The sequence below is a fragment of the Clytia hemisphaerica genome, unplaced genomic scaffold (genome assembly GCF_902728285.1).
Source record: "Clytia hemisphaerica strain Z4C2 unplaced genomic scaffold, Clytia hemisphaerica genome assembly, whole genome shotgun sequence".
NCBI lineage: Eukaryota > Metazoa > Cnidaria > Hydrozoa > Leptothecata > Clytiidae > Clytia > Clytia hemisphaerica.
The window spans coordinates 1010010-1154188 of NW_027104471.1; the positions used below are offsets into that span (position 1 = coordinate 1010010).

At 35.0% G+C, this 144179-nt stretch overlaps 8 protein-coding genes and 1 long non-coding RNA gene across 9 annotated transcripts; 3 read left to right on the forward strand and 6 right to left on the reverse strand.

The window, feature by feature from the left end:
- The first annotated feature begins 2430 nt into the window (after positions 1-2430).
- LOC136821228 (uncharacterized) lies at positions 2431-23714 on the forward strand. The gene is made up of 10 exons (XM_067077460.1): positions 2431-2525; positions 2756-2804; positions 3185-3276; positions 3540-3624; positions 3861-3931; positions 4393-4447; positions 4742-4869; positions 19865-19960; positions 23547-23610; positions 23709-23714. The coding sequence occupies exons 1-10, from the start codon at positions 2455-2457 to the stop codon at positions 23712-23714; spliced, it is 717 nt and encodes a 238-aa protein (XP_066933561.1). The 5' UTR covers positions 2431-2454.
- Positions 9055-10411, reverse strand: LOC136821268 (melatonin receptor type 1B-B-like). Its single transcript, XM_067077497.1, has one exon. The coding sequence runs from the start codon at positions 10351-10353 to the stop codon at positions 9328-9330; it is 1026 nt and encodes a 341-aa protein (XP_066933598.1). The 5' UTR covers positions 10354-10411; the 3' UTR covers positions 9055-9327.
- A 2642-nt stretch (positions 23715-26356) lies between the features above and the next one.
- On the forward strand, positions 26357-29619 carry LOC136821199 (uncharacterized). Its single transcript, XR_010848705.1, has 2 exons — positions 26357-26401; positions 29585-29619. It is a non-coding gene; the product is annotated as an uncharacterized lncRNA (long non-coding RNA).
- Positions 29620-34815: 5196 nt separating this feature from the next.
- LOC136821166 (uncharacterized) lies at positions 34816-80321 on the forward strand. The gene is made up of 23 exons (XM_067077398.1): positions 34816-34928; positions 35548-35594; positions 37136-37183; positions 38347-38427; positions 38959-39051; positions 40012-40075; positions 40626-40709; positions 45323-45382; positions 46206-46285; positions 46616-46695; positions 47550-47619; positions 49020-49085; positions 71417-71464; positions 72174-72263; positions 72610-72656; positions 74612-74690; positions 76089-76150; positions 77062-77098; positions 77541-77593; positions 77874-77955; positions 78455-78537; positions 79245-79448; positions 80017-80321. The coding sequence occupies exons 1-23, from the start codon at positions 34835-34837 to the stop codon at positions 80234-80236; spliced, it is 1872 nt and encodes a 623-aa protein (XP_066933499.1). The 5' UTR covers positions 34816-34834; the 3' UTR covers positions 80237-80321.
- LOC136821255 (lengsin-like) lies at positions 60430-62180 on the reverse strand. Its single transcript, XM_067077484.1, has one exon. The coding sequence runs from the start codon at positions 62171-62173 to the stop codon at positions 60803-60805; it is 1371 nt and encodes a 456-aa protein (XP_066933585.1). The 5' UTR covers positions 62174-62180; the 3' UTR covers positions 60430-60802.
- Positions 80322-86605: 6284 nt separating the features above from the next.
- LOC136821229 (iron-sulfur cluster co-chaperone protein HscB-like) lies at positions 86606-88725 on the reverse strand. The gene is made up of 2 exons (XM_067077461.1): positions 88717-88725; positions 86606-87307 (listed from the first exon to the last, which is right to left on the reverse strand). The coding sequence occupies exons 1-2, from the start codon at positions 88723-88725 to the stop codon at positions 86606-86608; spliced, it is 711 nt and encodes a 236-aa protein (XP_066933562.1).
- Positions 88726-89367: 642 nt separating this feature from the next.
- Positions 89368-109055, reverse strand: LOC136821196 (glycogen phosphorylase-like). Its single transcript, XM_067077431.1, has 19 exons — positions 108778-109055; positions 108407-108508; positions 107785-107967; positions 107334-107586; positions 106828-106910; positions 106110-106253; positions 105693-105785; positions 105070-105216; positions 104725-104888; positions 104181-104397; positions 103678-103825; positions 101748-101806; positions 101242-101302; positions 100900-100980; positions 100226-100305; positions 99441-99568; positions 91822-91950; positions 91290-91356; positions 89368-90446 (listed from the first exon to the last, which is right to left on the reverse strand). The coding sequence occupies exons 1-19, from the start codon at positions 109036-109038 to the stop codon at positions 90306-90308; spliced, it is 2541 nt and encodes an 846-aa protein (XP_066933532.1). The 5' UTR covers positions 109039-109055; the 3' UTR covers positions 89368-90305.
- A 269-nt stretch (positions 109056-109324) lies between these two features.
- On the reverse strand, positions 109325-118936 carry LOC136821197 (uncharacterized). Its single transcript, XM_067077432.1, has 2 exons — positions 118882-118936; positions 109325-110590 (listed from the first exon to the last, which is right to left on the reverse strand). Exon 2 carries the CDS (start codon positions 110571-110573, stop codon positions 109629-109631), a length of 945 nt encoding a protein of 314 aa, XP_066933533.1. The 5' UTR covers positions 110574-110590; positions 118882-118936; the 3' UTR covers positions 109325-109628.
- Positions 118937-122220: 3284 nt separating this feature from the next.
- Positions 122221-129681, reverse strand: LOC136821186 (bone morphogenetic protein 2-like). Its single transcript, XM_067077417.1, has 3 exons — positions 129521-129681; positions 123964-124291; positions 122221-123371 (listed from the first exon to the last, which is right to left on the reverse strand). The coding sequence occupies exons 2-3, from the start codon at positions 124277-124279 to the stop codon at positions 122533-122535; spliced, it is 1155 nt and encodes a 384-aa protein (XP_066933518.1). The 5' UTR covers positions 124280-124291; positions 129521-129681; the 3' UTR covers positions 122221-122532.
- Positions 129682-144179: the final 14498 nt, after the last annotated feature.

The window sequence follows — 144179 nt, forward strand, 5'->3', positions numbered from 1 at the left end:
AATTCTACCTGATTATAATTAGGGTAGATCGTCAAATGGCAAAGTCAAAGAATTCAAAGTGTAATATTTTTTTGTGAAAATTTAATCTATTGTAAGACATTTTGCGCAATTTTTAACCTCCTAGGTCAAAAATCCAGCATTCCCCAGGGGGGTCTTTGATTCGCACTAAGGAAAAAATGAGTAAAAATGGCATTTTTTGCCCATTTTAAGACTATAAGGCCAGAAAGGGTCAAAATGGTTTCTAAATGGTGTATTGTACTAATATTCAACACAAAAAGACAAAATAACCCCAGTAAGATCGCTCAATGTTTCAATTTCAAGCTAAAAAGGCTGATTTTCTTCGATCTGGGTAGGAAAAAGCAGAAAGCAGCATTTTGGGGACCCACAACTTTTAACTTTTTAAGGTACACACTTGAATTTTCATAATTAAACACTCCCAGAGAAAGCTCAGGAAAATCAACTTGAGTTTTCAAAATTGTCCTATAAATCCATAATGGCACTAGAAATTGAGTTTTCATGCTAAATGCCAATATTTAACTAAAACTGTTTTTGGGCTAAAATCTCTAAAATGATTTCAAATGATGTCCTGAAATCTTGGCTCTTGGAAGTATTCTGAAAATACTCTGGGAGAATCAAAAGGTTTGGGTCAGAAATTTGCCCAAGTCTGCCATTATAGTATTGCATTTCCCACTCAAAGCGATATAGAGTTAAGTCTAATTTTCTCAGGCTAAAATCTCAAAAATGGTTTCAAATGGTGGCCTGAAATTTTTGGTGTTGAAAGTATTCTGGATATACTCTGCAGAGCCAAATGGTTTGGTCAGAAATTTGCCTTAGTCTGCCATTATGCATTGCATTTCCAACTAAAACGCGATATTTAGAGTAAAGTCTGATTTTCTCAGCTAAAATCTCAAAAGTGGTTTCAAATAGGGTACTGAAATTTTTGGTGTTGAAAGTATTTGGAAATACTCTGGAAAACCAAATGGTTTGGTCAGAAATTTGCCAAAGTCGCCATTATGAATTGTATTTCATTCTAAAACACAATGTTTTGCGTAAGCTTGAGTGTTCTTCCTAAAGAAATAACATTCATATGCAGACTTTGGCATACAATTCCATTGTGAACCACTGTGATTTTCCTTGAGTTCCAAGAATACTTACAAACTAAAGATTTCGGACCCTATTTGAAACCATTTTTGAGATTTAAAGCCTGAGAAAATTAGACTCTAACTCTAAATATCACGTTTAAGTAGGAAAAGCAATACCATATTGGCAACGTAGGCAAATTCAAACCCAAAACCATTTTGGTTTCACCGAGGAGATCCAGAATACTTTCAACACCAAAAAATTTCAGGACCCTATTTGAAACCATTTGAGATTTTAGCCTGAGAAAAGATTTAACTCTAAATATCGCGTTTTAGTGGGAAATGCAATACCATAATGGCAGATTTGGGCAAATTTCTGACCCAAACCATTTTGTTTCTCCCAGAGTATTTTAGAATAACTTCCAACACCAAAAGATTTCAGGACACCATTTGAAACCATTTTTGAGATTTTAGCCTGAGAAAATTAGACTTTAACTCTGAATACCGCGTTTTAAGTGGAAATGCAATTCCATAATGGCGGACTTTGGTAGATTTCCAACCCAAACCATTTTGATTCTCCCAGAGTTTTTCCAGAATACTTTCAACACCCAAAGATTTCGAGACACCATTTGAAACCATTTTTGAGATTTTAGCCTGAGAAAACCAAGATTTAGCTTGAAATATTGGTATTTAGCATGAAAACTCAATTTCTAGCGCGCCATTATGGATTTATAGGAAATTTTGAAAAACTCAAGTTTTTTTCCTGGAGCTTCTCTGAAGGTTTAATTACTGAAAAATTTCAAGTGTATACCTTAAAAAGTTAAAATTTGGGTCCTCAAAAATGCTTGCTTTTATGTATTTGCTACCCAGAATCGAAGAAAATCAGCCTTTTTAGCTTGAAATTGAAAACATTGAGCTATCTCGCTGGGTTATTTTGTCTTTTTTATGTTGAATATTAGTACAAGACACCATTAGAACCATTGACCCTTTACTGGGCTTTCATAGTCTTAAAATGGGCAAAAAATGCCATTTTACTCATTTTTCGCTTTAGTGCGAATCAAAGACCCCCCTGGGGAATACTGGATTTTTGACCTAGGAGGTTAAAAATTGTGCAAAATGTCTTACAATAGATTAAATTTTCACAAAAAAATATTACACTTTGAATTTTTTGACATCATGCTAAAAATGGTAGTTGACGATCTACCCTATTATAATTAAGACCCTTTTTTGAATTGAAATATTCTTAATATCAGAGATGTTCGAGGCATAGCTTTTTGATGTAATAACTGGGCAAATTCACCATTGGGTCAAAACTTTTCTGTGCTTTTCTTTATTTTCACATTTTTAGAAGATAAAAACAATATACAATAATAACATGAGTTTGGAAGTATGCAAGATTGTCGCTATATTGTTATGTGTATTGGTCAAAGAACATGACTTTTGGAGGTAATTTTAATTAATATTCCTGTAGGGTCACTTTTGGATCTGGGAAAGGGAGCTCAAAATCTATGACACAGAGTCTTCTTTTCCTTACAAAGAGTGTGGCTAAAAGAAACACGAATGAGTATCAAGGTAGAAAACCTTTTTTTACACTGAAGAAATATTTTTTCCTGCCCCGTTCTGCTCACACCACATTATTTATTTGGGAATATTTATCAATATTATTTTGTTTACAGAATGGAGTTGAGGGATGTCCACAGTGCCCATGCTATTAACTTGATGCCAGTAAGCAATACTTTTGTTTGTTTTGATTTGAATGTTTCCATTTCTTTTCTTTGTTGAAAAGTACATTTTTTGGCGATTAAACATTTCACTTGTTTCTGTTACTGTTTCTCTGTCCTCTTGTTTTGCTTTTTCATACCTAGTGCCTAGATCACCTCTGAAATTGGTACTTTTTTGGGGAAAATAGGCTATTTTGCAAACAAAAAGTTCTCTCAACCACAAAATTAAATTCTGCGAAAATTTCTTCAGTTAAGGTTTTATTATATCAGAGAGTTATTCACTTTAAAATATCTTTGATCAGAAGTTATTGCGTAATTTTTTTTTGCTAATAGTTGATCTTTATTAAACATTGTATTTTATTAATTTACTTTTCTCTCATTTAGTTTAAGATAACCTATGAAGACAACAGTATGTGGACCAATCATAACTTATCTTGGTACTCAAGCTCAAATGAATGTAATTTTCACCAAATAAGGTTGATTTATGTGTTTATGTGTTTCCATTTTTTTATTTTCCTTAGTCTTTCAAGCTTTTTTAGCACAAAGATATTTTTATTAGAAATGAAGCTTGCGCTCTGGTTTCGTCCCCAGTGGAAGCGTACCTTAAAGTGGGAGGGTACTAATCTTTTACCTTAAAAATGACAGTTCCTTGAAATTTTGCCCAACGGCAGAATAATCTTTCTAAAATAAACCTTCACATTTTAGCTCTCTTATTAAGAAATTAATTTTTTGTCTTTAGTAGCCCAGTTACTGAAGTGACATGCAAGAAACCTGGTAAGGTTTTTATTGGATATCGAAATTCAACTACCCCTGATTTTATCGAGGTAAGTTTTATGATTTTCCAACAAATTGTTGATTATAAATAGTAAATTTTAACCAATATCTAACTCCTTTTATTATTTCTAGAGAAAGCTTCTATAAACTTGGCAACTATTTTTTTGATCGATGTTATGTACAAGCCAAAAGAATCGGAGTTCATTCTAAAAAATTTCTTGTAAACATATCTAGGCTTATTATCTTTTTAAAGTAACTTAATTACTGCGCCATAATTTCTTTATAGGAAGTTAAAAGCATACTTCTGAAGCCAACCCGTCGCTGCTACAAATGGAACATAGACATTCTTTCAAATAGGTAAAATAGATGATCGCCTTTTAATAGTCAGTTTTGGTATGGAAACAACCAAATAAGACCCTTAAAGGGACATTAAAGTAGTAAAATGTAAACATTGCGCGAACCACGCGTCATTAAAGAGAACAATTAAAATCACGTGTCCAAAACAAACTTGTATAACAATTGAACAATCAAAATTAGGCATATTTGGTTTGATTTTTTATTTTGACATGTGACATTTGTTTTGATTTTGTATCCGCTGCATACAGTTTGTTTACAAATTTGTACTGTTAAGACCCTTAAAATATTGAATTATATCAAAGTTCAAATGATTTCTACTGAGGCATTCATGATTGAATATTAACATTTCATGCATGTTTTAAAATTGTTTTTATTTTTACTACTTCATTTTCTTGGAATTGTCTTGCACATATTGGAGAAATTGGTTTTTGCCTTCTATAATTCTATTGTTTTTGTTTTAGTACTAGCGGAAAAATTATGTTCAAAATTTACATCACTCAAAGATCACCAAATTATGTAAGTTTGCATAATACCTTTTTGAAAATGTTATTTTTCAAATCAAAATTTACTTTCCACTGTACGAAATTTCTTCTTAAAGTGGGATGTGTATAATGTACAAATAATATTTCTCGAATGATATTATAAATTATAATTTTTTTCATAACAAAATCTATTCAATTCAGCTATCAACTTTTACTTGGTAAAAGCATTAGAAGAAAATTTAGGAAAATGCGCATTTTCATTGAGGTTTACTATCTTTCCCAAACTTCTAAGACATTCAAACACTTAATTGTATAGCTTTCTTTTCAGAACATAAAAGATGCAGACCAATTGGTTTTCAAAAAGTTGGGTGAAGAACCCCATATCGAAACTAAATATTTCACATTGAACAAACAAGACAACGTGTTATTACAACCTGTATACAACGACTCTGGAAGGTAACAAAATTATTAACTTTTAGCCTACGGAATAAATCTTTACGAGAACACTTTCTCGTGATATAATTCGTGGGGGATATTCATAAAAAGTGACAAGCAGAACACTTCTAGAAAAAAACGTGTCCGTCTGATACAGTCTTTAATTTAACCCCGACAACTTAGAAGTTATCATAAAGTTACCCAGGTCGAGAGGTATGTTTAAACAAGAAGTCAAGAAAATTCAAAATTGACAACGCGTTTAATTTCTCCAAAATTTTCATCAATATGACCTAAATTCTTTTATTCCACTCAATATACGTATTTTTCATTTCCAAATAAATTAAAAGATAATGTGTAAAGGAAAATATGGAAAAAATTATTAGTCCTCTTGAATGTATTAGATAGAATACTGACTGGTTTATTTTTATTGAACGCACTGTAGACGAGGGGAAACAATAACGAAGGTATTCAAAGATTATCAACATATTCATTGGAAAAGCTTGTTTGTGCCATTAATAGTTTTTTACAATGTGGGCTGTCTGTTTTTATCCTTATAGTCATTCTTGGTGTCCATGTATTGTCGTGTTTCCCTGCTTTTCTAGTATAATCACCACATGGATTCTTTACAAATTTTCGGAATTCAGGTACAAGCCATATAAAAACAAAGACATTCACCATATTGTTGAAACTACACATAAATAACAGTGTCAAATAAATCGGAGTCAAAGTACCTAAATATTCTTGAAACCAAGCTTCGTTGTATAAAGAAAAAAGATAGATCACTGTTCCAAATATACGCCCTGGGAAAACAAATACCACATAAACAATTATTAAGTATTTCAAAGTTCGGAGGGCTGTTTGTTTTCGTTTGAGCGAAGTCTTACAGCTTGCTCTTCTGTCTTGACGTTTGAAACTACACAGAATCCTTTGATAACAAACAGTCATGATGCATGTCGGTAAAAAACAATCAAAAAGTCGTTCCACAATTGTAAAAACCACATTTCCTGTTCGGTCGTAAGAGTAATGTACAGGGTAACATATGCGATTCTCAAACTTGTTACCAACAAAGAAATCTGTAAACATACCCAGAAAAACAGCTGAGAGAAAACACATTGCAAGGAGACGTGTTCTTTTACTGGTACGCTCACCAAATGGGTTAACAATCGTCTGATATCGTTCATACGATAAGACAACGATGATCCAACACGAGATATACGGTAACACGTAAAAACTTAACGGCCGTATAAATTTACATGCGAATTCATCTAAATGCCATTGTGGTTGAGTGTCGTAATATCGCATAACAGGGGTAGTCAAGCAGATGAGAAGATCCACAACCGCCAACGAAATAACTAAGAAATGATACACACTCATTTGCCTGAGTTTGTTTTTGTTGATTCGAATGAAATAAATGATGATAATGCAATTACCCAGAATTCCAATGAGAAATAAAGGGAGAAGTAGTCTATTGTGCCACACGAGGAATTCAGCCATTTTCTTTAGTGAAACCTTTTTGCTCTATGTTTTTTTATCTAAAACGTAAATTTAAATCATCGAATTACTCTCGGGTACCTTAGCCGTCCCCCCCCCCGCGCTAATTAATTTTTCGAAAATTTTCCACCCAGGACATTCTTATTCCAACCCCCCCCCCTTATTGATTTTTGGGAAAATGTTTCTGAAAGTTCCCTCTTTTGTCCTAATTCTGCTGTATTAGCCTCCTTTTCAAAAGTTTTCCACCCAGGACATTTTTATTCCAACCCCCCCCCCCCCGCTTTTCCAAACCCCCCGGCTATTAGGTACCCGAGAGTAGTCATTGAGTAAATCGTTAAAAAGACTGACCGTCTATATTATAATAGCTTAAAATTCAGTGCTTTAAATCGATTAAACCAAAACCTTTTCATAAATTGAACAAATTATGAGTGCAACATCTGTCTTGTTTTGAAACCTTTACCAAGGTGATTAAATACATTAAATTTAAGTGTTAACCTTTAGACCATGAGGGACGCGTATATACGTTAAAAACAGGCCAAAATACTGAGTCTCAGACTTGAGGCCGTAGCTCCTGACCATCTGATTTAAAGGAGCATAAACCAAATGCTTTTAGAAAGAGTATGAAAATAGCTTTTCAATGCAACCAAAACCATCTTCTAAATCAAAGGCTACAAGCTTTTATGGCACTTTTAAAGTTTTTTAAAGTTTCAAAAATTTCAACTTTTTCAAAAAAAAACAGCGCGCGCAAAGGATTTAAATAGAGTAAACTTTGGAATCGATTACCATAGCAGTTTGATAACGAGGTAAGCGCTGCTCATGGTCATGACATTATTTATGAAAACGTCTTTCTCGAAAAACCAAATCAAAGATAGTATATTGTTTGTTAGCGTGCTGAACCAGTTCAAAATTATAGAATTTAAAATCTAATCAAATCCTAATAAAAACTTCACTCTATAGAATAACACATCTGGTTGCTTTAAAAGTATGAAAGAAATTCTTAAAACAACAGGCCGTCAAATTAAAAAAGTGAAAAAATGTCTTGACTTTAATTTTAAATCTTTTATTTTGACTAACTAACCTTAAGCTTCTATAAAATTCCACTTATCCAGATATGAAACTTCTCATTTAACCTTTCATTCAAATCAACGTAGGTGTTTTTCATAGGTTTTTCCGTGACGATGATTCCAAAGGACACACGTTCGTAAAAAGCTATCCCCATCTGAATTTTACTCATTTTCATATTAATATTCTGACGTAGTTTTCTGGCAGTTGCTAGATTTTAGACCATTTTAAGGCCTGCCTTGAAAGGCCAGGAAATCGTCAAAATGGTTTCTAAAGGGTGCCTTGTACTATATTCAACATAAAAAGACAAAATAACCCTAGCGAGATCGCCCAATGTTGCAATTTCAGGGTAAAAAGGCTGATTTTCTCCGATTCCGGGTAATGCCAATATTTCAAGCTAAAACTTGGTTTTCTTGGGCCAAAATCTCAAAAATGGTTTCAAATGGGGTCCTGAAATCTTTTGGTGTTGAAAGTATTCTGGAAATACTCTGGGAAAACCAAAATGGTTTTGGTCAGAAATTTGCCAAAGTCGGCCATTATGGAATTGCATTTCCCAATAAAACGCAATATTTTTTTAAAGTAAAAGTTCAGTTTTCTCAGGCTAGAATCTCAAAAAATGGTTTCAAATGTGGTCCTGAAGTCTTTTTGTGTTGAAAATGTTCTGGAAAAACTCTGAGAAAATTAAGATGATTTTGGCCAGAAATTGGCCAAAATCTGCCATTATGGAATTGTATTTCATTCTAAAACACAATGTTTTGAGTAAGCTTGAGTGTCCTTCCTAAAGAAATAAAATCCATAATAGTGACCTTAGTCACAACCCCTCCAAATAAAGATACTTTTATGCAATGATTTGACGTTACTGTATCTAGATTGATTTCAACTTACTTTCATGAATCGTGAATCAGCCACAAATAAGAGGTAAACATCTCTTAAAAACATAAATCTTTTAATTTTGTAGTTTTCTGTTTTCTTCAATTTCTTTTCTGTCTTGTTCGCATGAATAATTTTGTCAGGACATGGATAATTGTGCGACCTTTTCTTAATAAACGATAGTATAGTCTTGTCGGGACATTTCGCTTGCTAAACAACCATATTCTTTTGAATAACCATATTCTTTGAATCTCTATGACCCGAACCTCTCCACAATCCGAATTCACTTTCACAAAAAGGAAACTGATGATGAGAATGACGCCCTTTAAAATGTGTTACAAACCTATTTCATGTAGAGTCACTAATGCATGATAATAGGAAACGAGATAAAAAACAAGACTGCACTTCCTAAAGTTTTTTTTCCGTATCAACAAAGGATGAAGAAAAGAAGCTTTTCGTTCTCACATTTACGAGCCATGCTAATTTTTTTTGTGTAATGTTGATTTTCCGTCTGAGATAGAAAACTTTCATTGCAACTTAACGGCGGGTTTTAGAAATTGATTTTAGATGATTTGTGTCTGAAGTATGCCTGTTTATCATTCAACTAATCAACAATGAATAAGAAAGTAAACAACAACAATTTACCCCCTCTTTTAAGACTTTTTTATCAGGTACTAGTAACTAAATCGTATTAACTTGCCCTGAAGTATGATGAATGTCGCATACATAAATTGTCTATATTAGATAGATTATCCATATCCATTAGATTATACATACATTGTTCTATGATTACAAAATTATATTCTTTCATTCTTTATCAAAAAATAAAGAAAAGAACTATTAAGAAATTTCGTCGATTCACAAAAAAAGAAAATGCTAATTTTTAGTTGGAATTTAATTTTGCGGATGGGCCCTTTCCAAATTCATAATGTGACTTAATTTCGGGGTTAACACCCGAATCCGTGAAATTTAATCCCTGCGAAAACTTATTCCATTCAATTAAAGTACGTATTTTTAATTCCCACATAAATTGTGTGGCAACAATAACGAAGGTCTTCAAAGATTATCAACATATTCATTTGAGATGCTTGTTTGTGTCATTAATAGTTTTTTACAATGTGGGCTGTCTGGTTTTCTCCTCATAGTCATTCTTGGTGTCCATGTAGTGTCGTGTTTCCCTGCTTTTCTAGTATAATCACCACATGGATTCTTTACAAATTTTCGGAATTCAGGTACAAGCCATATAAAAACAAAGACATTTACCATATTGTTGAAACTGCACATAAATAACAGTGTGAAATAAATCGGAGTCAAAGTACCTAAATATTCTTGAAACCAAGCTTCGTTGTATAAAGAAAAAAGATAGACGACTGTTCCAAATATACGCCCTGGGAAAACAAATACCACATAAACAATTATTAAGTATTTCAAAGTTCGGAGGGCTGTTTGTTTTCGTTTGAGCGAAGTCTTACAGCTTGCTCTTCTGTCTTGACGTTTGAAACTACACATAATCCTTTGATAACAAACGGTCATGATGCATGTCGGTAAAAAACAATCAAAAAGCCGTTCCAGAATCGTAAAAACCACATTTCCTGTTCGGCCATAAGAGTCAGGGACGGCGTAACATTTGCGATTCTCTAACTTGTTACCGACAAAAAAATCTGTAAACATACCCAGAAAAACAATTGAGAGAAAACACATTGTAAGGAGACATGCTCTTTTACTGGTACGTTTACCAAATGGGTTAACAATCGTCTGATATCGTTCATACGATAAGACAACGATGATCCAACACGAGATATACGGTAACACGTAATAACTTAACGGCCGTATAAATTTACATGCGAATTCATCTAAATGCCATTGTGGTTGAGTGTCATAATATCGCATAACAGGGGTAGTCAAGCAGATGAGTAGATCCACAATCGCCAACGAAATAACTAAGAAATGATACACACTCATTTGCCTTAGTTTGTTTTTGTTGATTCGTATGAAATAAATGATGATAATGCAATTACCCAGAATTCCAATAAGAAATAAAGGGAGAAGTAGTCTATTGTGCCACAAGAAGAAATCCTCCATTTTCTTTAGTGAAACCTTTTTTCTTTGTGTTTTTTTTTTATCTAAAACGAAAAGTAAATCATCGAGTAAATTGTTAAAAAGATTCACCGTCACATCTTATTTTTCAAAACCATATTTGATTTCATAACGTTCGAAAAACAGTATACTTTATTCTGAAAATCAGCACTTTCAATTGTTGAACTACTTATAACTATAACTATTGTTTTTCATATTTCACTTAGTGAAGTTGATTTCATTTTTCACTTAGTGATATTGATTTGGAACAAAAAAAAAGAAATAGCTTAATCCCCACGCTTCCCTTTCCCAGCCATAAGACGTAAAACTTTCCTTAAAAAGGAAAACCACTTTATCCTTCCAATGAATAAGAATAGTGAAAAAATGTCTTGACTTTAATTTTAGATCTTTTATTTTGACTAACTAACCTCATGCTTCTATAAAAGTATACTCATCAGATACGAAACTTCTCAATTAATCTTTCATTTAAATCAACGAAGGTGTTTTTCATAGGTTTTCCGTGACATAAAGGACACACTCTCGTAAAAAACTACCTTATTGGCCCTTTTTACGCCGGCCCTTATTGGCGTTATTTTTGGGCTCGTGGCGTAATAAGGGCCGGCGTAAAAAGGGCCAAAATTTTGATTTTAGACTACTATACCGTGACCTGTGGATGGTTTAAACTTTTAAGAAGCTAAAAATAAATCAAACTGGTCATGGCCTATAAATCCCGTTCATCAAAAGCGAGAAACGGACATTTCTGAATCACTTTATAATAAAAATGTCCCTTAAAACACGAATATATTAACTTCATGTTATTAAACATGAATTCAAATATTTCTACGATAAAGCTGTTGAAAAAACAACCTGCCTAGTAACATCCCCTGCAAATAAGGTACTGCTTTGACGTTACCTAGATTGATTTCAACTTATACTATTATGAATCGTGAATCAGCAATAAATAAGAGGTAAACATCTCTTAAAAACATTCAGTAGTTAAAAACATACTTGTACGCATGAATAATTTTGTCAGGACATGGACATGGATTTTTCGACCTCAAGATAGCGCGCGTGCAAAAATTGGATCGGAGGTTTTTCAATCAGTGAATCACGATAAAAGCATTGAGCACCCTTCAACTTTTCACCTGCCTGTGCGGTCAGAACTTCTGCCCGACTTTCTGCCCGACTTTTTTTCTTGCTCCGGGGATTCTTTTTAATTTTTGGCCCTGCTAGCTTTAGCGTACTGGGTTTTTCATTAGCATTCTGCCCGGTGTCAAGCGTGTAACAATTTACTAGGCGATACGCGTTTTCAAGCACAGCACAGGCTAGTACATATTGTGAAAGATTTGATTGGCTGAAACATGTCTCTTTAGAACATGATCGACAGAATAAAAAACAATTGCAATCTTCTTTATTGGTCAAAAACATAAAAGGAGAAAATACAATTAACTATTAAAAAATTAAATATTATGAATTATTTCTCGTTGTTGCAAATAAGAGATAGCCGAAGAGTCTAAGGCGTCTTTGGCTTGTACTAGCGACTCCAGGCTCAAATCCTCTCTGTTACTCAAGTCTTGTTCAGTTCATATTTTTATTCGCTGGGCCTTCATGCCTTTGCTAAACAACCACATCCCGAACCACATTCTTTTGAATAATCATAACTTTGAATCTCTATGACCCGAATATATCCATATTCCATAATTTGAACTCACTTTCACAAAAATGAAAATTACCTCCCGGAAATAAAATGTCCCCGGGAGATTACCTCCCTCGGAAACTGATGATGAAAATGACGCTCTTTAAAATGTCTAAAAGTTACACACCTACTCTGTCTATGGCCATGCATGATAATGGGAAACGAGATATAAAAACAACACCGCAGTTTCCTTAAGTTCTTTGTCCGCAAAGGATGAAGAAAAGCAGCTTTCCTGTCTTAAAATTCACCCGGAAAATTCAACACAAATTTACGAACCAATTTTCGTGTAATGTTGATTCTCCCTCCGAGACGGAAAACTTTTCTTTAAAACTTAACAGCAGGTTTTAGAAATCGATTTTAGAAAATTAAGAACATTCCCGCATTTTCTGATGTCTGAAGTATGCCTGTTTATAATTAAACTAATTAACAATAAATAAGTAATAGTTATCGCACGGTACCGAGTGCAATATGGGATAGATTTTTCGAGTTAGATTTTTCGTAATATTAAATATATACTGAACTCTGCACGAGAAAAATGTATCCAATGTTGTACTAGTAAAAGTGTGATAACTGGTTTATCACCATCTCGAAAAATAGCTAGTGTAAAAACGGAAATTTATGTTAATTCCTTTCAGGAAAATCAGGATAGTCACTTCAAACAATATCTTCAATAAATTTCATGATGCACCTTATCTTCTATAAAATACTGAAATAAGAGAGCGACCTTCTAAACACGAGGCCGTTATAAGTGAAAAATTAGCCAATAAAAATAAGTCACAAAAGTCACGTGATAAACTACCAATTAAATAATAAGAAAATTAAGTACATCGAAGCGAGCGCTTACGGCGCGTGCCAAAAATAAAGAAAAAGTAGAAAATTATTTATAAGAAAAAATAACTGTAAAAAGTGAGGTTTTTACATCCTCAGCGACCAAAGAAATAAAAGTTTCAAAGGTATTGATTTCGTAATCTTCGCAGGTTCTGTTCTCGATTGCAGCCTTTCTCCTACTGGTTCTCCCCCGATTATGTACTACTTTCTCACAGTTTTCAACCATTTGAGCTGGTTCGATAGCGGAGGGTGAAACAGGTGTCTCAGGCGTCTGTTGATGGTTATCGACGATTTCAAAAGGAATGATTTTGGCCAGTGGGCGGTGAATGGATCCTCGTTTTCCATTCTTGGTGACGGTAGATAACTTTGCACCGCGGATGTTGCCATCTTTTCCACTGACAAGTTCTTCAACTTTAGCGATGGGCCATCTTGATCTCGGAAGGTGTGTGTCGTCTTCGACCAAAACTATGTCTCCGACGACGAGTTTACGTTTATCTGGTTTGTTGATCTCTCTGTACATATGTGATTGACGGAGTTCATTTATATAAATCGACGAAAAACGGTTACGGAAATGTTCTAAAATTTTATGTAAGTGACGAAGACGTTTAACTGGAACGAAAGTGTTCGCAGAAACAAAAGAAAAATTATCATGAATGTCAGTTCCAAAAATAAGATGATTAGGAGTGATGATGGTTTCGGTATCATCCTCGTTAACGTAGGTTAGTGGCCGCGTGTTGATGGAGCTTTCAATTTCAATCAGCACGGTCTCAAGTTCTTCATAAGTAAGGAAAGAAAGTCCTAAAATCTTTTTAAGTGAGGATTTAACAGATCTCACCAGTCTCTCATAAAATCCTCCCCACCAAGGAGAAGCTGGAAGAATAAAACGTTGTTTAATGTTGAGCGATGTCATAAATCTTTTGACGGTAGACGAACGGAATGTTTTTGCATTGTCACTAATAACAAGCGAAGGCGTACCCCATAGTGTGCACCCCCCCCCAGAATAGTGGGGGGGGTTTTGCTGATTTGGGTCGAAAATTTTCAGGTGGGATTTGGGGTTTTCCAGGTTTTAGGTGGGAGAAACAAGTTAAGGTGGGAGTTAATTTCTTTAGGTGGGACTTTGGGTGTTTTGGAAAAAGTTAAAGTAAAATTTCTTATTTTCAGATTTTATGACTTTATGATATATTTTTTTTATGTATTTCATAAATGTATATAATAGACATATTAATATATTTTGGATTTAACACAGGTTAAATTGCGGTTTAACTTTTGTTTGAAAAGCGCTATATACAGTGTTCGAATGGCTGGGTGGCCGCCCTCCGCCAACTGAGTCTACTTTGCTAATAGCCATGTGACGTCATGTTCAAAATGGCCATCACATCTCCCTGTTCAAGTCGACACTCTAACTGAAAGCTGACAGGATGAGATATTTTACCTCCCTCCCTCCCTGCAGTTATGGTTGTAGGCGAATCCTCACTTATTTATACTAATATTGTAGTTATCGGGACAAATTTTCCCCAAAACTTTTTATTCGAGGATTAGCCATAATTTCATGCCAAACTTATATCTAACGACTCACACTTACTTCTAAGCCGTCTGACTACTTGATTGGTTTCTACCCAGGGGAGGGTCCATGTACAAAAAAGCGGCATGCATCATGGGGTGGGTGGGTGTTTTCAAAAAAATTTTGCTGTTTAGTACTTGTGCACTATACATGGGGGTATCAGGGTCAAATTTCTGATTTGCTGTTTAGTATACATTGTACTATACAGGGGTGTCAGGGTCAAATTTCGGATTTTCTGCTTAGTATTTGTGTACTAAAAAGCCAAAATCAAATCAAATTGTAATTTATTTTAGATTTTTGCCGGAAATCTTTCAAAATTCTCAATTGTTTTTGTCAATTTTCGAGAAAATTTTTTGAAATTTTTTTTATGGGAAGAATAAAAAACTTGCCCCAAAGTTTCAATTTTTTTGGCTTAAAATTTTTATTTTATGAAGAGGTGTAAGGGTATATTTGTTAGTTTTCTGGATAGTATATTGCACTATGTAAGGGTGTGTTGGGGTATATTTGGCAGTTTGCTTGATAGTATATTGTATTATACAGGGGGTGTCAGGGTGTATTTGTGAGTTTGCTGGATAGTACTGGATAGTATGTTGTAAAATATAGGGGGTGTTGGGGTGTTTTTGGGAGTTTGCTGGCTAGTATTTTGTACATTTTGTACTATAGGGGTGGGGGGTGTTTAAAATCGAAATTTGCTACAAAGTACTGATACATGCCGCTGTATTGTACATGGACCCCCCCTGTTCTACCCCTAATGTAGGTCATAGGCAAATGGAAAGTTAAACATATGTAATATATTGCATCTATTCATATTATGGTAAAGAAGTTTTGTTTTGTTCCTCGAATTAGTATATTTTTTTTGTTTTTAGCTGGGATCTGGGAGTCTGGGCTGAAGGTGGGAATTTTAGGATAAGGTGGGACCTGAATTTTCAGGTGGGACCTGGAACCCCCTTGCACACTATGTACCCCTTCGGGCGACGAAACGTTTGAATGCACGGATGAACGATTCTTTTGACAAGTCCGGTACCAACTCTAAATGGACTGCTCGAGTAGTAGCACACGTAAGGAGAAGAATGTAACATTTCAGACTGTCCTTTTTGGTTTTATCATTATCTAAAAAATTTCTAAAATAAAGGGGACCTGCAAAATCCATGCCAACAGAATTAAATGAACGTTCGTGAAAATCAGTCCGGTGTTGGAGGTGAACGCAATGTTCTACCTTGAAAACGAATACATACGACACATTGTCTGATGGTGTTCTTCACGGCTTTTCTTCCTTGCACAATCCAATATCTTCTTCGAACGTCGGCCAGTGTTGAATCACTCCCCTGATGCTTTGTCCGTTCGTGTGAATTCCAAATGACAAGCTTCGTGGACGGACTGGTGGCGTTGCGAATCAATATTGGATGCTTTTGGTCTGTGGTGATATCAGCATTGTCAAAACGACCACGGACACGTAATAAATCGTCTTTCTCGAAGACACCAAGTGATTTCGTCAGCTTTCGATATGTTGGGATGGACTTCATTAGGCGTTGTTCCTCCTTGATCCAGTTGGTAAGAGCAGCTTCTTGTTCTTCAGATGAAATGACATCTTTGATAACATGACCATTGTTGCATTTAGCTTTGATGTTGGAGACGAAGCGGTATACAAGTGCGGTAACTTTAATCAATTTTTGTAAGGTGCTGTATCTACCAACATCAATGATTTTGCTCAGGCTGATCTCATTGTCAGATTTGTCAGTCGTAAAAAGAAAAGAAACTTCATCCTTGCACTCAAAAGGATCATAAGAAGAACGACCATCAAAGTCAACAAAACGATTCCGAGCTTCAGAAAGAACGTCAGACTTATCAGTGTCGAGAAGAGAAGATTCGTTAGAAAGAAAAGAAGAAAGCTTATCTTCGTCAAAGAGTATCTCCGGTCCTTTAAACCATTTCTCACAAAAAGCGTCTTTAAACTGAGGAACCATCCTTGTAGGGATATCCGCAGGATTATCCTTTCCAGGGATGTGATGCCAATCCTCCTTCTGAACAACCTTTCTTGCAGACACTACACGGTTCTCAACCCAAAGCTTCTAAGTCTTTCTATTCCCTTTTATCCAGCACAAGGCAACCTTTGAATCAGACCAACATCGAGTAGCATCAACAGAAATACGACCGGAGAGAGCAGATCTAACATTATTCAACAAATCACTCAACAACACACAACTAAGAAGTTCAAGTCTAGGAATCGTCACCTTTTTCAAAGGAGCAACCTTACTTTTCGAAGTCAAAAAGAAAATACTGATCCCAGTCTCGGAAATCACTCTCAAATAAACAACACTACAATAAAGAATCTCAGAATTATCACAAAATCCATGCAACTCAACTCTCAAAGTATCACTGTTGCAGGAAACAAAAGCAAATCTATCAATTTCAACAATCTTCACACTTTCCAAAGCGTCTAAAAAAACATACCAAGCACAAGCTATGTCTGATGGAACCTTGTCGTCCCAACCACACTTAACTTTGCAAACAAGCTGAAAAATAGTCTTCACTCTAGCAGTGATAGGAGTCAAAATTCCTAAAGGGTCGTAAATAGAAGCAGCAAGACTCAAAATGGTTCTCTTAGTTAAGGTTATCGTTCGACCCTTTTCCAGAAATGAATCAAACCTAAAGACAAATACATCTTTGGAAATGTCCCACTCAACACCAAGTACCCTTTTGCATTCATCCTGAGATTGAAATTGGGATTGAGCAAAAGAGCTATCATCTTCAATACACTTGGGTTGTAACGGTGGTTCTTTAGATGAGAAAAATTCTTGCAGTTCAGCGTCATTGGAAGTCCATTTCCTTAACTGAAGTCTTGCATCAGACATACTAGAAAGTGCTTTTTCACAGAAAATCTTACCACTTTCCACGGTATCAGTACCAGTGGTTATGTCATCGACATACAAATCAGATAAAAATTGTTCAACAAAAGCTTTGTCAGACTCGAGGTACTTCGACATGTGTTGACGAATCGTACCATTGAGTAAAAAAGGACTAGACGTCAAACCAAAAACAACTCTCAAAAAACGATAGACAACGACTTCTCTATCAGAGGACGAAGGGTCTCTCCAGAGAAATCTCAAAAAATCTCTATGATCAGGATGGATGCTGATATTCAAGAAAGCTTGCTTGATATCAGCTAAAATACCAATCTTGTTCATTCTAAAACTTAGTAAAATGTCAAAAATCTTAGCAAGTAAATTTGGACCAGGATAAAGGCAATCATTCAAGGATACACCATTGACAGAACAAGAAGCATCAAGCACGGGCCTTATCTTAGTGGTGACCTTGTCTTCACGGATAACTGGTCTATGGGGAATGTAATGAACGGTACCCTCCTCTTTCGCAATCTGCGCCTCGGGCACACGTTCGATAATTCCGTCTTTCTCATAATCAATAAAATTTTTCTCGTAGTCAGCATTGATACCAAGACGATCGAGACGCGAATTAAGGGATTCCAGACGTTTCACACAGGCACACTCTCGTGGTCAGGCTTGAAAGACAGTTTCGCGACATACCTAGTACCATCATGGTAAATGTCTTTGGTAAATTGGTTAATCACTGAGTTATCCTCGGCACTCTCTGCCTCCTCTATCTGCCAAAACTTATGGAACTTGGCATCAAGTGGATCAACAGTTTGTACCTCAACTCTCATTTGATGACTATAAGTCACTTCAGTCAAACCTTTGAAAACAACAGATCCACTCAAAATCCAACCAAGTGAAGATTCACAAGCCACGACACCTTCCTTGCTCTCACGTCTCTTACCAGTAAAAAAGCGAAAATAAAAATCGATACCAACCAATACACCTATACTCAAGTCAAACTCCTCGGAAATATCTGCAAACACCAAATCAGAGAATTCATTCAACTTCTTTGCACAATCCAACTTCTGGTTTGCAATCGGGCTACAAATGTCTGGAACACAAAGAGCTTCAACTAAAACGTATTTAGAAGACTTCCGATGTTTCACTTTGAATCGAACAACTTCCAAACGTTTGATTTCCGCATTATTCAAATTTCCAAAAGTCTTGATCACTACATTCTCTTTTCTCACGCACTTTAATTTTAAACGGTCTTTTAACTCTGTCGTAATGTAGCTTCTTTGGCTTCCAGTGTCGAACAACAATCTTTTTTTCACACTGTTGTGACAACTGGAACCAAAGATCTCACTAGTTGCAGTCTGCAACAAAACGCTACGTGAAGAAACTTGAGCACAATTTTGAGAAACAGGAGTAGGAACAGAGTTGCAACTACAACTACAAGGAGCTTTGGATTCAGACTGAGGCTCACTATTTGCATCGGTCAAGATCGAGATCTGATTGTTAGAAATGTTATCAGCTTCAGATCTTTGTTTACCTTCTTTTTTCTCTCCTATTTTTTGATGAATGAAATCGACATCATAACATTCGAAAAAATAATCGAACGGTCATTTAAAAGATAAAGCTTTATTTTCCTGATAAGTTGTTGTACATTGCAAGTGAAGAGAAAACATTTCTAACTATAAAATTGTACAAGACATGATCTCTTGCTTACCAGACCCCTTTGTTGCACGTGGTCTCGTATTTGTACTATACAATAATAAGATATTCAATAGGTAAAAGTTGGTTATGGAGATTTATTAACCCGAGGTGATGTAATATTCAACGAGGCGAAGCCGATTGTAGAAAAAGTAAAAAAGAACAAAATAATACTTTTTTATCATTGTTTAAATCTAAGCTTTAAGTGTACTTTTTTGCCCTTACATATATAAGTTTTTGAGCACTGTCATAAGGTACTTTAGATTATCCCACCTTTCGCTAATTCCCTTTTATTACCGTTTTCCTAATAATGATAAAGAGCTTTAAATCAAACAATACTATGTACTTAATGCTTATCCGCCTTGTTTCTCAATATGGTGGCTGGCCCCTAAAAAAATTGCCCTAAAGAATGTAGAAACTCGCTATATCCATGAAAATATAAACGACTGGACATCCATCTCCTTTGTATTTTTGTAGAAAGCCATGCTAGCTTCGTTGCCGCCATGTTAAAATCATAAAAATTTTCAGCGTTGAAAAATATTGTAAATTTATAAAAAAATTAGAGAACATTTTTTTGTGAATTACGAGTAATGTTCAAGCTCTATCAATCCTTTGAACTAAATGATTCAAAGGAATAAAATTGTGACATAATTTTGTCGGATTTTTTATACCAAACTTGAAATACAGGCGACAACGAACCTCGTTTCAAGGACACAATAGAAGATATAAGTCCAGTCGTTTATATGTTCAACGAAACTATTAACCTCCAAGCTCCAACCAAGCTCAATCTCTTTAAAAAAAAACGGAAAGAAAAAAACATGTGGTTTAAATCAAAAGTCTTGTTTAAATGTTTGAAATTTATCCAAGTCCAACATTCTTCATTTCTAGGGCTTGGCTTGTGGAAACTGATGAAAACCAAAACAGTGATTTTTACCTTCATGTTTCTTCCAAGTTTAATTTACATTATAATTTCTGCTTAATCAGGTAAGTCCAAGTCCATTTCAATCGAATCAAGATTTATGTACATACTGTTGTGCGCAGATTTGTAATACTTGCGCAGATTTGTAATACCTGTGCAGATTTGTAATACTTGAGCTGCGCAGAAATGTAATACTTCTCTGCGCAGATTTGTAATTTGGAATTTAGATTTTTACTTCGAGGGCATATGTTTCCCACGAAGAAAAGTTTCGAAAAAAAGGCTTAGAAAATAATCAGAAAATCACACAAAGGTGATTAAAGTACATTAACTTTATAAGATACGAATCAATATATTTTAATCTAATGAAAATTGGCTTTCGGCAGTTGATTCTTTCAATACAAACATGGGCTTTTGAGTAATTTCAATATTTTCATTTTTCTTATAAGCATTAACTTTATAAGAAACGAATCAATATCTTTCAATCTAATGGAAATTGGTTTTTGGCAGTTGGTTCTTTCAATACAAACATGGGATTTTGAATACAATTTCAATATTTTCATTTTTCCTATAAGCATCAACTTTATAAGAAACGAATCAATATCTTTTAATCTAATGGAAATTGTTCCAATCATATTTTTTTTCATCTTAATGAATCTTTTCTATCTAACAACAAGAAAAAACATACCGAAGCTTCAACCATCAAACTCTTTTTGAAAGAAAGTTAACTCAAAATAATTTCGCTTTAGATATCATGCTGGAATGTAATGCAGGTGCTATGAAAGGTTATAAAAGAAATCCAGTCAGAGGGGACAGGTTTCCTAGCTAGGTAGAAGGTGGTTTTAGAGCAAATCAATATTTTCTTATCACATCATCTTATAAATTGTTCATCAATTTTGGTACTACCTCTTGAAATGATAAAATGTTGACAAAAATATTTTTGTATCATTAATTGTTTTTTTCATAATAAAGTGCTTATAAAAATAAATATGTTCATGTTATTCTCCGTAACTTGTTTACTTTGAAATAAACAATTACCGACAAGAAATAATTTTTATTTTATGAGTTATTGATTAGTTTCTTATAAAAGCAGTTCTTATAAAAAATTATGTCCGCGCTATTGTCATAAACAGTTTTTATATTACCAGATAAATTTCTCATAAAAGCACTGCTTAGAAAAGAAATATTAATTGATTATTTATTCGATGTGCTCAATAATCACAACTTTATTTGGGTATTATTTTCTAAGTCTTTTTTAATGCATTTTGTTCGCAGAATAGAATTTGGTTACCAATGAAAATATCAATTCCAAATTACAAATCTGCGCAGAAAAGTATTACAATTCTGCGCAGGTATTACAAATCTGCGCAGAAAAGTATTACAATTCTGCGCAGGTATTACAAATCTGCGCAGAAAGTATTACAAATCTGCGCACAACACATACACCTTATTTTTTTAGTGTTTTAATGATTTTCTCTCTTTAAATCCTACAATGTGCTTTCCTTATCTTTCCTGATTTTATCAAAGTTTGAACTGAAAGAGGCTTGGCTCTAAACCTTAAAATAATTCCCCTTCATGGATAAGTCGATAAGTATAAAACAATGATTATAATTTTGTTTTTCGGTTATCGAAAGTAATCTTTATGTGTTTTTGCACGAAGAAAAAAGGTCTCTACACGTTTTTTTATAAGAACAAACTATATAAGAACATAAGCCAAAATATTAAGAACAAGTTAAGAACATTTTAAGGCTTTGGGGGCTTTAAAATACCTGATTTCTTAGGAAAATGGCCAAAAACGCTCACAAAATGTCCGAAAATAAGAAAATGTTAAAAACAATTTTAGGCTTACAACTCAAAAAGTTAAAAACATCTGAAGGCTTCAAAAATTTTAGATTTTCTTATAAAAAAAACTACTACACCAGTCAAAACTGAGCGTGGAAAAAAATCAGAGAAACATGTGCAAAAACCATAAGGTTGGTTTTAAAACGAAATTTATTGATTAAAAAAACCAAGGAAAGAGAATTCGAAAACAACAAACTTCTCACTTGAATATAATATGCAACATTCTTAACAAGACTAATTTATTTATAAGAACATCAGTCTCAATTTAATGTAAAACCAAATTAATTTATCTCGATTTGGATCGAATTTTGTGAAAGAAATTGAATAAGTTGTTCAACGGGGAGATAGCTCCCCAGAAAATTATGGGTTGTTTGGTCGAATAATAACATAAAATGTACAAAATATTAGTTTATGAATTTTGCATTGAACCTTGAAATGTATTCGAAATTGAATTCATACTTATGACGAAATGTATTAAGAGATTTTTCGGTCACAACTGCTGCAATTAGTAACATTTGCAACCTTGGAAATTTGATGCTATTATTTTTTCAATTTCGAAAGAGCGTAGGTCGGGCCCATAGAAAAATATATTTTTTTGTCGTATACGCTTTTCTATGCGGACTCTATAGAGTTAAATTTTAAATTTGAATTTTGCGCAAAACTTAAAGAACTATTCGAACCTTAGCCGGACACTTTAATAGGTACTCATAAGCTAAGAGATAGCGCCAATTGTGTGGTACAGTGTTGGTCAGTTCATTCCTGAGCATTTTTAGCGTTTTGCAGGATTCAAAGTTCAGGAGAGAATGACATTTTCAGCATTTCTACTTATTTAATCGGTTATTTCAATTTTGGAGGGGTTGAATGGCTTCTAGTCTAAATTATTCTCAGCCTAGTTGGACCATTCAAAATCTTTTGCATCCTCAGACTCTTAAAGTCATACGTCTCATGTTAAAACTCTACTTTCCAAATTTAAGTTAGGACACTTAAAACCATTTGCGGTTTTTAAAATTTTTGCAAGAAAACTCCCTTTGTGCAAATATTATGGTATACAACTATAGCAAATACTTGCTTCGATCTATTCTCCAACTAACAAAAGAGCTGTTGTTTTATAGTAGCTATACTTGAACGACTCAGGAGTGTATCTTACATGTCAATTAGAGACGAATTCTTTAGCGGATTTAATTTCATCCAAAAACTTTCAACTAGGTACTCCATGTCGATTTGACTTGACGTTTGAGCGTAAAATAGCTGAAACTTGCCTTTTTTCGCTAAAAAAAAAGACTTTTTTTCGGAAAATAGGATATAATAAAAATATTTGCGTTTATTTTATTTCCCGATTCATCAGCAAATATCATATGTCTGCACGATATTGTATTTAATTTTGCACAAAAGTCTTAAATTGATCTAAAGTGTTAAAAAATTGCTGTATTTTTTGAGAGAAGGATTTGGATCGTTTTCTTTTGTGCTAACGGTGAATAACATGTATAGTGGAGTCTCTTTAACTCGAAACTCTATAGCTCGAATGTCTCCTTAACTCGAGCAAGTTTTAAGGTCCCTTCAGTTAACAATATCTTATAAACCTTACTCCATAACTCAAACAATTTTTCGTTCCCCGTGCGTTTTCGAGTTATGTATAGTTACGTATTCGCTGTATGTTTTATTAACAGATAAAAAATCAAGAGCAAAGTCGATCTTGAGAATGAAAAAAAAAATCAAAGAAAATAAGAAATGAAATTTAAAATATAAATCTTTATGAAATGTTTCTTCTACGAAAATAATTCTAAAAATGAAGATGACCTTTCTTCTTTACAGTCCAACGTCAGTTCACGTAACGTCTGCAAAGTACAACCTCACTAAAGGCGACGGCATCCGACTTGTAAGTTTCCTTTCTCTCTTTTTTTCTTTGTTTATTAGACGACAGGTTTTCTTTGTGAGGGCGTCAAAATCTGAATGTTCTTAACTTGTTTGTTTTAGTCTTAAAATGGTCACTGAATTGTTCTTATTAAGCATTTTGAGTGCCCACAAAGCCTTAGTTCTTAATTATTTTGCCTTGGAAGCCTTTATGTTTTTATAACGAGAATAACTTGACCTATATTAAAGGACTTAATTCTCGCCAAAAAATACCATTACAATTATACGGGATTTTCTTTTTAAACAATTGACCATAAAATCTTCAATATGTTTGTTTTTGAGACAATTTCCTAAGGACAGGATTTAAATTTGGCAAATATGATTCGAGAACAAATTGAGGCTTAGATTTCAGAAAATCACCTGGAAAATACGGTTTTGAGCTCCTTTTGAGCCCTTAATAAAGTAAATTAAAAAAACATCAGAAGCATAGAACATTCAAGTATAGAACAAACGAAAAAATTTAAGACAGTCAAGCATCCGAATAAATTCACTAGTTCTTGTCTTAGGTATAAGAAAGCGTTTTCTGATTTTCCCGCAGTTTCTCTTTCGTACACGAATTTTTAATTCCGCGAAAGGAGGGGGGGGGCTTGTAATGCCTGGAGAAAAAAATTACGTGCCAAAGACTGACATTATACATACAAAACTGTTTAAAGTTAAGGCAAAACGTGGAAAAAATAAGTTAAGGGCAAAAAAATTGACGAACAGAATCGATTAAACCATCAAAAAAAGGCTTGAAATTCTAAGCAAAAAAAGTACTACAACAAGTCTGCTACTCAAAGATGTATAACAAAAAAATACGGCTGTTTGAAGTTGTGAACACTGTAAGTTACAGTATTAGATTTTATGAGTAAGTTCAAATTTGAGGTCAATCGTTTTCGAATCTCGAACTTATACCCACGAAACTAGTAACAGAAAACCAAATGACTAAATACTACATAATAATGGATTGTTAATGCTTTTCTAAACTTGAAGAAGGCCTAATAGGTGTCACGGATACTGTCTACATATTAATTTATTAAAAACTTCTGTTTGAGAGTATTTCAAAAAACGTCATAAAAATATAAAAAATCCTTATAGGAGTCAGGTACTGTCTACATTCTAATTTTCAATTTTCCGCTCGACAGAATCTCGGATATCACTTACAAAGCTTCATGAAGCTATTACTGTGATGTTTTCCGAAACTTGGCTTGTTAAATCTTAATTAGAATAAAGCCGGTGAAGATATGAAATGGGGAGATTTTTTTGCACATTATTGTATTTTAAAATTTACACCCTATCTTTCGTACAATTTCGTACAAGATCGTCTCATTACTAAAAGTAGTGTATTTTGCTAAACATAATAAAAAAGATGAGGCACGATGCTCGAAACTTTAAAGCCTCAGTCCGAAAAGACGTCACAAAAGTTTACTAGCTCATTTTACACTGACCCTTTTAAAGGCGATTTTTTAGACCTCATGTGACAAATATGATGACGTAAATTGACTAGTATTAAAAAGGTCAAAGATTTGCCACGAAGACATTGCCAATGATGTTAGCATCTTTAGGCGTTCTACGCTTGCTATACTCTCGAGTGCCATCAATATACATAATATCTGATATTCCAATGGTGGATTGGAGGCCGCCCACACGCTAAAGCTCTAAAAAGAGTTGGGCCAATTTCCCATCGGTGAGGAATGATAGTCGGCCATTAATGTGGTTTCAACTATTCTTGCACGTAAGACTGAAAATATTTCGGTCGGACCCGGCAGTCCCCGAAACGAGGGATGGGGTCCAGGGCTACCACTGTAAAATGAAATTGAAATTCCGTAATCTAAATCTTCGAGGTGTTGAAAACTGTTCCGACTGTCAGAGCTTTAGTGTGTGTTGGATGAGAATTTCTGAATATTGACGGTGCCTCGCATGCACATCACCAGCATTGTCTGGTATGTATTCCTGATACATAAAGTAAGAACTCCTACTCGTAAGAAGTAGAACCATAGTAGTCCCCCCCCTAAATTTAGGGGGTTTTCAAATTCTCAGACAACCCTGTAATGGGGGAGGGGGGTTCAAACTTTTCAACCAAATAAATTTATTATCTAAGATTTTATTCCAGGGTTCACAACCTCGGTTATTGAGGGGGGGGTTTGAGAAATTTATATAAAGGGGGGTTTCGCCTTTAGAGGGGGTTGATTATATAGGGGGCTTTGAACCACCCAGGAAACTATGAGAACCTTTTCCCCCGATGGGAGGGGGGGGCTCAAATCATATACGGAAGACAAAAAGACAACATGGGCAACATTCGGATAATATACTCCATCTAGCGAACAACGAGAAATGTTTAAAAAAAAACCGACAAGGAATCCCCATGTTACAGAACAGTCTTTTTTTCATCCTAAAAGAATTTTAGTCTGTTCACTCAAACCACTTCAAATTGGTGATTGTCTTTTTCATTGACCATGAGTAAGAAAAAGATCGGTGTATTGTATACATCCGACTCTCTGTTACTCGATCTTATTTGATTTTCTTAGAACTACGGAAATATCCGATTGGGTTTTTAGGGGTGGAGGATATAAATTTTTTTGGAAATTTACCCCCTGGACACTATATCCTCTACCCACTCTCCCATGTACGAACATTTTCTGAAAGAGCCCATTTATGGAAAATGTATACGATTGGCCAGCTAATAAAGTGAGCCTTATTTTAATTTTACAGCAATTATTTAATTTTTTAAGGAAAATATGACACGCAGAAACACAGACATGGATCAAGTGGTTTTGGTAAGAAATACTTCTTTTTATTTTGAATAATTTAGGTTGATATAATTTTATTGTAGTCTAACAAGCTCTTTTGACGTTGTACCTTTTAAAAAGGTTCACCATATTATTAAGAGCCATTGTCTGTAAGAGTCAGGCAGTGTCAGGAAGTGATATCCTCAGATTTTGTTCAAATTCATATCAGGGGAAATTATTATGGTTCTGAGCAAATCCTGAATTTTTTTTTTGATTTTGACCAAAATTTCGGAATTTACGGCAATTTCAAATTTCCACTATTTTGACCCTTTTTTTGGACCAAAGCTAAGTAGCAACTTTGTAAAGGTCTAGAAATTCAATGGGGCACTCAAAGATTTATTTTTTGACTGAAACTGGTAGTATCCACAGGTTACTTGGGGTTTTGGTGAAAAACAGTGTTTTTTTAAATCTAGTCTGCTAGAAATAATGGGTCAAAACCACCTTTTGGAACCGCTAATTTCAAAAATAATGATTTTGGGGACCTCTTCTAGGGCTCACAACTTCTATTAGGGGTTTCAGAATTTTGCAAAACCTTTTTTACATTGAAACATCTATAAAATACTACAAATTTGGTGAAAAAAAGTAAATCTGAGGGAAGGTGGTTTTGAGCTATAACCATTAGAAATATTCACCGGCTAGAAGGTATACTAGGTTCCAGGCCACTTTTTGCAACCGGACAACATATGTGAAGTTAACCAAAATTTTGAATTTTGAGCAGTCCTAAGGCTATAATTCTGGAATCAGAAAATAAATTTATGTGACCTACGCCCAAAATTTTTCTGTCATCACTCAAAACCACCCTAAAATGGTTTTCGAAAATTAGCATTTTCCGGTGATAGGGTAGATTGTCAAATGGCAAAGTCAAAAAATTCAAAGTGTAGTATTTTTTTGTGAACATTTAATCTATTGTAAGACATTTTGCGCAATTTTAAGCTCCTAGATAAAAAATCCAGCATTCCCCCGGGGGGTTTTGATTCTCACTGTAGCAAAAAACGAGTAAAAATGACATTTTTTGCCCATTTTAAGGCCATGAAAGCCCAGGAAAAGGTCAAAATGGTTTCTAAATGGTGTCTTGTACTAATATTCAACATAAAAAGGCAAATAACCCCAGTGAGATCACTCAATGTTTCAATTTTAGGCTAAAAAGCCTGATTTTCTCCGATTCTGGGTAGCCAAATGCATGAACGCAGCATTTTTGAGGACCCACAAGTTTTTAACTTTTCAAGGTACACACTTGAAATTCTCAGCAATGAAACACTTCAGGGATAGCTCCAGGAAAAATCAATTTTAAGTTTTCAAAAATTTCCTATAAATCCATAATGGCGCCCCAGAAATCGAGTTTTCATGCTAAATGCCAATATTTCAAGCTAAAACTCGGTTTTCTTGAACCAAAATCTCAAAAATAATTTCAAATGGTGCCCTGAAATCTTTGGATCTTTGAAGTATTCTGAGAATACTCTGGGAAAACCGAAATTGTTTGGGTCAGAAATTTGCCCAAGTCTGCCATTATGGAATTGCATTTCTACTAAAACGCTATATTTAGAGTTAAAGTCCAATTTTCTCAGGCTAAAATCTCAAAAATGGTTTCAAATGGGGTCCTGAAATCTTTTGGTGTTGAAAGTATTCCGGAAATACTCTGGGAAAACTTAAATGGTTTGGGTCAAATATATGCCAAAGTCTGCCATTATGGATTTTATTTCTTTAGGAAGAACACTCAAGCTTACTCAAATCATTGTGTTTTAGAATGAAAAACAATTCCATAATGGTAGATTTTGGCCCAGTTCTGATCAAAACCATTTAAATTTTCCCAGAGTTTTTCCAGAATACTTTCAACACCATTAGACTTCAGGACCACATTTGAAACCATTTTTGAGATTTTAGCCTGAGAAAATTAGAATTTAACTAAATATATCGTTTTAGTAGAAATGCAATTCCATAATGGCAGACTTGGGCAAATTTCTTACTCGTTTTACTCGTTTTTTGCTACAGTGAGAATCAAAACCCCCCGGGAGAATGCTGGATTTTTTATCTAGGAGCTTAAAAACTGCGCAAAATGTCTTACAATAGATTAAATTTTCACAAAAAAATACTACACTTTGAATTTTTTGACTTTGCCATTTGACAATCTACCCTATCACCGGAAAATGCTAATTTTCGAAAGCCATTGTAGGGTGATTTTGAGTGATGACAGAAAATTTTTTGGGGTAGGTCACATAAATTTTTTTTCTGATTCTAGAAATATAGCCTTGAGACTGCTCAGAATTCATTTTGGTTAACTTCACATATGTTGTCCGGTTGCAAAAAGTGGCCTGGAAACTAGTATACCTCGGTGAATATTTCTAATGGTCATAGCTCAAAACCACCTTCCCTCAGATTTACTATTTTTCACCAAATTTGTAGTATTTTATAGATGTTTCAATGTAAAAAAGGTTTTGCAAAATTCTGAAACCCCTAATAGAAGTTGTGAGCCCTAGAAGAGGTCCCCAAAATCATTATTTTTGAAATTAGTGGTTCCAAAAGGTGGTTTTGACCCATTATTTCTAGCAGACTAGATTTAAAAAAACACTGTTTTTCACCAAAACCCCAAGTAACCTGTGGATACTACCAGTTTCAGTCAAAAAATAAATCTTTGAGTGCCCCATTGAATTTCTAGACCTTTACAAAGTTGCTACTTAGCTTTGGTCCAAAAAAAGGGTCAAAATAGTGGAAATTTGAAATTGCCGTAAATTCCGAAAAAATTTCAGGATTTGCTCAGAACCATAATATCTTCCCCTGGTATGAATTTGAAAAAAATCTGAGGATATCACTTCCCAAATTTTCAGAAACTGCCTGATTCTTATAGACAATATTTTTGGCTAATTTTAAACCTACCGCATGACGGTATGGGCTCTTCCAGAAAGTTTTTGTACATGGGGGATGAAGGATATATTGGATATTTTGTCCGGGGGATAGTAAAAACTCTGACTTCTTCTGGGGGCAAATTTGCTTTGTTTAGGGGTAATTTTGAATGGTAGGATCCGTTCTCCGGGGGTCATAATTCACAATGTCCGAGGGTAAATTTCCAAAAAACGTCACATCTCCTCCACCCCCATATTCAAATTTTTTCTGGAAAAGCCCAATTTGGTTTTGTCAAATATAATAATCATGTATATTTTATGTAATTTGTCACAGGACCCATCTGACCCAAAGACTTTGATCATTGCAAGGTAACTTGATTATTTTCGATATACGGAAAAATAAAAATGAGAATGCTCATAGGGTACGAAAATTTTGGAAATCATTGATGGTGTTGTAGTGATTAGTAGAGAAAATTTTAGAAACTAAATTCACTGATATAGATATTTAACTTTATTTTCAGAGTCATTAAAAATAAATCATACAACAAGCTTTACACGTTTTTTATAAGAACATCAAAATTTTTAAAGCCTTGGGATGTTCTTAACATGTTCTTATTTTCGCGATTTTTTGAATATTTTTGTCTATTTTCCTAAGAAATCGGGTGTTTTTCGCAAAGCCATAGAATGTTCTTAACTTGTTCTTAACATTTTACCCATCGAAACCTTATGTCCTTATATAGTTTGTTCTTATAAAAAAACGTGTAACTCCTCCGTTTTATCTGAGATGCAATTTTTTTTACTTTCAGGTACCTAATAAATAACACCCTCTCCACTCGATTAATTTATTGATTTTTCTCCCCCGGACTTGATTAGAATGGGTGAGAACGGGGGTTCTAAAGTCTTCCGTTTTGCCAATTTTTACCTTATTTGTATTTGAAAATTCCAACCCAATCCTACCGGGTGTCCCAAAAAAAAAGTTCCGCTCTTTGAAGTAAATTTTCTCCAGTTCTATGAACTTTTAAATAATGAATCTTTTTGCATTGGAAAGAGGAAGGATAATCTTAAATTTTGAGGGGTCATTTATTAAATTAAGTCAACTTGATCAAAAGTTATAGCCTAAATGCTCAAACATCACTTTTCAAAAAAGTCAAAAAAAGACGAAAAAAGAGGAGATCAAATCATCATAAAGAAAGCACTTCTTTTGCCAACTTTTGCGAGCAGAAACTTTCGCGAGGTCGAAAATTCACGAAATTTACGACATATACTTAATCGCGAATTCCAGGAAAAATATCTTTCGCGAGCATAAACTTTCGCGAATTGGGTAATCAAAATGAAAATTCTCATCTAAAAATGCCTTGAAAGTGACAAATACTTCTTGAATTGACTAAAACTGGTATTCTATAACACCAATGACGCTTTTAAGGTATAAAAATCTTACAATTACTAATTTTTATTTTGATGTCGAAGCTCTATAGATTTTCAACTTTTTAAAGAATTTTTTCGCGAGCATAAACATTCGCGAATCGCCTTGTTAAGAGTTTTCAAACGCGAAAATCGTGAAAGTTTCTGCTCGTGGAAGTTTGTACGCCTAAAGGAACCTTTCTAATCACCAAGCACATTCTGATACTCCGCGTTTGACACTCATTCACGCTTTTTTTTATAAGAATAGTGTACTTTGGATGAGGGTCAAGTATTCTTAAGAAACTGCCAAAATTGAGAATGAAATATTCTTAACATATTCTTACTTTTTTAGACTCGACTTTTTTACAAACATGAGAAATGATCAATTCGAGAGTATGCACTTTTGAGTGAACATTTGGGTTAAAATTACATTTCTTCCTCAAAGCTTCAATTTATCTCTAACGAAGGAAGCAGTTTTTTCTGTTAACCAAATACAAAATGACTGTATTCTTATCAAACTCTCTGAAATTCACCCTAGAGGGTATTCTTAGGGTATTCTTACGATTTGGCCAATTTTCACCCTGATATTCTTATAGAAGATATTCTTATAAAAAAGCGTGTATTCACGCCATGAGACATTGCTTTGATCTACTTTTATCCAGATTCGGGATGAATATTGAATGACCGCGGATATTGGCTAAAACAAAACAATCGAACCAAGTCATAAACATTAGCCAAATTCTGGAGCCGCTCGCTGCGCTGCCGTGCGCAGCTTGTAGGGACAAAAATTACTTTCGCTTTCGTTTTTAGGCGGCATTCGCAGATATTTGGTAAGAAAACACTGAGACTCCCCCTTCTTTTTACCAGCAAAAAATAGGAAAAAGAGATTGGATTTATGTTGGAACTTTCATTGAATTTCAAGAAAAAGCCTCTTCCAAACATGAAATGTTTATAATCACTCATAGTTGGGTGAATTTTCAATTATCCGCGGGCTCAGTCTTTGGCCTATAGCCTATGAACTTTTTGTACTGTATATGCCTTATTTGGACTATTACTTTCGTAGAAAATCTTTTCTGCTCAACTTTGGGCCTCAGTTGAGTATGATAGGTAGCTTTTGGGTGGGGAATAGTAAAAAGTAAAAATATATAAACAGGTTTGAGTGTTTGAGCGTCTTGTGATTGACTTCTGTTATGTTTTTCTTATCTTTACCACCCCAAAATTATCACAGAATAGACTAATAAACTATTTTCAAGCATAAAAAGTTGCTGATGAAATTTTTTGTACAATTTTATATTTAATGAACGAAAAACAAAAATTTTTTATTATAATCCTTTGTGACAAACTTTCTGTTGGGAGTTGGAAGCTTTTCCACCAAACAGAATTGAGCACTGATAACTACTAACCAAAAAATAATTTCGACAGTGTTGGCTCAGAACTTTTGCCTGAAAATGGATTGATACAAGTGGATTTGTACCGTAAGGGCTCTAACTTGGACAGTGACAAACAGGGACGCAATTCGGCAATCATTACCCAACCTCTATATTAAGTCATTTTAAATTAACATCGTCCCCAAATCATAGAAAACACTTGTTGTCAACAGAGATTTAACAGTGAAAAAACGTTCAGAAAGTCAATCCCTTGATATGACACTCGTCCCAAGTTAGAGCCGTTGACGTTGTTCGGATATCCAAAAACAATCCAATATATGATATACTCAGTTTAATGGATAATTTCCAATTTTTTGCGGTACTTTCAAAATTTCAGAATTTTGGAGCACTTTCTTTGGATTCGCTTATCCTTTTTGTCTGGATCCAATCAAAACCGCACGTAAAACATACCAAAATCGTCAGTTTAAACATTATAACTCGGTCTTTGACGGACTGGGAAGATCAACGAAAAATTTTGAGAGTTTAAAAGTAAAGTTTATCCTCAGCGCAGCAGTGATGAATCCGCTTGACCGTTAGTGTCTCTTCAGCCTTTTTGAGATGAATAAAATGAATCATGAACTTTTTGTTATCTAAAGGATGGGTGAAACCATGTTGAATGAGCCAATCTTGGATATCTCTCTCATATCAAACGTTCATGCGATCGAAAAATCTTTTCTCAACTGGAATTCCATGATAGGGATGTTGTGAAGCTATTATAGTATTGTTTGCACCATATAAAGTTACTTCGCAAAGTTAGTAGTCTCCATCAACAGCTTCGAACAGCGAATCGACCGAAATACTTGAGTGAAGTTTGTAAACAAAAGCAATTTTCACACATTCATATGTTCAAAAGTATTGTCTTTTATTCCAATGCTGATGAGTCTATTCCAATCTTGATGTTGGTTCCAAGTAGTATTCTTCTTCTTTCTCCCCAAGAATCACAAATCTCTCAAAAAGCATGTTTTGCAGTGCTTCCCCAAAAATGTAAACAAAATGGCTTCGCCTCGATTTTTGTCCCGACACGCAATCAACTGCAGCGAGCGAGCGGTCCAGAATTTGGCTAATAAAATAAACCTAATCGCTTTCACTTCTTTCAGCAAACGCACGCGGTCTGGTTGATTGGTGAACAACAGTCAGTTGCCACATTCGCCATCCCTTGAAAGCAGAGTGTGGTATGCGCAGAATCGATATTTTGTTAAGAGATTAATATTTACTTATTCTTTGGTTTCTCTTATTTAAAAAAAACCGGTTACTTCGAAGGATCATTCCATCAGCACTTGCCACAACTAACTCAGAATACCGTGTGAAACTCGCATTTTTGTACCGATTGCTTTTAAAAGCTTATTATTAAAGTCTTTTTAGCGTGGGTAAGTTCTCCCAGCAGTTTGAAATTGTAGAAATTCCTACATAAACCCCCTAGCAACAACGACTCTTAAAATAGTATAAAAAAGGAAACATATTTTTGAAACAAAACTAGAAGAAAAAAGGGGAGAAAAATTATATCGGTGACATAGAATAAAGAAAGTTCAATTCCGTTGTTCCTTGTGGAAACCAAGACGAATTCATTTTAAACACAACTACGGATGGACTGTGACGTTGAAAAGAATACATTGGCTTCTTCAACACGAACCGCTATAACTTGAAGTCTCCTTACCTCAACAGTTTTATGAACACTTCAGTTAAAACAACGTCTTATAAAACTTTATAGAGATTTCCATAACTCAAACAATTTTTGTGCTCATCCTGGCCTGGTCGAATAATGGAGACACCCCCGTATCCTGTCACAAGCGGTAAAAAGCATGAAGTATAAGCCCGAAGGGCTAGAATCGACCAACCTTCTCAGGCAAGAAAAATGAAAACCTTAAAATATGCGCCGTGTTTTTGACGGCGGATTGAATCTAGCGATTCCTTTGTTTTCGAGTGATATATCTTTTTCGAAATTTAGGTGTAAGTTTTAGTTTCAATCTGTCATTTTTGTGTAACAAAAAACCAGGCGGACCACGCTAGGCCGCGCAACTTTGGTAGGATTTGGTAGGCTTCAAATCCTATCAAGGAGATTCGATTCTAGCCCTTCGAGCTTATACTTCATTGTGAAAAATGTACCTTTTCCTATAATGATGCCACCTCTATCCAACACATGAATGACCAGAAGATAAACAACCAAGCAACGAAAAAACATTAAATCAGTCTTTACCACTGTTACTGCATGTTTGAAATAATTTAATCATTAGATAGGCAGTTCGACTAATTATTGATATTGTGTTGAATCTAAATGGATATTTAACAGTTGATAGTTAAGCCATGTCTTTAAACAAACTGATGCAAGGTTGGACATTCAACGCCGATGCACAAGGTCATAGATCTATCTCTGGCTGACATACCAAAACCTTTAAAATACTCAGCAATTAAAGAGGTAAATCGAGCTATTCAGGGAGATTCAATGACATAATTCGTAGTGTAGATCACTATCAAAAAGAGGAGCCCCCGGGATCTATTCTGATTACCATTGCAAGACTAACTTAATTTAAGCGTAGCGTAGGTTTTTGTATTAAGAATAATCAAAATCTAAATAATTCGGCACTAAATCAAACACAGCTCTTTCCGACTTTTTTGCTAAATTTGGACATGATAAATAAGTTCGCGAGTTTTTAGCTAAGCTAGAAAAGTAAAAATATAGAAATGATTAAAAAGACTTCACTTCACGTACCGAGTTTCTTTTCCTTCTCCATTTTCAGCTTTTGATACAAGATTTAGTAATGACAGAGCAAGCTATTCTCCTGTTGGTTGATGACCAAGGTCCCTTCGTATGGGGTGAAAGTACAAACTATTCTCTTCAAGCCATTCCTACTGGTACGTTTAATTTTCAAATATATATATTGAATTCGAATATCCACTAAAAGAGGGAATTGTACTCGCCTGCTGATCTTTCAACTATCATTTAGGAGTGTAGAATGGGCTTCCATAGTGCCATTTTCTGCAAAGTATTTTGTGCAAATTTTCAACAAAGTAGACTTCTTGACCCTCCTTGTCCCTCATGTTAAAATTGTTTTGATGGAGGACACTGCCATTTTTGGTAGCCTTCACATATCAATAAGGAGCTTTGGTGTAAATGTTTTTTTGTGATGAAATTATACTAATCTGGAAGTGTTAGGCCTTTATGAACTTTCTAGAACAGTAATCTTGCTCCAATCTTGAGAAACACGATAGAGAGCAAAGATAGCATTCCCTGCCATAATTTCACAGATTTCCTCTGCTTTCTGCCTGAAAACGCTGCCGTATAGCCGTAAACGAAAGTGAAACTGTGAAAACGTCTGCAGTCCTTTTCCGAGACGGAGGCTAATAAAGCTCGGTAATCTGTGGCTCACATTATTTCATTAACTTATTCTCTTCCAATTAAAGCTTCTTTATAAGATTTTTCTTATGAAAAGTACCCGTACTTAACATCACATCTACACTGTTTTTGTTACAGATGCATTGAATTTCACTCGAATATTCGTATCCCAAAGATCTCCGAAGGTATTTCTTTCTTGGTCATTTGTTAGGTAGACTTTTGGTTACAACAGCCTAATATTTTCCTTCGTTTTTCCTGATATTTTCATAGAAAACTCAACAGTTTGAATTCATTGGAAATCTCATTATTACCCGAACATATCTTACACCCCCATGTCACAGACCCGCTGGGACCCTGGTAGTCCCACTGGATAATTTGACAAAAATTTCGTCCCCGGTGGGGAAATACCCTAGAATTTCAGTCCCACTGGGGAATTGATTTTGATTTCATCAATGTTTAAAAATTGTACTCCAAAACCATCCCCACTGGATTTTTTAACAACAATAGAATTTCTATCCCCATTGGGAATTGAATAGGAATTTTTATCCTCACTATGGGAAACATTTCCGCCGGTGCTGTGAGACAGGGGTGTTATCTTTAACTCAGACAGCTCATATGGTCCCTTGAGCCGTTTCACCTATCACATCTATAACTCAAACTCTGTATAACTTTAAATTGGAGTTTTAGATTTTTCTAAAAAAGCGATGCATCGTGGAATTGTTTCGAGAGTATTACATTAGAAATATCTATAGGAATTCCTTGAGGGAATTCTATTGTAATACACTCGAAACAATCCCACAATGCATCGCTTTTTAAAAAAATCTAAAACTCCGATAAGGTATATTTACATACACCGACGATAAATCTTTTTGGGATATTTGTTCACTATACCGGGTGCACCAAAAAAAAGTATACAGCTTTGTCGAGATATTGTGACCTTCAGGATTTAATTTTTTTGTTCATTCTTTTTTTATTGTATAGAGGATGCTCTAACTTGAATTTTGAGCTATTATACATTAAATTTGAAAAAGTAGTTCAAAAATTATTTCAAAAAAACTGACTTTTTTTTTTTTAATGTCGAAATTTCAAAAAACCATCAAAAACAGCGAGCAAACTTTTCTCTTGACACTTACCTTGTTTACACATAAAAATACCAAAGGATGCAACTGTGTTCATCAAAACTCGTCACGGAATTTAAGCATATGGTAAATCAAGCTATTCCCATGTAAGATAATATTTTTGGAAAAGCTGAAATTTATTTTTGGAAATCTCCAAGGTTTTGATGTTATGCTATGTGAGAAAATTTTTGAAAAAATAGATCACCATTCCTCGACTAGAACTTGGGTCTGCATTGAGTTTGATGGTGTTGGAAATGTTCATTACGTGCAAATAAGATGGGCAAACTGTTGGCAAAATATAAGATAAGAGAAAAAAGAATAAAAGAAACAATGAAATTGTTTTTTTGTCATTTTGTCTTATTTATAGCGTGTGATTGCTGTTTTTAATGATTTTTTGAAATTTCGACATGGAAAAAAAGTAAGTTTTTTGGAAATAACTTTCGAACTGCTTTTTCAAATTTAATGTATAATAGCTCAAAATTCAAGTTAGAGCATCCCCTATACAATAAAAAAAGAATGAACAAAAAATTTAAATCTTGAAGCTCACAATATCTCGACAAACCTGTATACTTTTTTTTGGTGCACCCGGTAGTTTTCTCACTTTTAAGGGCAATGTTGGCAAAGAGATTGCAGTTTTCCTAAACGAAGACAGAAAGGTCAGTGATGAATTTTAGTTACCCTTAAGGGAACTAATTCTTGCGAGCATGAAAACCTTAAAATATTTTTCCCCTTAAGATGGTCTTTGTGATCGGAAAGAGGGGAAGGGATGCTGATTTCCTCGAGTAATGTTACGAACTTTAAAGTTTGTTGGAAAATTAATCTCCAACTAAAATGTCTTCTACAATCAGTGCCCGAATTTTGCAACCATAAGCTCCTTAGCCTTAAGTGTTATGTCGAAACTCTGAATTTAAATTCTACTTTCCAACCGCACCTAAGTAAAGCACTTAAAAAAAGCACTTTAAAGCACTTAAGCTGGGTGTCCACTGGAAAAAAATAAGTTCATCGCGAATTTGTATGTCGCAAAAAATAAATCCAGACAGATGTCTGGAATTAAAAACTTATTGTTGGACCTACCTGGAGGTCCTATAAATTAACTGCTGTTCATTCGTTCGCTCGTTGTCCGTCCGTCCGTCCGTCCGTCCGTCCGTCCGTCCGTCCGTCCGTTCGTTCGTTCGTTCGTTCGTTCGTTCGTTCGTTCGTTCGTTCGTTCGTTCGTCTGTTACCAGCTTTTCTCGAGATTGGCTCATTAGTTTTTTCAGATTTTTGGCACAAAGATGCAAAATGGCAATGCCCAAAATGTGACGGAGCCCAATTTTCGAGAGAAAAAAATGTTTTGCTGGAAAAACCGGTTTTTTGACATTGTCTCGAATTTTCATCCTTACTTTTTCCGATTTTTTGCACAAAGATGCCTATTAGATAGCAATGCCTAAAATATGACCGATATTCCAGGGAAACTTTTTTCCGGCCGAGAATGACGGAAATGTGCCGGAAATCGCCGTTTTTGCAGATTTTCATTGGATTTTTTCGTTTGATTGTTTTCATTTTTCTCCTTATTGCTATCTCACTTTCATCATCAGGTAGGTCCATTCAGTATCTAGCTTGTTTTATTTGCGATAGGGCGAAAAAAAATAAGCGATGAAAAATGAAAACGCTTTCATTCTACATCGTTTATTATTTTTTACATCGTCGCAAAAAAGAACAATAGATTTTTAATTCCAGACTTATTTTTTTTTCAGTGGACACCCAACTTTAACAATTATTTGCAATTTTGATTTTTTGAGGGAAAGTGTATTTTAAATACCGTATCTTTTATCTTTAGAGTGGAATTTTTCACCTGTACGACATCAAAATTGGAAACGCTACTGCTCAAAAACAAATCCCTTTTTGTGGGCATAAAAATGTACGGCATTCGTTTGCTTTGTGCATTCGGTTTATCTTGAATGAAGCTCCCTTTTTCTCCTCATTTGTACGACTTGCAATCCCCATCCTCCTTTGCGTAAATGGCTCTTGCACGTTAAAAACTTACAATATTAAAAGAAAGGTGATAACTTTCACGGTTTTCAAATCATTTCGAAATGAACTGTGGGATTGGAACTCGTACAAATTTCTAGTTGAAATAATCATGACGTGTGAAATCTGGAGCGCTATTTGCAGAATTTATAATATCAACTCCCTAGAAGTATTGATTTTTGTAACTGCACCTCCCTTGGCCAGCCTCTACTTGTGATTAATAGCCCGGACTTTAAAGAAAATTCGAGCCTGTGAGGATTGTGCCACAGACCCGTTGGGTCCTCCAATCGAATGGCATAACGCTGTTTACGAGAGTTTCTTGTTGACGGCGACTTTCAATATTATCGAATAATGGAGTGTATTGAATAGTAGAACATCGGATTAGAGAGTGTCCATTGTATTTGTTTCTGTTCTTTTATAGGATTGTTACATCCAACATCTTGAAGTCTCCAAAAGTTTAAGCCTCGTGCGCTTTCTTGTCAATGACCAATATTATAACAGTATTCTTCAGCAAGTATTACAATCCTCTATTATGTTTGCATTAATGAAATGATAGATTGTTGATTGTCTAAGAACAAAGATTTAGACGTATTTTAATATACGAACAAAGTATATTCGAACATAAGGCTTCGATGGCCAAAATATTAAGAACATATTAAGAACATTCGATTTCTTAAGAAAATGGACAAAAATACTCAAAAAATGGCGAAAATAAGAACATGTTAAGAACATTTTTAGGCTTAAAACTAAAAAATTTAAGGACATCCGAAGGCTTCAAAAATTTGGGATGTTCTTATAAAGAAAAACGTGTACTCTTGTGAAAGTGATAACTATAGCCCGATTCTTCAGAAAGTTATTTTTGTATACAAACGAATCGTCCTTACTCGAACACGCATGGGGAACACAAATTTCTAGTTATGGGGATGGTTTATAAGGCATTGTTAGCCGAAGGAAACTCTTTCGAGTTAAGGAGACGTTCGAATTATAGAGGTTCGAGTTAAGGAGACGTTCGAATTATAGAGGTTCGAGTTAAAGGGACTCGACTGTATTAGTTAAAGTGGGTTAGTTAATACCGTATCATGCGTGGTTTTGCCGGAATTACAAGAAACTTTACTGAAGAATTTAGTTTAAAATACAAAAATCGCGAAAGCCTAAAGAACGAAAAGATTTTACACGTTTTTTTATAAGAATACCCAAAAATTTTAAAGCTTTCAGATGTTTTTAACTTTTTCAGATTTTAGTATAAAAATGTTCTTAAAATGTTCTTATTTTCGCTATTTTGTGGGTATTTTTGTGTGTTTTTCTAAGAAATCGGGTTTTTTAGATTCCCAAAAGCCTTAAATGCTCTTAACTTGTTCTTAACATTTTGGCCATCGAAGCCTTATGTTCATAGTTTGTTCTTATAAAAAATATGTACTTACACAATTATAAGTTAAGATATTAATTTCCATTTATTAATGTTTTCTTTTGTTAGCACCTTTGTGATTATTATTATGCAGAAGATTCGTTTGGTGTTTGTCGTCACATCAATTATACTGGTAAGTTTGAACCACAGATTTCTGTAAAGCCAGAAGGGCTAGATTTCGTGCTTTAAGCTCTTCCAAGCAAAAAATATTGCTGCTATTGTTTTTGAAAACCTGCGAAGCTTGCTTATTGGTCAAGCGCTGAAATTCTATTGTAATGTCGCGTGACCTAGGTAGGATTTCTTACCTCTAACCTCGGCACACTTTCAGCCAAAGCACGACATCTAGTACTTGGGGCTTTATAAAACTATGTCTAAATGTCTAGTTAGCTGGTTGCATTTTCATATTCTGCACTTTATTACTTTTCCTTAAGCATTAGCAAGAGAATAAATGATCAGCCTTTGAAATTTTTTTGATTTTTAATACAGTGTTAACCAAAAAAGGCGGACAAAATGTTTATATAAAATAGAATCCTCAAAACTCATTACCTAAACTGGACTAATTAGAATATTAGATTACAATTCTCGTTGTTCTTTCTTTTTGTTTAATAATGCTGTGTCAGCAAATGGAAGGAGATACGTTAAATGATGTCCATTAATAAATGGTCGCTCTTATTTAATTTTAGAAACCATTGATGATTTTGTTTTCATACCCTCAACATCAAGTCAAATGGTTTTATTCAGTGATAACCAAATTATTTCCTATGCTGGTAAGAATTTTATCTATTTCACCCACTGACCTTTATATACCCTGGACCAAGTTTCTCAATCCCGACCAAACAAAATCTTTGATCGGAGTTTTTGGAAAAGTGGTACCCTAATGGTGGCACTACTCAATAACCGTAAATGCATCTAGAGCGCTAGGTCTGCTTTCCCTCGAATACTAGCGAGTTTATGTTTGTGTGTTTCTAACTTGACTAGATCCAGACCAGCTGAGGACAACGGTAAATCAGCACTTTTACCGTCCTCGGTTTTGCGGGTCAGAATTGCGGGTTATTCCAAAACGCTTCTGACACTCTACCGTCCTCAAAAGTGCAAACACATGACTCTTTTCACTTTTGATGATGTAGTGCTGGTAGACGTTAATTTTTAAACTGTAATAGTTTCTTTGTGGGTGCCTTTTTAAAAAACTTCGATCAAAGATAGCGGATATAGATTTTGTCCAGATATAAAGGTCAATGATTTCACCAAATACACTTCCTCCACAAATTTAGTGTTGATTGGAAGTCAAAACGTCACTTTATTTAAACAATCAAATCTGGAAATATACGCAAAACGCTGATAGCCAAATAAGTCCATATAGATCTTAAACAAATCTCCTCTTGAATAGATATGTTTGGGAACTCATGTAAACAATTCCCATGGTCTTTTTGAGCGCAAAACATTTTGATATACACATTTTTATATAAGAGCAAAGTATATAAGAACATAAGGTTTCGATGGCCAAAATGTTAAGAACAAGTTAAGAACATTTTAAGGCTTTGTGGACTCAAAAACACCTTTTTTCTTAGGAAAATGGTCAAAAATACCCATAAATGGTCAAAATAAGAACATGTTAAGAACATTTTTAGGCTTAAAACTCGAAAATTTTAAGAACATCCGAAGGCTTCAAAACTTTTGGATGTTCTTATTAAAAAAAAAACGCGTATATATTTTTAAATCTTGGCTACGTTATCTTTTTTGTCTGTAAAGAAGAAGTTGACCAATGCTAAGGAACGAGGGTGATTAATGCTTAGTGCCTACGTTTTTTATTAGATTAGTGCCTACATTTCAAAATTGAAACGCTGCATATGATTAAAACATACAGTAATTGGAAATTAGTTGAACAATCATTTCACTAATCTGTACTTTGAGATCAATTATAATTGCTCTTCATCATAAAAAGTCTATACTAAGTAAAAACAAAATCACGATCACTTAAGATTATTTTTTTTCTGGCATGCATTCGTCAATAAATACATATACAATGATAGCATATTTGCTTGCAAATGACAATTTGTTTTGTTTTCAAACAGTGATTTTTGAGTGTATTGGTGATCATTTTTGCTTAAAATCTAGGAAGTAGTGGTTTTTGTTGATCACTTTGCTTTCGAAACTATCCTGGTGATTGAAATGAAGGATGGTGTTTATTGATATTTTTAACTTGCTTAACTATAGAAATGACTGTAAAGTGAGCAGAATAGCAACGATATACGTTGAATTAAACAAAACGACAGTTTGTGATGTCAAAACGAAACTATACAAAGAGACAAAGATACCAACTGAAAATCAAATTATTTTTCGATGCACAGAAAAATCTGGAAAACAAAAAAACTCGTCAGCAGACAAATTTTGGTTAAGCAAGAACAATTCTTTACAAAACGCGTATGAACCTTACACGAATGATGGTGATTTTATATTGGACTCAAAGAATTACCAGAGCTGGGATTTCACCGATTATTTATTTTGTTTGTTTATTGAACACAGTCTTTACCATAATACAAATATCAGACTCCGGCTGTCCAAGATTACTTTCAAGCTTACAGAAGACATAGCTCTAGCAACATTTACGCCAAACACTCAAATCCATCCTTGGCTTTTCTCAATTTCAAGCATATTGAAAAGTGACTTACTAAAAGGATTTCCAATTGAAAGAGTTCTATTTTATAAATATACTTTTTGCAACATGATTCAATCTTACAATGAAGTTACTTGGCTTGATAAGTTGGTAGAAACTTCAATAGTAGGAGGTGATTTTATAGCCTATATCGGTTTATTAAGACAGCCGGAATCTGAGAGCTCAAAATCCTCAACGTGTCATCCAGATATAGGATTATGCCGGAGATTACCAAATGTCAGTATATTCAATACTCACAACGAAATCATTACCCAATGGTACCCTAACAATACTGAATGTACAGGATTAATTGAATTTATCGAAGAAGAATTAAATATTCCAGTTGATTGCCAAGTGCTATATTACAATGGAGTTTACTGGAATGGGAACAAATCGTTACTGGATATAATGTTTTTGAATGGACAAGAGTCTACTTTAGAATTTCAAATTGCCTGCACAAGATGTCCAAAAGATTCCGAAAATGATTTTAAAATGTCTTTTGAAAAATACAACTTGCAAGCTTTCGCTCCGTCCGTATTTGGATAAGGAATATGGCAAAGTTGTCTTGGACAATTTCTTGGATCATATAAGTGGTGATTGTTGGACGTGGGTTATCTTTTTACGATCAATGATTACTAAAATGTACGGTATCAAAAATTATTCCATACAAATTTTTGACAGTTATGGTCAAGAAGTCAGTGCTAATTTATATTTGATGCCTTTTTTCGTCAATGATGGTAAATTCAATGAAGATATATGTCTTTATATAAAAATCGCATCGAGTGATAAGCAAAAGTTTTATTTCAAATTGTTCGGCTTGCAGACTGTAGTGCTCCGATCTTTGACTAAAACACAAGAGTTGGACGTTTCTAAGTATCACTCGGTGAAATCAATAAGAAATTTTATGGAAAGAGAATTCAAGATTCCTTCACATTTACAGATATACATGCTTAAACAGAAAGAGGTTGAAAATACTGACGAATTTTATCATCTTTTCAGGCAATATGCTAGCCCTGAAGAAAGGAGAAATGGGAAATTATATATCAATTTAATCACTGATGTTCCAAAAGAGATTGAAATCGAATGCCAAACAAACCCTTACAATCCAAATAGATATCGGAATATAATACCAGCATCTTTCAAAGTCAAAGAAACTGATTCTATCATAGATGCTGAAAACAAACTTTCTGAATTATTATCGTTCAGAGTAAGCTTGCAACCACCACAAGGACTTTTTAGTGAACGTGAATGTTTTTTAGTACCAAAAGACCAATACCAAATTTACGAGCTAGTCAGGGCATGTAAAGAAACGCCCTCGTTGTTAGTCAATAGGGTGATAACCATCAATTTTCATTCCTGTAGAAAGTGCCTTCATTCTTTTTTATTTCAAAAATCCCTTGAATTAAGGGGTGGCATGTGTTTGAAAGCTATTGGTCAATATTTAGCTGGATGTAACATAGAATATATGGACAATCTTTGTTGTGATAAAACGGCATGGAAAATGTCAAAAGATATGCAAACACAAATTTCGAAGAAAACATTTTTAATAGATATTCCTTTTGGTATGGAGTCTATAGACGTTCAAGCAGAACATTCTACTAAACTATCCTTTAAGAAGCTTCTGTGGAAATAATCTGGTTATGCTTCATTTGGTCGTCACATAAGAACACCCCTGTGTCACAGACCCACTGAGACCCCAGCCCCACTGGAAAATTTGGCAAAAATTTCGTCCCCGATGAAAAAATATCCTGGAAATTCAGCCCCACTGGGAAAATGACTTTGATTTCATCGAAATTCAATGGTTAAAAGTTGTACTCCAAAACCATCCCCAACTGGATTTTTTTAACCGTGGAACAATAGAATTTCTGTCCCCATCGGGATTTCAATATGAATTTTTATCCCCACTGGGGAAAAAGGTTCCAGTGGGACTGTGAGACAAGGTGTATAAGACTTGCATTTGTGTAATATGGTAATCTTTTTATAGAAATTCAATGTATGGAAATTATATCTTTTTATGTAACACCCCTTCTATAATTCATACACATATGGAAAATATTTTCTCCCACGTCTTTTTGGATGATAAGAATCAAAAGAACATTATTGCGAACTTCAACTTATTTTGTTTCAGTAAATTTTTTGTAATTGCTAATGAAAATATTCATAAATCAAATAAAAATGCTGTTACATTTTCGAAAAAAAATTTCACAAGGACAATTTCAATTTCATGTATTTTCGAAGGAAAATCTTTGTAGTATTGAATGGAGATTGTTGTAATTGAATAAAACAGTGTATTTACAAAGGAAAATCATTGTAATGAATGAAAAGAATTCTATGTATTTTAGAAGGAAAACCTTAAAATACCGAATAAATAAAAAGCCTGTAATATGTATTCCGAGGAAAATCTTTTCAATGGAATGAAAGTAAATTTTACGCATTTTTGAAGGAAAATCTTTGAAATGAACAAAAACAATATCTTGTTCGTTCGTGGAACCATTTTCAATAAATCTTTGTAAAGGGTCTCAAATACACCTTTTCGACCGTAGTCGCGTGCCACTCTATTATTTAATTATCCCCCCTAAACTCGATCCAATCCTTTTTTGACATATTTTTTATTGGTGCGAAAAAAAAGTACTGGGACGGTTTTAGTGGGATAAAGCGGACAAAAAATGTCCGCGCGGCAATTGGCGGCTACGGTTGAAAAGGTGTATTGAATTTATCATTTTTTAGATAACTCCACACGTACATTGTATAGATTAGAATGTGGTTGCAGTTTCTCAACCAAAACAGGTGGGTGTTAGTTTCTTTGTTTTCATGTCCTTTTTTCAATAGTTTTATTATTTATTGGTCATTTTTTATGGTTGAAATAAATCGTTTGTGATAAGGACTGATTGCGCTATCGTTAAAGGTTAATTTGTTTTTAAATAAGAATGATCTTTTTTTTTTTTTTGTTGTTGTTGCTTACTCATCAATTTCAATTCACAAGCTTTTTCATATTGGATTGACACGGATGTGGAGCAAGATTAATCAGAAAGAGGAAAAGAATTTTTTTTTTTTTCATTTTTTGCTTATATCAGCGTGATATAACAATAGCAATACACTGTCCTGATATGAAATATGTGTCTGATATGAAACGGAAACACTTATGTAAAAATAGAACTCGCTACGTGTAAAAGGGTGTAAAGTATAGTTGAAAAAATTTAAAAAAGTACATTCTAGAAACGTTTCTTAAAAACAGATGTCCGTTCGTTTTGTTTTCAACCTCAAAACACTCGCATGATTGTACTACTTAACCCTCAACGAACCGTAGTGTAGTGGTAGAGATTTTGGCTACGGTGCGCAAGGTTGTGGGTTCAATCCTTGACCGGGTCATACCGAAGACTCGAAAATGGTCCTTGATACCTCTCTGCTTGATGCTCCCTAATTGATCAAAAGGATTAAAGATGAGTGGATCAATCCAGGGAGAAAGAATGGTGCCCTCTCCTACCTCGGGTAGATAGCTGTCCAAATAGGAGTCTTTGGGTCGTCTTCTACTGCAGTCGCAAACACTTACTTCACCCTTCATCAATATTTTATCCGTTTAACTTGACTTGATATACTGCTTCAATTTCAGTTTTTGGAGATATTCTTTTGATACGATTGACAAATGGTGAAGTATTGTTTTATCAATATGGTGCCCGTAATGTACATAAGGTAAGCATAGGGCGTCCAAGTAGCGCCCTTCAAGTATCTCTCCCCGCCCATTCGGACCATAACATGGCCTCACCCATCTTCTCTTTCTTCTCTTCTCATCTGTGGCAATTAAGGTCTCCTTGTTCTCCGTTTATTTTACAATTTAAAAAATTTTACCCGTAAATTGAAAACGATTTTTTTGTTATAAAGAAAACAAAGTGAATTCCCAATAGATCTAACCATTTCAACTCGAGTTTGATTTACAGAGGTTTAGGATACAGAGGTTCGAGTTATGGAGAATCCTTGTTTTTTTGTCACAACTACTAACACTGACTTGTTTTTCTTTGAAAGGTGCAAAGCAATCCGAATACGCTGTTTTCCTTTGATTACAACTTGAATCAAATCTATGGTATCAACTTCTTGAATGACAGGTATCAAACAATTTTTATATTATTTCTATTACCTTAAAGAATTTTTTTTTACGCCATCTTCCAAATTAATTCATCGCCAAATTTTATTCATCTCATGTAATTTTTCCAAATTGGTGCCATTTCAGGGCTTAAAATCACGCTTTTTTGCCTAACTAATAAAGTTTTTTTGTGCCAAAAATATCCTTTAACCGCCATTAATCTCGGTTAAATTAATTTTTTCTAACTATCCGCCAAACTTAATACCCGCCAAAATTACTCCCTTCTCGAGATAAGTAGGATCGTTTACAAGCCTCAATTTTAAATAATAATTACGTCAACATTTACACACTTTGCACTCCCTAAAGAACATTATGCCTTAATAGAACTAATTTTCCCGGGAACAAATTTTCGCATTTTTGGGTGTACCACGAAAATTCGTTCCGTGAAATGCAAAAAACTAAAAGTACTCAAAAACCCATAGGAATGTGAAAAAAATTGGGCAAAAGGTTTGTGTGTCAACCGCCAAAATTAGTTCCGCAAAATGTGCCAACTTATTACCCTCGCACCGCGAAAATAAGTTCCGTGAAAATTATTTCCTGTGAAAATTAGTTCTCTTAATGTTAGACCTTTTCATAAATGTCACGAACGTGACTTGACTCGTACTCAAACAATTACAATGGTGATTATGTCCCTTGAGACATTAAATGATTTTTTATGAATAAAAAAGCAGTTTTAATAAAATCCGCTGGGAGTTAATCACCATGGCAATAATTCCAAAACGAGGCAAGTGATGTTCGTAACGTAATTTATGAAAAGGTCTATTGGCGGAGCCCTGGTATTGGCAAAGTAAAGAAAGGATTTATTTATTTGTTTAGTTATTATGAGAAAGATTATACAGGGTTGAAGTTAGAACTTGATGCCAAGACAGACCACTTGAAACCTTCAGTAAGTAACATTGTGCTATGGATGATATTCTAGTTTAGACGATCGACATTCCTGTCTTTCCTGTCCATTCTGATCGTTAGAGTAGGCAAACAGCAGACAGTTAAGGTGCTAAAACCCTCATTATTTTGTCCAATTAAGCTGACTTTTGGTCGGAAGATAGAAATCTAAGTGAAGATGAGTAGTGAGTCGTTTAAGGTTAACTTTGAAATCTCGATTTCCTGTAGGAAACCACATTGAAACCTTTGCTTGACAAAAGATTGAAAGAAGTCATTGCATTGACTTTGAAAAGCCAATTTTCTGCCTACTTTAATTTAAACTCTTTTTTGAAATCATTAATAAAAAAGGCCCAATCACGTCATCAGGTAAACTGCAAGGGACGAGGCTCATAAAACTAAGTCTGTACGTCACAAAAAAAATTTCTCTCTTTCAAGTAATTTTTCTTCTTTCGATTTAATCGAGCCCATCATTTTTCTTTGAAAAGAAAAAAAGATAAATTTAAATTTTGATGGGTCATTTATTAAATTTGGTTCATTGGATCAAAAGTTACTTTCAGAAAGTGCTTTTAAACGTTGAAAATCGACCTAACAAGTTAAATAGAAGCATGACTTTATGATGTATCAGTATTGGTTCTTTTAAAATTTCTAGACCTCGAGAAAATTCACTTTTAAGAGAGAAACCTTTTTGTGGCGCACCCGGTACAATTCATGATATGCACCACTGTAATGTCTTCTGACATTATATGTGACTCCCCAAGCGATTTAAAGTACCTGAAAATAGGACCGGTCTTTAGACAGTCTTTTAAGGACCGGTAAATGACCGGTAAAAATTTACTAAAAGGCTGCTACGAGTCTAGTTAATTTAGTTGCCGCTGCGAAGCGTCCGGTCCTAGACCGGCCCCAGACCGGCCCCAATCGCCCAGTCGACATCCTTTTACAACAATTTTTTCATGCAATCGTTACTAAAAATCACTAACTAGCGGCCCGGACCGGTTTAACGAACGACCCGGACCGGTCTGAGGAACGACCCAGACCGGTCTGACGAGCGGTCAGGACCGGTCTAACGAGTGGTCAAGACCGGTCTAACGAGCGGCCACGAGCGTCTAGAAGCGGCCGGGACCGTTAGAGATCACATTTCTAGAAGGTCTGGAGGCCGATGTAAAAGAAAAATTTGACCGCTACTAGACCGCTCGTAATACCGGACCAAGACCGGTCTGATTTTCAGGTACTTTAAATCGCTTGGGAAGTCACATATCACTGACCCAATAACTGATTGGTTGTAAGTGACGTAAAACCAATCAATACGTCACTTTCAACCAATCAGCTGTTCGGTCCGTGGAAGACATTAAAATGGTACATATCATGAATTTACGCATTTTCATTGAGAAGTTGATTTGCTTTTAGATACTGAAGTTCACGACGACGGTCCTGAATGAAGTTTACTTTCTCGACTTCAATGAAAACATAACAGTGAGTAATCTTTTTAATTTTTCAATTTAATTTTTTGCTGTTCCCGATAATCAAAGAGTTGTTTATTAAAGAATCGAAATTTATTTCATAGTAAAAGCTTTTCGGCTACGCCATCTTTAGTACAAACATAGAATGGTAAGAAATCACAAATTTTCTATCAAAAATGTTGAAAAAACTGCCTAATTATCTACACATAAAAAATTTCATTCATAAAAGCGCTATACAAAGGAATCGATGAAGATGTAAATTGTGATTTTTTTACCATTCTGGTCGTGTTCAGACATGAAAGTTTAAGTTTAAGGCTTAAGTAGGATTAAGTTGATATTGGAATTAAGAAATGCAACGACTTAATTGCTAGACTTAATTGCTATTTCATCTTTTAGATTAAGAGAGGAAAAAGGAATCCCCTTCTGCAGAATGGTTACTAGAATTGAAACATCAGCATTGCTTCTAGTATGGGAATCTCCATACCTCGATCCATGATATTCTCATTAAAAGCCCATTAACTGCCTAAATTGCTACAGACGCTCCGAGCGTCGCTAAGTCATAAATTTCACGTTCTCCTTTCATAATTTACAAAAGGAGCATGCTTTTCACTTGCGAATTCTGAACTCGTCTATTCAGAAAACTGTGATAGTATCGGAAAAACTTTTTTTTTAAACCAGAGGGTGACTCCTTTTTAAACTTTGGTTTAACTTATAAGGGGCGTGCAGCTAAATACAAAAGGAATATAAAAGAAACATATAGACTTAATTACTTTAAATCTTGGTCTGAACACGACCTCTATGTTTGTACTGACGATGGCGTAGCCGAAAAGCTTTTACTATGAAATAAATTTTGTAAAAATAAAAAATAATAAAACCATGGAGGTAATAAAGATATAGATAGAGAGAAAACGTCTCGGTATTGATCTAAATGATCGTTGAAATCTTTTATAAATCTATTCAAAGCGGCTTTGATGTACCATCATTGGAAGCAAAAAACATCAATTTATAACTTTATAAGAACAGAAAGCGACTGTTTGGTTGATTTTGAAAAGCTTAATTTTGCCGAAAATCCTTGTTAAAATGCGATTCGAAATAGTTTCAACTGATGCAAGACTAAAAGAGTATATTAATTTCATAAGGACACATTTTTGGGCTTGCATTTTGTTAACATTGAGAGTTGCATCACAATATCAATGAAAGTTTCTTATCTTAAAATATTCACGTCTAAGTGGGCAGCAGTTTTCATACTCTGACAAAATGATCGATACAAGGTTCCTAATCGTAACACGTAATTCTTTTTTAAATCTATCGATGGCTTTATGGGCAGCTTCCCCTAGAAGCTTGGAGTATTGTGCTTATTATGTGAAGTTTTTTTCAATTTTTCATGACAAGGCTATTATATTTCAATATACTTGTTAAAAATGGAATATCTTTTCATTCATCTTAAATATTCCCACGAGTATACCCAAAATTAATCATCTTATTCCCAAAGCAACCAAACAGCTGTTTGCTTCCGATGATAAGTCAAAATAGAACAAAAGGCATTGACTCTCCATCTATTTTTATTACCTCTATGATAAAACTATGGCGAATAGATTGAACACAAAGAGTTGTCCTTCAGTCATCTCAATGAGCACAAGTTTAGGACATGGTTCTCCTGATACTCTCTAGACCATCGCTGTGGTTGTCGGATAAACTCTGTTGAAAATACACAGCACTTAATTTATTTTGTATTGCTCTTTATATTCCCATAAAAACAATGACTGTTCCTTATTTCTGAACCAAGCAATGGGCTTTTCCAGAAAAAAATTTACCCCCCCCCCCCAATGTTGAGGATATTGATTTTTTGAAGTATCAAACCCCCTGGATATCCTACTTTATTAGTAAAGCCCCCCTGGATATCGTATATTTTTTACTTGAAAAGATACTTTACTCCCTGGATATCCGCTCCTTTGTAGATATTTAACCCCTGGATATCCACTTTTGAACAAAAATCGTTAACCTCCTGGATATCCGATATCCTCAACAGGGGGAGCACGGACTATTTCTGAACTAAGCAATGAAACCGCAGGCTCAGAGGGGGGGGCACTACTTTTCTACTTCTTTCTAATCCGAAGCAATCATATCTCTCTTTAATTTATTTTTATAATCATCTAATTTAAAATCCATGCAACATTTGCTATTTGTGACAAAAAGTGACGTTTTCAAGGCCATTTTCAAGTGATCTATAGCTGATGCGCGAAATGTTTTTGTCAATGTTTGTTTACGTTGACTGGTGTTTTGGTGCGATGATTTTGATTAGCCAATCACAAAGCTCAAATGTTCGTGACGTAATTCATGAAAGGGTCTATTAGCTTGAAGATTATCACATCATTTAATGAAACTTTCAACGTTCTAAACGTAGTGAATCCTCCAAATATTCGCTAAATCTTGAAACTATATCCGGTCTCTTAAGTAATAAATGTATATCAGGGCTCTCCATACCATGTAAATATACACTGCAAGCTACGGGTCCCCATTTATTGATAATATTCAAGGCTGATTCAGAAAGAATCAAAACTTTCTGAGAATGCTGCGGAAGATAGTTCTCAACGTCCTGTTTTATCACGTATAAAGCCCTAGTCAGTTTCCTTACTATTTCAGAGTTTAGATAGCTTAGAAGGTTTATCTCTGGAATGAAATAATACGGTAAAAATCGTCTTTCGAAGTTTTTATGTAGATCAGTGATCATGTATTTCAATATCCGAAAAATAGACGCATTATCATCGCTCCAAAAGGGATCGTTGGGCGGATATTTTTCACATGTCCATAACATGGTTGTTTTAGCGATATACGAGCTTACCGTGTCTTCTAGATCGTCTGTTAACAAATACTGATAAATAATTGATTTAAAAATGGTGAAAATTATGCGTTGCGCATCGCTTTGTAACTCAACTATTTTTCTTTCGATGTGAGCAAAAGAGTATCGTAGCTCGATCGTCTCCTCATTTTCCTTCTCTTCATTTGATGTTTTTAAGATGACGTAACTGTAACGTAATTCATTGCTCAATTGACCAATCAGATTTGTCCAATTACGCTTACGGTGAATCCAATTGGTTGTTACAATTGGGGTCCAGTCCACTTTAATGATTGATGCTACATCGAGAGAAATGTTATACTCAAATGTATCCTTGATAAGAACGTCATTGAAAGCGAGACTGTTGCCTTAGTGATTTCTACCCTCGCATTGGAAATTTTCACATTCTCCATTTTGCTTTTGAAAACCAACGCATTACTTGCGTGAACCAACTCTAAAAATTCATTATGGGTCTCAAAATCATTGTTTCTAAGTAATACTCTCTTTAGTTCGTACGGCCTTAAGAAACCGCCTTCAAAGACTCTCTCCTTTTCTTTCATAGACATGGAAATATTAATTGCACAGTTTTGAAGATTAGTATTTAATCTAACAAAGCCTGGTTTTTGTTCAATCTCTTGCACACAATGTCTTTGTTTGCCACTCAGAGTTGTCATAATCAATTCCAAGTCAATGTCCATTGCTTTATTGGTATCAACTACTCCTTCTGTTTCTGTCCCCTTGTTTTTAAAGCATCGAGCAACAAAACCTCCTTCGCGTATACTGCCAACTAGTTTTGCTTGAGTTTTGTACAAGTCGTTAATTTTACGTGTACCGTTTCGTATTTTTTCGAATATCTGCTGAACCTTTTCTCGGCAATCTCGCTCGATTTGATATAATCGTCGGAAGTTGTGCAAAACATCATCTGAAAGCAAATTATTTGATGATAATAATTTAGTTAATAAGTTTGATACACAGTGATGTTTTTTCATTTTTTTTTCAAACCCTTATGAGATCTAACGGGATCTTTGGGCTCATAAACTTTTAGATAAAACTAGTTCCTTTCTTAAATTATTTTTTGAGAATTTTGTCTCTGTCTGATCAAATCTTAAAGTGTGAGGATTAAGAGTGAGAGAGTTAATAACAAGTTAAGAACATTTTAAGACTTAGCGGACTCTAAAACACCAAATTTCTTAGGAAATTGCCTAAAATACTCGCAAAATGGTGAAATTAAGAACATTTTTAGGCTTAGGTCTCGTCTATTTAGGGTCTTTCGTGTATATATATAACGTGTATTTTTATACTTAAACAAGGCAACACTTTTAAAGCGATTGCTCGTTAAATCAGGTCAGTGTCTCTTAAATCTGTTCCCACTCCGCCACTGATGGATCAAAAGTCGACCTTTGGTTGTAAGATTTGAATAGATAAGTTAATAATACGCACAGGTACTGTACCTTGTATTGTTTGGTGAGCAAGTTTTCTTCCTAAGGTCCAAATCAAGAAAAGCAATAACCAAATCTTGCTCATATCTATCGCTTACATACAGTATATAAAATGATTGATTTGCTTTTAATCAACATATGATGTTTCTACGGTTTCTGCTCGAAAGATTAACTCTAAGAATCATAAAAGATCAACTTAATGACAATGAAATTCCAGTGATTTGATTTGAGATAGCTGATCTATTTATAACGACCCTTTGAATGCCTTAAAAAGATTTGACGTGCTTATAGAGAGAAAAAAAAACACGTATAATTTTCACAACCAAACAAAAATTGAATAAACCAGCTGCGCTGGAAGCTCCGGCTTAAGAGATTAAAAGATGTGAAAGATGAGCTTGTTGAGTTAGTTGTGTTAGAACGTTGCCCACAAACTACTAATCAGAACAGATCAGAAAGCAAAGTAATAATTCTATTGCAGAGCGAGTGTGAGAAATAATCTTAACAAGTTTAGCTCTTCTAAGTGATTACACATGCACTTTCTTGCCTAAAGAACCAACCCCACCCCCGCCCACTCATCCTCGACTAAAAAGTTCAAAATGGGAGCTAAAGGAGATAAACATTTAGAAGTGAATATTTCCAAGTTCTTATAAATTTATTTTTTTCTAAACTTGCCAATAGCGAAGCCATGATACGCCGTTGATCTGCGTTGATTTGATTGTCCGGATAAAATATTGGGGAGTAAAATAGCCTAAATTAGAGGCCACAGCTTTTAGCTAAGCATTATTTTTTCTGTTGGGATAATACTTGGAGGAGAGTAGGATAAACCAAATAAAATGGTACAATAGTGTGTATGTAATAAATAGTGGTATATTTGGAAAAAACCTGGTTACGGGTTTGAAAAATTATCAAAAGGAATGGTCGCCCCAGCCAATGAAATTACGACAAAGTCCAAAAAATATAATTTTCAGTTATAACACTGTGAAAATTTCTCCGATCTTGTTCAAATTTACACAGGAATTGTGTTTTAGTATCCTTTACTGAATTCTCATAGTGATATGTTTGTAAAAAATCTGTGTCGGGTTTGAAAAATCAAAAGGAACGGTCGCCAGCCGCGATGAAATTACGACAAAGTCCAAAAACAATCATTTTTAGCCATAACACTGTGAAAATTTCTCCAATCTTGTTCAAATTTTCACAGGAATTGTGTTTTAGTATCCTTTATTGAATTCTCATAGTGATATGTTTGTAAAAAATCTGTGTCGGGTTTGAAAAATCAAAAGGAACGGTCGCCAGCCGACATGAAATTACGACAAAGTCCAAAAACTATCATTTTCAGCCATAACACTGTGAAAATTTCTCCAATCTTGTTCAAATTTTCACAGGAATTGTGTTTTAGTATCCTTTATTGAATTCTCATAGTGATATGTTTGTAAAAAATCTGTGTCGGGTTTGAAGAATCAAAAGGAACGTTCGCCAGTCAACAATGATGAATACAAAACAGGATCATTTTCAGCCATAAACATAACACCACAAAAACTAATCAGATCGTTTTCAAATTTGCACTGTAATGTTGTAATTTTAGTATTCTCTTTTAAATTCCAATGTGTGTTTGAAAGTTTCACTGTCAAGTTACCTACTACAGTACAGAGTTTTATGGTTTTGTTAGACATATGTAAGATTTCAAGCACTCGATCAGCTGACGATTCATAGCCAAAATTTCTCCAAAGTCTTTCCACATTGTTAGAGAGCCAGTATGCATCAAACTTCTCATAAATCATGTCCAAAACTTCATGAATAATGATGAAAATGATCAATTTTTCACTGAGATTTGCTACACAGTCAGCTAGTCCACTTTCGGAAGCCATCTTTTTCTTAAATACTTTCGGCCAATCAAATCACAGTATTATTGGATAATCCGTTTTTATCAAATCGGAATAGATCATCGGATTAGATAAACAAACAAAAAATGTCTTGACCTGACGAGAGAGAATTTAAGGCTCCTAGGCCGGAGCAATTACAACAAAAAAGTGATTGAATTACATCATTAATTATCTGACCTGTGGGAAATGACTGATAAAATTGCTCGAAATGAACACAGTAAAAGTATCACGAATAGTATTCCTAAATGGTGATCCTGTTTTACCTAATTGGGATCAAGGATAAAGGCTGAATTAAGTACACTTAGTCTGTTGTCCGAAATGAAGATCCTGTTTTGCCTAGCATGGATCTGACAAGAAATGAAGACAAGATGATTGAATGGAGACAAGATAATTGAATGGAGTCAAAATTTATTAAACAAAATAACATGAAAATCAATGGCTTGCTTTGGGGTAACATTGGGGATGTGTTGTGTACCTTAACTCTAATCAAACAAGTGAAGCATAATATCCTGTGCACTGTATGTGCTGGGCAGCCATGACAATGACACTAGGTATGTAGGAGGCCCTAAGGTTACCGAAAGTAAGCCAACACCCCCAAAGTCATCCCAAAAGCAAAAACGACAACATAGCATACACCATAGATAAAACTTGTAATACTACTGGTAATGCAACTTCACCATTCATGTTGGTCCCAATAGAAGAGGTAAGTGTTAATGTGAGACTGAAATTGTGTTTGTTATTGTCTGAACTTCTAGAAATCGTAAATAATAGTAGCTGACCCAGGGTCTTAGTAAGCAGATCACTGAGTCAAGAGCACCCAATAACTGTCCAGGGTGCCAAGGCTCGACCAATTCAAAAAACCGTGAGTATCGATGTTGAGAAGGGCTAACTAAAAGGGTTACTAGTCGGGGACATGTTAAAAAATTGCCATTGGATCAAATGAGAGAACTGGATTGCAGTAAATTGGTTGGAATAATGTCTCATAGGAACTACTGGACATAATTGATAGGAAAGGGCAGGTGATCTAATTGTTTGAATGGTTCAGGTTTGTTTGCTTGATTCTGACAGGCATCATTGGAAAGTTTGTGTTGAAGGAACATTTAATACTGAAGGTGGGAGGTTGGATAAAAACTGCCAGGGAACAAGCATGTGTGCTTGATACTCAAAGTACATAATTCTCCCCCTTTCTATATATCATGTCTACCCTTCACATTCTTATGCTTAACATTCTATTGTTCTTACCATTAATTAGGTAACAAACTGAGCTTCCGTATACTTAAACTTGGTTCCTTAAATTGTTGGTTTCACATAGAGTTGAAGATATTAAATCCATTAAGTGAGAAATTAACCCAGCATGTTTGGTAAAGAACTCTAGAAAATATACACTTGATAGACTTGAAGGATAGCTTGCAATTGGCTAGGGAAACAGGATGAAAACGTGATGTAACTGTTGTGTAGTAACTGTTAGGTTCATGTCCCTGAAAAAAAGGAACTAAATCCCAAAAAGGCACGTCAGTAGACAAAGCTGAAGACACAATAGGGCTCAGCTTAAGGAATTTCCCATTCTAAGAGCAGAAGAAAGTAAGCCCAATGGTAAGATCTTCTAAAACTCCTGGAGAAATAAGATGAGAGCTATGACGATGATGGAGGAGTTTAGCTACAAAAGTAAAATAGACGACAATTAAATTCTCGAAGTTGATAACCCTGCAAGCAAAGAGATGAGAGCCTATTAGGGAAAAAAGGAGTTCGTACTTGTCGTGCTTGATTTTCGTGTAATATATCCTGAAAGATTACAATGCTGACTTAAAACTAACAAAACCAGGGTGCAAATGGACAAACCAGGGGGTAAAAATGCCCATTTTAGGCGATTTTTTTCGTTTTTGGACCTATTTCACCCATAAAGCGGTTTTATGGTGTACCAATTTCATTTTTGACCACTGAAACAAGGATCATTTTGTAGTAGGAGCAATGGGAAAGTTATTTGTGGTTTTCATTGTCTGTAATCAGGGTCACTGTGGGCAAATCAGGGGGTAAATACACCACTTCTTGGTAGTTGTTGCCTGAATTTGGATGTTTTTATTGTATGGTAGCCTCAAATTTATGAAATTTTGAGATGGAAACCAGTTATATACCCTTCAGTCATTTCTTAGTACTTTTGTTGACAACTACACAAAATAATGACGGATTTAAAACTTAACTTATGGCCAAATGATAACATTTATTTGACGTAATTTTGTCAGTTTTTGCTTTGAGATTCCACTATATTGCTATTCAGAGCTTCGGATGTTCTTAACTTTTTGAGTTTTAAGCCTAAAAATGTTCTTAACATGTTCTTGTTCTCACCTTTTTTGAGTATTTTTGTCCATTTCCCTAAGAAATTGAGTGTTCTACAAAGTCTTACAATGTTCTTAACTTGTTCTTAACAATTTGGCCATCGAAGCTTTATGTTCTTATAGTTTGTTCTTATGACAAAAAAAACGTGTACATGATGAAATTTTTACATACAGTACGGAAAAACACACACACGCAAAAATGTTTGGGCAGAAAATTTGTGTCAAATAAAATTATTATCATCGAACCTGCTTGTTAGCATCCTGCTTTACCGGGTCAGTATTTCCCGCCGATACTTCTCTTCTGTTTCTTCTCAATGATCATCGGCTGACGGCAATTATCTCTAGAACTAGTACGGCCAACATAGACCCTACTACTTTAATCGTAGAAATTTTAGCGTTTTAGCGAGTTATCCCTATTTTCGGTAAAATAAATCTCGCTAAAACACGCCGAATCGCCAGATCGCTAAAATTTATCCGCGCGAAATTTCTGGTTATATTGCCTTGATACATTTTCATCAATATGAAGGGTTTCAGTGCAAAGAAATGCTAGAAAACGAAATCAATCAATAATGTAATACAAGTATTCGCTAAAATTTATCCGCACGAAATTTTTTGAAATCGTGATTCGCTAAAATAAATCCAAAAAAAGTCAAGATTTTCCTGACTCGCTAATATGCGCTAAAATTAGTCTCGCTAAAATTTCTACGATTAAAGTAATCAGACTCCATTTGCATTCTCCACCTCTGCCAAACAACCTTACAGTAATTTTACACCATGTTGATATGAAATTGAATAAAAAACTTTAAGTCATCTTGCTATGCATCAACAAACATCTGTTGTGGTTTTAAAAATCGAAGAAACAAAAAACTGACAGCAACACAACCTGATCTGCCATTTTTTATTCGACAAAATCATAACAAACCTTCGGCGCACCGGTATATTTCTTTTATCTTCAACATCAACAAGACGATCAAAATAGCCGCTCTTAAAATTCGCAAAGTTACAAACATCTCAAGTTCCAGCCAATGTTATCAACAGCATCAGACGTGGTGAGTTTATAAACTTGGACTTTTTACCTCCTCAAAATGTTAGATAAGCTACCAACACCTACAGTTGCCCAATTTTTCTATGGGAATAGTATTTTCGGGGTCAGCAATAACCTCGACCAAAAGCAACTACTCAAGGCACTATAAGAAGTCAAGATTTTCTTACTAGCTCGGACCCTTTTCATTCAACCGATACAGTCTTTAAAGGCTGTGCAATTTTTACAGTTAACCCTATACATTGGCAATATAAATTTTCTCAGCCTGGTATACTACGATATATAAAGCACTTTAGTCTCTTGCCAACTCACTACAGGTTACATTGGGTTCAACAGAGGATTACATTATGGCAAATATGTTGAAATTTCTATTACGTTGCAGCCCGGGGGGGGCACTCGATTTTTAAAGCCAAAAAAATTGGCTTTCAAAATCGGACCCTTACACAGTGCAGCTCTAGAGAAGTCAAAAGGTACCCTTACAACAGTGCAGCTCGCCGAACATCTCTCACCCTTACAATGTATTTTGATTGCATATCTTCATTTTTTGAAGCCATCTAAAAATGAGAGATGTCGTCCACAAAGTGCAAAGCAAATCAATATGAGTGCGAGTAAAAACTATAAAGATAAATCAGATTTTTACTGTCAGACTTGCGATTCAGCATTCCCCAAACACACCCTTACAGTGTATCCAGTTAAAAGAAGACCCTTATAGAGAGTGCACTCTATCAAAATTACACCCTTACAGTGCATTTCCTACCCTTAAGGGTGGCACATGCCATGGGTCGGACCATATGAGAAAAGACCCACTACCTGAAAAAACAAACCTGCATTCGAATCAAAAAATTTTGGACCCTGTTTAACCCTTAGACCACGAGGGACGCGTAAATGCGTCCAAAACAAGCCAAAATACAGATTCTCAGACTTCAGGCCATAGCTCCTGACCACTTGATTTAAAGGGAGCATAAACCGAATGCTTTTAGAAAGAATATAAAAATAGCTTTCTAATGGTACCTGATGGTACCAAAACCATCTTCTAAATCAAAAGCTACAAGTTTTTATAGTACTTTAAAGTTTTGAGTTTCAAAAAAAAAAAAAAAAAATTTCAACTTTTTCAAAAAAACAGCGCGCACAAAGGGTTAAGGCATTGTAATGTCTATCAATGGTTAAAGTTTCATGGAGTTTAATTAATTAGTTCTTGAGAAATTCAACTTTTTTGTTTCATGACGTCATCACAAATGACCTGAAAACAGGTTTTTAGCCAAAATCTCAAAAAAGCTGAAAAAGGCAAAAATTAAATTTAATTAATAACTATTTTCATTTTCTACTTCGGAAGTCAGTGATTCATCATACTAAAGGAGTGGAACTGCTCCCGAATTAATACCGAAAACTTAGACATCCCTTAATTTACCTAAGGAGAAATGCTTAAATTTTTGCCATATCTGAGCCTAGATATGCTTATAAAGTACAATTCCTATAAAAAATGTATGTCACGAGATATTTGGGGTGCCCAAAATTTAGAGCTAGCTGGCATGTTTTTAATACTGATCTTCAACAGCGCGATTCAAATGTTTTGAAATTAAATCTTTTGAAAATTTAAGATTACTTAGAAAAAAGTATGGTGGACAAACTGGACACACTTCCAAGAGAAATCTGTGAACAGTTAAGCCTATCTGGTGTTTAAAGGAATATGATGTCTGTGGGAATAATATACAAACAGCTTTCTGGTTCATACAGTAGTTTAAAAGGTCTATTATGTGTAATAAAACACTACAAAGCAATTAAATATTTCGGTGTAAAATCTAACTTGTATTGTGAAATTTACCGCATCATTAAACTTAAAAAAATCTACCTAAACCTACAACAAAATAAACACGGCAAAATCAATAGTAAAGATCTTTGATGGGAATAGTTCAAAACAAATGCTCGAACACTACCACTATCCAAGCTTAGTGTACAAACTGTTACTTAGTACACATCCATCGACCCAATGCCACACACCTAAATAACCATTTCCATCCGAAGACAAATCCAATAAAATGACAAATCCGATACCAATATTGTAAGGGATGCATAAGAAGCTCAGTTTCGACCCTTGTTGCTGTACCAAGAAGCTTCTTTGAGACTTAACTAAAGTTTTAATTTTGAATGGAAAGAAATCCTTTCTTCATTGAGAGCCTAAGTACAAAATATATAAAAATATTCAAAGATACATGCCATATTTCTGTCGGTACATTGCAAAACGTTCTTCCACATTTTGAATCCCATCCCAACGCTGAAACTCAGCTGTTTTCAATGCTGTGAAGGCCTTCATGAATACATCACCAAGCTCATTAACGAAGACTTGATCCTCCTTTAAGTATTCTATTGCTTTTTCCAAGCTTTCAGGAACCTTTTCAGCTCCTAGTGGTAACCCAGCAGCCTCCAGTATGTTTCCAAAGAAGGCTTCTGATTTGAGAGGAAGCTTCCGATTGATACCGTCCATTCCCGCAATTAAGCATCCAGTAGTGACTAAGTACGGATTACACCCTGCTCCGGGCAGCCGGTCTTCGATGTAGGTGCATGAGGGGCTGTAATTCTTTATACGGAAACGTACACCGCGGTGATCGTAGCCCCACGTGTTGTTCGAAGGAACGAAATAGCTGTCTTGGCTATCTTTAGCCAGACACTTCTCAACACAATTATTGGTGGCCCAATATAAAGCTGGCAGTGCTTTTGAATGGTGTTGCAGTCCAGCAATCCAATATTTACAGATATCTGATAACTTATCATCTTTGTTGATCTGGGAAAAAGCGTTTTCTTTTTTGCTTAATTGCCAGATGGAGTGATTGAAATGACTGGAGCAATGTGAATGGTCTTCAAATGGCTGCGTCATAAACAAGGCTTTCATATGATGTTTCTGTGCAGAACTTTTAACAGCTTTCTTAAATAACATTGCGTTATCGGAAGCTTGTATTCCAAACGTTGGCTTCATTGTTAATTCTTGTTGGGCAGGGCCATCCTCAGATGTGAAGGCCTCAACTTGAATCCCAGTTTTCTGTAGATACGACATGACATCTTGGATGAAGGGTCGTATACGATCAATATGTTCTTCGGAGTACCAGTTACTCTCTTCATAAACGGGTTTCAAAGTATCTTTATCAACAAGATAGAACTCATACTCAAAGGAGCTGAAGAATCGATAACCCAGTGCCTCCATCTTACGTAATTGCTTTTTACACTGCTGTCGACATGATGTTTGAAAGTATTCAATGTGATCAATATCAAGATCACAAAAAATACTTGCCGTATTTTGAAGCCATGGTAATGATTTGAAAGTTTCAAGTTCGGGTGCGAGTTTGGCGTTTGGATTGTTGATTTCAAATGTTAATCCAGTACCGTCGACACCTTTCCCATCAGGAAGCATCAGCATGGATGGAGATCCCATATGAAAATTACTTGGCAAGCCGTAGATGAAAGATTCTGAATTCATAAAGAGACATTTGATCGTTCCACATAGATCAATGGCTTCTAATTGCACGAATTCGATTTTTTTTTCTTTTATCTTTCGACGAATTTCTACATACTGTTCCATGATTCTGTCCTTAAAAATACAATTGCATTAGAAATTAATAACTTGTACTTTCACGTACGGCACGGAGGGGTAATAAATTGAGATTCGTATTTCATTATTTGGCATGATTTTTGACTAACTACACTGGAAATGTTTTGGGTAAAATTGTCCCAACCGAGGGTATCCACAAAACACTGGTTGCAGGCTGAAAAACTGACAATACTAAAGGCCGGTCTCCACTTGCGCCCGCTGCGCTCACACCTTTTGGTTTGGAAAAAAGATTACGTCATAAAAATGTAGTGCACGCTGAAAAAACACATTTCAACTTTTTTTAACCGTTACGTTAGATTGCGCCAACGGAGTTGCTTCATTTTTTATTTAACCAATAGCGTAGAAGCTTAGTAAGCTCGAAAAAGTGCGATCGAAGCGCGCGCAAGTGGAGACCGGCCTTAAGTAACATATCAAACAAACAAAATAATGAACGTAAAAAAATGTCAATAGTATATATATGGTTAAAATAACAATAAAAATCAAACAAAAGAAACAAACAAATAAACAAATAACTAAAATAAACCCCAGGCACTTGAAAATGTCACTATTTCTAAGGTCATATACTATCAACTAAATACCTACTGGGAAACGCAAAATTATAACAAATATATAGAAACATCACTTGAGAAATTATAACAATCAATATAGATAAATGCTACGCAAAGTTGTGTCCGCATACAATTATCATATATATTTTTATATAAAACTATAATATCCAATATATATACTTTTTTTAAAGACCTATCATGTAAGAACACAAGGCTTCGACTATGGGAAAACGGGCAGATCGTTAGAAAAATATGGGTCGGTCGGTTGGTAAAATAAGAATAAATTTTTCATTTATCAGGGTTCGCAAGGTACCGAAAAAACTTTCCAAAAAATATCCGAATCAAATACAGTATTCACTTTTTTTATCTTCGACGAAGATCATAATAAAATTTTAGTATATGAAATGCTTGATTTTTGGACCTACCCCGGTGGAGGTCCTATAAATTAACCTTTGTCCGTTCGTTCGTTCGTTTGTTCGTTCGTTTGTTATTTCCTCGTGATTGGCTCGTTAGTTTTTTCTGATTTTTTGCACAAAGATGCATAACTATAAACCCTCGAATGTGACGGAGCCCGATTTTCGAAAAAAAAAATTTTTGGCCAAATTTGGGCCAAAAAACGGCTAAAAAACGGGTTTTTTGGACTTGGTGAAAAATTAGGTCGTTAAATTTGTCTGATTTTTTGCATGAAAGTAGGGTACCATCGTAGGTAAAAGATGGCTCAAGCAGATTTTTGCAAAAAAAATTTTTTGGCTCAAAAAACGCATGTTTATCTATAAGAATCACTATTAATAAGCATACATCAATGTTCTTAGTCAAATTACTCGATATTTTTTTATAAGCACACTATCAATTACTTAGGTATTAGCTTTTCTCGAGATTGGCTCTTTTATTCTTTGTGATTTTTTGCACAAAGATGCATAACTATAAACCCTCGAATATGGCGGAGCTCGATTTTTGGAAAAAAAATTTTGGTGTAAATTGCAGCTAAAAAACGACTAAAAAAAGGTTTTTTGGACTTGTCATTTTCTGACTTTTTGCATGAAAGTAGGTAAAAGATGGCTCAAGCAGATTTTTGTAGAAAAATAATTTTTCAGCTCAAAAAACGCATATTTATTTATAAGAATCACTATTAATAAGCATACATCAATGTTCTTAAAATTACTGAATTTTTTGATGAGATATGTTTTTTTGCTCTCGAAGTCTTGAATATGAAAGAATATTTCAAGAGCATGAAATTTTGGTTTCTAAACGTTTTTTTTTATAAGAAACAAACGACCAATTTTAATAGATCGTCACTGTTTGTGTTCTGAATGATTGTTTAATGGTCACGCTTATGTAGATATCAATTATATTTGTGTTAAATGCATAACCAGGTAGGTCCATAAAATTATCACTTGTCTAAATTTTTTTAATTAATTTTCAGCTCTATTCAAATTTAATTCTTACAAATAACTAAGTAGTGTGTAAAATATACTGTAGTGGAAATTCGATATTATTATTTTTTTGATTTTAGCAAAAATAGGGTCGGTCGGGCCCGTAGAACAACAAATTAAATTGGTCTCGCCTAATGCTATCAATTCTAGCCATTTTCGAAAAACTTATTATTGGCAGTACCTCCTTTATAGCCAACTCCATCCTGGCCCTTTCTACTAATTACGTGTTACCCAGCTGTGGGGTGCTAAATAAAATTTCTTGATAACTTTAAAATTCTTGCCTTCTTCCCTTGACCACTCTCTGTACCAGATGCTTTACTTGTGATAATGACGCGTGCTATGCGTGCCTACGTGCCATGTGTGCCAACGTGTCATGCGTACCAACGTGCCTCGGCGTATCAACGTGTCAATGTGCTAACGTGTCTTGGTGTGCCAGCGTGTCCTCGTGCCTCGGCGTGCCAACGTGTCTGCGTGTCTGCGCGCCTTCCAAATATAGTAGTATAGAGTATATATATAACTTTTGTTTCGCCTTTTTAAAATTTTTGTTGGGCACTTAGATTAGAGTGTCAAGATTACAAAAAGATCTTTTGTTACAATTCTTGAAAACTATTGTTAAAGTTTATCGGCATCTTAATAAACTCGTTGTTTCTTATGATTTACTTTTTAATGCTAAAGTCTCTACAACTCAAACCTCTTACTTGAGGTCTGTTTCATCAATTTTGGAAAGTGATCCTGCTAAATTGTTATTGATCGACTAATGAGAGCCCTGGTAAGTATCTAAAATGCTCCAAACAACGTTAAACCACCTCCAAATATAATGCCATTTTCAGATGTTTTGAGCAGTTTGAAGTCCTGTAAAAAAAGTTGAAAAATCCTTCCCTTCCGAAACTTTTAGAAAAAGTAATTTCTCTGAAAACCTAAAATTTAAAACAGAATAAGGCTTAAAGCATATGAGATTGCGGTTACGCTTTTGCTCTTTTAAATAAAGTGGTCAGGAGCTGTGGCCAAAAACACGGAGCTTACTTTTTAGCTCTATAAAGTTGGCTGTCTAAGGGCTAAAGTAATTTTCAAAAGTCATTACTTTTCCTGACTTTTTACTCCAAACTACTGTGTTTAAGTGAAAATTCCAAAATATCGCCTAAAATTTAATGTTAATGGAAAATATCGACTCCGGAAATTTAAAAAAGGTAAAAAATTATCTAGCATTCTACGGCTAGCTCGAAACAAATGTCACATGTCAGCAGGTCAATAGGTCACAGGTCAACACTCCAATTACTGTAATACAAAGGAAATGTTTGAAAAAAATCTTTTATTGTCAAAAATATCATACTGAGTATATTTCATTCATGTAGAACCTTATCAAAGGTCATATCTATCCACGTGCTTACCACGTGCTTTCGCATTATGTGCCGTGTATAACACGGACCTGTAATACTTGTATTACATATTACACCTATATCACACATGTAATAAGAGTTGTATTTTCAATGTCATAGTAATAACCTGACAGCCTTCTGCTTTAATTTTTCAGTGTAACCCCCTTAAGTGTCCTAAACCTTTTTCTATATAAACCCCGTCTACTAGGCACCCAAGAGTACTTGCCCTTTCAAAACCGAAAATCAATTTGTGTATAGAATTTCTCCGAGCAAAACTCAAAATTCTAGAATAGAGATGGTAAAGCTGGAATTCAGATTTTGATGGCATGCCAAAATTTGGAAGGCACGCTGACACGCAGGCACGCCATGGCACGCTGGTACGACAAAGCACGAGAACACGCTGGCACGTTGCCACGCTTGAAAACCAATGGCATGCGTGGCACGCGATTTAGCAGACTCTGATAATGACTCGATAAAAACATAAACTTCCTTCGAACAATATTGTACCAAAAGAACATATAATAGAAAATAAAATATTATTTTGTATACTAATTTTATATTAAACCTAAATCTAAAACAATATTTAACTTGCCCTTGGTCTGCAGCATGAAACGTTTATAACTTTACAATCTTGTTAACAGGCCATCCAAGCCATCTAATCAATTCCCATTGATTCTTATGTACTGATTATCGACTCAGCCTGCTCAACATGTCGCTTAGTGTAATTAGGATAAATAGCTTACTCGAAATTTTGATGACAAAATTTGGATGGTACGCTGACACGCATGCACTACATGGCACGTTGGCACGTCAAAGCACGGGGACACGCTGGCACGCATGACATGTAGGCACGCTGGCACACTTGAAAACCGATGGCACGCGTGGCACGCGATTTAGCAGACTCTGATAATGACTCGATAAAAACATACACTTCCTTGGAACAATATTGTACCATTGTTAACCGGTTACTTTTTCGAATTGGGCTACACGGCTTTTTACGCAACGTGATTGGTTCTTTTCGCATGACAACGGGCCTACACTACACAGAGTTGCCCGTCGTTAGGAAAATTCATTGTGACGTCACTTTTTTCAAAGGAAAATGAACACTGCGTTGACATCATTTGTCCAATTTTTAATTACTATCTATATACTAATTTTATATTAAACCTAAATCTAAAACGATATTTAACTTGCCCTTGGTCTGCAGCATGAACCGTTTATAAACTTGACAATCTTGTTAACAGGCCATCCAATCCATATCACCTATGGCCATTGATTGTTATGTACTGATCACAATCTCTATATAAATCGGATCATCTCAACTTGCTCAACCTGTCACCTGTGTAATTAACATAAATAGCTTACACGTTTTTTTTAATAAGAACGTCAAAAAATTTCGAAGCCTTCGGATGTTCTTAGTTTTTTGGATTTGAAGCCTAAAAATGTTCTTAAAATGTTCTTATTTTCAGCATTTTTTGAGCATTTTGATGTAATTTCTTAAGAAATTGCATGTTTTCAAGTCTCCAAAGCCTTAGTATGTTCTTAGAATGTTCTTAAATTTTTGGGCCTCGAAGCCTTATGTTCTTATATAGTTTGTTCTTATAAAGAAACGTGTACTCCAAATTAACCTTTATCATCTCAACCCGTCGCTTAGTGTAATTAAAGTGTGTTAAGATATAATTGTCAGTGGAAACAAGAATGCCTGTAACTTTTGATAGTCTGATATAATTGCGAACATTTTTTTTGCATGTTCTAGAGAATCAAAAGCGCTATATTTGAATATATTCTTTGTTGAAAAATTAGAGATTTGATATTTCATAGAAAAGTGCTACCAAGGGGTATTTCGGGTCCCATATCTTGCAAAGGACTTTTCCGTTTGCCTTGAAATTTGAAAACCTTCTTAAACCGACTTTAATTTGCCTTGCATTGTCTGTGTACAACCTTGCTTATGTTGAGACTTGCCCCCAAACCTCTGTATCGTTACAAGAGGAACTATAAAATGTTCAGGTTTCATGCTTGATTACTACATCCAGATGAGGGTTAATGCTTATAAAAAATAGACAATATTTCTTTATAAACTATCCGAGATAAAAGAAATTATAGGGAAGGACAGGCCAGATTTTGCAAATGGGAAAAATTAGGTTGAAAATTATCATCGTGATTGCAAATAATTATAATCGTCAATAGAACGCCTTGGAAATTGGAAATTAATTACTTTTAATTACTTTTACTTTAGTTTCCCCTTTCCATAGAGTTTCTGCGTAGCGATATTAGCAGCACAGCATCGAGGAGTGTGATTAACGATTAATTGCTTCCTCTGAAGAGGCGACAAATAAGAAGAAATAACTCATCGTGCGATTAATATAATAAGTTAATGACAATATTAAGTAGACGTACAAAGATATTATCAATAAAACATTTTTAACAAGTGATATCGATCGTTAACATTACGAACGTCATCCCTTATTAAAAGAATATTACTAAAGACTGTCTAAATATAATTATCAGTGGAAACAAGAATGCCTGTAACTTTTGATAGTCAAATATAATTATGGAAATTTTTTTTGCTTGTTTTAGAGAATCAAAAGTGCTATATTTGAATGTGTTTTTGGTTGAAAAATTCGCGATTTTTGTCGGTTAAATTTGCAATTGTAAAAATTGAGCTTTTTTTCTACTTATGCTATAACTTTCATTTTTACACCAGTGGTAGTTCAACCTTAGGTTAAGAAGTTTGTTAAATTTCAAGGCAAACAGAAAAGTCCTTCGGAAGATATAGGACCCGAAATACCCCTTGGTAGCACTTTTCTGTGAAATATTAAATCTCCAACTTATTACTAAAAACGGGGGTAATGATATGATTGATAAAACAGTTTTTCGATCATAACACATTTTACCATCTCTTTAATCACAGGAAAAAATGTTCGATTTCCAAGGTTGGAAATTCGATATTTTTGGGTTGGAAATTTTGGTTTTATAATTGAAGGTTGGAAATTTGGGCGATTACTTTAAAGTGATTTGGAAAACGTAAATTACCCATAGGTTTTGTAGAATAAACCAATACGCTTGAAAAATCAAGTGAAAAAAAACCAATGTAGAAATGACAGTTTTCCAAGGCTGGTTGGAAAAAAAGACTTTTTGGGTGGGAAATTTTTATTTTCCAAACAGTTTGGAAATTGAAAAAAAGGTCAAAAATCGATGTGAAAATACATATTTTTGTAAATTTGATAACTCAGGTTGAAAAACTAGACTTTTTGGGTCGGAAATTTGTGTTTCTCCCAAACAGTTTGGAAAACGTTAAAAAATACATGTGGAAATTACATTTTTTCTAAGATTGAGACCCTTTCTTGGAAAACTAGACTTTTTGGGTTGGAAATTTGTGTTTCTCCAAACAGTTTGGAAAACGTTAAAAATCCATGTGGAAATTACATTTTAATGAAATTGAAACTCTTTCGATTGGAAAACTAGACTTTTTGGGTTGGAAATTTGTGTTTCTCCAAACAGTTTGGAAAACGTTAAAAATCCATGTGGAAATTACGTTTTTCTAACCATTTTCTGCGCATGCTCCTTTGAGAAAACCACAAGCGATTTTTCGCTCAAAACTGTTTTGATGTATAGCTAACCTGGATATTAGACAATAATGTGAGCAGTCAAGCTGTAAGTTTCCGTCAGGTGAGGCGTCGCTTCGGAGCGGCCTCGGTCAATCGCAGTGAGTTCGCACAGTGAAGCACATAGGGTACTTGTGTCATAGTTTCAAATAGCGCCCTGCTGAGCTGTGTGAGTGATCTAAGATCAACCACGTATCTGTGCGAACAATAACGAGAGATTGACCGGGAGCCATCGAGCCTAGGCTAGCGAGTGACTGTTCACAAAAACAATAACCTTGTTTAAGATCTCTTTTCCACATCTCTGCCATCACTTTTTGGATTTTGGCTTTTTTCAACCTAGATTTTCGAAAATTCCAACCTTGTTAAATTTGGATTTTGGCTTTTTTCCAACTGAATTTTGAATAATTCCAACCTTGTTAAATTTGGATTTTGGCTTTTTTCAACCTAGATTTTCGAAAATTCCAACCTTGTTTTCCAACTGAATTTTAAAAAATTCCAACCTTGTTAAAGTTGGATTTTGGCTTTTTTCAACCGCGATTTTCGAAAATTCCAACCTTGTTCAAGCTTGGATTTTGGCTTTTTTCCAACTGAATTTTCGAAAATTCCAAGCCATGGAAAATGCAACATTTCCAACCTTGGACAATGTCCCACATTTTCAGGTTGGATTTTCCAGGTTTTTCAGGTTGGATTTTATCTTTTTTCCAACTAAGAAAACTTGAAATTTCCAACCTTGGAAATCGAAAAATTTTTCCTGTGAATGGCTGCGTTTAGACCAGCTTGGCGTTTGTAATTGCTTGCAGTATTCTTTTGAATTCTATTGTTCCACGCAATTGTTCGGTTTGTCAAATGCCTAATGATGCCAGCGTGTTGGCATTTCGTTGGCATTTGAAATGCCATTTTGAGCAAAGGAATCCCCTTTTCTGGCATTTCAAATCAAACAAAGGAACCAAAACAAAGAGAAAAAATGACATTTTTGATTTTTTAAAGTATTTGCACGTTTTTTATTCAGTTCTTTCTATAGATTGTAAAATTTGCAAGATTTGCCATAGCCTAGCCCTACGGCAAAAAGTTTCAGTCTTAATGACTGCAGTTTTTGAGAAATTCCATGCTTTCCATTGTTTGATATGTCAAAGTTGAACTTGAGGGAATCACCTTTTCAGTAATGACTCTAAAAAGACGATTCCTTAAATGCCATGACAGAAAATACAATGGAAAAGCTATTAAAATCGAATCTCTCATGAGCAAATGCCAAATTACAAATGCCAGTTGGTCTAAACGCAGCCATTGACCTCATAGCCAAACTGTGTTTAGTGTTTTGGGAATTAGCAAATTTCTTTAATGACTTAAAAATAACAAAGGCAAGTTCATGCTTATCTTTTCAATAAAAACAATTATACTGTGATTTCACTTCGTTTCGAAATAATCAATGATACCAATAATACTAATGCAGTCTTGCATTTAGTCTTGTTCGCCAATCTAACTGATCTTTTGGTAGGACAAAAAAACATGGGTTGTTAATAAATAAGTAAAAAATCTGCACATCCGTTGTCTTTGGCTGGTTGATAATTGCCATCATTCCTTGTACTCGAAGTTTAAAATTAATAAAGATAAAGAAAAATCGTTAGTACGAATAGCTTGGGTTTGAGAACACGAGCTTTCGTTTGATGCGAGATGACACGTTGACAAACCTTAGCCCTTTTATAGCACGTGCTCAATTTTTTTCATACCGTAACGTTCGTTCGGAATCGGTACGATGCTTGATTTCCGCTTATTTTTCAAAACATCGGAAATCACGCAAGCAAACTTTCAGCCAATACACCAAGTTTTATTTAGTTTTTCGTGAATAAATGGAACATTTCGGTTACTTTAAAATCCCTACCATTCGAATGTACTCCATAACTCAATTTTACTACGTAACTCGAACGACGAATTGAAACTCGAGTTATAGACAATTTGCTTTATTTAACGGTTAAAGGGACATAAAGCGTGTCGTATGCGGCGGGATTCAAAATAAAATCAAATGTCACATGTGTAAATCAAAAATTAAAACAAATGTGGCTGATTTTTATTGTTTCAATTGTTTTACAAGTTTGTTTTGGGCACGTGATTTTAATTGTTCTCTTTAATGACACGTGGTTCACGCAATGTTTACATTTTACTACTTTTATGTCCCTTTAAAATATTGCTTTCAAGGATGGTAAAAACATGCTCTAGCTCATGTTTATAGGTTTATTTACGTCTCCAAATTTAGGTTGACGTTGAGATTGTTGGCTTGAAAGGTTCTGACCAACAGATTCAGGTTAGTATATAATGATGCAGCCTCCATAATAATTCAAAGTTTCCTTAACTTGAACAAATTTGTGTTCCCCGTGCGTGTTTGAGTTATAGATACTCCATTGTACACGTTTTTTTATAGAAGAACATCCAAAGTTTTTGAAGCCTTGGGATGTTCTTAACTTATTGTATTTTAAGCCTATGTTCTTAGCATATGTTCTAATTTTCACCATTTTTTGAGTATTTATGTCCATTTTCCCAGGAAATCGAGTACACTTTTTTTTATACGAATATACCTTTATCAGAGTATTCATGATAAAGTTGGTTCAAAAATTAAGAATATTAATTAATTTCTGCTGGCGATATGTATTGCATACTAAATTTAGGCTGGGTTTTAGATTCTAACCTAAGAATACTGTAAGAATATTTTAGGATCTTTTTCACTAAAAAGTTAAGAATATCCATCATGAAATGTAAAAACATAATTCTTATTAAAAAAACGTGTATAGAGTCTGCAAAGCCTTAAAATTTTCTTAAACTTTGTCTTATAATAGTTTCTTATAAAAAAGTATATATATTTTTTATTTACTACTGCTACTGTAGATGTTCTAAAATATGGATGATTATCCAGAATCGCTCAACTAGAATTGATTAGTCAAATTATTTTACATGCATCTCTTTTTGAAAATCTAAGCCTTATATGGCAAATGCATCTGCTTGTGTCTTTGTTTTAGGTTATTTACGATTCAAATATTGGCTTGAAAGTAGAAGAGCAAACATTGGTTCCCTCTCGCATCAAGAATGGAAAGTTTCACACCCAAAAGGTAGCGCCCTCGTGTGACGCCCTTCTGTGACGCCCACTTTGAATTTGAAATCTGCCAATTTTTAGAAATTTGCCAACAAATAGGATTCGTATTGTGTTACTAGGTTCAACAGAGAAAAGTTTCTGATTTCCATTTTTCAGCGATTTCAAAGTAGAAAATTTGATGAAAATTGACTTCTTAGAGATTCTGACTACGCTAACGTGCTGTTGTTTCTTTGGTTTAAAGTTGGAAGTTAATAAATCAAAATAAGCGGTCTGGTCGCTAAAGGGTATTATAGGGAGATTGATTCTACTAAAATCATTTTTTGTCTCTTAAATATTTTTCTCGCTGTTTTTTTATTTGTCAGCGCTACACGATCCAATTAGTGGAACATTTCCAAGAAAATCATTGGAGGTATTTATTCGGACTTGAAGTTTCTTACTGTAGCTGCTTGATGCAGGCATTTTTTCAATTATCGGGTCAGGGCTGGGGTCGCTTGGCTCATTTTCTGAAAAATTTGCTTCGACCACCCATGATAATATACCATATTTATGCTTATCGACCATAGCCAGATGATTGTTTCCAAAATAATAGGCCATGGCCAGCCCCCTCAAAACGCTTCACTTTTTTCAAAATGCCTGTGAACAAGCTTTGGCCATTGATTGTAGCATGAACATATAAACGACTGGACATCCATCTCCTTTGTCTTTTTGAAGATAACAGTGCTAGCTTCGTTGCCGCCTCGTTAAAAGTATAAAATGAAACAATAGATTTTGATGATATACCACTTGGGAGTACCTTGCTAACAACGTCAAAACTTCGACAAAAGTCTCTGTTGTTCTACTCTTCTCAAGTCTTTTATCTATATCATAACAAAGATAACAGAGGCAAAATCATCGTCAGCTTGTCAAAACTCCGGCTAATATTTCTAAATTTTGACTTAAAAGTGTCTAATAATTTTAGAGAGTGTCGCATTCTAATTTTGATATTCTTATGACACAAGCTCTCAAATTTGGCAAGCTATTTTTTTCAAGTCATAAAAAAAATTATTGGAGTGACAAAAAGGATTCAAAAGTATACACGCAGTTGAAATTCTGCATTTTAGAGTTGAAAATGTTGATAAAATACATTACAAACTTGTGAAAAAATTCGAAAATAATTTTTTTGTACATTAGGAGTAATGTTCAAGCTCTATCAATCCTTTTACCTAAATAATTCAAAGAAATAAAATTATGACGGAATATTGTCGGATTTTTCATACCAATTTTGAAATACAGGCGGCAACGAAGCTCGCTTCAAAGAGACAATAAAAGATAGATGTCCAGTCGTTTATATGTTCATGATTGTAGTCAATTTGAGGGTGCTGATTCCGAATTTAATGTTATCAAGTTGGAAACCCGCAGATTTTGATAGAGCTCTTCATACTGAGCAAAAAAATGTATTACATCAAATTCTCAACTTTTCTAGATGAAAAGTTATAGACGATTTTGTTGTCAAAAAATGATTGAAAACAGGGAATATTATAACACTTTTTGACCACAAAAACGCCCATAACTTTCAATCTACAAAAGCTGAGACAGTGTGAGCCATTATACATGTTTTATACCATTACCTGGTATAGGTATTTTTTGATTTTGAATAACCCCCTTATGAATCATGAATTTTCAGGGCTTACAATTTTGCCTGAAAACGCAAAAAATTGCAAATTACGTAAAAACTCCGGGCATTTTAATTCCAAATCAGCACCCTCAAATTGACTACAATCAATGGTCAGCTTGTTCACCGACATTGAAAAAAAAGGTGAAATATTTTCAGGGGACTTTCCATGGTCTATTATTGGATCAAGGGCTATCGTTTGCCATGCTTACATTATCTAAAAAGCTTTTATTTTACGAGATAGTGAAATATAGTTTTTTCTAAAAACTGGTTTAAATCTCTTGTATTTTGTGAAAATTCCATTCCTCTGTTTTTGAACCTTACGCTTTTGGGATAAATTAGAAAGGGTTATAGCTGAGACTGAAATTTTAGTTATTGACACAATTTTCCCGACTTTTTGTAAATTTATTCTTCCTTAAAGGTTTTATTCTTTCTTATCAGACACATATTTCATATCAGGACAGTGTCTACCTATCGTTATATTATGCTTATATAAACAAAAACATTTTTTCTTTTCCTCTTTCTGACCAATCTTGCTCCACACCCGTGTCAATCTAATGCGAAAAAGCTTGTAAATTAAAAATGATGAGTAAGCAAACGTTATAACTCTTATTTAAAAACAAAACCGTATCGGTATCGGTACACAGTATCGGTTAAAATATAATCTGATTGAAAAATCAAATTCGTTTTTATTTTTCTCATTTTCATTTTAGGTTGATAGATAAAAATACAGCGGTGGTGTTTGCATTACAAAATTATGATGGATACATGACAGGTGTTTTAAAGTCTCATGTAAGATTCTACAACAGATACTACGTCATTATTCGATTCTAAACGTGGATATAAACGTTTTGCATTGGGCTGTGTTGGAACATTCCATTTTATATCCATACAGGGGGTTGGACGAATATTTCCAGAGGGTTATCCGAGAAAAGTTTCCAGGGGGTGTTTTTTCATTTTTCCAAGGGGATAAAAAGTTATTCTAACAAATATTAAGCGTAATCGCACGATGGGTTATTTTTTCTTATTTGGCACGCCCTCAAAGAGAGCAATTAATCGTTAATTGCATCCTGTAGAGAGCAATTAATCGTTAATCACACTCTTCAATGCTGCGCCAATGTTTACAAAAATGATTTTAATGTTTTTTCTTACATTTTTTTTGCATCGAACGTTTTAATTGCATTCGAAATTCATTTTTTGAGAACGAAAATCAATAAACAACAATAAAAGAAAGACACAGAGAGAAGAGAAAAATATAAAACTCTCAGTGTAATTACTGTAATTTACTTTCCTTACTGGGAAAAAGTAGTGAAAGCCATTGTGCGATTAGCTCGTAATCACATAATAACTCGTACAATTCGAAAATTGCACTCGTGATTTTTTTGTTTTGAATTTTCCTCGTCCTTTCGGACTCGGAAAATTAATAACAAAAAAATCACTCGTGCAATTATATTCGAATTGCACTCGTTATCATGTGATTACATATACTAATTAGAAATTTCCAAGGAGTAAAAGAGTAATTTTACTTCGTCCAACCTCGCTTTAAGGTATGAAAAGAATTTTACTAAGGGTATTTTTGATACCCAGGGGGTATCTACATATTTAGAATAATTCTTTTTTGACTTGAAAAGGTTCGTCCACCCCCTGCATGGTTTTTAATGGAACAGCCCGTTCAAGAGAAATTAATGGGTTTTGAAGAGGGCACTTTTTGAAAGTTACTATGGATTTTAGACCATGTCTATTCAGATCTACATGAAGCCGAATGTTCGATAATGATGTTAGTCCAAAAAATTGCCAATGAATTATTACAATTAATAGCGGCCGTTAGCATGAAGGTAGAGCATCCAGCTATGGTTGTGGGTTCGATCCCCAGCCGGTTCATATCAAAGATTGCCAAAATGGTAGTTGCTGCCTCTCTGCTTGATGCTCACCAATTAAAGAGACGCATCAAGGATAAGTGGAGAAATGGAAAGGAGTGGCACCCTCCTCTACCTTAGGCAGCTAGAGAAAAGGGAGCATTCGGGTCGCCCTCGACTGCGGTCGCAAACTTTTATTACTTGTTACGATTGATAAATATCGAATTCTAATATTCACATTCAATGATCGTCTAAAGGGCGTGAAACAGACTGTAATGATTTTGAAGAAATACAATTTTTAAATTGATGAATTCTAATATTTTATACTTAATAGGTTATGTATGTATCAATTGGATGCCCAGCAAACCGACACCTCTTTCTCATTCCATCGAGAAGGTGAGTTTCATATCATTACTGGTGAGAAGGCAACGGCAACTTTTGCGAGCAGAGAGCATGTAGTCAATATCTGATTTTTTTATTTTTCTAAAACAGCGATGCATTGTGGGATTGTTTTGGGGTATTACAATAAAATTCCCTCGAGGAATTCCTAAGAGATTTCTATTGTAATACCCCCGAATCAATCCCACAATGCATCGCTTTTTTAGAAAAATCAACAACTCCAATAAGATCTATAAGATGGTTTCCAAGATTGTAACCTTTAGAAATAAACTCCAGATTTCCGTAACTCGAACGAATTCGGCTTCCCGTGCGTGTTCAAGTTACGCAGAGCACTCGCGGGTAATGGCTTCCCCAGATTGAATGCGAAGGGTCCATAAGGGGAGGCGAATCTCTGCGAGGGTGAAAAAAAAGTGAGCAAAACATAAGTTTCTGGAAAATGTTAGGAAAATTGCTATAAACTACAGTAGACGAAATTTTTTATCAAATTTAGAATATCATTTTCTGTGCGTCAAATGCGAAAAGTTGGCAAAGGAAATAGACTCATTTGTTAAGTTTTGTCCCTTGTGAAATTACGATTCTGTCAGACTTCACGGGGACCACTGACCTTTATATATCCCTGGACCAAGCTATATCTGCCATCTTTGATCGAAGTTTTTTGAAAGTCGGTACCCGCAAATAAGCCATCATAGTGGTTGAAACTTTGCCCAACGACAAACGGCGCTACATCATTAGTGTACAAGCGAAACTAGATCTAGCGCTCTCTCCGCGGGTGCCAATTTCAAAAGTACTCCGATCGTAATATTTTGCTTGGCCGGTATTGAGTAACTTGGTCCAGGGATATATAAAGGTCAGTGATGAGTACCCTCTAAATGGTAAACTATTATTTACACTCTCTTTTTGATTTTAAGCTCACATGGACATGATCATGAAAGTGAAACAGATCAGGTACACTTTCGAACCACACAGACAAATTTTCGGGTGAATCCGCCAAATTTGCCAAATTTCTTATCGTCAATAGCATACCGCAGTGATTCTAAAAATACTGTTTGTCCGAATTTTAGTCCCATCATCCTTTGCATTAATTGCTTTTGGAAGTCAATTACACTTATCGATAATACAAAAGTAATAACTAGTACGCATTACGAATCAAGATGAAAAGGATTGTGGGATTGAATTTCGGTCAAATGTTAAAAGTAATAATTATGACGTTTGCATAGCGGTGTGCTATCGGAATTGCCGACAGCCAAAACAATCGCTCAAATTTGAACGAAATTTATTTAACGAGCTTTACTGTGAAAAAGTTGAAAAACTGATTGTCACTCATCTTCGTCCAGGTGCAGTTAGAGTTGGAAATTTCTTTAAACCAATGTCATTTTGTTTTTTTTAGACGGGTGTGATTGAAATCAAAAAAAGCGAAACATTATCGATGCATTTTGACCTGTAAGTGGTCTTCAATCAATGATCAGTTTGACAATATATGATATTGAAATCAGAAGAAATTATAGATGAAATTATAGATGAAATTTAGCTCAAAGATTCAATCTAGTACTTTATTCTCCATATATTACATTCTGCAGTATACATAAACATAATGAGAACTTCACATTTTCGTACATACTTTCACACTATAAGTAATCATTTACCCATCAGTTTATAATATTAATGTCTTCTGCTTACGCCTGATATTTGTGTAGTGCACAGTTTATAATTTCACTTTCAGTTTTGGTAATGGAGATTATATTGGACCTGCAGAAGGAAAATTGAAGATTTTATCACAATCACCTCTTTCTATAGCACAAAAGGTATCGTTTGCGTTCCTCGGCTTAATGTGAGCTGTGGGAACTTTTCGCGGAAACTGATTTTCGCTAGCGGGTTCTAGTTGTATATTTGGCCATTTTTCATCGAAAAATTTGAAAAATTCCTAGGAAAATGAAAGAAATGTGTTCAAAATAGGACAAAACCGCGAAAAGTAATTACCGTAAAATGTGATTTTTAAAATTTTTTACAGCTGCAAAAATTTTTTCCCACTAAATTGGTTCCCTTAAGGTAAAAACAATTATGATAATCTTCGTACCCAGAGGAGCCACTTGCACCACTTTTTGATTTTACTGGGATGGACGTTAGCACAATCGCGAGCGCTATCAGAATCATAAAAAATTGAACTAAGGGAGTTCGAGTTTGCAATTATGGTACTTTTTACGCCATGAAAAAGAGAATGATTATAACATTAGTTACTATTACGAGTTATCAGTTATCAGTGTTCCAAATTTGCAAAGTTACTTCAATGTTTTTTTTTTTCAGACAACTGATGGAAGCGATTTGACTCTCTCGTGCAACCAAATCGGAACATTTGATGCTCAAATCGAATTAGAGATTTCTGAAAGGTATGCTAGAGAAAGATACAATGAATATCTTTTCCCACAGAAAAACTCACAGAAATACCATCTCCACTGGGAGAAGTAATTGTAATTTTGAGAATCACTAGTGCATTTCACAGTTATTTATCACTGAGACAAAGAGGGGTAACCTAGTTTGTACATCTGTGCTAAATTTCGCGAAAATGTCCAAAATTCCCCACAATAAGGGAGTAAAATAACTTAAATCTCCGTAATAGACGATATCGGCTTTACATGAAAACTCAGATTTGACCCCCGAGAATTGCCCACGATGCTTTGCGCGGAAAAAAGTTCACGGTGAAATTTTTTCTGCACAAAGCATTATGGGGAATTCTCAGGAGTCAAATCTGAGTTTTCATGTAAAGCCGATATCGTCTATTCGAACACGTACGGGGAACATAGTTTAGTTCAAACTATTGAAATTTCGAGTTATGGAGATTGGTTTATATTTTAAAAGTTATCTTCCATCAAAAAAAATAAAAAGTACATCACTCAGATTCGTTTATAAGATACTGTTAATTGAGGGGACCAAAAAACTTGTTCGAGCTGAGGAGACATTCGAGTTGTAGAGGTTCGAGTTATGAAAACACTGTACTTTCATTCCTTAAACCTAAATTTATGGATGATGATTCTTTTGGCCGGTTTGAAATTCAATATTTTTATTTTTACTTGTCTAACCATCTACTTTTTTTTAGCTTATGCATACTTCAGACAACTATTCGAGTCAACGTGCTGGACAACGGGAAATTCGAACGCAATCTGGTCATTATTATCTCTATAAGTTTCAGCATCACTGTTTGTATTATCGCCATGATAGTCAGCTTCATGATGTTCAAGAAAAACACTGCCAAAGAGCATGCAATAGAAAAAGAAAATCAAGCAAGACAGGCTGAACTACGGTATGCGCTATCTGAATACATCTCTGTTATATTCACTTGCTTACTCTTTTATTGTGAACAGACAGGGGCCTGATTAAACAGAAATGTTTGAAAGTCTTACTAGACAGGGAGTTTTGGAGTATGCATGGACGATCATATCGTCTACACAAGATCACTAAAAAGGGGAATAGTTTAGGGGGCGTGATAAATTCGGGTGGAGTAAGCAGTGGCGGAGATATTTAGTTTGTTACACACAATACCGCCACTTTTCCCGTAAACCGCCCAGACGCCCTGACTGTGCGTCCCTCTAAAACGGACCATAGAATAGTCTAGCATGGAGTATACAAGTTCCTTAGAATAAGCGGAATGGGATTGATTTGAAAAGAATCTTTTTTCGTAATTTTATCCAGACAATATTTTATGATTTGTTCAATTCTAATCAATTTTAAAATACATTGAAATAAGATATTAAAATTCTTGGATTTTATAAGTGGAGGGGAACACAAAGTATTCCTCCATCAAATGACATAATGATGCTGTGAGCGGTGTTTTCTGTTTTAAAAATGAATCAACATTATTTTATCTATAGGTTTTTGGCTTCAATGAAACATTACCAAGAGCAGATGGAGATAACCGCAAGTATGTCGAAAAAAGGAAGCACAGGTTTGGCGAAGCATGCTCGTTTGTCGGAACTCGGTGGACAACGTAAGAGTTCGTTATCCCGACGAAATAGTTCGATTGTTTCTCGTGAGCATGTCGAACAAATACGAAAAGCAATGAGCGTGACTCAATCCCCTTCATCAACGTAAAGATTTGAACTTGAAATAAGGACGGGGGAATTTGACTTGGATAATGAAAGTTGAAATAAATGAAAATTTGCTATTTTGATGGTTATCAAGTTTGACTCGTCTTTTGGAAAACCACCATAAACTACGAACGTTGAAATATTAAAATATTACAGTAAAGTTATTACAGTTCATGAATTTTTTTCATATTATATACCTTACCTCATCTTATTCCACTATTTCTTTAACCTTTATTACTGTAATATTTCCATATTTTTGTAAATTTTTTCGGAAGATAACGAACGAAAAAGAACTTTTACTCACCGTAAATACTTTTAAATTGATCGAAATTTGACTAAACAAATTATCCAAGAAATTAAGACAGGTTTCTTTCTGAAAATACAAAAACTTCTGAAATATAAGTAAAGTATATGGCTGCAACTACTGTAAGGCCCTTTAATGGAATAAATTTTGGGAAAATTTGTATTTCGCGGAAATTTTTTGAAAACATTTGTGTTGAAAATGTCGATGAAAACGATTTTTTGCAGACCTTTTTTCGAGTGTTGTATGGACTCATATAGACAATAGGTTAAGTTAATCAGTAAAATCACGACGACGAACGAAAATTTAACAGGCTAGTGGGTTTTAACCAATCAAATTTCGTATTTTCACTAGCCGTGATTATCCTCAGTAATCAATCAAAGAAAAGCGATAAAAGAAGTTTAATCTCCGTGAAAATTTATCCCATTAAATAAATTACCCATCTTTTTGAAATACAAAGGACTTATTCCTTGAGAAAAACTGAGCACTTTGTCCTTAGCTAACGCAGAATATATTTTTTTGACAAATGCAAAGAACGAAGAATGTTTTCTTTGAAAAATACGAAACACTTTTCCTTTTCAGAAATATAAAGCAATTCTCCTTAGGAAATTCAAAAATTATTGAAAAGACTGCTGTCCTTGAGAAAAATTTCCTTCAGGAATGCAAATTATTTTTCCCTTGCGAAATACGAATAATTTTTTCCTTCAAAAATACAGAACATCTTTCCTAGGAAAACACCAAGTACATTGAAAAAGACAAAACATTTTGATCTCGAGAAAAACGATGCAATTTTTCCTTGAGAAATACAAAAATTACGAAGATGTATGTCAATTCCAGCTTTTCTTACACTCTTGGGTACCTAATAGTCGGGGGGGGGGTTGGAAAAAATGTCCTGGGTGAAGAATTTTTGAAAAAGGAAGCTATTACAGCAGGATTAGGGGAAAAGAGGGAACTTTAAAAAACATTACCCCAAAATTAGCAAGCGGGGGTGGGTGTTAGAATAGAATATCCTGGTTGGAAAATTTTCGAAAAAATAATTAGCGGGGATGGACGCTTAAGGGCTCTGACCATAGTCTGAAAATTTATTTTAGTATCTGGACATGAAAGTTATGTTTTAGATTCTTTAACTTTAAAGAGTTGTCTTTATAAATAGCTTTTTAATCAAATCCCTTAAGAGTAATTAAGAACTTAATTGCAAAAATGACGTTATGAACGTTAAAAAGACGTTAATAATATGCTGCATCACCTTCTTTTATAAAAAGTGCTAAGGTTTTTAATGTGTAATTAACCTTTTTGTTTCGAAGTTTTTTCAAACTGTCGGCAAAGAATTGAACTGTTTTAAATTTTTCGGAAAATTTTTCTAAATTAATGCATCAAAAGTTATGGTTGTTTTCTATAAAAAATTGGGATGGAAAATTGTTCAAAAAGCACTATTTTCAAGATTTTGAAGCAAATAAGCTTTTAGAAAAATTTTCCGAAAAATTTATTTTAGTTCGATAAAAGATACACCATCTACTGCAAAAATCTTTTCAAAATGGTTTTTCTTCGCCTTTGAAATAATTTGAAATAGCTGAAATACTCTTCTTCTCAAAAGTCTTCATTTTCTTCTTCATCAAATTTTGTCATTGCGATTTTTAAATTTTCAGACTCATGGATAGTTGGCCTAACAGAAAATGTATAACATGTCAAAGTTTCGTCAGCTACATTAGGCAGAAATTCATATTTTGTAAGTGGCAAATATTAAAAATTCACTATGGTCAGAGCCCTTAATTGCCACCGCAGGAAGCCTAAAGCTTCCGAGGATGGCATTCATAGCTTCACTCGTGAGGGAAAGTTGGGAAAACATCTCATAACTTTGCGCGCGCGTTTCAGTATTTTTAAGTTCCGCTTAGCGGAACATTATCAATTAACGGTTATTTGATTTCCCGGAATGAAGAGCGATAAGCCGTGTTTTACAGGATAGCTCTTTTTTAGCTTGCGCGGCGGACGTTTGTTTCTTCCTATCGTGTCGGAGCTTTCAAACAATGTCAATTGAATTATCTGGTATTTCTTCTATTGACTATGTTTCAAACGATCAGCCGATGGCTCTGGCTTTAGGTATAAGGTAATGTCAGCGATAAAAAAGGAAAGTTGGTGAACCTGATGTGATGGTGGCAGACATCTTGAATTTCTCCCTGTTTCTTTAAATCTGTTTTATTCCAGTTATTAGCACAGTCCAGTAGTCCAATCGCACTACTTTTCTATAAACCCAACAATCCAGTGTGAGTTTGCTGAAAGGAAAACTAAACAATTTGAATCCTTTTTAGACATTGAGATTGATTTATATTTTCCAGCGAAACAGAACACAGACTGACAGAACAACAGTCTGACAGTTATTTATATAGTTTTTTCCATCATCGTTCTAACACTATTGATACAGAACAGCACACAGCTGACAATTAAAAGAATTTTTGAAACTGAACTAAAGTATAAAACAAGGCGCCCTATAAAAGGGAAATTCCATAAAGGAAAGTTTGCATTTTGCAAAAATCTATATATACAGTAGTTGACACTCTCTAATTCAAATTTCAAGGGATTCTCATCGAATACCACAGCATATTGAATATTGAGAAAGTCTCCAAATCCCTAAAGTAAATATTGAATTATAGAGTAACACGGGAAGAAGAAGGCGAAGCGAAGGTTGATTATTGCGATTGGTTTTTGAACGTCGAATCAGTACAATAACCGAAGATCTTGCTGAAAATTTATATAAGTTTTTTGGAAGAAATCTTTGATATTTGCAATATTTGAGGAGTCAAATTTTGAGTTTCTAATTTGAACGCAACAAAATCGAACATTTGAATTTCAAAATATCTGGCATTTTTTTTGTTACTAGAAATCAAATAAGAGAGTGGTTTTTCAAAACCTTTAAAGTGACTTCAAATTTTTATCCAAAACGGGCTTATCAAATAGTAGAACGTCAATTAGACAGTGTCAACTGTAATTACATTTTTTGCTTTTTTGCTCCTAAAATAATTTGAAGATTTTTCACAGTATGGCAGAGGAAGACTTTGCGATTAATCTAGACACTGCATTGAATGTTGCACATTACCGAAATTCAAGCAGGACAACTGGCAGTCGTACCTATTCTTGCGCTGTTGATTGCTTTCTTGAAATATGTTACCGCTTGCTTCTTCCAGAAATGAAAGCTAAAGTATCATATGAAAAATCAAGTGATTTTTTTAAGCTGCTTCAATTAAGTGGATCAATGGAAATTTCACTTGAAGATTACGATATGAAAAGTAATGCTTTTCGACTGCTGGATGAAATTAGGGAACCGGTATGGTCTAAGATTATTGAAAATTGTGGTACCTTTGTGAGAAGAAATAGCGACGCAGAGTTTCAAGAGATTTTTGGAAGTAATATTTTCAAAGAATTATCAGAAGAAGAGAGACATGTTTTTGAAACAAGTTTTGTAATTCAGGGTACTTGTAATAGTTGTGGTAGTGAGAAGGAACAAAGAGAAACGGGTAGCATTGTCAGTCTTCTTTCGCATTTTTTATATCCAGAGATTTTAGTTGATGCAAGTTTGTGGCCAAACTGTGTATCAAATTCTCTTAATCCAAGCTCAGAAATTAATTGTGATTCTTGCTCTGTCAACATACCAGCACAGATTCAAGTTGTCAATTTGCCTATTTTTCTTCTTATAGAACTCTGTACAACAGTATGTATAAACAATTGTAGATTTTTGAGGAGATTATAGTAAAAGAAAATAGCTACACATTACATGCCATTGTAAGGAATTGTGGTGCCCATTTTGCATGTGGTATATTTATTGAGAATAAATGGATTTACATTGATGATTTAAATCCTGAAAAAATTTGTTTTCAAAACATTAATGAAATGTTTTCTGAAAACAAAGGAGGTTGGTTTTTTGCCTTTTATAGAAAATCTGATTCTGAAAAATTGACTTTGTTATAGATACTACTAACCCTCTTAACACAGAATTGTCTATCAATAATGAAGAAAATGAGATCAAAAAAACATATCCTAATCGAAAGAGAAATCCAATAAACTATGAAGGTCTTTGCAGTACAAGCAACAAAAAAAGTAAATTTGATGATTTATTTGAGAAAATCAACCAAAAGGTTAAAATTTTGAAACGAAAGGAAGAAAATAAAAAATTTTACGACTCGCATTCTGTGAAAATAAAAGCAAATTATGACCATGAAAAGCGAATAGCTCATTACAACCCTGAAAAGCGAAAGCTAGTGTATGATTCTAATAAGCGAAAAGAACGATACAATCCAAAAGAGCGAAAAGAAAGATACAATCCAAAACAACGAAAAGAAATGTACAATTTAAACAAGCAAAAATTAAATTCACAGTCTGAAGAAAAGAAAGTCAACTACAATATATGTAGTGAAAATATGAAAAAATTTCAGCAGTCAATGACTCGGGTAACTTAATGCATGTCCCAGAATTGCATTAATTTTTCCGCCCCAGTTCCAGTCCCTAAACCATAACAAACTATACATTTTTGGAAGCGTATTTGGATGTAGAATACCGTATTCGGTGTAACTTAAATTCTTTCACAGTATAATTAGAGATATCTTAAGAAAACCTAATTATGACGTCATGATTGATGACGTCATAAATACAAAAAGTTGAATATCTCGAGAAATATAAATCAAAACTTTATGAAATTTGGACCAGTGATAAAGTACATTGAGATGTTTCAAAAAGTTTTGAAAGTATTTCCGAAAACTAATGACGTCAGCAGAAATTACAAGAATTCGAATTTTTGCGATAAAATGCTGACATCAGCAAATTTTCAAATTTTTTAAAAAGAATTCTCCTCCTCTTGATGGGTTCTATCATTGGTCAAAATTCCATAAAGCTTTGAGTATTGGTTCTTGAGATATTCAACTTTTTAAAATTATGACGTCATAAATAATGACGTCATAATCACGTTTTCTTAAAAAAACTCAAATTCTGCTGAGATAGAATTTAAGTTACACCGAATACGGTATTCTACATCCAAATACGCTTCCAAAAATGTATAATTTGTTATGGTTTAGGGACTGGAACTGGGGCGGAAAAATTAATGCATTTTTGGGACATGCATTAAGTTACCCGAGGAAGTTTATTAGGAGTCGGATTAAGGGAAATTCCCTATTTAAACCACAAGTAGTTATTAACCGCTCTAAGCAACGCAAATTAGAAATTTTTATCCTTTCAAAAACTTGTCGTTTGACTATTACAGTAAAATGGCAGTTTAGTACAGTAGCGTTTAGTATGATATAAACAAACCATTATATACCATTATTTTGGTAATAAAAAAGATAACAAAAAAAAAACAGATAAATAACTTTATCTTATCTCTATAAGAAGGCCGGGGGGGGGTGGGCAGTCAGGCAAATTGACCGACGGGTATGTGCGGCGGTTAAGGGTATGTTTTTCAAAATATCAGAAATGCACTGTAAGGGTGGACTTTTGATAAATGCACTGTATGGGTGGAAATTTCAGCAAATCTAGTAAAAATTGCAAATCTTTGCTCAAAAATCTCGATTTTTTTTGCTCTAAAAGAGTTCAAAATTTGAAAAAATGCACTGTAAGGGTATGAATTTCACCGATTTTTTTCTGCACTTTAAGGGTGCAATTCTAAAAGCCATTTTTTTCGCCGCACATACCGTCAGTTGGTAAACCCACTGCCCCCCGGGATAAGAAGATATCTATGAGATGGACACAAATTGCTAATATTTGTAGACTAAATTTTGCTTCAGATGAGATGCCATTCTAACAGAAGCCCAACAGAAGTAATGGCTATCAGTAACATTTCTTTCCAAATTCAACAACTTATTTGATCGTTCTTCTGCGGTGGCACTTTAATGAAAATTATGGCTAGTAGGTAACCGGGAGTAAACGCTCAAAGAATTGCAAAGATAAAAGAGAAAGATGAGTTAAGTATATTGTAAACAAACATTAATCGAACGTTTTATTTTATTACATATTGTCCTCGAAATCTTTTTGACAATGAATTACCGCTTTACTAATACTAACTAAACTATATATTTTACACCATTGACGTTCTCACATCTCGAATAACTTATCCTCAATCTTAATTTTCACATTCGTTCGATATTTTAATCGTATTAGCGCCTCACGAGCCATTTCATATTGTTCATGTTGAAATGCCTCGCTTATTTCCTTTAATTCAATCTCGATTGCCTTGTTAACCTGAAGGTCGAGATCTTTCATTTCATCCTTATCGTCACACTCATCGACCTCAAAATTCAACATAAAAATCTCATTTAAGAGCTTAGAATCAGAGCTCTCCACTTTTTCACTATCCAAACCATAGCCATGTAAGCTCAATAAATATAATCCTCTTTTCAACGGATCCGACAATGTTTTGTATGCGAGATTCACAAGAGCGCTCTGAGTGTTCGAATAGTCTTGTTCCAGTTGTGAGCGACTCGCGTATCGATCAGGATGCAAGTGCGTTTGTAGCTTCAGGTAATATTGTTTTATTGATGCCGCAGAAAGATCGAACGTAGCTTCCTTTTTTAATACTTGAAAATAATCTAATTTCTTAGTGGTACAATTTGTACATTGAACACTGTTACAGACGGGACAAAACAGTTCGCAGGTATGCTTGTGATTACATTTCCAACAATCAATAACCTGATCCGCTGAAATTGCGCTCGATGCACGGTGCTGAGACAAAGCCAATCCGAAACGATAGGCGATTGACTTTGTCGAAGGCTGTTGAAGAAACCCTCTGATGGTATTCTGAAAACAAAAACAAACAGGTAAAAATGGTTAAATGTTTTGTTTTTAAATAAGAAAAATATCGTTTGCTTACTCGTCAATATTAATTCACAAGCTTTTTCACATTGGATTGACACATATGTGGAGCAAGATTGGTTAGAGAGAGGAAAAGAAAAACCTTTTTTTGCTTATATCAGCATAATATAACAATAAGCAGACACTATCCTGGTATGAAATATTTGTCTGATATGAAACGGGAACTACCGGGAACTAACTAGCTGAAACATTTGAACATTCAAAGAGATTTTAAATACTGTCTACAAAAAGTCGCAATTATGTCCGAATTTTATCAAAAGCAATCGTTTAATTTAACTAACAGCTTTGAACAGACACGTTTATCGCTTCGTAGTACGGCAATAAATTCTAAAATAAGGCGAAAATAAAAAAATGTAGTGTTTCCGGAATGCAGGTGAAGGAAAAAAGTTCTCATGCGGCCGACCGGAAAAAAATATTTTTTTTGATATTTTTGATAACTTAACCCTTTGAGTGCCAGGGTCCTTTTTTCTAAGTTTTTTTTTAAAAATTGCTAGTTCAAACTTTAAGGGCTTATATCTTCTGATCTAGAATGAATTAGAAGCTCGTATATAGCTCGTTGGATAGCTTAGAGTCTCCTCTTTCTTTTGGGCGCCTTCGGCGCCGCCCGATTTAGGAAGGGCGTGGTGGGCGGCGGCCAAGGGGGGGGGGGTAGGTTAGGGAATTAAAGCAGTCAGGCCCGCTGCGCGGACCTGACTGAACTGATGGAAAGGTGCCCAGTGGTAAAACTTCAAATCGACTCACTAGAAGACAGAATAAAGTAAAACAGGGCCAAATTTGGAGGTTCTTGGATCACTCGTTGACCAAAAATAGTCAAAAAACGGTCAGAATCTCAAAAAAGTGAATTTTTGTCAATTTTTTTTGCATTTTTTTGACTTTTTCGCTTAAAATCTCGCTGGAAAGACTCACTTTTGAAATTTTTTTTGCTTGACCATAAAGGACAATCTAATTCCTACGAGTTCGACCAAAAATAACGATTTCTAAATCAAACTGGGCATTACAGGAGGGCTTCGCCCTCCTATATAGCCAATGTCGTATATATACGACATCGGCACTTAAAGGGTTAAGATCATTGAAATAGAACTTTAAAGATAACTTTTATGTAGAAACAGTATGAAGTAAGCCCTGAATACTGATATATCAACTACTAACGAACAAAACTTGATTTACAAGCGGGAATATCTAACCAAACGACGTTTGAGAGCTTGAACGGTCAAATTGATTTTCTTTACGATGAACCATATAGATAAAAAATAAAAATTGTATGATTTCGCCCTGGTTGTGTTTTTACATGCAACCATTGAGCACTCTTAAAGAATTGATTTATTTACACTTACTTGAACCATATAGATAAACCCATAGTCTGTGGCCAGGTCAGAAAAAAATTATTTTAACCCGGCCAGTGTCCAGAAACACTACATTTTTTTATTTTCGCCTAAGCTGTAGACAATGGGTTTGTGTGCAGACAATGAACAGAAATGGTTCGACTACGAGAATATTTTAATAATATTAGACTCGATCATTAGAATTAAACTTACCATCTTGGTTTGTCCACCACCAAGACACTTTTCTATTTCTTTTTTTTTGTGTTTTTTTTTTCAGTTTTCTCTGTAAAAAACAAAATTTATGGTTAGTAAAGAGTTGTGATATCTACTTCGAGATTGTAATAGACCTTATCGGAGTTTTAGATTTTGCTAAAAAAGCGATGCATTGTGAGATTATTTCGAGTGTATTACAATAGAATTCCCTCGAGGAATTCCTAAGAGATTGTAATACACTCGGAATCCGATAAGGTCTATTGCAGAAAAATAGGCAGTCGAGAGAAATGTAATGCATCTGGCAATATCAAGATTTTGAATGGCTTTTCTCACACAAAATAACTAAATCCAAATAACTCCAGCCCCTTCATACAAATTTCTCCCTTTAACTCAGACATAAATTTGAGCAAAAAGGAAGAAATGTTTAATAAATTTCCAAACAAATCAATATATCGTTATTTCTATATTTCTATTCATTACAAAGAAAATGCTAAGAAATGGACTAGGAACTTCAACTTTTCACTTTTCTCCAAATGTTTTTCCTTAAAATAGCTCTTGCCGGTTCAAGTTCCCAGTCCAATATTTTTTGGTTTTTTATCTTTTCTACACAAAATATGTTTTGACTATATAATAATTGTTAAAAAATAATCTATCGATTCAAATTAAGTCATTCAATTGCAAACATTTCATTCGGGTTCAATCGTGATATAGCTATAAATACTAAACATACCAAAAAAAAGTGCATGCAACTAACAAAACAAAAGATACAAAAAATGTTTTAGTGAAATACTGAAAAATACTAAAAAACAATAATTTAAAAAAGAATAATTTAAGTAAGGAAAATTAAAGATTTGATCCAGGAACAAGGCATTTCAAGGTAATAACAAATTTGTGTTCCCCGTGCGGATTCGTGGGAAAGCTGATACCTTAAGTAAAAAGGTACGGTCATCTTGACAATGGAAAAACCCGAAGTGTGATTGGTTCAAGCTCTCCAAGATTATTCCATTTTCTATTCGTTGTAATGGTTAAATCAAATACTCCGTACAGTATCGTCTGAATAAATTTGTTCATTGTTTTTGAAAATGGTTGATTCGATCTCGAACGGGGAATCTTATTTGCTCGAATCACAAATAGATTCGATTAAGAGAATGCATTTTACAAGGGTTTCTCTTTTACGGGGGACATGAAATAAGTTCGAATTATAGAAAGATTCGAATAAAAGAAGTTTGAATAAGCGAGAGTCTACTGTACGTTAACAATAATTAACCAGCTGACGGTGGACGGATTACACTTTTCCTCTAACTAGAATTTCACACTTTTTTAAATAACAGACAAATAACAAACAAACCATCCTTCAGGCCAATCATGAAAAAACTCATTCATGACCTTCACACAGAGCTCTCCTCTTCATCATGGATCGGTTTAACATTCCAGATATCTTTGGCATACTCACTGATGGTGCGGTCACTGGAGAACTTTCCAGCCGATGCCACATTGTTGACACACATGCGAAGCCAAACACCACGATTCTAAAAGAAGTATACGATAAACAAAATACGGTCGAATCTTGGTTGAAAGCTCTACACATTTTTTATAAGAACAAACTATATAAGAACATAAGGCTTCGACGGGCACAATAACAAGAACAAGTTAAGAACATTTTGAGGCTTTGCGGACTCTAAAACACCCGATTTCTTAAGAAAATGGACAAAATACACACAAAATGAATGGATGTTAAGAACATCCGACGGCTTCAAAAAACTTGGATGTTCTTGTAAAAAACCTCTCAAATGTAAACAATAACTACGAATCAGTAAAGGTAAGAATCTAAACACCCTGGATGTGCTTCGGGATTCAAACACAATCCATCTCACTGTAAACCTGTGATCGAAACCTTCACACTACCAATCGGCAGAATGTTAGTGGATAATTCTATTCCTATTCCTAGTTTTTTTTTTCGAGTCGCGAAAAAACCTAGAAAAAAACGAGTTATGACGCCTTTTTTGCAAATCTTTTCTCCTTTAATTTTTCGAGTTGGTTGTAGGATTTCAATTCGAAAATGCTTCCTCTAACTGCGAGTAAACTACTATGAGTAGTTTACTTGTTGTCAACTCAGTTCTTTTAAATTTTAGAGTTATTTTTCCCTTTATTTTCCGAGTTATTCCTATTTTACTCGGTTCCTTTCGAGTTATTCCTTAATTTATTTGAGGCGATGTGTATGAAACATTACACCATAAATATCATGAATCTTTTTTCTTATCCAATATCGGCCATTGTAACAGGGGTAATTTATTTCCTATGTAAATAACAAACGCCACAATTACAGAGAGTAGTTAAGTTTCAATACGAGAAAAAGAGGAGAGGTATGATACCGTGAAAGTTCTGGACACTTCTTCTTGACATTCGATGTACGACTGATAGTCTTTCAAAAGGAAAAACCTGCCAAGAAAAACAAAAGAACAATGGTAAGAGCAAAATAATTCAAACGATAAGCGAATATCCAAGAGGAAGATCGATAGAAATTCATGAAATGCACCATTGCAATGTCTTCCACGGACCCCACAGCTGATTGAGGTTGTTAAGCACGGGTTTATTTTAACCGTAAAATGCGATATCATAGGCCTGTACGTAAGATTTCACTTGCATGGTTTGCTTTGGCAAGTTATGTACAGGACTACGGTACCGCACTTTACGGTCAAAATAAACCCGTGCTTAACCTCGCTATTGATTGAAAGTGACGTGTTAACTGTTTTTACGTCACTTACAACTAATCAGCTATTGGGTCCGTGACGTAATGCTAGAAAACGTTGCAATGATGCATATCATGAATAACCAGAAATCTTGATGTCTTTGTTACCCTTGAACAAGGAAAGTATTTCCACGCCAGATTGATTAATTAGTCACCTATCATGGTTGAGGAGATCATCAGCAATATGTTGGAAGGTTCCTTCCGGCGCAAATGTGTCTCCAGCAATTTGATCGATACATAACTTCAACTCTGCATTGCTCTCATAATAAATGCGTGGATCGTATCTATGAAAATTAAATAGTGAAATTCATAAAATGTCACGAAATGTCATAAAATGTACTGATTAAAGGCACTCATTCAACAAATCTTCAACAATTTGTTTTCTCAACATTAAACCAAAGAGAGAACAGTTGTATCTATGAAAAGTGGAGACCGGCCTTAATTCCTCACGACAGTTGAGACGAACAATAAGTAGCATTTACCAAAGAGCAAGAAAGAGCAAGAAAGAGCAAGAAATAGCGAAGAAGCTGGTTTTACTTCGTCATCTTATTCGTTATTTTTTCGAATTCAAAAGTCACTGCTCATGGTTATTGGAGATGGGGCAATGATCCAAAAAAAATTGAGAAGAGAAATTTGATGTAATGCCAAAGTCGATTCGCTTTATGTGTGCATCTTTTTTTGCTGTGGAAACCACTCTCAAAGGACGTAGTCTTATTGGCTGACATGGTTTCCATATATGGTACTAAAAACAGTGCACACTTGGAGTTCACGAAGAAAAGTTCACGAAGGAAAATATGTAAAAAATCAAGTTATTCGACCAAGATAAACACGAGCATATGGACTTTGATACAAGTTCTTTTACAAGAAAGAACTATAAGAACATTTTAAGACGTTACGGACTATATAAAACACCTACTGTATTTTTCTTAGGAAAATAGACAAAAAGACTAGCAAAATAGTGAAAATGAGAACCTGTTAAGAACATCCAAAGGCTTCAAAAATTATTGATTTCCTTATAACAAAACAACGTATAATTATGGAAAAACTAAGAAAGAAATCAAAAATTAGAGCTTGAATAAAAAGAAACACAGATGCATGTGAAACGTAACTTTTATTCATAACAAAGAAAAAAGTTCATCAAGGAAATACCTTAAAATTAAGGTAGGAAATTTTCGCAGAATTTAATTTCCCGGTTGAGAAAATTTTTTGTTTAAATATGGCCTATTTTGCCCTAAAAGACCAATTTTCGAGGACATTTTGAAAAAATAATAGTGTTTCACCGAAAAACTGCAAAATTAAATTTCGCGAAAATTTGTTAAAGTACGCAAATAAAAGTTAATCGTCCAAGATGAACACGGGCGGTTGTTCATGGTCATGCTCCCGACAGTTCGGAGTCGAATCTTCTGTCGTGATCAAAAGAGAAGGGTTACAGTTCACAGTTCGGCCATCTTCACCATGTAGTGTAACAAAGCCTTTAGTGAAAGATGTATTATTTTTGGATAAAATTTCATCGTCTTGTTGTGCTGGTAGAGCTTCTGATTTGTGATCAAAGCTTGGTATATTTTGAACGATACCCACCATGCTATTCGAACGTACGTCTACTGACTCGTTAAAGTGTGAAGGAGGCTTCTGCTGCCCGCGTGATAAAGTATGATTTACATTTCCAGATTGTTCACTGCTCATTAGAGATTGAAGTTTATTCCTATTGATGAATTTCTCAAGCCATCCGTTGCTGAAATTCAACCCTTTAGCTTCTTTATGATTTAGCTGTAACTCTTGAGCATGCGCGATAAGGACTGGAGCCCGAATTTTACGACCCTCACTAGCTACAGCGTAAACCCATTCTAGCAAGATTTTTTCAAAATTAGCGTCATGTACTTTCCGCCCTCCACCCTTAAGGCGTTTCCTGGTTGCACCACTGACAGATCCAGCTGAGAGGTCTAATAGCTTATCTTTAGATTTTCGCCATGTCCGGATCGATTTGCGATCGACTTGGAATTCACGGCCGGCCGCGTGGTTTCCTTTCTCTTCGGCGTATTCAATCACTTTGAGTTTAAACTCGATCGAATATGATTTCAATTTCATCCCTTTGTGCGACGATTGACTCTTTGGTATAGCATGTGGGTTTGAAGGTTGACCCTGAAGCGTAGCATCAAAACCAATCAGATCATTGAGATTGCCACTAGTCATACTCAGTCTACATGGTGTATCCAACATCACGACTTGTTGATTCTCAGTTTGGATACCTGAGATGTTTGAGTTTTGCATTTTCTTTTCTTCTACAACTGAAAATTTGCCAATTGGAATATTAACAGCAACTTTTTAACTACCAAAAATTGCAAATAATGACTCAGGAGAATGAAAAAGGCTAAAGTTAATCTTACACTACTGTAAATATACACGCTTTTTATGAGAAAAAAACTATATAAGAACATAAAGCTTCGATAACCAAAATGTTAAGAACAAATTGAGAACATTCTAAGGCTTTGTGGACTTAAAAAACACCATATTTCTTAGGAAAATAGTAAAAAATACCCACAAAATGGTCAAAATAAGAACATGTTATGAACATTTTTAGGATTGAAACTGAAAAAGTTAATAACATCCCAAGACTTTAAAAATTTTGGATGTTCGTATTAAAAAACGTGTACAGTATACGAATTAGAAATTAGAACTATATTTTAACCCTGCCCTGCTAAATTATCATAAGAATAAGTAGTCATCATTTTTTTATATATCTTAGTATATCAGATATGAAACAACAACACAACGAACGAACGAAATTCTTACATACAACACACACACAGAAAGTAGAGAAAGAAAAAGAGAGAAAAAATATCTATCCGACCAAACCAACAACAGTGTGGGAGGGCTTATTAATTACATAATACTAATAATCATGAATGGTGAAAGAAGGAAGGAGGGCGCTTATAAACACAGGGGGCGGTCCCTTTTATCAATCAATCAACAAAAGAAATCAAGTAAGTTTATTATAAGAATATGTTAAGAATAGGAAACCAAAGTATTCAGATGGAAAAGGTGTTGTGTATACAGCAATGAACTCTCTAAGGTACAGCTTTACGGTTTCAAGGCAACATTGAGAATCTAAAACCTTCCCAAAAAATCATCAAATGTTTCGTCAGTGGCGTCCAGAAAGTTGTTTCTTGTTTTCAAAAGATGTTCTTTGAGACAGCCTATCAGTAGAAATTATTAAATAATAAAAGACGGTAGAGGGGGGCTTATCAAACAATACGAAAAGAGAAAGCGGGTAGCACGAAAGACCCCCCCCCCCCTTTAGCAGAGAAATAAAAACAGAGGGAGGGCAAAAGTGTTGAACATAAAAAAAAGATTATTCAGTAGTCGAATTTGATCAATTCCGCCCGGATAACGCTTTTGGCGTATATTATGAGAATGTCAAACTTTTTTTGAAGCCTGCGAATGTTCTAGGTTTCAGGCCTCAAATTCTTAATCTTTTTATGCTTAACGTGTTCTTGTTTCATCACTTTTTTTAGTATTTTGGTGTAATTCAACGTTTTCTAATACACGCTTCTTTTTTTATAAGAATGGTGTAAATCCATTTCATCATGGATATTCTTAACGTTTTTGGGAAAATCATCCTAAAATATTCTTACAGCACATTCTTAGGTTAGGATCCTAATTCATAATAGATTTAACATTTAGTACATACGTCTCAAGCATAAAATGGCACTTTTGTAAAAGCAGTGAGCCTAACTTGGGCCTAACTTGGTGATAATTGATAATTTATAATTGAAAATGCTCTTAAAATGGCATTCTTAGCTTTAGTAGTCCAATTCCATGATGGTGATATTCTTAGCATATTCTTAGTTTTTTGGCCATTTTCATCATGGACATTCTTATAAAGTGTATTCTTATAAAAAAAAAGCGTGTATTTTTTTAAACTTTTGGTCCTCGAAACCTTATGTTCCTATCACAGTGATCTTTCATTGGAACCTTTGTAAAATCGGGATTATTTTGGCTAATATCCCTTGTATCTCCTTTAAGTAGTGCTCATAAGGAGATGGAATTTGGTATATAAAGTCTCCTCATAGCAATGTAAAAGTAGGAAAAAAAGTTTTTTGATACATAAAACTGTTCACCAGTTATTGGGCACTTTCGTTTTCGAGAGATCCCTCTACAGGCACGACGCAACGGGTACGGCAGGTACGGCGGCTGCCGTACCAGATTTTCACAAAAATACCCGAAGTTTTCCTCTTCGTCGGTAAAATCGCTATAAAATCGCTTAAATTTCCTCATTCGCCGTACCAGATATAAAAAGCTTCCGTCGTGCCTGCTCTATCCTGTCCTCATTCCGGTTGAGATCCCTCTAAATCGGAATCAAGATAATTCCGGATAGGAAAGTGCTAGACACTTGATATTTTCACAAAATGTACTTATATTTGTCCTCTAAAGGATAAAAGAAAAAGAAAGCATTTCTTCTCAGTTAATTTCCTAAAATTTGGCTAAAACAAGGAAATTTGAATCCGATTAATCCAATCAAAGATCGCCGTGTATTTTATTCTACTATAAAAAAATCATGTACAATCGGGATATGGGACATTCTCGAATTTCATTGACCTAGCTCTCTGGAGTTTGAAAACGTATTTCATAAACGTAGTAAATTGTCATACAAGCTTTTTTATAAGAATAATTTTGTAAGGATACGAGGCTGAAAATTGGCCTAAATTTCAGAAATTACTAAGAAAGTACCGATTATAGCAGATTTTAAAGCCTTACTAAAGGACATCGTTTAAGAAAGTTTAAGCCTGAAAATTTCATGAAATTAAGAACAGCCCAGCCTGATCCAAAATTTACTTGTTCTTAAAAAAGCGTGTATTTTAAAACGCAGCATCGGGCACTAAAATTGGGTAAGCTCAACCGATTTTAATGAATTTGGCGAATCTTTCAAAAAGTGAATGAGCTGAGAGCTCTAGCCTGAAAATCTTTTTCCAACAAAAATATTAAGATAGCCTTCATTCGTTAGTTAAAGTAGTATAAAACTAATTTATTAAATATTTGTAATGTTTGAATGAAAATTGAAAAAATGGCAATTATTCTATTAGCGCAGAAAATGAAAAACGCGGTAAAAAACTCTAATAGCGAGAAAAGAAAAACCAAGCGAAAGATATTTTGTAAAATTTTGAATCGAATAATTTGAAGCAACTTAAACTATATATGCAAAATGAATTCATTTTCAAACTGTGTGATCCTTATTCTTAACATAGTGACCTTAACTAACATGAATTGTGATGTCAGCCCAGTAGAACTTTCTGAGATGGAAGTAGACACAGGTTACGAGCATCTGTTGCTTACACGGGAAGATGACGAAGAAAAGGGTGAAGGGATCTTACAAGGTACACGCTTTTTTTATAAAAACATCCAAAATTGTTGAAGTCTTCGGATGTTCTTTTTGAGTTGGTATGAGCCCTCCCCATTGGGCAACGGGTCCTACTCCTTGCAAAGTAGACAGAGGTTAAAAAGTTCAAGGTTTTTCTTCTTCATTTTGAGGCTTGGCCCGCTTTTCTTTACTCTGTTCTTCGCGTATAACATAGCTTAGTACAGCCATGACTGTTTAAAACCAAGTTTTCCTTATATGATTTTTAAAGTCGAGTGTATCCTTTATTCAAAGCTACAACGCCAAGCTTGATGGTCACCGATCAAGTGAGTCTCGCACAAGACGTGCTAGAACTCGAGGACTTAAGGCACAACCGACGCTTACCGCATCACGTTTACGCAATGTTCAAACAAACGTCTTACAAACGTTGTGTGGTACATTGCGCCGTCAATATGAGAAAATGTCGTTCAATCAATTATCACCAGAACGATCAATTATGTGAGCTGAACGATATCACTAGGCTTCAGCTTACGGATCCTAAGTTACCGTGGAACAATTGTTGGACATATGCTGGGCAAGCTAAAGTAGGTTAAAAACACACAGTTGAGTTCCCATAGCTTGAACATAAAGGCATTTAAAGGGACCATTAAACTTGTTCGAATAAAGGAGAAATTCGAGTTGTAGAGGTTCGAGTCAAACAGACTCCGCTGTATTTTAGTTCTATAATATAGACGCGAGAAAATGATGTAATAGACCTTATCGGAGTTTTAGATTTTTTTTAAAAGTGATGCATTGTGGGATTGTTCCGAGTGTATTACAATAGAATTCCCTCGAGGAATTCCTAAGAGATTTCTATTGTAATACACTCGAAACAATCCCACAATGCAACGCTTTTTTAGAAAAATCAAAAACTCCGATAAGGTCTATTCTACACTAATGCATGCACCCAAAACAAACTCATCAAGCTAATGAGATATTTAGTTAGAATTACACAAAGATACGAATAATAAAGATTCGATTAGTAAGAGTTCACCGTATTTTAACCATCTTCATCTTATCAACATACAGGACAAAGGGTGCCACACAAATGGGCCACCAAGATGCAAATTTCCGTACATTTGTATCGATACTGATGCATCACCAGGCTTCATTTGCCAAATGAATCATAGTAAGAAATCGTTTGAAGTAACTACGCGTGCTTTTTTTTTATAAAAGCCAGTGAATTTTAGCTTAAGCAGGGCTATTCTTAATTTTTTGAAATTTTAAGGCCTAAACTGGCCTAAATGTTCTTATGATGTGCTTCATAAGCTTAGTTTCTTATTCAAAGACTGATAAAATTGGAATGTTTTCTGCCATAACGGCAGGTTTTACTTAAATTTAAAACCTCTATAACGGATGTACCAACCAGTTATGTTTCTTACAAAAAATGATAAAGCGTTTAGCTAAATTTATATTCTTTCAAAATTGTTTCGATATTTTTTGAAACTGAAAATTTTCTTTTTGATTTCAGAAAAGATAGAGACATGGGAGGACCTCAAAGCGTGGCGCGTCTCTGGTTCCGTGAAATACGCAGTGGACGGCTCCCTTCAAACGTGTATGACCTTATCAAACTTAGAAGAACGTGATGCGGCTTACTGGGAAATTCACTTCAAGCAAACAATTCAAGTAGCTGGGATTATCATCAAAAGTAAAAAGGTACAAAGACATGCTTCAGTGACCGTCACAACGTTACAAAAAGGCGTTACTCAAATCTGTGGTAAACTGAACGGTTGTTCGACTGAGGAGATTGTTCAATGTGACAGCTCACAAAAATCACACGCATTAAGGATATCCTTAAACGATGACGTTATCACAAATTTAATCTCACTTTGTGAAGTTGAGATATACATATAACTCGTAAACTCTTAACATGGTTTCAGGGGCGTGTCTTAGAACAAGGTGTGGTAAGAAATTAACATAAACAACGGCTGTACATGCCGTTGACAAACCAAAAGGTCCAATATCAAAATTATTGGCTTAGAAAACTAAGAATTTTTCTGTTTGTCTGAGCATAAATTTTGAGATTGACCCTGTTTCATGTAGATGGGACCCTCCTCACTATCAATCTCAAATTTGAGGCTAGCTAGACAGAAAAACTCTTAGCTTTCTCAGACACTAATTTTGTGTTTGGCCCTTTTGATTTGTCAACGGCGAACTGTAAACAAACATTTTTTCAAGATGAACCTTCAAAATAGTAGTATCCAAAAGGTAAAAGGTAAAAGATTAAAATAGTAACGCTTGTTAAATTTTTATGATAAATATTTACTTAGTACCTCTGGAAATGTATCAGATGCTATTTTAGTTAGTAAGTAAGTGTACTTTATCCTTCAAAGATATGAAAAACAAAACACTTGGCGGTTCACAACAAATGATGTTTCTTACCCGGCCTTCTTTTCAGCTTCTACTTCATCAACAGTCATACCAAAAATGAAAATATTGTCTTGTCCCATCTCTTCTCTCATTTCGACATTCGCTCCATCTAATGTTCCAATCGTCAAAGCTCCGTTCAACTAACATGCAGGAAAAAAAATTGGAAAATACTTTCTAATTTTGTTTAACTTGAGTGTGTGTGAGTCATTTTTACGATATATTTCTAGGGTTTGATCTCACATTCATCCTAGAGGCTGCTTCTTCCAGTGACCCGTACGGTCACCTAGGGCGATTAGTGATTCGAGAAGTGACTTCGCTATGTGTATGGCTCAAACCGATAATATTTCCACTCAGGAGGCAAATCCCTAGAAAAATCTCGGAAGATTTTGGTTTAACAAGCAAAGTGATGTGACAAAACCGACCGAAATATGACATGCTAACAAAATTTTTATCAACCAATGAACAAATTTTTCCGCTGACTGATCATTTTAAATAAGGTAACTTGCCATTGACGTCAAAGAATGAAAGCTCCTTTTTAGCAAAAATATATTATCGGCCTATTCTTGATCTAGGAGCTTTACTCTGTATTTATGATATGCACCACTGCAATGTCTTCTGATATTACATCATGGACCCAACAGCTGATTGGTTGTAAGTGACGTAAAATCAGTCAATACGACACTTTCAACCAATATGCTGTTGGGTCCGTGGAAGAAAGACATTGCAATTGGTGCATATCATGTATTGACTTGACCGCCTTACAAGATATATATGTTGGTGAAATAAAATACTGTTACCTGGAACTTCATATTTCCCGTTCCGGAAGCCTCTGTACCGGCCGTTGAAATCTGTTCAGAGAGATCCGTGGCTGGAATGACTACAAAAATAAATTTGTTGACTGTTATTTTAAAGGAGGTGTTTCGTTAAATATTTCTTCATAAAAACGTAAGGAGCTAAACATAGTGGAGAAGATAGAGAAATTTTTCGTATAAGAATTTTAAAACTCATTTCGAATTTCAAAATTAAGACTTTGACAGTTAAATTGGGGGCAATTAGATAAGCAAGAGTTGACCTCATCATCATTCCATGTATGTTGGATGTGACAAAAACCAAAAAAGCTCTACAACAAAGAGCCCATAAAACAAATTTTTTTAACACGAGTAGCATTTGTTAAGAGAATACAGTGTGTCCCAAAATAAGCGGACAAATTTTTTGTATAATGCAAAATCCTCCTAATTGCGAAATGATATGACTCGTATACTTAATATGTCAAACTAAAAAAACCTTTTCAATCATCTTGGCGGGAATTGAATATCTATTGACTGAACAGAGAATCTGAATCTTCTTTCAACTATTTTAATCCAGTTAAGATGATGAGTTTGGAGGATTTTACTTAATATATAAATTTTTTTTTTTTTTTTTGGGCACACTGTTTAAAAGAGAAAAAAACAAAACAGATATTAAAACTTACTTTTCTCAGCCATAGAAACTCTGTAGTTCTCCAAGAAGATGACTTTCAGATTGTCTTTCACCACTGGATCATTGTTGACAACTAAAGGAACAATTTATTTACAAAATAAAAACTTTGATAATGGCTTCTTAGCACCTTAAAATATTCTAAAAACTGGGCCATTTTTTATTTCCTTATCAAAATAAGGGGATAGTGAGTAACACATTAGTGGACTTAACGTTGAGTTGCGTCAGGGTTGTTATAGATTTTGGCGAAAATGATATTAAAAGAGAATGTACGCTAGCGATAATTTTAGAGAAAATCGACAGAATTTGAGGAGTCACTCCTTCATTTTGTAAATACCTTTAGCAACAGCAAGGATGAGTTTAATGATCAACTTGGCCATGTAATAACCTGGAGCAGCCTAAATTGAAAGAAAAACAGAATAATAGTCAATATTGTCTATTGTACCTTTGTCTATTCCCGAAATAAATTGTACACCTTATGTCGAGGAGGTGTTTTTTTTGGGAAATTGAGCGCCCTGGATTCTTCTTTCAATATTCCAAACGCCTAGGATTGTTTTCTCTCCATTTTTGGACCACCCTGGATTTTCGACCTCGTTTTACAGACTACCCTGGATTTTCAACCTAATTTTACGGATTTTCAACCTTGTTTCACTGGCAACCCTGGACTTTTTATTTTCCAGACCACCCTGTACGCCACACCTTTTCAACATAGGAGGTACAAGCTATTTGTGAAACAAAACTTTGAAATAAAGTGATCCTTTAAGATGAAGCTCATATAAACCTAGACCTACATAAACATTGGTAGAGCAACTTATTTCTGATTGGACAAAAGAACAAACATACCTTTCCACCAATCATGATCGTGCGTGGAACAAATTTAGAATCTGGTAAAGCCTTCAATCCTGAAAAGAATTAGGGCAATGATGAGTAAAGCAGATTGGCGTAAAAATAAATTTGGAAACTGCTTGTAAAATTTCCATCATAGACAACATTAATATTTTAGGGATGAGATTTGGTTTGTAAACATTGTATTCAAGAGAGAATGAGCCAAGTTGCATCTTTATTTGTAATCGCACGATGAGTTATTTTTGCTTTTTTGGTGCTCCTTCAAAGAGAGCAATTAATCGTTAATTGCATCCTGCAGAGAGCAATTAATCGTTAATCACACTCTTCAATGACGGGCCAATGTTTACAAAATTGATTTTAATGTTTTTCTTACATTTTTTTTATCGAACGTTTTAATTCTAATTGCATTCGAAATTCATTTTGTGAGAAAGAAAATCTTTAAGCAAACAATAAAAGAAAAACATAACAAGAGAAAAATGTAAAACTTTCAATGTAATTTACTTTCCTGGCCGGGAGAAAGTAGTGAAAAAATTGTGCGATTAGCTCGTAATCACATAATAACTCGTACCATTCGAAAATTGCACTCGTGATTCTTTTGTTTCGAATTTTTCTTGTCCTTTCGGACTCGGAAAATTAATAACAAAAAAATCACTCGTGCATTTATTCTCGAATTGCACTCGTTATCATGTAATTACATTTACTAAGCACTTTGCCACATTGCTAATTAATTCAATGTGATACGATATATCTATATTTATATGATATTAAGAAATTCGACTCATTCGATTTTAAAATCTGGAAAAACTTAAAGATTTGGAGAGGTCAGGAGAGTTAAAAACTTTTTAACTAATTTGCTCGTCTTGTGAATATGTAAGAAAAGATTCCGTTTATGTTTCCGTAGCTCTAGACTATCAGGTTTTCAAAAACGGGATGTGACATTTTCAAAGTTACTGATGGTAAAAGTTACTTTCGATTTAATATTTGTGTGAACCACGCAGCTGCGCAACTAATGTAGGCAATGAGTGGTTTCGAGTCCTACACAAGAGAGTCATCCCTAATTTTTCATTATAATCTCATTAGTTCCGATTCTTTATTGTTCGGTTCAGTTCAAAGATAGTTAAGCCGACTGGTCGTAGGCCCTGTGACTATCATCCATAGAGTGTATATAAGTTATATATACAATGGTATCTCTATGTTTCTATATTATTCATGTCTTTAGAGCATGGTCGTCTAAATGGTTGATATGATGGTTAGGTTTTTGTAGAAAGATATTTCTTGCGTCTTGTTCTAAAATAGATTTTTCTTACTTTATTTAGATATAACCCGACCAGGCAAGGGGAACACAAATTTGTTCGAGTTACAGTAGGGTAGACAGGAGGGGCGACAAAATTTGTGTAGGAGAGCAGATTTTTATAACACTGTAATTATCTATTCATAATGTAAAAAGGTGATTACAGTGTCATAAAAATCTGCTCTCCTACACAAATCTTGCGCCCCCCCCTATCTACACTACTGAGTTATACGGAGTAGGGTTTACAGGGCATTAGCGACCTTAACCATCTAGGACGGCGACTTTGGACGGTAAAAGAAAAGTACAATATAGTTTTAAATGATACAAGTCCCTCGAGAATTCTATCGACGTTATTTTTTACAAAAACTTTCCTGGATTTCAAATTTGTCCATGTGATATTAAATCTAGATAAAATCGGATAATATTTGCCATTTATTTTAAGATTTACTTCACGTCCTCGATCAAGTCGCCGTCTTAGAAGTTTAAGGTCGCTATTGTTGACTGAGGTTGTTGACTGAGGGACTAGAAAACTTGTACGAGTGAAGTAGATGACCAAGTTGTAGAGGTTAGAGTTTAACTTAAAATGTTTTTAATACCGCCTCCATGGATATGAGAAGTTAGTGAGAAGTTTCTTACGGTTATACATGGTGATAATGTGTAAGACATTCAACAATTGTCGTTTGTACTCGTGGATACGTTTAACGTGCACATCAAAAATGGAATCGGTGTTCACTTCAATCCCATAATTCTGTTTGATCAATGCAGCCAACGTAATCTTGTTCTCCTGGAAAAAGTAATCATAAAGCATTATGGGAAATGAAAGTCTTTCAGATTTTGCTACACAATTTTTGCCATTATTGAAGAAAACATCCAATTCGCATTTAGGAACTGCCTCATTAAATTTTGAACCTTCTCTCCCAGATTTATCGCCAGCTAGATCGTCTTGTTGTTTAACATAAAAGACCTTCATAGCACAATTACGGAGGGAAAATTGAAATGTGCTCCTGTCTCTACTCAAATATATATATTTTTGTTGTACTTTTGAGAAAAAGCTTTGTTGTGAAAGGCACGTAAAAACCTTGACTCAACCATAAACAATGGTTAACAAATGTTTTTTGGATTGCATCGAAAAAACAAACCTGCTTGACGCGATCGAAATCTTTCAACAGCTTGATATCTTCATTCATAGCTTCAAGTTGTCGTAATTGAGATAGCTCAGTAACCCAGTCTTCTCCTATCCTCTCGCTGATCACTTCCGAAAGCCCTGGGTTACACAAGAGCAGCCATCTTCGTGGTGTGATTCCATTGGTCTTGTTTTGGAAACGGTCTGGGTACAGCTCGTAAAAATCTTTGAAACTAGAATGAAAAAAATAAAATTTCCTCATTTTACTTTATAGAGACCAGATATCGTGGAGCAAGGGATAAGAGATCTCTGCTAAGAATTTTTAGTGATTGGTAGTGTGAAGGTTTCGATCACAGACTTGCACCGCACTGGACTATGTTCGAATCCCAAGCACTTCAAGACAGGGTGTTAGTCTACCTCCACTCATATTTTACAGAGAGTTCCCATTTTAAGGTCTCATACAATTCTCCAGATTCTTCAGATCATTGTATGCCATGGTATCTGACATTTTGAGGGGTTTTAACACAAATTGTAAATATTTCACTATATCCTTTACGTACACAGATCGTTTAAGGATTTCGGTATGCAATGCAGCAACACCATTTACAGCATGTGAACCAACAATCGCTAAATGAGCCATGTTTACTCTCTTGAATGGTTCCTCTTCAATGATTGACATGCGACCAAGTCTTGCATCGTCCCCAGGGTATTTCGACTTCACAAGCTGAAGTAAAGAATGAATGAATAATGAATAGATTTGGTAAAACTTGGAGAATCGTTTACCGGTAAGTTTGGCGACAGAAATGGAGTAAACGAAGTGACCATGGTTATAAAGCTAAATTGATAAACAACCCCTTTTATTAAACTTTCCTCCAAAAAGTCACGTAAATGATCAGATAGGATACCTCTAAGAAGTGATGATTGATGGCATAAATAATAATCAAATGTCGTGGCAATAGTTTCTCCATCAATTCAACTGGCCATCTTTCCAAAGCCTCCGGTAAGACGGTGTGGTTGGTGTATGCAAATGTTCTTGTACATATATCCCAAGCCTGAAAGGAGGATGAGTGCGTGAGAGGAATTTTGAGCTACAAACTGAGCTTTGAGAAAGTTCACCAGCGTCAATAACTTCCTGAATGCCAAAAATTAGTAGATCGATTTAAAAATATCGAAAAAAATAGCTACTTTTCTTGATAACAAAGACTCTTCTAGCAAACTTTTTGGTAGCAATGAATAAGAACCTTTCATTTCTTTTCATCGACGTCAGCTATCATACACTATAAAAAATATAGTGGAGCCTCCATAACTCGAATACGCACGGGGGAACAAAAAAATTTCCGAGTTGTGGAAATTTCAGGTTATGGAGTAAAATTTCTGAGATATTGTTAACTGAAGGGACCAGCAAACTTGTTCGAGTTAAGGAGCGACATGTTAAATTAAGTTAAAGAGTGAAAGATGTTCGAATTATGAGACTGGGTGGATACGTTTGAGAATAGTAAGACCCGATTCGATTTGAGAGGTGACAAACCTTTTCCCACGGCAACTTTTCAACATCTAAGAGAATCCTCATCAGCTCTGGCACACCAAGTGCAGGGTGTGTATCATTCAACTGAATGGCTACCTGTTGGTTGACAGAGAATGAGAAAAAGAGATATATAAAAAATAATGAGGAAATGAGACTTTAAGAAGGATTGGAGTGTTGTTAATTTTTTATGATTTCATAAATGGTATGATTGATCAAAACATTAACATCAGATTTCTTTGGTCAAAGCAAAATATTCCACTTTCCATAACAGCTCCCATTTTGAAAATATGATTTTTCGAATTACTAGTATATTCTGTTCTCGCAGTCATTCCTTGTACGTAGGTCATTCTGCTTGAAGACCTCACATATCTAAATATACCTAAAATCTAAAATTTTCAATAGAAACTTTATCTTAATTACCTTATCAGGGAAGGAATCAAATACATCTCGAACAGGGTGCTGTGACCCGAACTCAGCTTGTTTATATCTACGCACGATGTCTTGTAACGTGGCAGACACCATCACATATTCTTGTTTCAAACGCAATTCTTTACCCTCGAACATCTGTTTATTGGTGGAAGAAACGGAAATCACGGTCAGATTAATTTTGTGAGATAGTCAATAAAAGGCAGCTCTGGGAAGCAAGCAACAAATTCTATCGTGTTGAGACACTTCGCTATGGAGTACTGTACCAATCTATATCCTTTGCAAATCAGGGGGGGGTCGGTAGTAAAATCTCAGACATATTTGAGTATTACAAAAATTTACAAAGAATTACAAAAATAGCTAAAATTTGCTAATTTTACCAGTTTTAACTACCCAGGTAGTAAAGTTTTTTCAACATTTAGCACATAGATACCACCAATTTTAGTATTTAACTACCGTGGGTAGTAAAAAAATTACACCACCACCGTAGTAAACGTCATTATGTCTGAGATTTTACTACCGACCCCCCCCCCCCTCCTGTGCAAACAGAACACTTAGAAAGGGCAACTTGTAAATAGCACTGGAATATGAGATGTAAATATTTCCCATTCTCAATTGATTTCGTAAATGGAACATATTTGGTGAACAAGAGCGGCAGCAGAATCTAAGAGAAATTTAAACAATAAACCACTCTATAAAGTTAAAAGCTTACATTATCGTTTGGATAAAGCACTCTGGTGATATTTTCAGCTTCATTCCTGTCCAACACTGCTGTGATGTAGTCTCCCTTTTGGACTGTTAAGATCAAAGAAAAGTAGTACCAGAATCGTGTAGTAATCAGTATCAGCAAAAATATATATTATTTAATTTTCAAAGTCTTGTATGAAAGAAAATATTGGCTATTATGGTTAATTGATAGCGCTAGCAAGTAAAATCATCTTTGACACCATCCATAAAATTTGAAATTTGAGATAGACAATCCTGGAAATCAACTTGCATTTTATTATAGAAAAGATTTTAAATTTGACAAAACTGATCTTCAACACAATTAGAATATCATGCAATTTGAGACAGCCCAAATGTTGGAAATCAACTTCCTTCTTGAAGTAACGGTGATGTAGCTCAAGAATTGGCAAGTAAAACTCTTTAACAAGATAGATCACCAGAAGACAGTAATTCTTGAACAATATTAAAACACTTGGGAGTCAACACACTTACAGTAACCAAGGTCAAAGTCTTTGGGTGATTTGACGGACCACAGTCTCATAGTGTTGGTTGTGGAATTCTTGCCATAGCCAGGGACGGGCATATCATAGGCAACTGCATACACAACTTTGGTGTCGATCCATGTATAATTGTAACCAGACGCATCACAAATGGTTCGACCATACAGATGAATTGGCATTGAATATTCAGGACGAGCGTGCTCCCAAACGTTCCCGAAACGAAGCCATTCATCTGGGATCTCAACCTGACAAATAATCACACATCATAATACCATCCACAATTACAATAGTAGGAATATTATAGACTATAAATATTTTTAAAATATTACTTTTTGAGTTTCTGGAAAAAAGACCTGGATTTTGAACCTTTTGCCACGATGGCAGCAAGAATATGAAAATTTGTCTAAAAACTTCAAAAAAGAAAATATTGCATCATCTCTAACCTGTTGTCCATGTTGTATTTTTTGTTCGAAAATTCCATAGTCATATCTTAGTCCATAGCCATACGCTGGTATACCGAGGGTTGCCATTGAGTCCATGAAACAAGCAGCTAATCTTCCGAGACCCCCGTTACCAAGACCTGCATCTGCTTCTTCTGCCTCCAATTCTTCAAGCTCCATTCCCAACTAAATGATAAAAAAGGGAGAAAAAAAATTTGAAAAATGTTGGATTTACGAGGAAACACCTCTGTGTCACCTGACCTGGTGAGACACCAACCGTGCAGGAAAAATTGGGCTGGCATCAATTCCCCATTGGAAGATTGCTCTACGACCTCATGAACACTGTCTCACTGAGAAAGAAACTGTTTTGATTCTGAGCTGCACACTCCAATCATAAAATCAGGTAGTTTCCATTCTCATTGATACCCCCTCCTTTTTATCCTCACTTGCCCAAAATTTCCCAACATTGTTGAGGTCACTGAGGCAAGGGTGTGAGGGAAAATCATCTGTAAGAGGAAAAAGTCTTAGAAGGAATTCTTCTTTTGGTTGTTTCTGACTAGTAATACTCAATAAAACTTATATCTTAACTGAGATTGTAGTATACTTTTAAATAAAAACATCATACCTGGTACAAGGCTTCATCGCAGACATTCTTCAAACCAACATTCATCATCATGTTTGTTAAGCTTCGACCAAGGTAATACTCCAATGACAAATAGTAAACTCTCTGAAAGAGATAATGGACAAAATATATATGCCAAAAGAACAGATATTTGTGAGTATGGGTGACTTAAAGTAACATTTTTTATGAGTGTTGACCGTGAAAAATTAACTGGAAGTTTATAATTGTTACTTTTAAAATCAAGATTCTAATTTTCTCTTACCCATTTTATTTATATCACGTGATGAAACCTAATGAAGCCCATAAAATATATCAAGCTGTAGAACGTTTTAAGGTAATGCCACACATCAAAAAGACTAAAAATAATTTCATACCTTTGGATCTTTCTTATAGTACAGCTGTTGTGTTTTGATCCACCTGCTGCACAGCTCATCCCTTACAGTGTGCGCCAAAGCTTCATAATAATCCTTATTAGTGGCAACATTTCGGTCTTTCACACAGGTGTAATGTAAATGTCTATTAAAAGAATCCTTGATGTTCTTCACATTTTCCAAAACAGGGATTTGGCCGACAGAAATTTGTTTCCTCTTTTCTTTGTCAGTTGATGGGACTTTGGCTGGCATCTCATCAGACATTTTTACTTGAATAAATATCTATGTATTGAAAGAAAACATTCAATAGTAAAAATATACTTAAGGTAATTGTAAAGCCGACCTTAATGGAACGCTAATCATCACTGCAAAAGTAACCCATAATAATTCTGAAATTTCCTAAAGTTTTCTAGCTAAAGTAATAAGGCAATTCAATATACATTTCTATTAGCACTTCAAGTTTTATCTGACAATTATACATACTGCATACTGTTATTCTGTTACAAGCAAAACTGTTTCAACTGAGATGATTTAAGATAAAAAATCAGGATTATTAAAGGCAAGCATAAGAATAAGAATTTATCTTTCATATAAATATAGAACATTATTTACAAATACAAATTTAAATGTATGTATATATCTAAAGAGTTGAAAAGTAGGCAAGATCAATGAAATTGAATAGGTTTATTAATTAGAGTTACCTTATATGGTTTTACCCCTGGGGTAATCTAACTGTATTGTTTAAGGTAATGACAATGGTCTCATGAACATAATAAAACAGTTTTCCAGTTAAAAGTGAAACTGGAAAAAAAAACTTATGTTCAATGTACATAAAAAACTAGTTACTTATTACACTATGATGTATCATCCTGCAGACCTAATTTGCTGATATAAAATGAAGCATTATTCTTTAGAATAGGAAGTCTATGATGTTTATGAATGGTCAGCTTTCTCAAGGTCAAATCTTTGGTCGAAGCAAATTCCATAAATAATCTGACATGTGGTGCACTTAACCAATGTTTTCCAAGTGCAGGCTTGAATTTGTTATTGAAATATTCACCAGTTTTTGCAGTGACTGTACCATTCACAACAAGTACTGCAATGTTGTTTTCATAAGCCAACTCCTTTAAAAGAATTGATAACCTTGCCATGAGACCGTGGCCTTGAGTTTGTTTTCCTCCCAAAATTGGCGAAATCAACAGAGTAATTGAATCCACAATAATAAACTTCAACCGAGTGGTAAACTGGTCTATCCCAGATGATAGCTTTTCCTTCAGTTGTTCCAGGTGAGTTAGTAAACAAAATATATCAAAAACTTTGACACAAGACAGTTTTGAAAATAATTCTCTACTTTGAGTAGGAGAAAGTTCAGGGTTTTTAAAGGAAGCAAGCTCATTGATTCGCTTTGCACTAAAGCTTCCACATGAATCATAAACAAGTACATTCATTGCTTTAGATAAAAGTACATTTGCCACCACATTGAAAGCAAATTGTGTTTTCCCACAACTTGGTGGGCCAAAGATTTCAATCATTTCTCCAGTGTAAAGACCCCCATCTAGTAACAGGTCAACTTTTTTAGTACCGGTTGAGATAATCTTTGAAAAGTTCAATGTCTCCTCCCATAATTCTGCACCCTGGATAAGCTGACAGCCATGTTTTGAAACAAGTTCTGATAAAGCTGTCAGTGGAATTTCCTTTCTGTCAAATGTTTTGGAATTGGATAAGTCTCTGAACAGCTTTGATGCTGTTGTGATTTTGATTTGTTCATCCTTTGAATCTTCTGTTTTGCAATCATTCATGAGTCCTCAATCTCATGCTGATAAATAAATGATACTTTATAACAGCCCATATCACTGTCATCAAGGCAAAAGATCCAATCTCAAACAAAAGAAAATTTTTCGATTTCCAAGGTTGGAAATTCAATATTTATTATTTTTGGGTTGGAAATTTTGGTTTTATAATTGAAGGTTGGAAATTTTAGCAATTTTTAAGCTGATTTGAAAAACGTAAATTACCCATAGGTTTTGTAGAATAAACCAATGCCCTTGAAAAAACAAGTGAAAAAAAAAGTAGAAATGACAATTTTCCAAGGCTGGTTGGAAAACATGACTTTTTGGGTGGGAAATTTTTATTTTCCAAACAGTTTGGGAATTAAAAAAAAAGGTCAAAAATCGATGTAAAATACATAGTTTTGTAAATTTGATACCTCCGGTTGAAAAACTAGACTCTTTGGGTCGGAAATTTGTGTTTCTCCCAAACAGTTTGGAAAACATTAAAAATCCATGTGGATATTACTTTTTTTTTTAATTGAGACTCCTCCTTGCAAAAATAGACTTTTGGGGTTAGAAATTTTTGTTTATCCAAAACAGTTTGGAAAACTTTAAAAACCCATGTAGAAATTACACTTGTGAAATTGAAACTCTTTCGATTGGAAAACTAGACTTTTTGGGTTGGAAACTTGTGTTTCTCCAAACAGTTTGGAAAACGTTAAAAATCCATGTGGATATTACATTTTTGTGAAATTGAGACTCCCCCTAGGAAAACTAGACGTTTTGGGTTGGAAATTTTGTGTTTCTCCAAACAGTTTTGAGAAATTTAGAAATCCATGTGGAAATTAACTTTGGGAAATTGAGACTCTTTCTTGGAAAACTAGACTTTTTGGGTTGGAAATTTTTGTTTCTCCAAACTGTTTGGAAAAACGTTAAAAATCCATGTGGAAATTACATTTTTGTACCATTTTCTGCGCATGTCCTTTGAGAAAACCGCAAGCGATTTATTGCGCAGAACTGTTTTGATGTATAGCTAACCTAGATATTAGGCTATAATGTGAGCAGTCAAGCTGTAAGTTTCCGTCAGACTAGACGTCCCTTCGGAGCGGCCTCGGTCAATCGCAGTGAGTTCGCACAGTGAAGCACATAGGGTACTTGTGTCATAGTTTCAAATGGTGCCCTGCTAAGCTGTGTGAGTGATCAAGATCAACCACGTATCTGTGCGAACAATTATGAGAGATTGACCGGGAGCCATCAAGCCTAGGCTAGCGAGTGACTGTTCACAAAAACAAAAACCTTGTTTAAGATCTCTTTTTCCACATCTCTGTCATCACTTTTTGATTTTGGCTTTTTTCAACCTGGATTTTTGAAAATTCCAAGCCATGGAAAATGCAAAATTTCCATCCTTGGAGAGTGTCCCAAGTTCCAGGTTGGATTTTCCATTGGATTTTATCTATTTCCCAACTAAGAAATCTTGAAATTTCTAACCTTGGAAATCGAATTTCTTTTCCTGTGAAAATTATTCTCTGAGGAAACTAAGAATTTTTCTGTTTTGCTAACTTTAAATTTTGAGATTGACCCTTTTTCATGTAGATGGGATCCCCCTCACTATGAAAAAAGGGCCAAGCTCAAGATTTAAGGTTAGCCAAACAGAAAAATTCTCAGTTTTCTCAGACACTAATTATGAGATTGGACGTTTTGTCTTGATCCTGAAGAAAAGGATTCAGTTTCAGGTACATTTCCTGACTTCACAGCAAATTATCTAGTTCAAGCTACCCCCTCTGCAAAACTATTTTCACATTCCGGGTGTGCCAGAAATAAGTTACCATTTTTAAAGTGAAATTTCTTGCTATCTACAAACTTCTAAAGAATAAAGTTAAAGCGAATTTGATGAATGATCCATAAAAGTTTAAGTTTACCTTTCCTCTTTACTAACTATAGAAAATAGTCTAATTCTTTAGAAATTTGTAGAAAACATGAGATTTCACTATAAATAGGCAGTTTAATTTGTTTTAAATTTTCTTAAAAATCTATTTATTTGAAGCTCTTAAATTCTTAAATATGTATACAGTGGTTTTTTCAAGCACCCAAATGCCCCCGTTAGACGTAGCCTAGAAATCTAAGCTAGTTTGATTCAGTCACTTGGATAAATCTGATGGTTAAGTTGTGACTGAATAACTAGCTTAGGGACAGTAAACTCGGTAGCTTATCAACTGACAACAACGACAATTCAAATTTTGCGGCGAGGGATAACATAAACTCACATAATTTGCATAATTATTCGTCGTTGACTTAATTCGTTTCATATCGAAAATATGAAATCACACCACACACAGAACATAATATCAAAACATTATTTAGAATTTTTTCATTTCGTCTTTTTTTCTATCTTCTGATTGGCTCTTATTGTAAGATTAGATAAACAAACTCTCCGTCTTACAGTTTATGCGCTCCTTTTGTAAAATATAAAATGAAATTCTATTGTAAAGTGTGCCGATGGAGAGTGAAGGAAAAATTTGTTCATTTTTTGCAAAAAGTTATGTTCGTGTTTTATGGAACAGTCAACTAGAGACAAATTCGTTTCTTGAGTGATAATTTTGTGATTTGACATAAAAGTATTTTGTATGATTTTTACAAAGCTCATCTTAAAAAATAACCTTCAACAAAATAAATAAAAATTACTTTAGACTAGCAGGCTAAAATACCGTATACAAAACAATGTAATCAATCCCCCCCAAAAAAAACATTTTCTTGAGTCTTGAATTCGTATAGCTGTCACTGAAAATAAGCACCGACAGTTTTATGTTCTTTGAAAACGAAAGATGTCATTGTCTATAAAATCGAGCATAAAGTCTCAAATTCATAAAACAACAAGAAACCACAACCAGTCAAAAACCAAGAACTGTCTATCATCTATCCATTACAGTATAATACAATATCATGTCATGCAATCCAATCAGAATACAGAACTACAGCATAGGATCTGTACAAGTACTCTCTCTTATATATTGCCACATACGATAGTCAATGTTCAATCACAAATCTTTACTTTACTATTTGCCATTCTGGAAACAAGCAACTTTTGCTGTCTTTACGACGAATAGCATTCTTTTTTCTTCATCAGTTCAATTCTTCCCAAAAACAAGAGAAGCACTATCAGGTCGGGATCAGGTCTTGAAAACTTTTTCTGATACAGTATTCCAAATATATCTCTCGGCTCTCTCATGGTAATAGTCTCACATCATAATATAATCAAAGAAAGATCTTGCATTCAATGAGTCCCACCTCTTCTACTCGTTTTCTGATAAAATAATTATAAACTTCTATCGCTCACGAAAACTCCCAATTTTTTCCCTAAGCCAGTATTCCAAGGCAAACTTAAAATCCGTAAATATAAAAAATCTTTACAGCGCCGAAAACGCTATATTGCCATAAGCCGTGTGTCCTAGCCTTGTGAATAAGGGCTTAGTTAACTAGGCTACGTTAGACGGTGGCATTAAAAAAACTCAATTTGAAAGAAAGTTTATTATTCTCTTTTACAAGAAAAAAGTAAAAGATCAAATTTAACCATATAAAACACTTTATAAGCTGTATAAGTCTCTCTTCCCCTTTTTAAAATGGATGGAACCCATAGTTAGAGTTTAGAGTTTCATCATCTTCTCAATTAAAGAGAGCTATGATTTCAGATGATTTAGATATTTTCAGTAATTTAATTAACTTCGATCATTGATAAACTAGGTATACATTCAACTTTTGCTGATTCAAAGTGCCAGTTGAGACACAATTTGCTCAGCTTTCGGGGGCTCTAGGCGCCCCCAGTCTCTTATACCCAGCCTTCGGCTGGATAGCGCGGCTTACGCCTTCATTAAAAACTCAATTTGAAAGTACAAACGGAGGCGTTGCTTAGTGCTTGAAGAAAAAAACCCTGGTATAAGAAACCTTGGATCAAGAACTGGGAAGTATTTTTTGAGCCTTTATCTCTAATACTTTGATATTCCTCTATCTTTTGCTACATATATAGGATGGAAAATGAATGAGCAATCAACAGACAAGGTACTTCAAACTAGATACTTTTCACTCAACAACTATTCCAGAAAAAGGGGTACGTTATGTCACCCCCTAAGTGAGCTGTAACTCATGCATTTAATTGGCGAGCATAGATATCTCCCATCCCATTGTTAGCAATTCCTTTGAATAGCCCCAGGGGAAAGGGACGTTAGTCGTTATGTTTCACACATAGACCTCTAATGTTTTCCTTGCTGGAGTCAAAATGGTATCGCACCTAGCAAAAGGTCTATTTTTGACTGGATAAACCCATTAGGGCAGTTTAAACTGGGATAGAACATCTCCAATAATGGTCGACAATTTCTCAGAATGGCCCTAAAATTGTGAAATTTGTTTTTAGTAGCGGCCATTTATATTATAATATGCTTAAATCCTAACTCTCCCATTCTCGCATTAAGATTTTTCGCTAGCAATTTTGAAGCACACAGCAATTCTTTTTAGCACCTTTTCTGTATTGATCTTTCAACCCGGGACCTGGGTTTTGAACCACGAACCTCATGCGTGTTAAACCAGTGCCTTGCCAATTGAGGTAATCTGACAATGCATTTGTTTACACAGCAATTCTTTTTAGCGTCTTTTCCGTATTGATCTTTCAATTGGTCAAATTTCGGCTTTAAAATTAAAGCTGTGAAAATATGTATCCTTTTCCTTTATTGTAATCAGGGATGTGTTATAGCGGAGCTGGATAACGCACATTTAAAAATCCCTTGTTCTATCTCTGTCCCTGACATTAAAATTTGATATGAAATTTAACTTTTTTAATTACAAATTCGTGAAATTTGGATTTCCTCTTAGCCAATGATTCTGCTGCTGCATTTATCGTTCACGGTTAAAAACTTTTAATTATCAAGAGGGTCTGTAAAACATTTGTGAATGACAATTTAAAAAAATGAAAAACATTGTTTTCATTAGTAAAGTTATAAGAAGTTTCTTCTCTAAGATGTAGTACTTTTTCATTTGAAATACTGCGCTACACCGCGGGGTGCCTCACTTTCTAACTGATATTTTCGGATAGCAAGTCGGTATGTCTGATTATGGAAAGAATTTCAAGTCAATTGAAACAATATTTTGTCAAAATATATACATCCGAAATTTTTAAAGAGAAATCATGAAAGCTTCTCAAATTCATAACACACGCTGATAAAAATAGATTTACAAGGAAGCTTTTGGGGTATCTTCTACAAATATTATTTTGATGAAAAGCGGGAGCATCATAGCAAAATATGTGCAAACGTACTGCATGAATACTTTGTCTGCTTCATTTTTCTTATAAAAACAGAATACTCAAGGGGACAGAGATGGATTTCTATTATCAACAGTTTACAATAGAAAAGACAAAGAAGCCAATCCGCTAAGGAATTCTCGTCCTTCATCCAGCTCCGCTATAACAAAATATCCCTGTTGTAATCTTCTTTGTTGAACATTTTCAAGAGCGCTTTGAAATCCTGATAACTCATTCTCTTTTCAAACAAAGTCTTTTCAAAGTCAGTCACAATGGCTAAACTACTCCAAGTATAAGAATAGTTTTACAAGATCTTCCTTCCTTGCCATTACACTGAAAAAAATGGCAGTTTCGATTCATTTGCCCTCAAGATAACTCCATTTTTTACCTTTTAACTTGTAAAATCAGCTTGGTGAAAGAAGCAAAAAACTGCTTCATATTAGACAATTTTCTTGAACCATATTAAAATTATGGTTATGTAATTTTTTCCTTGGGAAATATGAATTTGCTTTAAGTTGTTTCCATTACCAAACACAAGAAATGTGTTTCATCTAATTTTCCTTTGAAAATACAAGACATACATAATTTTCCTTGGAAAATACAGGAAAATTTTAATCAATGTTCCATTCATAAACAAGAAAATATTGTAGTTCATTTTCTTTGAAAAAATAAGAAATAATTTACATATTTCTTACAAGCAGTTAGTCACACTAGGAAACCAAGCCTTCAGAAAAAACAACAGCAGTCATTTACAGGATGTATTTGCAACAACAAGGATGAGAGTTACCTGAATCAAGTAGGCAAGACAATTAATTAAAACTTGAAAGTTTGAAATAAAATAAAACGTGCAGTCAGCCAAAATCAACCAACCAAAATTTGTCATTCAATTCCCGAGACAGCGCTTCGATTTTTGAGGCCTTGTTTATACGCCAAAGTAAAAACAATTTCGCACATGTAAATGGGCCAGTGTTTGACGGCCGGCAAAGTTTCCGGGAAATAGCCTATCCGGTTGTGCAAGGATTTAGGTGGGTTCCGTCTCCCCCGTAGATCTTTTTCTTAGGAAGTTGATCTTCAAATTATATGTCAAGGTTGGCTGGCTCAATTTTTTTCATCTATGGCTCAAATTTTGGACAATTTCTCATAGTTTTTGAGAATGTTAATTTCATTAATAGGGAGGTCGGGCCTTACGCGTGCGGCAGTAACAAAACATAGATTTTCGAGAAAAAAATATTCAAGCTTACATACCTCAAGGAAGGAAACCTCTTTTAACATAAGTATTTTTTCCAAAGTGTAGTAGAGAATTTATTCAGCTTTCTTTTACAGAAAAAATCAGCACATCGTGTCTTCTTTTTCTTCAAAATTTGAAAATGAGTACTTGCGGGTGAGTTTCTTCAAACTTCTTGTTCGCGGCACGGCAAATTTTTTTATCCGGGGGTTCTAAAATCCAAAGCGCTAGCCACCCGAAACAGCTATCAATCTGGAATTTTTTGCATCGTTCCCCGCAATAGTTTAGCTTTTGAGACGTACCACGTTCGTTGGTTGGAGCAACGTATATTTTTCAGGAAGTCAAATTATGTCCTTAAAATGCGTTTTTTTCATTGAAAAAATCAAATTTTTTTATCGAACGTGAATTTTTTAGAAAGAACAATGTTTTTTCTTTCCAAATGTGAAAAAAGTAAGAATCAAGCTGTTTCCGGTGGCAAGCGCTATGGAAAGATTATGGTGTAATTACCCCTGTTTCTGAGCTACATCTACGGAAAATAAAACTCGCACCAAACCTCCCGAGTGGAATTTTTCATAAAACACGTTCGCTTTTGGTGCTGTAATGAATGTACAAAATGGCTGGCGATGCGTGCACGAAAATGTTTGAAAAATTGAACTACAAAATGGAATATCTTTGGAACTTTAAAGAATTGGAAGGTAAATGACCCCTCATTTTTCTTCTGATGGTTATGGCTTTCCATTAAACTTGGTTTGGTATTCTGCAAGTAAGTTTGAAATTTCCTCTGACCACCCTATCATTAAAAAGCGGGTTATTTTTCCATGAATCCCCTTAGAAGCATTTTTTTGCTTGAGAGTCAGAATATAGCGCTTTCGCAGCATTAATCTTTGATTCGCATTTCAGCGGGACGCTAGTGTGACTAACTGACAAGTAAGAAATACATTTAATCAAAGCTTGTCTTTTTATTAAAACCAATTTGATCCACAGAAAAAATATTTTGTCTGTGCGTTAAAAGATATGACAAAATATGTGCAAAAATTGTAAGTAAAACCCAGCGGGAATTTTGGATGTTTTTACCTGTAAATAAGTTTTTTTTAATTGGAGCGCTTTCAACTTTCTCCTGAATTAGCATGCGATGATAGTTCTGCCAATCTTTCCAAGCAACATGATTTGAAGTATCGGAGTTTTTCGTACCGTGAAGTCTGGTAACTTACATCAGTGGATGGAAACTTGCATAGCCCTGCAAGTTACTTTACTTCACGGTAAAACAGAGCAGATAATTTCCCCCGAATTGCTGGAGTGGAGTATATATATATATATAATTTAATTTGAGGTCATCGCCTATATATATGAACACGTATTATGCCCTAAATAAAATCAAAAAATTTTGGTTGCCAACTGGCGGATAGATGACTCTACATAGACCTTTTTTCAAAGAGGCCACCCTGTTGAATAATTATGTAGTCCAGCAGAAAAACAATGATAAAACCATGCATAATTATTACAATATGCATGATACAGTAATTATGCCTGTCTCTATCATTGTTTTTATGGCTGGACTACATAATTATTCAACAGGACGTCCTCTTTGAAAAAAAGTCTATAGAACTAGAAAGACATAACATGATAGCAGATGACAGAAACAAAATACCCCACAAAAAACAGCACGCAGAGGCAGAGTCTCCATGAAAATCAGGAAAACTAAAGCCAAATAAAACTAAAGTAGCATCAGAAAAACTAATAATTACAAAGTTGGTTTAAAGTACACCTCTTCTTGGCTGCAATTTTCAAAATGGAAAAAAGGAAGCTAACAAACAAAAAAATCCTACTGTTTGACTGCTGACTGGCTGAGTGTTCAGTTTTGCAGGCCACTACAAAGCTTGAAACGTTGCTGTCTGCACTAAAATCGTGTATTTCCGCATTTAATTAAATGGAACAAGTTTCTGGTTTCTACTAAATTTTAATCTTTTGTCAAGATTTTCTTTTGAAAAACACGATGGTAATAGAAACCAGTCTTAGTGGACAAGCGTGTGCGGAATGCGAAAGAATTAAGCTTGATCACATTTTGATGAAACGGCGCCCTATTGACCACGATTACCCCTTCCCCGGCCCCTTCCCTTTGTGACGTAACAGTTCTGTTTACTTTATTTTTCTTGTAAAGTAAACACAAACATTTGGTAAACCATACTTCCTGTAAAAGGTGCCTTTTCTTACCACTTCTGAAGTTTTGACCCTACAACGCACTGGTTATTTATTATGCTGTAAGTAAAATGTACTCTCCTCGTTGTTGTTACGATCACGTGCAAAGCGCAAGTCAACGTCGACCGAAGCATGATCGATCGATCCGACTTTCGACCGGACCCCAGGCCGGACCCTCAGCGAAACTAAAGGGACTAAATAAAGAAGGAAAAGTGAAAAGAAAAAATTTGTGAGTTTTGAAACCCTCATTTGGACTACTTTGACCAAATTTTGATCAATCTAAAGCTATACCCTGGGTACCAGATGCCAAGTTTTCAAAGAGAAAATATATAATCATAATAATCACAGTTTGAGAAAAAAGTCCAGTCAAGTCGCTTCTGGATTGAGTTGGATGGTTTCTGTAACCTTGCGTTGTAAAGAAAGAAACGATGTTTTGATTTATTGTTTATTGGTAGAATTGGCATTCCAGGTCCAATGTGTTAGCTCGAGATTTAGTGGGTACCCAATTCTGCAATTGCGACAATTTTTCCCCAATCTCCCTCTGAAAAAACCGTCTAAAAAAGGACCAAATTTCCACCACCGAAAACCCTTTGAAATTCAAGAAAGTTTCCGCGAATTTTGAATATTTCTTGCCCAATTTTGAAATTCCGCAAAACTTTTTTGCTAAATTCTGTTATTCGGCCCTAAAATTGCTTTATTTTCCGTCAGAGGACCCAATTTCCGGCTGAATTTTCGTCAAATACCGCCCTTCGTTTGAAAAAGGGGTGATTCCGATCCTCCGCTAACCATGAAACCCCCCTTTTTTATTTGATAAATTTGGTATGGGTCGTCAGATGACGCCCCGGGGGGGGGGGCAGCTGGGCAAAAGGACCGACGGGTATGTGCGGGTGCTAAGGGTACCTTTTCCAATATGTTTAAAATGCACTGTAAGGGTCGGAAAAACTAGATATGCACTGTAAGGGTAGAAATTTCAGAAAATTCTTGAAAAATCTAGATATTTTGACCAAAAATGCTAGAATTTTGACCATTTTTTGCACAAAAGGGATCGAAAATTTGGGGGAAAATGCACTCTAAGGGTACGATTTTCACTGATTTTTGCTGCACTGTAAGGGTGCAATTTTAAAAGCCAATTTTTGGCCCGCACATACCGTCAGTCCGCAAACCCAGTGCCCCCCCCCCCCCGGGGATGACGCTGGTACAAGCCTGTGCGCTATTAAGCGTGGAATATTGGGAAGGGTAAAATTTTACACAATAATATAGTGGGATTGAGGGATTGAGATTTAATTTTTTGATTTCTTACAGGGCACTTTCAGGTTCCTTCCTTCACGAAAAATCGAGAAGAAATGCGATAACGCATTTATCAATATCACATATGTACCTTTCAATCAATACGCCATAGGAATTGATTATTTTGAGAGAAATCACCTCAAAATCACTTTAAATTGACCCCCCATGGATGGGGACGCCTGGGGTGCGTTTTTCACCAAGACAAGACTAAAATTTTGGGGCAGCCTTTAGATTAGACTTCAAAAATGGTCGGATATTTGGCTGAAAATTGGTACTTGGGTGAATATCAACCTCGTTCCCTGCGTATTATTAGCTTTTTTATACTTACTGATAGCGCGTATTCTCTGGCGTCCATAAGTAGTATAAATAAAGCCTGGGATACACGGGCACGAGGTTGGGGTGAATATATGTTTTATTTTCATTTTTCAAAATTTTTTATTTTGGGGGCCTTGACACTAGAAGTTGAACCAGTGCGTTGCACACGTGTGACTATTTTGAAATCTCATTTTAGCTAAATTTGAGTAAAGCGAAGCAAAATCTTCAAATTTAACAGAACAGTTTTCTTCCAAAACGAAAATTCCCCTTATTCCCTCATTCATTCAACAAATCTCCAAAGAGGTTGAACAACAAATGATTCAAACATTAGGTATTATTTTCAAAATAGATATTTCTCAGTTTAAGTTAATAATATATAATTCATACACCAGTGATTGATTTTATATACAAATTCATGTCGCATATAGAATTATGGAATAGAAATATTAGAAGGTCCCAAAAAACAAAAATTACATACCAACTGAGAGATGATGCAGACTGTTCAAAGGAAGACCTTCCAAATGCAATAGGACATCGGCAACAGTGGAGGCATCGCAAGCCGAGCAAGCTTGACTTCAAAGTTAGGCCAGGCCCAAGAACAGCTAAGTTAACATTGTTTTTGTCTCATTTTCGAGATTTGCCCGCCCTTATTTGCCTTTGAGTCTGAAAGATATTTCTTTGTGTAAATGCGACCGTCCTTTTTATTTCTAATTTTGCTAGTTTTTTAAATCTCCGTTTAGTTTTTATAAGAAAAGGGAACATTTCAGTCACTTTCATAGTATGTATAGGTTAAGCTGGACATTAATTGGAGCCTTTAAAGATTTTTCGATCATGCAATTTTAGAATTTAGCAGAAAAAAATACTATTAGTTAATTAGCAAAGCAATGAAGCTAAAGGTAGATTTTTCTGTGGATAGAAAGTCCCTTTTTGAGATAATCAAATTTTAAGATTTATGAAGTCATCAATTATGACGTCCTAAAGCACTTTTTCCCTAATTTCTCAAAAAAGACAAAAAATAATCTTATTGACAGGCATTTCATAATCTTATTGACAGGCATTTCTAAAATATACCTCCGCTTTTTTTGACGTATAAATGACAATACCAAAGGCGCCCAGTTTTCTGCGCCAAACTTATATCATTTTTGGGCATGCCATAAGTTTCAAAAGAATATTGAAATCGAGATGGCCCTTGTCAGATTTAATATGATTCATTGATACTTTTTCTTAACATTTTGAAACTTAAAAAGGTACGTATTTAGAAAACTATTAAAAGTCTTTACTAAAATTTAAATATTCATCGTTATTAAGATAAATGTCGTCGAATAATCAATAATCTATAATCAAAGCTTACAGTCCTTCCATTCCAGTCCACCCTGAAATTTCAAAATGCATAAATATGCTTGAGAGAATGTCATGATATGTGCATCCACCTTTTTAAATCAGGAATATGGTTCGTGTCCAACATTTGAATTCAGGATCTGTTTTTTCAATAAATAATCTTCATGGATGTGATAATCTCCACCATTTTTCATTTTTAAAACTCATTTAGTGTTACCTCTCAAATGAGAAATCCTCTCTCAGAAATTGGCCATCTGTACATTGTCATCATCAAAAAGGCCTAAAAACTTTTTCTCGTCACTTAACTAGACTGGACCGCACTAGACTTGATAATGTATTGTTTAATGGCATCCACAGCCTAGTGCAATCATTTCCACTGGTGTTTTGAGGAGTAGTTTACCACTACTGTCTAAGAACAAGAAGGTTTGATCTTTGAATGTGGTTGGTACGCAACAGAGCTGCGGAACCAATTGTTTATTGATTCCAAGAACAGCATTCTGAATCACAGCGTGGTTGGTGGTGTTAAAATGTGGACCCAAAGGCTTTGGACATGCACCAGAACAGAAATTCAAATCATAAGAATTGGGTGCAATAATCCATTCGTCCCAACCAAAATCTTTAAAATCGAGTGAATAAGGTCGTAAACGGCAGGTTTCTCGTTTGACTTTTTGATGAGTTTCGTTTGCTTTTGGGATATTGATTTCTGGCATGTACATATCGTTCGAGACACGAACATTTCGTCGTTTTCGACTCGGGGAAGGTTCCTTAACACGTTTATTGTTTGGGCTCATACTGTACACAATCAACATGGGTCGTTTTTTCTGCCATTCCTTGTGTGATAGAGATCGTCGTTTCCGAGTATGAACCGAATTTAAGTCGTCAGCTTTCCGGTCAATCTCGACGATCATGGATGAATTTTCGACTCCGTTTACTTTCCAATCCTTGATTAAGTCAGTGATGTCCAGTTTTAGGTATCCTTTGTGTTCACTTCGAATCTTTTTGTAAAAAGCTAATATTCGATTACCGTCTTTGAATTTCGGTTTGAACAAATGTAACTTTCGGTATGGCGAGATTCCTCGTTTTTGTTCGGCAAATAGTAAAAGTTCGGCACGGTGTACTTTTTCTTTGTTCGGTATAACCGAGATATTGAAGTTCATTTGGCCAGGAGTTTTTCCATCATCTAAAGGTTAAATTCAGAGTGAACGGTATAAAAAAGTGATCATATTCATCCAAGGGAAGGGAACAAAAGACATAAATTCTGAAAGGAATTAATTCTAAAGAGCATTAAGTTAGTATTATTTTAGTTAATGGGCTTTTCCAGAAAAAAACCGTATACCCCCTGTTGAGGAGGTCCATCATTTTGTGGCTGGAAATGCAGTAACCCCCTGGAATTCCAGGCAATTTCAGGTTTCAACCCCTCTGGAATTCTGAATTTTAGTAGGATTTAAAAGGCTACCCGAAGAAATTCCAGTTATTTTTGGAATTCCGCCACATATCAAACCTTACCCCCTTGGTACGGAAATGGACCTCCTCAACAGGGGGTATACGGTTTTTTTCTGGAAAAGCCTAATTCTGTTTTTAAAAAGACTGGACGATGGTTAGTACCATTGAAATTAACATGTTATCCTGGAGATAATCTTTGTATCCTTTTCTAAAGACTCAGGCCATTTTGGCATCATCCACAAAGACTTGATGGCCCGGGGTAGTACAAGTCTATTTCAATTTGTAAAGAGCAATAAAATTAATACCGTCAAAAACAATTCAAAACTTACCGCTATGTATTAATCTTGCGGTGTCAGCTAATTCCGATTTGTCATGATTTTCCCGATTCCATTTATAATATAAATCCCACATATGATCGGGAACATGAACCCGACTTTTAGTCCGATTCGGTTTTGGACCTGATAATCCCATGAAACTCATAAATTTCTTTTCAACCATTCCCAATAATTTTTTGTTTCGCATTAATTTTTTTGCTGGTGTTGGTTTGAAATCTTCTGGAATTTCCGTGCATTTTGATGAGATGCTGACGATACAATTCAATAAAAGTAGATAAGTGATTCCGTAGTGTGGTGCATTCATTTTCATATATTTGTTTCCCTGGAAAAAGAGATAGAAAAGTATGTTACGATTAGAAAATGTACAAAAACGTTGCCTCAAGGGTTTGCGTATAATATCTACCGGTTGTGTTCTGGACTAGCAAACTAAAGTCTATTCACGATAAGTGTGCACTAAATTTATAGCTTTGCTTATTATTTCTTATTTTTACATCTTTGGAAAGCTTAAAGCTATGCGATTTCAAAAATATATACTTTTACTAGGAAATATAATTTGATATTTGCAGATTTTAGTCTGTTAATTGATCATGTCAGAGAACGGGAATCAAAGGGCGGTCGGACGTCAGGCTAAAATAGGAGCTGCGTTGGATGCAATGTAAAGTTGGCGAGTGGGTGCTGATTTACACTTTTAGCCCCTTCCGCCGAGAATTTATTACCTACGCTTACCTAACTCCTATAGTCACTTTTCCCGCCTGATATCATTCCAGCCTCTGTTATAACAATATCTACCGTAAGATTCACAGACCGTGATTCAGGTATTTATTCAGCGTATTAGCGAAAGAAATGTAAGCATGGCAATTATCTTAGTTGAAATTCGAAAAAAGTGAATTATCTGAAAACGTACAGAAAAATATCAATCTAAAAAAAGGACGAAAACAAACCTATTTTTCATGAATTAAATTTCTAAATCCCGCAGATGTAGAAAAATTTGGAAGAAGTTGCAACTTCTCAATTATTCTAATGTAAAAATAAAACTGCAGGCTGAACCAAAAATTTCAAATAAGAGAGATCGTCCACGAAAAACAAATTTTCAAATCAAAGTCAATCGTTCACTCATAGATATTTTGTGAAGTTTTAAATCTAGATCGAAAGATAGAAGTCATAATGTGACATTTGAGACCAAATCACGTTTTTTATACTTTCTTACCGTAAAAGAAAACTCCCACTGTGAATTTGTTAACCTATCAGTACGGAATATTCTACCCTCATTTATCAAGCTTAAAAACTAGCATGATAAATTCAGCAATATTTAAATAACAAAAAGCCGAAATTTTGCCGTCATACAAACGTCACGTGAAGTGGCTAGCAAACGACGATTGCTTGTGGCACGATATTACTCATAAGGTGTGTGTTATGTAATCGAATCTTTATTGAATTCAATATTCAGATGTATAATAACGAATATAAAAACTAACCATGTACAAAATCAAATAGGGGGGGGGGGTTTCAGGGGGTACCCAATTCCGCAATTCCGCCAAATTTTTCTCCAATTTCCGTCAAACCGTCTTAAATTGAACCAGAATTCTGTCACCGAAAATTCCTTTGAAATTCAATATTTTTGTCGAAAATTCCGCAAATTTTGAATATTTTTTACTAATTCCGAAATTCCGCAAATTATTTTGCTAAATTCCGTTTTTCCGCACTAAAATTGTCTAATTTTCCGTCTCCGTCAGAGAACCCAATTTCCGTAATTCCGTCTAAATTTTCGCCAAATTCCGCCACTCCGTCCGAAAAAAGGGCCGATTCCGCTCCTCCGCCAACCATGAAACCCCCCCATCAAATAGGGGGACCATCTAAATATTTAGACTGTTCATGCCCCGTACCTGAGAGGGAGGGGGAGCACTCGATTTGAAAATTACCGTATGTACGGACAAGAGTTTGGGCTCAAATTTAAAATGGTCAGATTTTCGAAAGTTTTGACCAAAAAACGTTTTTCTTACTTTGTATGCGCTTTCTAAGGTTCGTGCCTTAAAGTGCACTTTAGGAAGTCTGAAAAACCCTTGAGTGCCATCTCCCAGGACTAGGAGAACAGATTTTGCCTATATATTGGGTTTGGTACAGAAGCTATGTAATTCTAAACTGTTATTTATCCTTGTATGTGTAGTAAGATATAGTTTGCAATCTAAATAGGAGTATTTTTTTGGAGCTTAGAGAGGGAAAACAACAAACTTCCAGCTTTTTTGTCAAGTCAGGAGAGAGTAAAGGAGCAAATAATTGAAATGTGATACTGTATAGTAATCCGCTCATCTGAGTAATCAACCTTCGTGATGTACTCTATGAGACAGTGTCTGGAAAATGACGTTACACGTTTTTTTACAAGAACAAACTATAAAAGAAAATAAGGCTTCGGTAGCCAAAATATTAAGACCAAATTGGGAACATTTTAGGACTCTAAAACACCCGATCTTTTAGGAAAAGGGCCAAAAATAATCAAAAAATTATAAAATATGAACGATGTTAAGAAAAATTTTAGGCTAGACACTCAAAAAGTTAAGAACACCCGAAGGCCGAAGGCCTCGAAAATTTCTGATGTATCTATATAACTAATAATGATTCTGAAATATCTTTGGATACAGACACTAATTTTGAACCAAAGCAAGATGTCTTACTTTATATGAGAACTCCCAGCTGCATCCTTTACCACGCAGTCACAAAAACTTTCTTTGCTATCATTATCATCACTATGAAAAAATATTCATACATGTCTTAAAGACTCTCCTTAATTCGAATTTTTCTCAAAATCGAAATCTCTTGGCACCTTGAAGATCGAATTAGAGAGAGTCAACAAATACCAAAAAATACTTAACTGACTTCCCTAGTCTCACCAAATTTCTGTCTTAAAATAATCCTCTCGTTGGAAACCATGAGTCTATGGTTTAACAGTAAGGCGTAACATTACATCATGTGCAAAATATTTCAATTTGCTAGTCTGTTTGAAAGAAAACAATTTTTACGACTTGTGATGTAATTAAAGGCTTCACATCTTCTTAAGCATCAAAGGGTTTGAGATTTTCTATCCTAATTTCTATGTAAACAAATTACTTCTGAACTGATATTGACACAAAAAACTTTTTACATACTTTAAATCTAACATTTTTTAGATTAATGACTCTATGGACATGAACGTCATATATGTACGTTCCCTAATTAAGGAAACTGGTCAAACGGTCCTAATCATGACGTTCTTAATTAACCAAGATTTTAACAAATCAAGTAGTACAGAATGCAGAATGCTTTTAAATGTCAGGAAAAGATGAGGAGATATCCTTTTCCATTTAGGCGGTTGATCTTCCTCAATAAAATTTTCACATTTGAGAATTTCGTCTAATCTTCTTTACCAGTCATATTACGCTGTTTTATTGGCGTTAGTTTTGGCATGATTGGCGCAAGCCCAAAACTGGGCAGTGGTAAGTAATCTAAACCCATCCCCCTTAGAGACATTTTTATGCATCTTCAAACAAGTCCCCATGTCGAAATCTAGTTAACAGTCGCGTAAACAAGAGGGGCGCAAAATATCTGTAGGAGAGCAGATTTTTATGACACTGTAATCATCTTTTTATATATTATCAATAGATAATTACTTTGTCATAAAAACCTGCTCTCCTACACAAAATTTTCACCCCTCTTGTCTACGCCACTGGTTAATTTGGCAAAAAAATGCCCATTATAAAATAATTCAATACTTCTTGGACCTGAAAATGTCAATGATGACAATTCCATAAATATTCATCATCGATCAATAATCATCAACAAAACCATCTAACATTTCCGAGATCGATCAAGGCTCACCACAAAATTCGTCCATTAAAATATATCTACGCTAACATTCTGATGGTAATGATGTGTGCAAAAACAGAATCGCCCACCCCAGCTGGCTCACAACGTTGTTTCAACGTTTTTCTAACGTTATATGGACGTTATGAACGTTAGAAAAACGTCGAAACAACGTTGTGTGTCAGCTGGGCCATTTCCATAAGTGTAAACAAACCAATTCTATTCAAATTTTCAGTTCAGCTCTTCGTGGGAACTTTTCTTTACCCGTCTAAAACTGACGAATCTTGCGGATTATATTACTTAATTATTATTGCCAATATTAAATTCAGAAAAACACACATAATCACAGCCCACTTCAAAAAACACAGAAATTTTAGGCCATAAACATTTTGAGTAGGCCCGACTCAACAGGTACAACACTTGCAGTACCAGATTTGCTCAAACAATTCCTCTTTTCGTCGGTAACAGGCCTCTCTAAATTACTTCTACTCGCCGTACCAGATTTGATATGCTTCTGTCATGTCTGTTGAAGTCCTTAAAATACAATTTCTTGGGCTTCTGAGATAGGGGTATCTCTACTGACTTACCATCGCCAACAAATAACATTTTTCATCATCTCGCTGTCAACAACAACAGAATCGTTCTTTATAAGTTAAAAAAATTCGACACAATTCATTTCTTTTTATTTTACGACCTCTACCCTGCTGTGAGTTGAATCTGTGGAACGTTTTACAAGGCTAATCCGACATCAAAGTTCGGTACCTTTGTATAATGTTTACATTCATTTAGGCCCTCTAAAGTTCTTTCTTTTTTTTCATTCTTATTATATACTTTCAAGGTTTTTGTTTCTTATCAAATATTATGAACCATTTTGAATGATTCCTTTCCCTACAATATACATAATGTAATACAAACATACAGTTGTTCTCCAATGCTCTGCTTCGAAGAAACCTTCATAGGGCGCTAGGGGGAGGCGGGGCGTAAAAATTCGGGGCAGTCACCAAAACGTAAACTTTTGAATGAGGAGCCTTCGGGTCGCCTGCTCCAAGTGCGGCCACAGACTTACTTACTACTTACTGCTGAACTTTTATGGTTGTTCCTAAATCCCCAAATCTAATTCTTATTCTGTGACTGCGTGGAGCATTCAATATATCCACACTTTTTACTCACGACATTGAAATACCAACTGAAATAGGGCTTATCACGACACACCGTCAAACCTGTACAACACACTGTCAAATCTATGCGGTGCAATGCGTTGGTAGATATCTTTACCTACCACCTATCCACATTTTAGTGCTTTTACATTCAAAGATTAACACCATTAGCATATTTTTCAATCTCCCAAGAGATACTTTAAAAGGTTAAGACCCTGTATGCGAGGATTATACCATGTCAATCAGCATGATCAAAAGTGGTACCAGAGGCTCTGAGTACAAGATTGAGAGCTACTTTGAAAGGTTAAGATGTTCTGTACGCGAGGATTGAATTTCGAGATAAGAAAAATATTTTTTTGTTTTGCTTGAAGCTTGATGCCTTAGGTATTTTAAAGGGAATATTTACTATTGCTAGCCTAATTTTAAAATATTTATAGTTTTAACCTCATACTTGCAAAGATCTTAGGTAGTTTCTTTCCCCCAAAACCAAACTCAACTTAGATAAAACATTAATGTATCTTAAACTAGATCATCAATCAGAAACATTAATAGCCTCTCACCTTTTATGTGTAGCTGTCCAAGAGATCTCTTTCAGTGTCCTTGTATGGCCCTTCGTGCATTTTTCCTCAACCAATACAGTTCCTTCCAAAACTCTGGAAGCCAACCGCACCTTCTTCTACACCTTGGCTGTAATTATAAGAAAAACGAGCGATTGAAAGATTCGAAAATACTAATTTCTTTAGTTTCAAACCTATAAAAATTGAATTGTAAAATAGCATTGAAATTGACTACACACACAATTAAAATCTGTTAGTGTTATAACGATTGATAACCCTAAATAAAAATCCTTGACATCGGTTGATATTCATGCCATTGCTTGTTACTAGTAATATAGTTTGTATCATGACGCCGCAAAAAAAGACCTCAAGTGGTATTTGATAGCTCCGAACGCAAATAAAATGGAAATTGAATGTGCTAATATACTTTAACGTAGATATTTCTGCTATCTGAGACCAATCACTTATGTGAAAAAACATTTTTTTTGTGATTTCTATGGAATCAAAGACTTTGGGGTCGATAGCTCTTCACAAAGAAACAAATTCATTTATATTTTAGTGTTTGGTACTTGACATAGGTGTTGACTAAAATCTTTTTGTTAGGTAAATAAAATAATAAAATAGTGAAAAGCGATGACAATTTGTTAGTTGAAATTCTGTCAAGGAAAGATTAGAAGCGGTTTTAAATAACTGAGAAAATGTCATTCACACGTCGGGTTAATTCTTTCACACTATCCCTTCAAAATGAAATGGGTGAAAAAGTACAATTGATTGGTATAGGTTGGTCAGTGTTGTATGTGTACACGCTTAATCAGTTCATGCACGGATTTTTATAGGAATCGTGAAATCGATTTAGCTTCTAAAGTTCTTTCAAAATCTACGCTCTTCAATATTATCAAGATACACTTAATACGCTTGGAGCTTTTGTTTAAATACTTGAAAGGGACTTGAAATAAGTTATTTCCTGAAATGGTCTGATTCTGCAATTTTCTTAGAATGTTCTTAATTTTTGGACCTACCTCTAAACTTACCCATGTTTAAACCCCTGTGTCAAAGACCCGCTGGGACCCCAGCCCCACTGGAAAATTTGGCAAAAATTTCGTCCCCGGTGGTAAAATAACCTTAAATTTCAGCCCCACTGGGAAATTGACTTATATTTCACCGCCACTCGAAATTCCATGTTAAAAAATTGTACTCCAAAACCATTCCCACTATATAATTTCTATCCCCATTAAGATTTCAATAGAAATTTTTATCCCCACTGAGGAAATGAGTTCCACCGGGAGCCCGTATTTACTTACTTACATGCGTTTGCCAAAAGAGTCGCACTCCGCTCGCTAACGCTCGCTCCGTGCGTGCTTGCCATTGCGCTGATACTTTTGGGTTTCACCTTTTTTAAATCATTTTCGTGCTGTAGTTTTTTGTACTTGGTTGCTTACTTACTTTTGGGTGCTTACTATTAAAATTTGAACGATTTCGGAAACACAGCGGCAATTGGATATCGGTACCGTTACCGAAATCCAATTGCTGCTGTTACCGAAATCATTCAAATTTTAATAGTAAGCACCCAAAAGTAAGTAAGCAACCAAGTAAGCTTAAAGGTTACACAGACAGATAAGTATTTAGTTTTTTTCTTAAAATGCGTGATTATTATAACAGGGGTGTATGTTTGTGAATACAGAAAGCTGGTACTCTTCGTTTTTGTTCATTGAATATGTTTTTCGGACTGTGTATGAAGATAAACTTGACTGTAACGGAGCCCTATTTTCAGGAAAGTTTGGCAATTTCAGTCAAAAATGACGGCAAAAAGCGGTTATTTGTCTCTGGTTTTTGTATCTTTGTAGAAATGGTAGATAAATCAGACTCTCGTGAATCCTTTTTTTCGGCTCAAAAAACGGTGCTTTAGGAATAGGAATCACAATCTCAAGCATACAATTTTTGGCAAGATATGCAAGACTTTATGACTGAAATATTCTAAAGTCATATTGCAATAAGAATATTTCCAAAACACAAAGCAAAGCCCAAAATTCACTGGTTCTAATAAAAAGGCGTGTATTTTTAGTTTTTGCATTATCACAATCTTGAGACTTTTTTACAATGTAGGAAAAATTTGCAACAGTGCAAAAATCCAAACTTTGATTTGATGTTGGCAATTCATCAAAAAGAAATCAGATCGTAAAACAATACCCTAACCCAACAATGATTCATTTCATAATTTAAACCTGACTTGGAAGCAATCTTTGGGACGAGATGGAGTTTTTACAAGCTCTTATTTGATTTGGTTGGTCGTTAACTATTAATAAAACAATTTTGTTACTTTTTCTAAAGAACGCGTCATATTTATTATTTCAAATGACCAATTATTAAAGTATCTTATAAAAACTCCATCTCATCTGCAATCTTTGAGTGCTGTGCAGTTTTTGAAGGACGAAAAAAAGCTCGAAAAAAAGTCAACCTTGTCAAAGATTATGTCTGTATAAATAATGTTCAAGCTAAACAAAGGGATAAAATATTGGTTTCATCTTCAACACGCTCAGTACAATTGTGCAATAAACGTATTTCTATAAGAACAAACATTATAAGACCATAAGGCTTCGATGGCCAAAATGTTAAGAACAACTAACTTAAGAACATTTTAAGGCTTTGTAGATTCCATACCAAAACACCCGTTTTGAAAATGGACAAAAATACTCACAAAATGGTGAAAATAAAAACATTTTCATGTTTGAAACGCAAAAAGTTAAGAGTATCCCATGGCTACAAAAATTTTGGATGTTCTTATAAAAAAACGTGTATCAGCATATTGTAATAATGTTGTGACGCCATAATGATTTATTGGAATATTTTACTGGAAGGCACTTAACTTTCGTAATTTCGACTGAATTCTGTCTTGACAGACATAGTTACAAAATGATAATTTTTAATTTTAGTTTCGCTTCCTCAAAGTAATTAAAAAAATTTGATTTCGCAGAAACTGCTTAGAAAATGTTAGACGACTAAATTAAATAAAAAGTAAGGGTATGTTAAGGAGAACTGTAAAAGGACATAGTTTTTATACAAACGAACATCATCCCGTAATATATCATCATATGAACATCTATATAACACGCATTATAAAAGCCCCGGTCTAGTATTTTGCTCTTGCTCTACTATAAATCTTAACTTTGAGCAACTGAAATTTTCGATTAAGTTGGGCTTTGATTTATCGGGAGTATATCGTAGAGTCATTATGGATTCTTGAAAATTTTTCGGATACTAAATGGATGTTTTGGGAACGGAATTTGTTGTTGTAATAAACTTTTGTTAGGGTTTTTTTCGAGCTTCATTGCTACCACATAACCATTAAAAAGGGTGAATTCTTTTGACTCTGAACTCCATACGTTAAGCATTTTACAGGGCCTCATTCGCGGGTCCATTTAAAAAAAGTCAACATTTCAAAAGGAAGAACCTCGTCTCATCTGCAATTCTGATTGACGTCAGGATCACATTACACTACACTAGCCAATCAAAATATTTTCATTAATTTCCTACCCACGCCAGGAAATATTAAAGAGATAATTGATCAAAATATTAACCTGGAAATAAAATTTCCCGATCGATGTGATGTGTATGATGCTTGTTTATCATCATAACCTTTGAGCGGAACCGGAATGGCAACAATTTGTATAATTTCAGTTTACACATTATATTGTTACTGTATTTACTATAAAGATAAGCGGCACATCTAACCTATAGAAAACAAACCAAAATTAAATGCAAATCTTTGAAGTAAATTCAGTGTCAACTCTCTCTAATTCGATTTTCTTTTATTCGAATCTTTCTGATGACCAGATGATAAATTTCTAGTCAACGCGAAGAAATAAAATTCTACAGGGTATGGAAAATCTCTTGACTGACATGTATGCTGCTGTCATCTACTAATGGATTCGTGCACCTCCCATGGTACTACCTGCGGTTTCGTAAAATATTCCAATATTCCGACAGATCACACCTACTGTTTAGAAAGTGGTACGATACGAGGGTCAGGCGTCTTATTTAGGCCCGGTGACGTCGAATTTCACCAGTCCAAGGCACGAAAAAAATATATAATTCGGCGTTCGAAAAGTTCGGTTCACCGCCTCAAGTACATATTCTCTCTAATCAATGAAGTCTGCTTGCTAAGATTCTGCAGGCCTAGAATCTAGAAATCGCCAGAGTTGATTTTTCATTTATGCCAGCCTATCAAAAACGAAGCAAAACCCCTGGAGGGTGTTCTAAGAATATGGATGACATGTTTATGTGCAATTCGGATTAAAAAGGAGTTGATCCTGAAGGTATGAGATGCTTTTTCTCTTTTTTTTAAGCCAAGAGGATGTATGAAACCTTTTTTGTCGATAAAATGAAAAAAAACCCAGCAAAATAGAAATAATAGTAAGGCCTGACATAGTGGTAGATTAAATTTTGGAATTTCTAAAATATTTGAAAGATGGTCAATATTGATTATATGGGTTCCATTGTAAGGTGTGGCAGGAAAATTCTAAAAATAAAGAATGGTATTTTCCTGATTCTAAATATAGATTTTTGGAGTCATTAGCGTTTCGTGCAGAATTATACCATTAAATTAATCTTATTGTAGATTTCAGGATCTGTTCAATTGTGCAATATCAACATACTACCGGGTGTCCCAGAAAAAAGTTCCCCTCTTTGAGATGATTTTTTTCGAAAAGTATTGGGAATTTTGGAAAAAATCTTTTTGCATCGTAAAGAGGAAAGGCTAGCTTAAATTTTGATGTATCATACATTAAATTCTGATCAATATTAAAAAAGTTACAAAGAAAAAACCTTTTTTGTGATTTCTAAAAATCGTCAAAAAACGTCAAAAACAAGGGTATCAAATTAGGACTTTTTTAATGTTTTTGTAGAATTTTTTTTGGAAAAATTGCCAAAAATTGCCTTATTTTTCAGCTCTTCATATCATTGTTTTACATTTTATGAAAATTATTTATTAAAACCATTATAACTATTGACGAAGTCGTAAAACTCTTAAAAAGAGTGTCATTATTCAATTAATTGCTTAAAATTTGATACCCTCGTTTTTGACCATTTTTGACGATTTTCTGAAATCACAAAATAAGTTTTTTCTTTGTAACCTTTTGAATATTGATCAGATCTTTATGTATGATACATCAAAATTTAAGTTAGCCTTTCCTCTTTACGATGCAAAAAGATTTTTTTCGAAAATTCCCGATACTTTTCAAAAAAAATCATCTCAAAGAGGGGAACTTTTTTCTGGGACACCCGGTATAATAATGTTGTGACGACATATAAAGAGATATTTACAAAATGATAATTTATAATTTTATATCGCTTAAAATCAGACGAATTCATTATGCCGAGCGGACGCAGTCTAGAGTGAGTGTTCACTTAGGCTTGCGGAACGCCGGCTACGTCCTTCTTTCACTTTTGCTGCTCAAAGAACAAGATGGCGGATAAATCCGCTGCACCGAAAGTGAATAGTGATGCAACTGAATCGAGTAAAATCAAGGGCATCGTAGCAGAAACCGATCCCAAAGTTGGAGAGGAAGGAAGAAGAACTTACAGTAAACACAAAAAGAGACAAAGATCTCCTTCCAGTTCATCTTCAGAGAGTTCCTCGTCGGATACAAACAGCACAAGTTCGTCATCATCAGAAGAAAGAAGACGTCGAAAAAGGAAGAAAAAATTCAAGAAGAAACGTAGAAGGAGAAGTAAATCCCCTACAAAGTCACCAGAACGTGAACAACTTCTCTTATTTCAAATGAAAGAGGATGGTAGTGACTGGATGCTAGAACAAAGACTAGCCCAATATTTGAACGGTCACATCACAAAGTATATATCAGATAAAGATATCTCTGCAATGGTGCTGGAAGAAATACCAGTTCCCTCTAATGTGTCGAATACATTAAAAATGGACACTTTAACTGACACCCTACTGAAAGAGAAAGGTTACATGGGAACTAAAACCCTAGCCGTAGACAAATCTATTTCTCGGATATCATCCAAGATACGAGACATCTTTGCTCCACTTGCCTTAATCTGGCAGAATATTGAAGAAACATGCACTGGCGATGACTGCGAAAAAATCGACCTCGAAGAAATAGCTAAACGATTCCAACAAGCTATCTTATTGGTTGGCCAAGCAATAAATGCTACCAACTTCTTCAGACGTAAGAATGCGTTGACTGGCCTAGGTATCAAAGAAAGTGAAGTAAGCAGCTGGTTACGAGAAACATTAGTTGACGACCTAGAAAACAGTGATGGTAAACTATTTGGAGAGAAAATGTGGAAAACTCTAACAAAACAATCCAAAGCAGCAGGCTACACTTATCTTAAACAATACATATTTTCCAGACGACTGCAGGACCAAAAGAGGAAACCCTTTTCATGGGGCTCTTCCCAGACGAGCCGTGGAGAAGAGCGTCAACACCCCCCTGCTGAAGGACATGGCTCAAACAACAGACATCCATCCACCAAGAAATGGAGAGGTAAGAGAAAATCTACCAAACTTGACAGCCCCCCTTTCCAGTCAAGCAAATGCTCAATTAGAGTTTTAAACACACTACCCTGGGAAAATACACCCAGGGATAGAAAATCTCCTAGAAGAGATAATAGTACCCCAGTCAATATTGATTGCTGGCAAAACAAAATTATTTCAAAAGAATTGGGCCAAAATAACCCGAGACCCATGCATCCTGGAGACCATCTCAGGCTTGTCAATCCCAGTAATGAGAAAACCAATTCAAAAGACACCACCAAGGCAAATAAATTTCGACTCAAACATGAAAGCTCTAATACGGGCAGAGATAAGAACTTTACTGGAAAAAGGGGCTGTAAAGAAAGTTCTTTACAAGCAAGGCCAGGTCCTGTCCCCTCTGGTTTTGAAAGAGAAAAAAGAACCAGGGAAATTCAGACCTGTGATAAACTTAAGGGAACTCAACTCTCATATCCCATACCAAAAATTCAAGATGGAGACCCTAAGGGATGTAAAGAACATTCTTCAGATGGGGGACTTCATGGTCAAAGTGGATCTGAAAGATGCATATTTTTCTGTCCCAATACACCCACAGTCGATGAAGTATGTGAGATTCAGCTGGGAGGGAAACCTATACGAGTTTCAATGCCTAATGTTTGGACCAGGGCCAGCTCCCAAAATATTCACGAAACTTCTCAAGGTGCCCATTTCTCTATTGAGAAGATTACAGATAAAACTGATAATCTACATAGACGACATCCTGATTGTAGCAAGGTCAAAGGAGGAGGCCATCTTCTCTAGAGACACAGCGATCTTCTTATTGGAGAACCTAGGATTCACAATCAACATAGAGAAGTCTGTACATGTCTTGACACCATGTCAACAAATGGAATACCTGGGGGTACTGATAGACAGCTCCAGCATGATATTCAAAGTCCCTCAGGAGAAAATGCTAAAATTGAAAAAACTTTGTGTCCAAATGCTAAATCTGAAGAGCTTCTCTATAAGGAAACTTGCAAGCCTAATAGGGAATCTAATGGCAATAGCTCCAGCCTTTACTCTAGCTCCTCTTCAGATAAGACTCTTGCAGAAATGCATGAACAAACAGCTAGCGAAAAACAAACAACACTACGGCTCAATGATGAAACTAGACAACACTGCAAAAGAAGAGTTAAAGTGGTGGATAGGAAACTTCTCCTCAGGAAACGGCAAGGACATAAACATCCGTCCCCCAGATTTAATTATAAGCTCAGATGCGGTAAAGGGAAAAATGGGGGGATGGGGAGCTCATTGTGGTCAAAGCTCCACAGGAGGGCTATGGACAGAGTCAGAGAAAAGGGAACACATAAATATCCTAGAAATGAAAGCAGCCCTGATAGCACTGGAAACCTTTATAAAGGGGAATCACCTAAGGTCAGTACATCTACTGATAGACAGCCAAGTAGCCCTGGTGCATATTGTGAAAATGGGTCGGCCGACAAACTCTAACCTAATAAGCCTGGCAAAAGAGATCTGGTCATTTTTGAACCAAAAGAACATCAGCCTCACTGCAGAATATATTCCATCGACCCTAAACAAGGAGGCTGACTGCGAGTCCAGGAATGCAAAAGACTGGGGGGACTGGAAACTAGCAAGGCAAACGTTCAAACACATAATGAATGTGTGGGGACCCCCAGAAATCGATCTTTTTGCCTCAAGAACCTCTCACCAACTACAGACTTACTACAGTTGAAAACCAGACCCACACTGTCTAGCAGTAGATGCACTGAACCAACCCTGGGACCAAAACCTAGTGTATGCTTTTCCCCCATTCTCTCTAATAGGGAGGTGTCTGGAAAAAGTAAGGAGATCCAAAGCAACAGTGATCCTAGTGGCCCCAATTTGGACTACTCAAACTTGGTACCCAGTCTTATTGGGAATGCTAATATCAAACCCAAGAAAGATAGTAATGAGGGAAGACACTCTAACACATCCATCAGGGGAGATCCACCCTCTAATACTGAACCAAACCCTCCACCTAGCGGTATGGGAAATCTCGGGAAACAAAAGCTTTCAGGCAAACTATCACAAGCAGCTTCTTCCCTTATCCAACAGTCCAAGGCAGAGGGAACTAGAAAACATTACCTGTCAGCCTCGAAAAGCTTCAGCAGCTGGTGTGATAGGGAGGAAACTGATCCCATTTCAGCCCCTATAGAGAAAGTGGCCAATTACTTAGGTACCCTATTTGAAGGAGGGAAAGAGTATAGCACCATAAATGTACATAGGTCAGCCATCTCGTTCTATCACCAACTAGTTGAGGGCTTGCCTGCAGGACAACACCCCATGGTCACCTCTCTATTAAAAGGAGTCTCAAGACAAAGACCCCAGCTCCCCAAATACACTGAAATATGGGATATCGACACTGTGCTCAATTATATAAGGGAGTGGTCAGATAATGAGTCACTACAATTGAAAGACCTCACACTAAAAACAATACTTTTAGGAATACTAGCACCTAACAGGGGCTCCGAGCTAACAAACTTGGACATAAAGTTTATGGGAAGGTCGGACTCCACTATTATTTTCCACTTGAACAAACCTCCAAAACACTTCAAACAAGGGAAGAAAGCAGAACCCATTGAGTTCAGGAAATTTGAAGGGAATATTAAACTATGCCCTTACAATACTTTAACAAGTTATATCGAACTCACAAAAAAGATTCAGAGACAGACATAATACATTGAAGTTGTTCTTAAGTTATGTTGAACCACACAAGCCCATTGGGAAAGACACGACAGCCAGATGGGTCAAAGAAATGCTAAAGATGGCAGGCATAGACACTGCCATTTTCCAAGCCCATTCTAAGAGATCGGCCTCAACCTCCAAAGCACACCAAAAGGGAGCAAACATAACAGACATTCTAAAAATGGGTAATTGGTCTAACACGTCAGTATGGCAGAAATTCTACAACAAGAACTTTAGTACAGCAGAAAAGTACCAAAACTTGCTCCTAAAGGACAATGAAGCTTTAAACAAGGACTTAGCCGGCGTTCCGCGAGCCTAAGTGAACACTCACTCTAGACTGCGTCCGCTCGGCATAACGAATTCGTCTGATTTTAAGCGATATAAAATTTGAAAATTTTCCTAGGCCGAAGGCCGTAATGGGAAATTTGAATTTTATGAGCTTAAAATCAGACGAATTCATTCCCATCCCACCTCCCTACTTTACAGTGTTAAACAAGTTCAATGCGACAAAACTCAAAAATACTTTCTCGTTTAGGCAACCTGAACGGACCACTAAGACGAGGTTACAACAGAGGTAGAGGAAGAAGAGGAAAATAACATTTTATTTACATTTTTATTTACTTAGGATTTTATTGATGTTCATATCATAGTTTACTTCATGTTTATATTTCGAAAAAAGAAAACAATCTACGTCACAGGTGGCGTTTACAAAATTGACATTTACTTATTATATTCCATTTGCATCACTTATAGGACGCATCTACGATGCTTTTTCTTAGCTTTCGTTCCACTCACTCTAGACTGCGTCCGCTCGGCAGAATGAATTCGTCTGATTTTAAGCTCATAAAATTCAAATTTCCCATTACGGCCTGCGGCCTAGGAAAATTTTCAAATTTCATAGTTTCGCTTCTTCAAAGTAATTTAAACAAATCTGCTTGGAAAAAGTGTCCTCACTTTGGTATAGAATTTTTTCCCGCCGCAATTCAAATAAATTTGGCGGCTCGTTTTCACCAACAAACTTAGATATTGTGTAGTTGACCGTATAATATTTGGAAATGTCTGCAATTCCGATTGAAGTCCGGGTCACATTTTACTATGTTAAATTCTTCAAAATAGTTTCATCATATTATTCCTACCCATGCTAGGAAATATTAAACAGCTAGTTGATCAAAATATCAACCTGGAACTAAAACTTCCCGATCGATGTGATGTATGATGCTTGTTTATCATCATAACCTTTGAGCGGAACCGCGGGCCGGCGACAATTTTGTTGAAATGATTTTATTATAATATTGACAATCTTGCATGCATTTTACCTATTCAAAAGAAGTACTTTTAATTCATCACAAGAAAGCGTAAGTCACTTTAAAAATCAGAATTGAATGTGTCGAGCCAGAGTGAAAAATGATTCTTCAAGTTGAATATTTCGATATCAGTTATCAAAACCCGTGGTGGTGGGGGGGGGAGCACTATCTTTGACGGCCGACAGGGACGCACAACTGGAGTTCGAAAAAATGGACCTTGTCAGATGTGAATGTTTGGTAACCTTTTGGGACCCTGAGCAGGCTTGGATACAGAGGGAGGCTATAACCAATGGAGGGGAGTGCACTTTATTATCGTATTACCTTACATGGAAACTAATTACTCTCCATGAATAAGATAGCCTACCTCCTGTATCCGACCCTGTGACAGAATCGAAAAATTGAAATTTTTTGTAATTTTCAACCTGAAGAAATTTCTGAAATATTTGAAATATATTAAATACCTTGTCACTGCTTGATAAAAATATTATTTTCAAATTCATGGTCAATATTGATTATATAGATTCCATTGCAAGGTGTGACAGAAATATTCTAAAAATAAAGAATGGTATTTTCCTGATTTTAAATATATTTTTCGTCGGCGCGTCAGAATTAATAACATGACTTATACATCAAAATTTCACTTCTAAAACCTTAAAATAAAGATTACAAATGTAGTGGTCCGACACTATAATGAAGTTTTTGGAAATTTAAATCAAGGATTAGATTATTTGTATCGTAGATTTAAGAAAGTTGGAATTATACTGACGTTTACCCGAGGCCTATATTGGGCCATTCCACTAAATTTCCATACAGGGGTGGACAAACCTTTACACTTCAAAGAATATTTCTTGGAAATGTATGGATACCCCCTGGAAAATGGCGACATTTGCAAAAAGACCCTTGAAATTTTTTTTTTCATACCTTAAAGTGACGGTAAACGAATTGAAATCAGCCTCTTAACCCTGGAAATTTTAAAATGATTTTTTTACCCCTAGGGAAATACTGCTAGAATCAGACCTAAATCCCAGAATCAAACCCCTTGGAAGTTTTTCCTTGGATATAAAATAGAATGGTCAATTCCTTATACGGGTGATACAAAAAAAACCGATAAGATCACTACCTATAACATAGTCTAGCAAGCTAGACGACTAATTTATACATAGTAGAAATAAAGCAAAAAGTAATGAATGGAACAATTTTAGTCGTCTAGGAACCTTTGTGCACTAACTCCAAACAAAAGAAAAGTGTCAATATTGCAATTATAATTTTTTCCTGCTCAAAATAATTTTTGAGAAAAAAAATATATGTGGATTTGCGTATTGAAAGTTTTTCATTTGAGTTGATTTTGTTTTGAGAGTTTGTTGTTGCTTGATAAATTGTTTTCTCGCTACGCAAGTTTCTGCGTAGCTAGCCCCTGTATCTATAAGGCTGGAACACCGGATTCTTCCAGTCGTTTATACAAACTAAATCCCGTAGTATTATTATTAGTATTGGTATTATTAGTATATACACGCATTATAAACGACTCCAGTCTACCTATAACAACACAAAGGAGCGTAATCCTCCCATGGACTATGCCCGGGTTTGTGTGTGTCCTCCCCCAAAAAGTCCGATTGCAAAATGTGAAAATGAGTATTGACGTCTTTCTAGCAGGCATATTCATTATTTGTCAGCCATTATATAATTCTGTTTATTGCCGGAAAAAGTTTGTCATTTTGATAATTGAAAATGTACTTTATAAGAAACTGCACTCTCAATACAAGGTGAATTTCAACAAGTTTTTCAGGGGGTGAAACAAATTTTGTAGTGTATCTTTGTCAGTAAATTTTGAGGCAAAGGTTATAAATCGCTATTTGAATTATGTCGTATGAGCAAAAATCTTTTAAAGATATTAGAGCGAAGTATGCTTATTAAGTGCTTGTTCTTGTAAAAAAATAAGAAATTGAAAGTGTTTTTTTTTCAAATAAGAGACGGCAAGGCACATTCCATTGACTTCCCGTATAAGGAAAACACCGCTCATCTGTTCATGGTATTGCCTTTTCTGTTACAAAATTTCTCGTTAACGAGAACAAGAACGAGCAATATTTAACGAGTAGTACGAAAAGACAGCCATTATTATTTACATGAATAGATCTACTGATGACCTGTTGACGTCACAAATCATTAAAAGATCCTCTTCCATATCAATTAAGATTTATAAGATAAAACAATTAAGAAACTAAACAATATGACTCGACTCTGTTTGACGTTTATGAAAGTCGATGTAAAAAATATGTAAAAGATAAAAATCTTGACCCCGATGGGAACGTCTTACTTACTAACACAACACATGATTGAAAATACCAGTATTAAAGTAAGATGTACCAGAAGTTCTCAAAGTGGAATTCTGGAATTCATTTTAGGCACTTTTTGACCCGAATTAGCCCAAAATCTTTCTTCGAAATCAGGACGGACGAACAAAGGCTAATTTAAAGGACCTTCTGAGGTAAGTCTAAAATACTGAAGCTTTTCTACCACCCCTTATATCTATTTTACATGGAGTCGATCTGACTAGATGTGCAGATTCTTAAACATAACAGCTATATCATTATTCAAGTGGAAATCCACCATGTTGTCAATAAAGAATAAACTGGAGCAATACCAACATTGGGCTTTTCCAGAAAAAACCGTATACCCCCTGTTGAGCTGTTGAGAAGGTCCATTCCTCTGTGGCTTGAAATACTGTAAGATCCTGAAATTCCAGGCAGTTTCAGGTTAAAACCCCTCTGGAATTTCGAATTTTCGTAGGATTTAAAAAGCTGGAATTCCAGTTATTTTTGACAGACTTTTCTTTCTTCCGCCACATATCAAACTTTACCCCCTTGAAATGGAAACAGGGGTATGCGTTTTTTTCTGGAAAAGTCCATTCTTTAAGCATTCAACCAATGATGACCGATCTGTAAAATCTTTGGAAAAACTCACAAGAGTACTTTTTAACTGGTCACCGATAAAACCAATGCTTATAAAGAGCGAATTCAAGCTATGCTTATTCAGTAGCGTAGACAAGACGGGCGCAAACTTTGTGTAGGAGAGCAGATTTTTATGACACAGTAATTATTTTCTTACATTATTAATAGTTACAGTGTCATAAAAATCTGCTCTCCTACACAAAGTTTGCGCCCCTCTTATCTACGCTACTGCGTAGTTTATAGTCTTGTGACCACAAAGCATCACTAACCTTTGTTGCAAAAGCAATGCCGTGTTTTAAGACATATTACTTAACTTTCCAAAAAAGGTCTATTTTTCCATCCTTGCTTAGAAAAAAAATTAAGCATTTCAACATTTAGTTTCGACCACAAAAGGTGCCTTTTTATTTCCAAATCAATTTTAAATTTCGATGCTAGGGCAATATCCGAGGATCTAATACTCCAGGCTGGAAAATATGCACCCTTTAAAGTAAGTTTGAAACTGCCAAAAATGAACTTCTTCAACATGTTGTAGCTTCTTTTCTAAGAAAGATACGAAAAATCTGAACACAGATTCGAAATCATCAAATTTTCAAAAATCCAATGTCATATTTTTTGAACAAGATATTTATTTTTTTTATCTTCTTTTTTCTTCTCCAATCTTTTTTATTTTACGAAAATGCTCAATATATTAGAAGATTATCTTTAAAAATATCTTTCTAACGGTGCATAAATTTTCAACATGGCATAAAAAAATGGCTGGTGTGACAGACTACCCGGGTAGCTCAGCGGTGCTTGCACCTCAATATTCGATCACCCAAATCTACAATCATTTGCCACCGCAGGGAGCTTAAAGCTCCCGAGGATGGCATTCATAGCTTCATGCATGAAGGAAGTTGGGCAAACATCTCATAACTTTGCGCATGGTTTTTAGTATTTCAGTTCCGCTTAACGGTAGCATTCTTATCTTACGGTCTCTCTATTGTTTTATCATCATCAAAAACACTTTTCCGGAGTTATTTTAATCTGATTACTCATTTTGAAATCTCAGTTTGTCTTTTTCTTATCCCTGGAGAGTTAAAAAATCTAAGGAAATTCCCTTTTCTGGAAAATTCCCTTTTTATACTACAAGTAGTTATTAAGCGCTCTTCATAGGTTAAAAATATAACTCTACTCAAAGTATTCTAACAGTTATGTTG

Coding starts and splice junctions, on each gene's coding strand:
- LOC136821228 (XM_067077460.1), top strand. CDS start 2,455: ATGAGTTTGGAAGTATGCAAGATTGTCGCTATATTGTTATGTGTATTG. Junction 3,277..3,539: donor TGTAATTTTCACCAAATAAG/GTTGATTTATGT, acceptor TTTTGTCTTTAG/TAGCCCAGTTACTGAAGTGA. Junction 19,961..23,546: donor TATAATTTCTGCTTAATCAG/GTAAGTCCAAGT, acceptor TCTTCTTTACAG/TCCAACGTCAGTTCACGTAA.
- LOC136821268 (XM_067077497.1), bottom strand. CDS start 10,353: ATGGAGGATTTCTTCTTGTGGCACAATAGACTACTTCTCCCTTTATTT.
- LOC136821166 (XM_067077398.1), top strand. CDS start 34,835: ATGACAGAGCAAGCTATTCTCCTGTTGGTTGATGACCAAGGTCCCTTC. Junction 45,383..46,205: donor CAGTTTCTCAACCAAAACAG/GTGGGTGTTAGT, acceptor CTTCAATTTCAG/TTTTTGGAGATATTCTTTTG. Junction 74,691..76,088: donor CAGGTGTTTTAAAGTCTCAT/GTAAGATTCTAC, acceptor TATACTTAATAG/GTTATGTATGTATCAATTGG.
- LOC136821255 (XM_067077484.1), bottom strand. CDS start 62,173: ATGGAACAGTATGTAGAAATTCGTCGAAAGATAAAAGAAAAAAAAATC.
- LOC136821196 (XM_067077431.1), bottom strand. CDS start 109,038: ATGTCTGATGAGATGCCAGCCAAAGTCCCATCAACTGACAAAGAAAAG. Junction 106,254..106,827: donor TGCTTTATCCAAACGATAAT/GTAAGCTTTTAA, acceptor ACCAATAAACAG/ATGTTCGAGGGTAAAGAATT. Junction 105,786..106,109: donor TTGATTCCTTCCCTGATAAG/GTAATTAAGATA, acceptor GTCAACCAACAG/GTAGCCATTCAGTTGAATGA.
- LOC136821197 (XM_067077432.1), bottom strand. CDS start 110,573: ATGAATGATTGCAAAACAGAAGATTCAAAGGATGAACAAATCAAAATC.
- LOC136821186 (XM_067077417.1), bottom strand. CDS start 124,279: ATGAAAATGAATGCACCACACTACGGAATCACTTATCTACTTTTATTG. Junction 123,372..123,963: donor CGCAAGATTAATACATAGCG/GTAAGTTTTGAA, acceptor TTTAACCTTTAG/ATGATGGAAAAACTCCTGGC.